At 38.3% G+C, this 144,179-nt stretch overlaps 2 protein-coding genes across 12 annotated transcripts in view; one reads left to right on the top strand and one right to left on the bottom strand.

The window, feature by feature from the left end:
* Positions 1-2,692, top strand: part of CDKL5 (cyclin dependent kinase like 5) — a 1,071,204-nt gene extending 1,068,512 nt beyond the window's left edge. For all 11 annotated transcript variants that reach the window (XM_053706416.1, XM_053706410.1, XM_053706408.1 and 8 more), the window contains one exon: positions 1,452-2,692. In XM_053706416.1, coding sequence (XP_053562391.1) covers positions 1,452-1,844 — 393 coding nt within the window. In that variant the 3' untranslated portion in view covers positions 1,845-2,692. The remainder of the gene's footprint in view (positions 1-1,451) is intronic.
* A 46,788-nt stretch (positions 2,693-49,480) lies between these two features.
* RS1 (retinoschisin 1) lies at positions 49,481-125,217 on the bottom strand. Its single transcript, XM_053705265.1, has 5 exons — positions 124,726-125,217; positions 80,795-80,882; positions 80,398-80,539; positions 75,079-75,274; positions 49,481-49,633 (listed from the first exon to the last, which is right to left on the bottom strand). Exons 1-5 carry the CDS (start codon positions 125,215-125,217, stop codon positions 49,481-49,483), a joined length of 1,071 nt encoding a protein of 356 aa, XP_053561240.1.
* Between the last annotated feature and the right edge of the window lie 18,962 nt (positions 125,218-144,179).

Raw genomic sequence — 144,179 nt, 5'->3', positions numbered from 1 at the left:
CTTGGGGTGTATAGTAATCAATCACTGTGTGTATGTTCACAGCTCAGCGTGTCAGACTTATTGTATAGCTTATAGTAATCAATCACTGTGTGTGTGCACAGCTTAGTTTGTCAGACTTATTGTATAGTGTTGTATGGTAATAACTGTGTGTGCACAGCTCAGCGTGTCATACTTATTGTATAGTGTTGTATAGTAATCAATCACTGTGGGTGGTGCACAGCTCAGCTTTTCAAATTTATTGTACAGTGTTGTATGGTAATCACTGTGTGTATATGCACAGCTTAGCGTGTCAAGCTTAATGTATAGTGTTTAAATAATAACTAATTGCTGTTTGATCTTAATCCTCTTTTTGGTCATTCTTATCATCTCAGTGTATTTATTTTTTATGTATATTTTCTTTAAGTATAAAGATATGTATTGTGCATATGTGTGTTAATTCAAGAAAATTTAAAAAACAAGGAAATTAATTGGCAAAAACTCATGTTAATGCCTAGAAGAGTTTAAGTTCTTGATCAAACTCCCAACTTAAACTGCCTCCGCCCTGGATGCTTTGCATGACATCATCATTAACATCACTGATTACATCACACATCTCATTGTTGATGACATAATCAATGACATCACTAGTAACAAAACCTATTACATCATTAATGGCATCGGTAGTTACATAAACCTTACATCATCCTACAGATGACAATTTTCTACACATCAGAGAAATATGGATAAAATGTATTACAATGAATCTTAGATTATATTGTGCAATATTGTTTGACATCACCTATGATGTAATTAATGGTACTACCATATACAACAATATGTAGAAATGTATGAATGTTTCCATTAGACAAAAAAAAGTATGTAGTGAGATATTTAGGCCCCTATTTATCAAGGGCTGGCGGACCTGATCCGACACTGCGGATCAGGTCTGCCAGACCTCGCTGAATCACAAGAGCTGCTGGTGCAACGCCCCCCCCCTGCAGACTCACGGCCAATCGGCTGCCAGCAGGAGGGTGTCAATCAACCCGATCGTACTCGATCGGGTTGATTTCCGGCGATGTGTTTCCGCCTGCTCAGAGCAGGCGGACAGGTTAAGGAACAGCGGTCTTTGTGACCGCTGCTTCATAACTGGTGTTTCTGGCGAGCCTGCAGGCTCGCCAGAAACACGGGGCATCAAGCTCCATACGGATACATATGCCCCAATGTATGTTGTTTGTATTGACTTAGTTGAATGTATGAAATGTGTTAAATGTGTTCTAGGAGAGTAAGGATGTATTATGTATGATAGGGGTAAAAGGGTTAAGAAGATGCTCTGTGTTAGGAAAAATACTAAGCAAGGGATGTTGTACAAGGAAAATCAATACTGTACGGAGTGCCCAATTTTTTTTCTAGCATTGGGGTACAATATCCATTAGTTCTGCCACTGCTCTAATGAGTATACTTTTTCTTTGCAGAGTCAGCCTTTAAAATCACTTTGGAAATTATTACATCCCTCTTCATCCTCAAACCACCCTATTCCATCAGATCCTCGTTTTCAGCCTTTGCCAAGCCAGCCTCCCAAGACACCATCGTTTCAAGAAGCCAGGATACACCCCATGGGGCAATCTTCCAGTGGAGGAGGGAGTATCCCTCGTCAGGAAACTCAACCAAAAAACCGTCAGGGGCTCCAGCTGCCAGGGCAGACAGAACCTGTGTGGCATGTTTCTCCTGTAAATAGAGGGGCCAGTGAAGGAGCAACTTTTCCAGACCAACTAACTTCAAAAACTGGACAGAATGGTCTCCCTTTTAGTCGGACAAAAAGAACACGATTGCCAAACCTGAATGACTTAAAGGAGACCGCCCTTTAGTTGCCATCAGTACACAAAGGAAATGTATACATGAGTGAGTACTGGATGAATAGAGATTTGATGAAGCATCTTCAAAAGGATATATAACCAATTACGTATAGCTATATTGATATGTGCAATATGCTTGTGTGAAACGACACTGTGCAGCAACCCACCCACTAATTCTAATGCTGATTGTTAGGTTATCTGCTACCACTAATCTTGTGACCTTAGAATGTGCAATAAAAGGACATATTGTCAGAACATTAGAAGCTGTTTTCCCCACAGGACAAAATATTAAGCATTCTATAATAAACGTTCCTGTTTGCCTGGTCTGTATATTTGTATCACAGGTTATAATAGGGAGCAGACCAGCAATGTAGACTCGTATGCGTGTGCTCACCAAGCCTATAGAAAACTATAAAAGGTGGGCCCTGTGTGAAACAGATTTATCCCAATGGAGGGATTTTTTTAAGAAAAAAGAAAGGAAAAAAACTTCCATATTTGATATTTTTTGTAATATTTATTTATGATAGATTATTATCATAAAGTCATTACATTGTTACAACGTCAAGTTATTTTGAGCTGTTTAACATTGTGAAGCAGTGCAACAGCAAAAGTAGTTTATATAAAGAAAAAAACAGTATAACATTTATATATTGCATTAAGAGTATTATATTAAGTATATACATATATATATATATCTGCACACTCAGACATTGTGTGTATAGTTTGTTTATTTGTTAAATTACTGTCATTTTTTATAAATATCATTTAAGGGAAAAAAAGTATTGTTATGACACTATCTGCCATATTTTTATACATTTGTGCAGTATTATACTTCTAATAAAAGGGAGTTAAACTACGGATGTCAGTGTGACTAAAATAGTGTGATTCTTGCTCAGCTGCTGTAGCAAGTAACTTTAGGCATTATTATCCTCTTTAAAGGGACATTAAACACTTTGAAATAGTCATATAAAATGCTTAACTGTGCTTTGTAAAAAAAAAAAAAAGCAATATACTTTCATTATTTATTTTGCCTTTTTTCCACATTTCACAAGCCTAAGTTTGCTGTATTGCACAGCCATTGTTTGCACACTCTACTCATTTATTTATATGTGTCATTAATTGGCCTCAGCTGAGGAGATATATTTTTTAAAAGTGAAACTTAACTTAAAGCATGGCAGTGTCAGTTACTTTATGGAAACGAACAGTACTTTTTTTTTTTTTAATATCAAAACAACTAAGATCATTTAAAAAAAAAAATACTTCTGCATATTATTCTCAGGGTAATGTTTGCACCGAATATATCTTTTTTTTTAGTGTTTAGTGTCCCTTAAACTCCTTGACTGTCAGGAGGTTAAACCAATGAGAATTCAAACCACAAGGTGATATGTCCCTACCAGGAGAGTGTAATTGTAGTGACATAAAAAGATTCCATATTCCTAACTCAAAGTTGTGAAGGCAAATTGACTCAACAGTGACAATGTTCAGCAGATTTTCTTCCTGTCACGGCATATAGACCAAAGATACTACATATTATTTTCACTTCAAAAACTGTAAGCAGTCAAGTTGTGAATCTGTGAGTAACAAGCCAGTAGATGATAATAGGCTCTACATTCCTACCTGTGTTACAACAAAACTTAAAGGGCCAAAATAGTTAAAAAAAGATAAAAAAATGAGCATGTCATTTTAAGACTATCGACCCTGCATGAGTGTAGGGTTAAACACACAGTAGAAGTGCTGCTTGGGACCCGTATAACACTACTGATCCCGAGTGGAACCTACTGATTTAGTTAGTAGTGCTAGTCACACAAACTCAGCTACGTAACTAGCGCTGCTGATTGGATCAGCGGTATTTACGCTCAGGACCTGCAGTGCTCTGCGAGTCCTGAGCAGTACTTCTACTGTGTGTTATGACATACTCCCTCACTAATCTGTTTCTTTTTCTATTATCACAGCTATACTTATTGTAGCCAATCATCATAAGTTACAAAATTAGTAAAAAAAAAACAAAAAAAAAAAACAAGGCTGGTTCTAGCCCATACAATTTGGTGCAAAAAAATGAGCATAAAGCTAAATATCAAGGGTAAACTGGTGGTGGGCGCTATTTTCTACTTCCTACTCCTCCTTTTTTAATTCATCTTCTCTTTCCTTTTCACCTGTCCTTCATTTGAATACAGCACTGGAAAGGTAACAAAAAGAAAAGACACGTTTTATTTGAGTGCAGCTAACACCTTTGAGATTTGAGGGTTCTGCAGTGATGAATGAGATGTGTGGAACAGTCCCCACTTACCTGGTAACACAACTGAAGAGCAGCATGGGTTAGCTACTGTAGCTTCTGATTGGCTGCATAGAGCAGAGTTGTGCTAAAGGAAAAAATAACAGCCTGAGTGGAAAGGATTGGAATACTAGTTCTGCAAAACCATTTTGTGCTATGCCTATTTTTATCTGCTAGTAGCATTTACTTTATTGTTAAATTAGTCATAATTCTATTATATGTTGCTTTAGAGTCATACATTTACCCAAAGTGAACAGTGTTCTGTATTGCACACATAGCACATGTACTGTACCTACAGCAGTCTGTGCAGTATTGCAGAATGCCCTGGTAGGTTAGAAGGGAAGTTGAAAAACATTTATAAACGGATGGTGGTAGAAAATAGTTATTATTTTTTTGCACTAAACAAAGAACTGTGGGAACATTTGTCAAAAATAAACTATTCTTATAAAATATAACAGTTTTTACTTTTATTACGTAGTCGTAGACGAACTATTTTAAGGGTTGAACACATTTTTTTTAATAATGCTGTTATAATGTAGATTAAAATGTCTGAGATACAACAACTCATACATAAAATGTAGTGCTTGTCTTCTAATACACTGTCTAAAATTGGGTTACAATATGTTCTCCCTTCTTACTCTCTCTCCCTTCTTACTCTCTCTCCCTTCTTACTCTCTGCAAATCACATGTATGTCTCAATTTCTCTCAAGGAACAATGGGACCAACCATAGCCTGAGAATGCCCAGACCCTCCCAATTCACATTGCTTACTCCTGCTCCTGAATTTTGCAGTCTTTGCCCAGGATCACATGGCCATTTTCTGGACTACCCAGACTTTGCCTTTTGGGTGCCCATGTCCTACACTCTGAAACAAGGTGCCTGATTAAAAAATAAATGATATGTTAGAAGGTTTGCATTTGAAAAAATGGAGGAAAATCAAAAGGTAATGTCTTTCCTAAGATCTAGAGAGTCAACAACGTCATTCCAATTACTAGTGTTAATATCCCTCCTGGCCAGCAGGAGGAGGCAAAGAGCAGCACAACAAAGTTGTTAAGTGTCACTCCCCTACCCATAATCCCCAGTCATTCTCTTTTCCTCTGTCAATGGAGGAGGTGAAGTTTGGTGTCTGAAGAAATTAATTCCTTTTTTCAGGTACTTTACCCTGCAAGCAAGGATTTAGGTTTAGCTAAGTCCATGTCAATCTCTTCAGTAGAGTAGTGGTGGCTTTTAAGCAGTTAGGAAGTTGTGAGGTGGTCCTTACTTTGTTTCCTAACATCTTGCTGCCCTAGTTATAGAACGCCAGAGTTGGTTACTCTGTTCTTTCTTTTTTCTACAGGTCTCTGTAAGGAGTATGTGTCCTTTCACGCCCTGTGAGCTGTCTTCCTGACGGACTGCTAGATTGCAGTAAGTGCTTTTTTTGTCTTCTAGGTATGGAGACTGGCACTTCAGTGAATTATTTAACTCTGTAACAATTTGGGGACATATTAATCCTTCATATATAGGATTTTATGAGGCAGTATGTAGGCACTAAGTATGTGACAATAAGAGACTAAAGGTTAATTTCTCCTCATATGGGAAAAGTTATCTTGATGGCACTTTTATTGTTATTTTTCTTTCACTTTCTAGTGTGTAAAAAGAGAACTTGTGTTTCAAGAGGCTTTGATAACTAGAGCAACTCTAATTTTTAGGCAGTTTGCTTTTGCTGGGAACATTTCCGGTCGGCCGGTCATGTTACCAACCGCCCATCCGACATGAAGTGTAGTGGCGTCTTCTCTTCAGTTCGGATCGATAGAGGAGTGGTTTGTGAGCTGCTGGCAGAGTCTCTCATTGTTCAGCCTCTGGAGGAAGGTAGGATGCCTCAGTATATCTGAGGTTCTGAGTGTGATTTTCTTTTCAGACTGTTGTCAGCATAAATCGCTCTGATAGTTCCAAGACCTTTTTGAAAGTGACAGTACACTTTATTTTAAGACATTTTATTTTTCTTTGGGAATGTTTTATTTTTGTTCCTATGGATATGGAGCAAAAATCTGATTCTCTTGGCAGATGTTTATTATGTCCTGAGGCCCAAATTGAATTACCTGTGCAATTCTGTACTACATGTTTAGAAAAAACACTAAAGTGTAAAGATACTCTGTTGCCCTCTACGCCCAATGTCTCTAAGGATGATGATATTCAGGCTATCTCCTCAAATGTCCCAAGCCTCTGTGGGATTACATATCGATGAGGAGGATACCTCAGTAGCTTCTGAGGGTGAAGTCTCAGATTCGGACAGTATAATTCCTTTGTCTGATGCTAAAGAAGTAAACTTCAGATTTAAGCTTGAACACCTTTATGTACTGTTAAAGGAGGTATTAGCTACCTTGGACGACTCCGATACACCTGTCGCTGTCAACCCTAAGAAATCTAGTAAACAATAAATACTATGATGTTCCTTCCTCTATGGAAGTGTTGACAGAGATCATTTCACAGGAATGGGAGAAACCTGGAATACCTTTCTCCCCTTCTCCCATCCTTAAAAAAGATGTTTCCTGTTGCTGAATCCATTAAAGATTCATGGTGCTTGGTGCCTAAAGTAGAAGGGGCTATTTCTACTCTGGCTAAGAGAATTACGATCCCTATAGAGGATAGCTGCTCCTTTAAGGATCCCATGGACAAGAAGATGGAGGCTTATTTGAAAAAGATGTATGTTCATCAGGGTCTTCAGTGGCAACCTGCTGTTTGTATTGCCACAGTAGCAAGTGCTGCATCTTATTGGTGCGATTCTTTGTCTGAATCAATTTTAGAAGAGGCTCCGGTGGAGGAGATCCAAGATAGGATTAAGGCTTTTAAACTAGCTAATTCCTTTATTTCTGGTGCTAACATACAAGTTATTAGACTGGGAGCCAAGATGTCTGGCTTCACTGTCTTAGGCCGCAGGGCTGTGGGTAAAATTTTTAGTCAGCTGATGTTTCCTCCAAGGCCAAGCTTCTGGCACTCCCTAACAAGGGTAAAACCTTGTTTGGATCTGGTCTAGCAGAAATAATTTCTGATATTACAGGTGAGAAAGAGTCTTTTCTACCACAAGACAAGAAAAACAGGACTAAAGGACATCAGAGTAATTTTTGTTCCTTTCGTAACTTCAAAGGTCAAAAGTCTTCCTCTCCCTCTTCTAAGCAGTCCAAGTCTTCTTGGAAACCCAATCAGTCTTACTACAAGGGGAAGCAAAGAAACCCTCAGCTGCGTCTAAGTCAGCATGAAGGGTCCACCCCCAATCCGGGATCGGGGTAAGTGGGGTGCAGACTTTCAATGTTTTGTCAAGCCTGGATACGGGATGTCCCGGATCCTTGGGCTGTGGACATAGTTTCTCAGGGATACAAAATAGAATTCAAATCTTGTCCTCCAAGGGACAGATTCCACCTATCAAGACTATCTGTAGATCAGGTAAAAAGAGAGGCATTCTTGAGCTGTGTTCAGGACCTGTACAGGAGTGATTGTTCCAGTTCCAGTAAGGAACAGGATCTAGGATTCTATTCAAATCTGTTTGTGGTTCCTAAAAAAGATGGAACTTTTCAACCCATTTTAGACCTAAAGTGTCTCAACAAGTTTCTCAGGGTAACTATTCGTTCCATTCTTCCTTTGGTCCAAGAGGGTCAGTTCATGACGGCCATAGACCTGAAGGACGCATATCTTCATGTTCCCATCCACAGGGATCATCAAAAATTCCTGAGATTCGCCTTTCTATACAAACACTTTCCGTTTGTGGCTCTTCCATTTGGACTTGCCACAGCTCCCAGAATTTTCTCAAAGGTTCTGGGGGCTCTCTTGGCAGTGATCAGGTCTTGGGGAATTGCAGTGGCGCCATACTTGGAGGACATATTGGTTCAGGCGCCATCTTTTCAACAAGCAAACTCTCATACAGAGATCTTTTTGTCTTTTCCCACGGTTGGAAAGTGAATCTGGAAAAGAGTTCCCTTGTTCCAGCTACAAGGCTGGTTTTCTTAGGGACCATAATAGATTCCCTATCTATGAAAATTTTTCTGACGGAGGTCAGAAAATCCCAAATTCTTTCCTCTTGCCTCTCTCTTCAGTCTACTTTTCAGCCATCAGTGGCTCAATGTATGGAGGTAATTGGTCTGATGGTTGCTTCCATGGACATCATTCCATTTACTCGATTCCATTTAAGAGCTATGCAATTATGCATGCTTATACAATGAAACAGAGACCATTTGGATCTGTCTCAGAGGATAGATCTAGACCAGTTGACAAGAGACTCTCTCCCGTGGTGGCTTTCTCAGGACCATCTGTCGCAGGGCACATGTTTCCGGAGACCTTCCTGGGTGATTGTGACCATGGACGCCAGCCTGCTAGGCTGGGGAGCAGTCTGGGACTCGTTAAAGGCGAAGGGACTATGAACTCAGGAGGAGTCTGCTCTCCCCATAAACATCTTGGAGTTTAGAGCGATTTACAATGCTCTGATGGCTTGACCTCAATTGTCCTTAGCCCAGTTTATCAGGTTTGTCAGACAACATCACCTCAATGGCTTATATCAACCACCAGGGAGTTCCTTAGCCATGAAGGAGGGGGCACGGATTATTCAGTGGGCAAAAGCTCACAATTGTTGTCTTCCTGCCATCCACATTCCAGGAGTGGACAACTGGGAAGCAGATTTCCTGAGCAGACAGAGATTTCATCCCGGGGAGTCGGCTCTCCATCCGGAGGTGTTCTCCAGGTTAACTCTCAAGTGGGGGGGTTCCAGAGTTTGATCTGATGGCGTCTCGGCAGAAGCCAAGCTTCCAAGGTACAGTTTAAGGTCAAGAGACCTGCAGGCTGCTCTGATATATGCTCTAGCGGTTCCTTGGGCTTTCGGTCTAGTATATCTGTTTCCTCCGTTTGCGCTCCTTCCACGAGTCATTGCTCGTATCAAACAGGAGAGAGAGTCAGTAATTATTCTAATAGCTCCTGCATGGCCCCCAGGATCTGGTATGCAGACCTAGTGAAGATGTAATCTCTGCCACTTTGGAGGTTGGCTCTGAGGAAGGACCTTCTAACTCAGGGTCCTTTCCTCCATCCAAATCTCGTTTGTCTGATGCTGACTGCATAGAGATTGAACGCTTAGTTCTGAGTTGGTCATTGAGACCATGCTACAGGCTCACAAGCCTGTTACTCGTAAAATTTACCATAAGATATGGCCTAAATACCTTTTATTGGTGTGAATCAAAGGGCTACTCTTGTAGTAGGGTCAAGATTCCTAGAATTTTGTCTTTTCTCCAGGAAGGTCTGGAGAAAGGGTTGTTAGTAAGTTCTCTGAAGGGTCAGATTTCTGCTCTATCTATTCTTTTGCATAAGCGTCTGACGGATGTGCCAGATGTTCAATCTTTTTGCCAGGCCCTGGTTAGAATCAGGCCTGTATTTAAATCTGTTGCTCCTCCTTGGAGCCTTAAAGTGAAGGTCAATTTTGAAGAATTAGTGCCCGGTTTTTAATAATCCTATTAAAAACAAAGGCACTTTAATTCATCAAAATTGACATTTCAAGCGTTTTCTTCAAAAACTTACCTTTTAATCCTGAGTGCCGCTGCAGTGCTTCCTCCGCCCGTTGCAAGTCCTCTTCGCGGGTCCAAAATGACAAATCCGGCTTCATCCAATCACAGCATTTCCTCAGGCCATGATCCCCCCGGGGGGGGAACGCCGTGATTGGAGGAAACCGGATTCGTCATTTCTGACATAAGCAGAGGCTTCTGGCGGCCGGGGAATCGATGGAGCAGCTTTCAGGATTAAAAGGTAAGTTTTTGAAGAAAATGCTTGAAACGTCAATTTTGATGAATTAAAGTGACCTTGTTTTTAATAGGATTATTAAAACCGGTCACTAATTCATCAAAATTGACCTTCACTTTAACCTTGTTCTTAAAGTTTTGCAGCAGGCTCTGTTTGAGCCAATGCATTCCATAGATATTAAGTTGTTACCTTGGAAGGTTTTGTTTCTTATCGCTATTTCTTCTGCTCGGAGAGTTTCCGAACTCTCATCTTTGCAGTGTGATTCGCCTTACCTTATCTTTCATGTGGATAAGGCGGTACTTCGTACTAAATTGGGATTTCTTCCTATAGTGGTTTCGGTTAGAAATATTAATCAGGAAATTGTTGTTCCTTCTCTCTGTCCTTCTCCTTCTACTCATAAGGAACGTCTGTTGCACAACTTGGATATTGTGCGTGCTCTGAAATTCTACCTACAGGTGACTTAAGGATTTTCGCCAGTCTTGTGCCCTTTTTGTTTGTTTCTCAGAAAAGCGTAAGGGTCAGAAGGCCACTGCTACTTCTCTTTCCCTCTGGTTGAGAAGTATAATTTGTTTTGCTTATGAGACTGCTGGTCAGCAGCCTCCTGAGAGAATTAGGGCTCATTCTACTAGGGTTGTCTCCTTTTCTTGGGCTTTCAAAAATTAAGCTTCTATGGAACAGATTTGCAAGGCTGCAACTTGGTCCTCTCTGCATACTTTTTCCAAATTTTCCAAATTTGATACTTTTGCCTCGGCTGAGGCCTCTTTTGGGAGAAAAGTTATTCAAGTGGTGGCGCCTTCTGTTTAGGTCTGCCTGTCTTGTTCTCCCTCCCTTTCAATCGGTGTCCTCTAGCTTGGGTATTGGTTCCCACTAGTAACTGGAATGACGTTGTGGATTCTCCATATATTAGGGAAAAAAACTAAATTTATGCTTACCTGATAAATTTCTTTCTTTCCGAATATGGAGAGTCCACGATTCCACCCTTATTTTAAACAGGCATTTTTTTTACTAAACCTCAGGCACCTCTACACCTTGGTTTTATTCTTTTTTCCATTTCCCTTCGGTCGAATGATTATGGGTAGGGGAGTGACAGTTAACAGCTTTGCTGTGGTGCTCTTTGCCTCCTCCTGAGGGCCAGGAGTGATATTCCCACTAGTAATTGGAATGACGTCTTGGACTTTCCATATCCGGAAATAAATCCATTTATCAGGTAAGCATTAATTTAGATTTTTCAGAATTTTTTTTTTTTTAAATCTGAAGGAAATACTAAGGTGTCAATGTTTTGTTTTTTGTTTGTTTTTTTTTATAACATTTTCAAATACCTCATTGATGTTTTTTGGGCTGATGACCGGCCCAAATGTCTCATTAAATAATGCCCTTGTAAGCAGGTGTTTGTGGGCTGGCAGTGGTGAGTGCACACAAGTTTCATCATTGGGTTCTAGAGAGCTGAGAACTTAAAGGGACCATAAACCCAATTTTTTTCTTTCATGATTCAGATAGAGTATACCATTTTAAGCAACTTTCTAATTTACTCCTATTATCAATTTTTACTCATTCTCTTGCTATCTTTATTTAAAAAGCAGGAATGTGATGCATAGGAGCAGCCCATTTTTGGTTGAGAAACCTGGGTTATGCCTACTTATTGGTGGGTAAATGTAAGCATCCAATAAGCAAGCGCTATCCATGGTGCTGAACCTAAAATGGGCTTTACATTCCTGCTTTTAAAATAAAGATTGCAAGAGAATGAAGAAAATTTGATAATAGGAGTAAATTAAAAAGTTGCTTAAAATGTAATGCTCTATCTGAATCACAAAAGAAAATGTTTGGGTTCAGTGTCCCTTTAAGAAGCATCATATAAACCTGTGGCTATGAGTGCCAGTAGAGTACATCTAATCCTGGATGGGAAGAGAATTGCTTCCTCCCTGATGTATGTAATTATAGTTCTTTCTATATTAAGTTACATAAACAGTTTAATTATTGTTTCTTTCACACTCTCATGAAACCATATCAGTAGTTCTGGCCTCAGATCTCTGGAATAAGTGAGAACCCCTCTGAGATGTTGAAGAGGGTGGAATTCTCCTCTGCATATACACTACCCCTTACTACTTGTTTCAGTATAGTTTTCACATAGTCAAAGTTAAATATGCTGTGTAAGAGTTATGCTTCAGATGAAGTATTTGTTAGTTTGCATTGAAGAAGGAAGAACATTTAACCCTTTTATGAACAGCATACTCACTACTGGAAGGGTTTAGATGCCCTAAACCTGACTTGGTCTCTACACACCTACATATGACAGGGAAAACTATCCCTGGTGTTTCCCCTAGTAGACCTGAAGGACAGCAGCACAAAGGGAGCTGATTTGCAAGGGACTCAGGAGTCAAAATATGAATAAGTGTTGACAGATTAAAGGGATTTTAAACCCAGAATTGTTCTTTCGTTATTCAGAGAGAGCATGTGCTTTTAAACAACCTTCTAATTTACTCCTATTATCAATTTTTCTTCTTTCTCTTTGTATCTTTTTGTGGAAAAGCATGAACGTATGCTTAGGAGTCGGCCCATTTCTCCATCACTATATGGCAGTAGTTTTGCAAGAATGTTATCCATTTGCAAGAGCACTAGATGTCAGAACTATTTCCTGACATGTAGTGCTCCAGCTGCCTACCTAGGTATCTCTTCAACACAGAATATCATGAGAAGAAAGTACATTTGATACTAGAAGTAAATTGGAAATGTTTTTAACATAGTATGCTCTGTCTGAATCATAAAATATATTTTGGGGGTTTCATATCCTTTTAATAAGTAGTAGTACCTTTCAGTCAGAAGCAGGGAAGGCTGAAGTAGATTGCTTATAGGCAATTTGCTGCAGCAGCACAATATCCTGCAGTGCCTGTGGCCAAAGTTCACTCCAACCTTTCAAGGAGTGGTCCAAAAAAGCCAGAGGATAATTTAGAAAGCAAAATAAAAAAGCAGCCCATTTATATAGTAGTAACATAGAGCAACGCTCAATATAAGCTTAGCTTCAGCAAAGAAACTGTCCATCAGTCACAAGCTGTGACTGTCTGCTGAAGAGTCCGCAAATTAGTATGCAAATATAACCTATTGTAAACCATAGCTGAACAGCGCACCCGAAACAAGATTAAAGCCTGGATTGCAGATGGTAGTTTGTATGTAGCATAAGCCTATCCAGATGGTGCATACAGCAAACCAGGAACATAGTCTTTGCACTCACCCATGTGGTAAATGAGTAGCACAGTGTCTCGCTCCACCCTCTCAATCTTGTCTTCAACATTTTGCCTAATGAAACTGCAAGTTTCTAGATACAAAGTATTGAAAGTAAATGAGTAGAATACACTTTAGGTCACCATTCTGTAAAAGCTCCTACTGTTCATAGTCACACAGTAAAAAATGTAACATTTTTCTGCTGTCTTTTATAATTCTTTAACAAGCTATTTCCACAAATGTGCTACTTTCCCTTTAAATTTTTGATGCCTGCAATTTAAAAGACTTCATTAAGATCCAGGCCCCTAGTTATCAAGCCGTCAACCTCAAATACGCTGGAATTCTGCAGCGTATTTGTGGCGAGGCTGATTCGCCTAAGTTATCAAGCCCTGCTGCCCGGCAAAAGTAGAATTTTGTGACATAAGCTTCGATCCGCTGGACTCAGTCCGACACAGATCAATTCTTGCGTCACTCCAGATGTTCCGAACACAAGTTTGGCAAAATCTGACTACTTTTGCTAGTTATCAAAAAAATAGCAAGTACGCTCGGCACTTTTCCGGCCCAGCGTACCTGGTTTTCAATCCGCCGCCCTGGAGGCGGCGGATCCCATAGGAATCAATGGGAGTCTGACCATAGCGAAAGTTCATGTTCACTGCAACTAAATACATTTATTACCCCTAAACCGCCACTCCCGGACCCCGCCGTAACCTACATTATACATATTAACCCCTAATCTGCCGCCCCCTACACTGCCGCAACTAAATAAAGTTATTCCCCCCTAAACCGCCGCTCCCGGACCCCGCCGCAACTATAATAAATATGTTAACCCCTAAACCGCCGCTCCCGGACCCCGCCGCCACCTACATAATACCTATTAACCCCTATCCTGCCCCCCCTACACTGCCGCCACTATAATAAATTTATTAACCCCTATCCTGCCCCCCCTACACTGCCGCCATCTATAATACATTTATTAACCCCTATCCTGCCCCCCCTACACCGCCGCCACCACCTATAATACAATTATTAACCCCTATCCTGCCCCCCTACACCACCGCCACCTATAATACATTTATTAACCCCTATCCTGCCCCCCTACACTGCCGCCACCTATAATACATTTATTAACCCCTATCCTGCCCCCCCTACACCGCCGCCACCTATAATACATTTATTAACCCCTATCCTGCCCCCCCACACCGCCGCCACCTATAATAAAATTATTAACCCCTAAACCTAAGTCTAACCCTAACACCCCCTAACTTAAATATTAATTAAATACATCTAAATATTATAACTCTTATTAAATAAATTATTCCTATTTAAAACTAAATACCTGTAAAATAAATCCTAATATAGCTACAATATAAATAATAATTATATTGTAGCTATCTTAGGATTTATTTTTATTTTACAGGCAAATTTCAATTTATTTTAACTAGGTACAATAGCTATTAAATAGTTATTAACTATTTAATAGCTACCTAGTTAAAATAAAGAGAAATTTACCTGTAAAATAAAAACTATCCTAAGTTACAATTACACCTATCACTACACTATCATTAAATAAATTATTCCTATTTAAAACTAAATACTTACCTGTAAAATAAACCCTAAGATAGCTACAATGTAATTAATAATTACATTGTAGCTATTTTAGGATTTATATTTATTTTATAGGTAACTTTGTATTTATTTTAGCTAGTTAGAATAGTTATTAAATAGTTATTAACTATTTAATAACTACCTAGCTAAAAGAAATACAAAATTACATGTAAAATAAATCCTATCCTAAGTTACAATTAAACCTAACACTACACTATCATTAAATTAATTAAATAAATTACCTACAAATAACTACAATTAAATACAATTAAATAAACTAACTAAAGTACAAAAAATAAAAAAAAATAAGTTACAAACATTTCAAAAATATTACAACAATTTTAAGCTATTTACTCCTAATCTAAGCCCCCTAATAAAATAACAAAGCTCCCCAAAATAAAAAAAATGCCCTAAACTATTCTACATTAAAAAGTTACCAGCTCTATTACCTTACCAGCCCTTAAAATGGCCTTTTGCGGGGCATGCCCCAAAGAAATCAGCTCTTTTGCCTGTAAAATAAAAAGACAACCCCCCCAACATTAAAACCCACCACCCACATACCCCTACTCTAACCCAAACCCCCCTTAAATAAACCTAACACTACCCCCCTGATGATCATCCTATCTTTAGCCGTCTTCAGCCAGCCGACCACCGATGGAACAGAAGTCTTCCATCCGATTGAAGTCATCATCCAAGGGGCGCTGAAGAAGTCTTCCATCCGATTGAAGTCATCATCCAGGCGGCGTCTTCAATCTTCATCCATCCGGAGCGGAGCCATCTTCAGACGAGCAGATGCGGAGCCTTCTTCTTCCACCGACGACTTCCTGACGAAAGACGGTTCCTTTAAATGACGTCATCCAAGATGGCATCCCTCGAATTCCGATTGGCTGATAGGATTCTATCAGCCAATCGGAATTAAGGTAGGAAAAATCTGATTGGCTGATTGAATCAGCCAATCAGATTGAAGTTCAATCCGATTGGCTGATCCAATCAGCCAATCCGATTGAGCTCGCATTCTATTGGCTGATCGGAACAGCCAATAGAATGCGAGCTCAATCTGATTGGCTGATTAAATCAGCCAATCAGATTTTTCCTACCTTGATTCCGATTGGCTGATAGAATCCTATCAGCCAATCGGAATTCGAGAGACGTCATCTTGGGTGACGTCACTTAAAGGAACCTTCATTCGTCTGGAAGTCGCCGGTGGAAGAAGAAAGCTCCGCGTCGGCTCGTCTGATGATGGCTCTGCTCCGAATGGATGAAGATTGAAGACGCCGCCTGGATGATGACTTCAATTGGATGGAAGACTTCTTCAGCGTCCCTTGGATGATGACTTCAATCGGATGGAAGACTTCTTCAGCGCCCCTTGGATAATGACTTTGGCCGCTGCGGATGTCCTCTTCTGTTCCATCGGTGGTCGGCTGGCTGAAGACGGCTAAAGGTAGGATGATCTTCAGGGGGTAGTGTTAGGTTTATTTAAGGGGGGTTTGGGTTAGAGTAGGGGTATGGGGGTGGTGGGTTTTAATGTTGGGGGGGTTGTATTTTTATTTTACAGGCAAAAGAGCTGATTTCTTTGGGGCACGCCCCGCAAAAGGCCCTGGTAAGGTAATAGAGCTGTTAACTTTTTAATGTAGAATAGGGTAGGGCATTTTTTTATTTTGGGGGGCTTTGTTATTTTATTAGAGGGCTTAGATTAGGTGTAAGTAGCTTAAAATTGTTGTAATATTTTTTAAATGTTTTTTTTTTTGTAACAGTTTTTTTTATTTTTTGTACTTTAGTTAGTTTATTTAATTGTATTTAATTGTAGTTATTTGTAGGTAATGTATTTAATTAATTTAATGATAGTGTAGTGTTAGGTTTAATTGTAACTTAGGTTAGGATTTATTTTACAGGTAATTTTGTATTTCTTTTAGCTAGGTAGTTATTTAATAACTATTTAATAACTATTCTAACTAGCTAAAATAAGTACAAAGTTACCTGTAAAATAAATATAAATCCTAAAATAGCTACAATGTAATTATTAATTACATTGTAGCTATCTTAGGGTTTATTTTACAGGTAAGTATTTAGTTTTAAATAGGAATAATTTATTTAATGATAGTGTAGTGATAGGTGTAATTGTAACTTAGGTTAGTTTTTATTTTACAGGTAAATTTTTCTTTATTTTAACTAGGTAGCTATTAAATAGTTAATAACTATTTAATAGCAATTGTACCTAGTTAAAATAAATTGAAATTTGCCTGTAAAATAAAAATAAATCTTAAGATAGCTACAATATAATTATTATTTATATTGTAGCTATCTTAGGGTTTATTTTAAAGGTAAGAATTTAGTTTTAAATAGGAATAATTTAATTAATAAGAGTTATAATATTTAGATGTATTTAATTAATATTTAAGTTAGGGGGGTGTTAGGGTTAGACTTAGGTTGAGGGGTTAATAATTTTATTATAGTGGCGGTGGTGTAGGGGGTGCAGGATAGGGGTTAATAAATTTATTATAGGTGGCGACGGTGTAGGGGGGGCAGATTAGGGGTTAATAAGTTTAATATAGGTGGCGACGGTGTAGGGGGGGCAGATTAGGGGTTAATAAGTTTAATATAGGTTGCGGCGTGGTCCGGGAGTGGCGGTTTAGGGGTTAAACAATTTATTTAGTTGCGGCAGGGTCCGGGATCGGCAGGATAGGGGTTAATAAATGTATTATAGGTTGCGGCGGTATAGGGTGGCAGGATAGGGGTAACTAGGTATAATGTAGGTGGCGGTGGGCTCCGGGAGCGGCGGTTTAGGGGTTAATACATTTATTATAGTTGCGGTGGGGTCTAGGAGCAGGGGTTAATAACTTTATTTAGTTGCGGGGGGCTCCGGGGGCACCGGTATAGGGGGTAGAACAGTGTAGTTTAGTGTGAGTGCTTAGTGACAGGGGTATCAATAAAGCTGGGAAAAAGCCGAAGAGCAGCGAGATCGGATGATTGATAACTATCGCAGTCCGCTGCTCATCGCCCCGTACTTGGTGCGCAGCTTTTTGACAGCTTTATTGATAACTTTGGAGAACGTATTCAGGTCTGCAGCAGCGATGCGAGGCGAGCTTAGGCGGGCGTATTAGGGCCGGCAATGGCAGGTAAGTAGACACGTTGATAACTAGAGGCCCCAGTCTCTTAAACACTACTGATTATTTTGTTCTGTACCTGGTTCAAGTCAGTTAATGCAAATTTGTCTTTTTGCTGGGAAGGTGTAATGTCAGAGGAACCTTTCGTAATGTGTTTGGGGTTTCCCCTTGAGTTTTTGGTCCCTCCAGTGCTCTTTGGATGGAATAACGTCCGGTGATTATTTGTCTTGGAGATGATCCTATAATTACAAACCTTTTGGAATCGCCTGTGCAGAATAGGCTGCCCAAAAGTTCTGATTACCATTGCTGTGATAGGTCATCCAGTTACGTATGTAGGCATTCTCCCAGGAAGAATGTTTGATACTTTGTCTCCTCCTAGGTTTCGCAGAAGAAGCAAAAACACTTTTTTGTGTCTCTTTTGAATTGATAGAGCTAAGAAACTGCTTAAATTGTTATTGCATTTATACAGGAAGTATTTAATTTGTGTGAAGAGGACATATTACAGCTAGTAATAGGATTGAAAGGATGTTCACATTTTATCTATAATTTCTGACTTGACTGGCTTGTCAGTCACATGATTGTGTGCTACTTTTAGCAAGTGTTGTGAGGACAGAAAAAGAAAGGTCTTTAAGAAATCTGTATCCGTGCTGCAAGGTCTTATTGTTTTGTTCTGCACTTTCAGTTGTTCTCCAGTAGAAGATTACCGGTCTTCCCGATTCTTAGAGATTCTTTCAATTTCTGGAAATCATGGGCCATGTCTTCAAAGATCTCATACCTACCTGAGATCTAAATATAGCTCTGCTGGTTCTTCAGCATTCACCCTTTTCAAACCTTTACACAAAGTGCCTATAAAGTTGTTGGAGACATTGTAGTGCAAAAATTACATGTTTTAATTCATTAGAGCATGACATTTTAGCACTACCTTAATAGTGGTTAAGCACATAGTTAAAGTACTGAGAGGATACAGCCAATCAGCTATAGCAGTTCCAGGACTCAGCTGTGTGACTTGAGCTACTGATATACTCAGCTTCTGATTGCAGGGTTGCTAGTGCTAAAATCACATGCTCTAATTAATTAAAACATACACATTATGCGCTGTGATGTCCCATTATCTTTAAGACTATACTGCCTCTGGTTTTACCCTAAGCCGGGCATATTGTAGCCTTCGTTATTTGTTCAGAACTCCCCTATCATTTCTGCCACAGATGGTTTCTTCTTGTTAAGATGTATTCATAGGGGCCCATTTATCAAGCTCCGTAAGGAGCTTGTGGGCCCGTGTTTCTGATGAGTCTTCAGACTCGCCAGAAACAGCAGTTATGAAGCAGTGGTCTAAAGACTGCTGCTCCATAACGCTGACCGCCTGCTCTGAGCAGGTGGACAGGAATCGCCAGAAATCAACCCGATCGAGTACGATCGGGTTGATTGACACCTCCCTGCTGGCGGCTGATTGGCCACGAGTCTGCAGGGGACGGCGATGCACCAACAGCTCTTGTGAGCTGCTGGTGCAATGCTGAATATGGCGAGCGTATTGCTGCCCGCATTCAGCGAGGTCTTGCGGACCTGATCTGCAGTGTCGGATAATGTCCGCAAGACCTTTCTTAAATAGGGGCCTTAATCTCTTCACCCCTCCCAACAAATAACTTTTTCAATCTAAATGTTTGACTTTTTTGTTAAATTAAAAAGTCCATGGTGAAAAGAAGTAGTATAAAGTAGATTTGCACTGATCAATAATTTACATTATAGGTATATATTGTAGACTGTAGTATGTGATAACTTAAAGGAAATAAGTATTATATATATATTTCCACCATTCATGTTCTCATCCAGTAGTTCCCCGTCCAACCCCACCATAATAATGGCCAGGGATAGGCACAGACAAAGGCTGTGGTGGACATTTTCCAAATTACAGACCTTAGTGAAGGACACCAAGGTACATTTAAAATTAAAAACATTATTTTATAGTGCTGGGTGTTATTATACTGATGCAGACACCACTGATCCTATAACCAGCCCTCCTCTGGCTATACCCATGAGCCAGTGTCACTACTGTGTCATTATTTAGTGTTGGGTGTTATTATACTGATGCAGACACCACTGATCCTATAACCAGCCCTCCTCTAGCTATACCAATGAGCCAGTGTCACTACTGTGTCATTATATAGTGCTGGGTGTTATACTGATGCAGACACCACTGATCCTATAACCAGCCCTCCTCTGGCTATACCCATGTACCAGTATCACTACTGTGTCATTATATAGTGCTGGGTGTTATACTGATGCAGATACCACTGATTCTATAACCAGCCCTCCTCTGGCTATACCCATGTGCCAGTGTCACTACTGTGTCATTATATAGTGCTTAGTGTTATTATACTAATGCAGACACCACTGATCCTATAACCAGCCCTCCTCTGGCTATACCCATGAGCCAGTGTCACTACTGTGTCATTATTTAGTGTTGGGTGTTATTATACTGATGCAGATACCACTGATTCTATAACCAGCCCTCCTCTGGCTATACCCATGTGCCAGTGTCACTACTGTGTCATTATATAGTGCTGGGTGTTATACTGATGCAGATACCACTGATCCTATAACCAGCCCTCCTCTGGCTATACCCATGTGCCAGTACCACTACTGTGTCATTATATAGTGCTGGGTGTTATACTGATGCAGATACCACTGATCCTATAACCAGCCCTCCTCTGGCTATACCCATGTGCCAGTGTCACTACTGTGTCATTATATAGTGCTGGGTGTTATACTGATGCAGATACCACTGATCCTATAACCAGCCCTCCTCTGGCTATACCCATGTGCCAGTGTCACTACTGTGTCATTATATAGTGCTGGGTGTTATTATACTGATGCAGATACCACTGATCCTATAACCAGCCCTCCTCTGGCTATACCCATGAGCCAGTGTCACTACTGTGTCATTATATAGTGCTGGGTGTTATTATACTGATGCAGATACCACTGATTCTATAACCAGCCCTCCTCTGGCTATACCCATGTGCCAGTGTCACTACTGTGTCATTATATAGTGCTGGGTGTTATTATACTGATGCAGATACCACTGATTCTATAACCAGCCCTCCTCTGGCTATACCCATGTACCAGTGTCACTACTGTGTCTTTGTATAGTGCTTGGTGTTATTATACTGATGCAGATACCACTGATCCTATAACCAGCCCTCCTCTGGCTATACCCATGTGCCAGTGTCACTACTGTGTCATTATATAGTGCTGGGTGTTATACTGATGCAGATACCACTGATCCTATAACCAGCCCTCCTCTGGCTATACCCATGTGCCAGTGTCACTACTGTGTCATTATATAGTGCTGGGTGTTATACTGATGCAGATACCACTGATTCTATAACCAGCCCTCCTCTGGCTATACACATGTGCCAGTGTCACTACTGTGTCATTATATAGTGCTGGGTGTTAATATACTGATGCAGATACCACTGATTCTATAACCAGCCCTCCTCTGGCTATACACATGTGACAGTGTAACTACTGTGTCATTATATAGTGCTGGGTGTTATTATACTGATGCAGATACCACTGACCCTATAACCAGCCCTCCTCTGGCTATACACATGTGCCAGTGTCACTACTGTGTCATTATATAGTGCTGGGTGTTATTATACTGATGCAGATACCACTGATTCTATAACCAGCCCTCCTCTGGCTATACCCATGTGCCAGTGTCACTACTGTATCATTATTTACTGCTGGTGTTATTATACTGATGCAGATACCACTGATTCTATAACAAGCCCTCCTCTGGCTATACCCATGTGCCAGTGTCACTACTGTGTCATTATATAGTGCTGGGTGTTATACTGATGCAGATACCACTGATTCTATAACCAGCCCTCCTGTGGCTATACACATGTGCCAGTGTCACTACTGTGTCATTATATAGTGCTGGGTGTTATTATACTGATGCAGATACCACTGACCCTATAACCAGCCCTCCTCTGGCTATACACATGTGCCAGTGTCACTACTGTGTCATTATATAGTGCTGGGTGTTATTATACTGATGCAGATACCACTGATTCTATAACCAGCCCTCCTCTGGCTATACCCATGTGCCAGTGTCACTACTGTGTCATTATATAGTGCTGGGTGTTATTATACTGATGCAGATACCACTGACCCTATAACAAGCCCTCCTCTGGCTATACCTATGTGCCAGTGTCACTACTGTGACTGTCATTATTTAGTGCTGGGTGTTATACTGATGCAGATACCACTGACCCTATAACAAGCCCTCCTCTGGCTATACCTATGTGCCAGTGTCACTACTGTGTCATTATATAGTGCTGGGTGTTATTATACTGAGGCAGATACCACTGATCCTATAACTAGCCCTCCTCTGGCTATACCCATGTGCCAGTGTCACTACTGTGTCATTATTTAGTGCTGGGTGTTATACTGATGCAGATACCACTGATCCTATAACCAGCCCTCCTCTGGCTATACCTATGTGCCAGTGTCACTACTGTGACATTATATAGTGCTGGGTGTTATTATACTGATGCAGATACGACCGACCTTATAACCAGCCCTCCTCTGGTTATACCCATGTGCCAGTGTCACTACTGTGACTGTCATTATTTAGTGCTGGGTGTTATACTGATGCAGATACCACTGATTCTATAACCAGCCCTCCTCTGGCTATACCCATGTGCCAGTGTCACTACTGTGTCATTATATAGTGCTGGGTGTTATTATACTGATGCAGATACCACTGATCCTATAACCAGCCCTCCTCTGGCTATACACGTGTCAGTGTCACTACTGTGTCATTATATAGTGCTGGGTGTTATTATACTGATGCAGATACCACTGATTCTATAACCAGCCCTCCTCTGGCTATACCCATGTGCCAGTATCACTACTGTGTCATTATATAGTGCTGGGTGTTATACTGATGCAGATACCACTGATCCTATAACCAGCCCTCCTCTGGCTATACCTATGTGCCAGTGTCACTACTGTGTCATTATATAGTGCTGGGTGTTATTATACTGATGCAGATACCACTGATTCTATAACCAGCCCTCCTGTGGCTATACCCATGTGCCAGTATCACTACTGTGTCATTATATAGTGCTGGGTGTTATACTGATGCAGATACCACTGATCCTATAACCAGCCCTCCTCTGGCTATACCTATGTGCCAGTGTCACAACTGTGTCATTATATAGTGCTGGGTGTTATTATACTGATGCAGATACCACTGATCCTATAACCAGCCCTCCTCTGGCTATACCCATGTGCCAGTGTCACTACTGTGTCATTATATAGTGCTGGGTGTTATTATACTGATGCAGATACCACTGATTCTATAACCAGCCCTCCTCTGGCTATACCCATGTGCCAGTGTCACTACTGTGTCATTATATAGTGCTGGGTGTTATTATACTGATGCAGATACCACTGATTCTATAACCAGCCCTCCTCTGGCTATACCCATGTGCCAGTGTCACTACTGTGTCATTATATAGTGCTGGGTGTTATTATACTGATGCAGATACCACTGATTCTATAACAAGCCCTCCTCTGGCTATACCCATGTGCCAGTGTCACTACTGTGTCATTATATAGTGCTGGGTGTTATACTGATGCAGATACCACTGATTCTATAACCAGCCCTCCTGTGGCTATACACATGTGCCAGTGTCACTACTGTGTCATTATATAGTGCTGGGTGTTATTATACTGATGCAGATACACCTGACCCTATAACCAGCCCTCCTCTGGCTATACACATGTGCCAGTGTCACTACTGTGTCATTATATAGTGCTGGGTGTTATTATACTGATGCAGACACCACTGATCCTATAACCAGCCCTCCTCTGGCTATACCCATGAGCCAGTGTCACTACTGTGTCATTATTTAGTGTTGGGTGTTATTATACTGATGCAGACACCACTGATCCTATAACCAGCCCTCCTCTAGCTATACCAATGAGCCAGTGTCACTACTGTGTCATTATATAGTGCTGGGTGTTATACTGATGCAGACACCACTGATCCTATAACCAGCCCTCCTCTGGCTATACCCATGTACCAGTATCACTACTGTGTCATTATATAGTGCTGGGTGTTATACTGATGCAGATACCACTGATTCTATAACCAGCCCTCCTCTGGCTATACCCATGTGCCAGTGTCACTACTGTGTCATTATATAGTGCTTAGTGTTATTATACTAATGCAGACACCACTGATCCTATAACCAGCCCTCCTCTGGCTATACCCATGAGCCAGTGTCACTACTGTGTCATTATTTAGTGTTGGGTGTTATTATACTGATGCAGATACCACTGATTCTATAACCAGCCCTCCTCTGGCTATACCCATGTGCCAGTGTCACTACTGTGTCATTATATAGTGCTGGGTGTTATACTGATGCAGATACCACTGATCCTATAACCAGCCCTCCTCTGGCTATACCCATGTGCCAGTACCACTACTGTGTCATTATATAGTGCTGGGTGTTATACTGATGCAGATACCACTGATCCTATAACCAGCCCTCCTCTGGCTATACCCATGTGCCAGTGTCACTACTGTGTCATTATATAGTGCTGGGTGTTATACTGATGCAGATACCACTGATCCTATAACCAGCCCTCCTCTGGCTATACCCATGTGCCAGTGTCACTACTGTGTCATTATATAGTGCTGGGTGTTATTATACTGATGCAGATACCACTGATCCTATAACCAGCCCTCCTCTGGCTATACCCATGAGCCAGTGTCACTACTGTGTCATTATATAGTGCTGGGTGTTATTATACTGATGCAGATACCACTGATTCTATAACCAGCCCTCCTCTGGCTATACCCATGTGCCAGTGTCACTACTGTGTCATTATATAGTGCTGGGTGTTATTATACTGATGCAGATACCACTGATTCTATAACCAGCCCTCCTCTGGCTATACCCATGTACCAGTGTCACTACTGTGTCTTTGTATAGTGCTTGGTGTTATTATACTGATGCAGATACCACTGATCCTATAACCAGCCCTCCTCTGGCTATACCCATGTGCCAGTGTCACTACTGTGTCATTATATAGTGCTGGGTGTTATACTGATGCAGATACCACTGATCCTATAACCAGCCCTCCTCTGGCTATACCCATGTGCCAGTGTCACTACTGTGTCATTATATAGTGCTGGGTGTTATACTGATGCAGATACCACTGATTCTATAACCAGCCCTCCTCTGGCTATACACATGTGCCAGTGTCACTACTGTGTCATTATATAGTGCTGGGTGTTAATATACTGATGCAGATACCACTGATTCTATAACCAGCCCTCCTCTGGCTATACACATGTGACAGTGTAACTACTGTGTCATTATATAGTGCTGGGTGTTATTATACTGATGCAGATACCACTGACCCTATAACCAGCCCTCCTCTGGCTATACACATGTGCCAGTGTCACTACTGTGTCATTATATAGTGCTGGGTGTTATTATACTGATGCAGATACCACTGATTCTATAACCAGCCCTCCTCTGGCTATACCCATGTGCCAGTGTCACTACTGTATCATTATTTACTGCTGGTGTTATTATACTGATGCAGATACCACTGATTCTATAACAAGCCCTCCTCTGGCTATACCCATGTGCCAGTGTCACTACTGTGTCATTATATAGTGCTGGGTGTTATACTGATGCAGATACCACTGATTCTATAACCAGCCCTCCTGTGGCTATACACATGTGCCAGTGTCACTACTGTGTCATTATATAGTGCTGGGTGTTATTATACTGATGCAGATACCACTGACCCTATAACCAGCCCTCCTCTGGCTATACACATGTGCCAGTGTCACTACTGTGTCATTATATAGTGCTGGGTGTTATTATACTGATGCAGATACCACTGATTCTATAACCAGCCCTCCTCTGGCTATACCCATGTGCCAGTGTCACTACTGTGTCATTATATAGTGCTGGGTGTTATTATACTGATGCAGATACCACTGACCCTATAACAAGCCCTCCTCTGGCTATACCTATGTGCCAGTGTCACTACTGTGACTGTCATTATTTAGTGCTGGGTGTTATACTGATGCAGATACCACTGACCCTATAACAAGCCCTCCTCTGGCTATACCTATGTGCCAGTGTCACTACTGTGTCATTATATAGTGCTGGGTGTTATTATACTGAGGCAGATACCACTGATCCTATAACTAGCCCTCCTCTGGCTATACCCATGTGCCAGTGTCACTACTGTGTCATTATTTAGTGCTGGGTGTTATACTGATGCAGATACCACTGATCCTATAACCAGCCCTCCTCTGGCTATACCTATGTGCCAGTGTCACTACTGTGACATTATATAGTGCTGGGTGTTATTATACTGATGCAGATACGACCGACCTTATAACCAGCCCTCCTCTGGTTATACCCATGTGCCAGTGTCACTACTGTGACTGTCATTATTTAGTGCTGGGTGTTATACTGATGCAGATACCACTGATTCTATAACCAGCCCTCCTCTGGCTATACCCATGTGCCAGTGTCACTACTGTGTCATTATATAGTGCTGGGTGTTATTATACTGATGCAGATACCACTGATCCTATAACCAGCCCTCCTCTGGCTATACACGTGTCAGTGTCACTACTGTGTCATTATATAGTGCTGGGTGTTATTATACTGATGCAGATACCACTGATTCTATAACCAGCCCTCCTCTGGCTATACCCATGTGCCAGTATCACTACTGTGTCATTATATAGTGCTGGGTGTTATACTGATGCAGATACCACTGATCCTATAACCAGCCCTCCTCTGGCTATACCTATGTGCCAGTGTCACTACTGTGTCATTATATAGTGCTGGGTGTTATTATACTGATGCAGATACCACTGATTCTATAACCAGCCCTCCTGTGGCTATACCCATGTGCCAGTATCACTACTGTGTCATTATATAGTGCTGGGTGTTATACTGATGCAGATACCACTGATCCTATAACCAGCCCTCCTCTGGCTATACCTATGTGCCAGTGTCACAACTGTGTCATTATATAGTGCTGGGTGTTATTATACTGATGCAGATACCACTGATCCTATAACCAGCCCTCCTCTGGCTATACCCATGTGCCAGTGTCACTACTGTGTCATTATATAGTGCTGGGTGTTATTATACTGATGCAGATACCACTGATTCTATAACCAGCCCTCCTCTGGCTATACCCATGTGCCAGTGTCACTACTGTGTCATTATATAGTGCTGGGTGTTATTATACTGATGCAGATACCACTGATTCTATAACCAGCCCTCCTCTGGCTATACCCATGTGCCAGTGTCACTACTGTGTCATTATATAGTGCTGGGTGTTATTATACTGATGCAGATACCACTGATTCTATAACAAGCCCTCCTCTGGCTATACCCATGTGCCAGTGTCACTACTGTGTCATTATATAGTGCTGGGTGTTATACTGATGCAGATACCACTGATTCTATAACCAGCCCTCCTGTGGCTATACACATGTGCCAGTGTCACTACTGTGTCATTATATAGTGCTGGGTGTTATTATACTGATGCAGATACACCTGACCCTATAACCAGCCCTCCTCTGGCTATACACATGTGCCAGTGTCACTACTGTGTCATTATATAGTGCTGGGTGTTATTATACTGATGCAGATACCACTGATTCTATAACCAGCCCTCCTCTGGCTATACCCATGTGCCAGTGTCACTACTGTGTCATTATATAGTGCTGGGTGTTATTATACTGATGCAGATACCACTGACCCTATAACAAGCCCTCCTCTGGCTATACCTATGTGCCAGTGTCACTACTGTGACTGTCATTATTTAGTGCTGGGTGTTATACTGATGCAGATACCACTGACCCTATAACAAGCCCTCCTCTGGCTATACCTATGTGCCAGTGTCACTACTGTGTCATTATATAGTGCTGGGTGTTATTATACTGAGGCAGATACCACTGATCCTATAACTAGCCCTCCTCTGGCTATACCCATGTGCCAGTGTCACTACTGTGTCATTATTTAGTGCTGGGTGTTATACTGATGCAGATACCACTGATCCTATAACCAGCCCTCCTCTGGCTATACCTATGTGCCAGTGTCACTACTGTGACATTATATAGTGCTGGGTGTTATTATACTGATGCAGATACGACCGACCTTATAACCAGCCCTCCTCTGGTTATACCCATGTGCCAGTGTCACTACTGTGACTGTCATTATTTAGTGCTGGGTGTTATACTGATGCAGATACCACTGATTCTATAACCAGCCCTCCTCTGGCTATACCCATGTGCCAGTGTCACTACTGTGTCATTATATAGTGCTGGGTGTTATTATACTGATGCAGATACCACTGATCCTATAACCAGCCCTCCTCTGGCTATACACGTGTCAGTGTCACTACTGTGTCATTATATAGTGCTGGGTGTTATTATACTGATGCAGATACCACTGATTCTATAACCAGCCCTCCTCTGGCTATACCCATGTGCCAGTATCACTACTGTGTCATTATATAGTGCTGGGTGTTATACTGATGCAGATACCACTGATCCTATAACCAGCCCTCCTCTGGCTATACCTATGTGCCAGTGTCACTACTGTGTCATTATATAGTGCTGGGTGTTATTATACTGATGCAGATACCACTGATTCTATAACCAGCCCTCCTGTGGCTATACCCATGTGCCAGTATCACTACTGTGTCATTATATAGTGCTGGGTGTTATACTGATGCAGATACCACTGATCCTATAACCAGCCCTCCTCTGGCTATACCTATGTGCCAGTGTCACAACTGTGTCATTATATAGTGCTGGGTGTTATTATACTGATGCAGATACCACTGATCCTATAACCAGCCCTCCTCTGGCTATACCCATGTGCCAGTGTCACTACTGTGTCATTATATCGTGCTGGGTGTTATTATACTGATGCAGATATCACTGATTCTATAACCAGCCCTCCTCTGGCTATACCCATGTGCCAGTGTCACTACTGTGTCATCATATAGTGCTGGGTGTTATTATACTGATGCAGATACCACTGATTCTATAACCAGCCCTCCTCTGGCTATACCCATGTGCCAGTGTCACTACTGTGTCATTATATAGTGCTGGGTGTTATTATACTGATGCAGATACCACTGATTCTATAACCAGCCCTCCTCTGGCAAGGGCTAGTCACGGACACCTTGCCTATCCCTGATAATGGCTTATAGCAGGGACATTTAACCTTTATTTACAGTGACCTTGATATTAAATTCACATACCTTTTTAAATTGCAATTTTAAACCTCCATAACTTTTTGTGCCATCTATAAGATAAAATTACAACATATTCAATAGGATGTTACTAAGGTGTCATGGGAAATGTAATCTCCTCCGTTGAATGATCACTAGAGAATAAAGTGTAGTAGTGTTCCTGTAGAATATAATCCATTGTAAGCAAACACCTGTTCTATGACTGCTGTGAGAATTCACTTCATTCTCTTGGTATCCTTTCCTGAAATGCAGATAGGTCGGTTCAGGAGCATGCACATGTCTTCAGCACTATATGGCAGTAGTTTTGCAAGAGAGTTATATATTTGTAAAACAGCACTAGATGGCAGCTGTGTTTCCTGTCATGTAGTGCTCCAGAATATGCATGCTACCTGTAACCTATCTATAAATCCCCTCAACAAAGAATACCATGAGAACAAAGCAAATGTGTTAATAGAAGTAAATTGGGAATGTTTAAAAACAATTTGTATGCTCTGTCTGACTTGTGAAAGAAAATATTTGGGTTTCATGTCTCATATAACTTTAGGGGCCTTTAAGCTTGTCCCTCTTACTTTTTTGAGTAAATGAAAATCCTATTGTTGATATGCAGGAAATAGACCTAGTAGGTTTGGCTTCTGGAAGCTTGCTGCTGTCAGAGACATTATTTTTCTCAGGGTAACTTAATTTGTACTTTAGTGTTTTATACTATTTTTTAAATGTTTATATTGCCTTGTGGAACGATAACCATATAGTGCCTGCAACGGAAAAAAAAGTCATAGGAATGTTAAGCCACAATAATATTTTGTTACTTTGTATGAGTTTTCTACATCTACCTAGAGACTCACTCACTGTACCATGCTCACTGACCAGAACCCTCAAGGATCTATTATGGGGTACAAGTGTTCTACAAGCAATCAAGTTATTCTTAATTAAAATCCTTAGGTCATCCTGGCCTTATTATAAATGATAAATAGAAGTAATTGTATCCAAAGAAAATAAAGAATATTCTTGTGCATCACAAGCAATGGCTTATGGGTCACGGGATGTGGATGTCCTTACAAGGTTAAATGTTAACCTCAAAATGACTGTTCCAGTACAAAAACAAAATTAAAAGAAATGAGAAAACTTAGAAATTGGACAAATTTGGCCTAACTTGCCATGTTGAAAATCACATGGGTATCAAATTTAAAAATTGTAAGCATTTTAGTTACAAAAAGTTTGGTATCAAATGATATATGGAAAGTGTAACAGCTGGATTTTGAGGCAAGTTTTCTGGCTGTATTACTCGAAAAAGAATATATATGTTATGTGTCAATGATATACTTCATATAGTGCGTTGCTTCTATCTCTCATACTCAAAATAAGCTTAATCAATTACTGCCATCTAGTGGTAGGAAAACTTTAAGCATCATGAAAGTGTACACAGTTTTCTGATAGTGAACATTTGTTTGGCTTTTTGAATGTTTTTATATAACAAATGTTAATATCCAAAAATTACAATTGAATACCAAGTCCAAAAGACATAAATTTAAGTCAATGACAATCAACATTCAAATGTTAATATTTAAAAATTACTTTGCATAATGAAATGTTACATTTGTCTAAAAGAAATTATATTTATACAAAAATAAATGTTGAATGTTCTGTAACTATTCAACATTATATTACAGTGAACAAATGTAGTGAACATTTGTTCTTATTAGGAATCTGCCAAAATATTTACCCATATCTAAATGTGATATCTCATCCTCCAAAGCAGATATTCAGGAACTTACCCACAAAAAAATGATATAACAGTGCACATAATAATTTATTGGTGGCATAGCTGCTGAGATATAAAGACAGTATAATATATATATATATATATATATATATATATATATATATATATATATATATATATATATACACACACACACACACATACATAGTAGTGGCCAAAATTGTGGAAACCTTTTAGAAAAAGGTTTGATGGCTCATAACCCACATTTTTTTGAGTAATATCATATAAATTATATATCAATGGAAAGTTAATTTAATCAAGAATGTAATGCAACAAAGTTTGTTCAATTATCTGTATTCTATGAAAAGTTATAGTGAAATAACCAGAACAAGGAAGCACAACTTGCTTATGTTGATATGAAGTAGCTTTCCTTCATTTAAATGTAGCCAATGAGCATGAGTGTTTAGAGAGCCAATCAGGTGTTATGTTGTTTTGGCAATGAGCCAATAAGGTCACAGTAGGATTCAGCTATTGATGTCTTGTATTGGAGCTGAGAGGAGTACATTTTGTCAGTGTGTTATGTGATTGCTATCAAGTTGGTTGTTTTTTAGTTGTGTTCTTTTATTTAGTGAGCTTGTAAAACGTAATAAAATTAAAGAAATGGCACAAAGAGTTGACTGGTCACCCAGAAAGTGATGTAAAATAGTACTATTAAGTGAACAAGGCTACAGTTATGAAGAAATATTGGTGGAAACTTAACCAAAGGTGGCATTTCTAAATTTTTTAAGCGGTATAAAGAGACTCAGTCTCTACAAAACCAGACTGGTAAAGGCAGAAAAAGGTGCACAACAGTAAGTGATGATAGAAGAATTGAGAGACTGTGCCTACGTGACAGAAAAAAAAATAATCTGGGTGTATACAAGATGAAAAGGCGCAATGCAATGTGAAGTTGAGTGCAAGGACTGTTCGGTGCAACCTAAAGAAATTTGGTCTAAATGCTAGAATTCCACGAAAAAAAAGCCATTTTCTCTTGTAAGGTGTATCCAGTCCACGGATCATCCATTACTTGTGGGATATTCTCCTTCCCAACAGGAAGCTGCAAGAGGATCACCCACAGCATAGCTGTCTATATAGCTCCTCCCCTAACTGCCACTACCAGTCATTCTCTTGCAGCTCTCGACAACATAGGAAGTAGCTAGAGAGATGTGGTGAATTTATGTAGTTTATCTTCAATCAAAAGTTTATTATTTTCAAATGGTACCGGAGTTGTACTGTTTTAGCCTCAGGCAGAAAGTTGAAGAAGAGTCTGCCTGTGGTTTTTGATAATCTTAGCAGGTTGTAACTAAGATCCATTGCTGTTCTCACACATAACTGAAGAGATGAGGTAACTTCAGCTGGGGGAATGGCGTGCATGGTCTCCTGCTATGAGGTATGTGCAGTTTAAATTTTTCTAGAGAAATGAATATGCTAGAAAATGCTGTTAATACCAGATTTATTTAAGGTAAGCCTGATTACAGTGATTTAATAACGACTAGTATCATGCTTCCTGTAAAAGGTAATATTCTTATTACTTTCTCACATTACTGAAAATAAGATAACGTTTGCTGGAAGTGTTTAAACATGATAAAACTTTATTGGGGCCCAGTTTTTCCACATGGCTGGCTACATTTTGCCTAGGGATAGTTTTTTTATGGCCCTCTCACTGTGAGTACAGGTTGGGAGGGGCCTAATTTCAGGCCTAAATCGTGCAGTAGTTTTTGCAGCTTGAGACTTCCAGCTTCCCTGAAGGAGTCCCCTGAACACTTAGGACCTCTACAAAGGGTTTTTGTGCCTTCAAAAGTCGTTGTATGGGCAGGTAGGGCCACAGCAGAGCTGTGGCAGTTTGTTGTGACTGTTAAAAAAACGTTTATATCGTTTTTTTGATGCGGTTTTGAAACTAAGGGGTTAATCATTCATTTGCAAGTGGGTGCAATGCTCTGTTAGTCTATTATACACACTGTAAAAATTTCGTAAGATTTACTGCTTTTTATCACTGTTTTTCAATTTCAGACAACATTTGTTTCTCTTAAAGGCACAGTACCGTTTTTATTTTTTGCTTGTTTACATTTATCAAAGTGTTTTCCAAGCTTGCTGGTCTCATTGCTAGTCTGTTTAAACATGTCTGACATTGAGGAAACTCCTTGTTCATTATGTTTAGAAGCCATTGTGGAACCCCCTCTTAGAATGTGTACCAAATGTAATGATTTTACTTTGTTATAAAGATCATATTCTGTCTTTAAAAGATTTATCACCAGAGGAAATTGACAAGGGGGAAGTTATGCCGACTAACTCGCCCCACGTGTCAGAACCTTTGACTCCCGCTCAAGGGACTCCCGCTCAAATGGCGCCAAGTACATCTAACGCGCCCATGGCGTTTACTTTACAAGACATGGCGGCAGTTATGGATCATACCCTTACAGCGGTATTGTCCAAACTACCAGGGTTACAAGGAAAGCGAGACAGCTCTGGGACTAGAAAAAATACAGAGCTCTCTGACGCTTTAGTAGCTATGTCTGATATCCCCTCACAATATGCAGAAGCTGAGGCAGGAGAGCTGCTTTCTGTGGGTGATTTTTCTGACTCAGGGAAGATGCTTCAACCTGATTCTGATATGTCTACATTTAAATTTAAGCTTGAACACCTCCGCGTGTTGCTCAGGGAGGTTTTAGCTACTCTGGATGACTGTGACACCATTATAGTGCCAGAGAAATTGTGTAGATTGGATAAATACTATGCAGTGCCTGTTTACACTGATGTTTTTCCAATACCTAAAAGGTTTTCAGAAATTATTACTAAGGAATGGGATAGACCAGGTGTACCGTTCTCTCCCCCTCCTATTTTTAAGAAAATGTTTCCAATAGATGCCGCTACACGGGACTTATGGCAAACGGTCCCTAAGGTGGAGGGAGCAGTTTCTACCCTAGCTAAGCGTACAACTATTCCCGTCAAGGACAGTTGTGCTTTCCTAGATCCAATGGATAAAAGTTAGAGGGTTACCTTAAGAAAATGTTTATTCAACAAGGTTTTATTCTCCAGCCTCTTGCATGCATTGCCCCGTCACTGCTGCTGCGGCCTTCTGGTTTGAGTCTCTGGAAGAGGCCTTACAGGTAGACACTCCATTGGATGATATACTTGACAAGCTTAAAGCGCTTAAGCTAGCCAATTCATTTGATTCTGACGCCGTTGTTCATTTAACCAAACTAACGGCTAAGAACTCAGGTTTTGCTATACAGGCGCGTAGGGCGCTATGGCTTAAATCCTGGTCAGCTGACGTTACTTCAAAGTCTAAGCTTCTCAACATTCCCTTCAAGGGGCAGACCCTATTCGGGCCTGGACTGAAGGAGATCATTTCTGATATTACTGGAGGAAAAGGTCATGCCCTTCCTCAGGATAGGTCTAATAAATTAAGGACCAAACAAACTAATTTTCGTGCCTTTCGAAACTTTAAGACGAGCGTGGCATCAACTCCCTCTAATGCAAAACAAGAGGGAAATTTTGCCCAGTCCAAGCCGGTCTAGAGACCTAACCAGGCCTGGAACAAAGGTAAGCAGGCCAAGAAGCCTGCTGCTGCCTCTAAGACAGCATGAAAGATCAGCCCCCGATCCGGTAACGGATCTAGTAGGGGGCAGACTTTCTCTCTTCGCCCAGGCTTGGGCAAGGGATGTCCAGGATCCCTGGGCGTTGGAAATTGTGTCCCAGGGATATCTTCTGGACTTCAAAGCTTCTTCCCCAAAAGTAAGATTTCACCTCTCACAATTATCTGCAGACCAGATAAAGAGAGAGGCATTCTTACATTGTGTTCAAGACCTCCTAGTTATGGGAGTGATCCACCCATTTCCAAAGGAGGAACAGGGGCAAGGCTTCTATTCAAATCTCTTTGTGGTTCCCAAGAAAGAGGGAACCTTCAGACCAATCTTAGATCTCAAGATCCTAAACAAATTTCTCAGGGTCTCATCTTTCAAGATGGAGACTATTCAATCCATCCTACCTATGATTTAGGAGGGTCAATACATGACTACCATGGACTTAAAGGATGCTTATCTTCACATTCCAATACACAAAGATCATCATCGGTTTCTCAGGTTCGCCTTCCTAGACAGGCATTACCAGTTTGTGGCTCTTCCCTTTGGGTTAGCTACGGCACCAAGAATCTTTTCGAAGGTTCTGGGGTCACTTCTGGCGGTCCTAAGGCTGCGGGGCATAACAGTAGCCCCTTACTTAGACGACATTCTGATACAGGCGTCGAATTTCCAAATTGCCAAGTCCCATACAGACATTGTTCTGGCATTCCTGAGGTCTCATGGGTGGAAAGTAAACGAAAAGAAGAGTTCTCTATCCCCTCTCACAAGAGTTTCCTTCCTGGGAACTCTGATAGATTCTATAGAAATGAGGATTTACCTGACAGAGGACAGGTTGTCAAAACTTCTAAATTCCTGCCGTGTTCTTTATTATACTTCTCGCCCTTCAGTGGCTCAGTGTATGGAAGTAATCGGCTTAATGGTAGCGGCAATGGACATAGTTCCGTTTGCCCGCCTACATTTCAGACCGCTGCAACTCTGCATGCTCAGTCAGTGGAATGGGGACTTCACAGATTTGTCCCCTCTACTAAATCTGGATCAAGAGACCAGGGATTCTCTTCTCTGGTGGCTATCTCGGGTCCATCTGTCCAAAGGTATGACCTTCCGCAGGCCAGATTGGACAATAGTAACAACAGATGCCAGCCTTCTGGGCTGCGGTGCAGTCTGGAACTCTCTGATGGTCCAGGGGTCGTGGACTCAGGAGGAGGCACTCCTTCCAATAAACATTCTGGAACTAAGAGCGATATTCAATGCTCTTCAGGCTTGGCCTCAGCTAGCGGCAGTGAGGTTCATCAGATTTCAGTTGGACAACATCACGACTGTAGCTTACATCAACCATCAAGGGGGAACAAGGAGTTCCCTAGCGATGTTGAAGGTTTCAAAGATAATTCAATGGGCAGAGATTCACTCTTGCCATCTATCAGCTATCCATATCCTAGGAGTAGAGAACTGGGAGGCAGATTTTCTAAGTCGTCAGACTTTTCATCCGGGGGAGTGGGAGCTCCATCCGGAGGTGTTTGCACAGTTGATTCAACGTTGGGGCAAACCAGAACTGGATCTCATGGCGTCTCGCCAGAACGCCAAGCTTCCTTGTTACGGATCCAGGTCCAGGGATCCCAAGGCAGCGCTGATAGATGCTCTAGCAGCGCCTTGGTCCTTCAACCTGGCTTATGTGTTTCCACCATTTCCTCTGCTCCCTCGTCTGATTGCCAAGATCAAACAGGAGAGAGCATCGGTAATTTTGATAGCACCTGCGTGGCCACGCAGGACTTGGTATGCAGATCTGGTGGACATGTCATCCTTTCCACCATGGACTCTGCCTCTGAGGCAGGACCTTCTACTTCAGGGTCCTTTCAACCATCCAAATCTAATTTCTCTGCGGCTGACTGCTTGGAGATTGAACGCTTGATTTTATCAAAGCGTGGTTTCTCCGAGTCGGTCATTGATACCTTAATACAGGCGCGAAAGCCTGTCACCAGGAAAATCTATCATAAGATATGGTGTAAATATCTTCATTGGTGGGAATCCAAGGGTTACTCATGGAGTAAGGTCAGGATTCCTAGGATATTATCTTTTCTCCAAGAAGGATTGGAGAAGGGTTTGACAGCTAGTTCCTTAAAAGGACAGATTTCTGCTCTGTCTATTCTTTTGCACAAACGTCTGGCTGAGGTTCCAGACGTGCAGGCGTTTTGTCAGGCTTTAGTCAGAATCAAGCCTGTGTTTAAACCTGTTGCTCCGCCTTGGAGTTTAAATTTAGTTCTTAAGGTTCTTCAAGGGTACCATACCTGTTTTTTTACCTAAGGTGGTATCTAATAAAAATATCAATCAGGAGATTGTTGTACCGTCACTGTGTCCTAATCCTTCTTCAAAGAAGGAACGTCTTTTACACAATCTTGACGTGGTTCGTGCTTTAAAGTTTTATTTACAAGCTACTAAAGATTTTCGTCAAACATCTGCATTGTTTGTTGTCTACTCTGGACAGAGGAGAGGCCAAAAGGCTTCGGCAACCTCTCTTTCTTTTTGGTTAAGGAGTATAATACGCTTAGCTTATGAGACTGCTGGCCAGCAGCCTCCTGAAAGGATTACAGCTCATTCTACTAGAGCGGTAGCTTCCACATGGGCTTTTAAAAATGAGGCTTCTGTTGAACAGATTTGTAAGGCGGCGACTTGGTCTTCGCTTCATACTTTTTCAAAGTTCTATAAATTTGATACTTTTGCTTCTTCGGAGGCTATTTTTGGGAGAAAGGTCTTGCAGGCAGTGGTGCCTTCTGTTTAAGCGCCTGCCTTGTCCCTCCCTTCATCCGTGTCCTATAGCTTTGGTATTGGTATCCCACAAGTAATGGATGATCCGTGGACTGGATACACCTTACAAGAGAAAACATAATTTATGCTTACCTGATAAATTTCTTTCTCTTGTGGTGTATCCAGTCCACGGCCCGCCCTGTCATTTTAAGGCAGGTGTTTTTTATTTTTAAACTACAGTCACCACTGCACCCTATAGTTTCTCCTTTCTCTTGCTTGTCTTCAGTCGAATGACTGGTAGTGGCAGTTAGGGGAGGAGCTATATAGATAGCTCTGCTGTGGGTGATCCTCTTGCAGCTTCCTGTTGGGAAGGAGAATATCCCACAAGTAATGGATGATCCGTGGACTGGATACACCACAAGAGAAATAAATTTATCAGGTAAGCATAAATTATGTTTTTATCTCTCAAAAAAAAGTTGAAAAGATTAAACTAGGCTAAAACCCATGTTAACTGGACAGCGGAACAATGGGACAGTGTTATTTGGAGTGATGAGACCAAAATCTCCCTGTTTGGTAGTGATGGCATAAAATACGTAAGGAGAAGAATCAGAGAAGATTTGCATCCTGATTGCATTACACATACCATGAAACACCCAGTTAGTAGTTAGTATTATGATCTGGGGTTGTATGACATCTAAAGGTGTGGGCAGAATTTGCGTAATTAATGGGAATATAAATGACCAAAAATAGATAAATGAAATACTTGAGCCCAAACTGAAGCCTTCCATACATGATCTTCTCCAAGATAATAAAGAATTTATATTTCAACAGGATTCAGCTCCATGTCATCTTGCTGCTCTGTGCAAAAAGTGGTTTCAAAATAATCATACTCCACTGCTGGAATAGCCTGGGAATAGCCCAATCGAAAATCTATGGAGCCGACTAAAGAAACTTGTTAGTCAGAAGCAACCCAGCAATAAAAGCCAATTAATAGAAGTAATAATTCAATCTTGGTTTCACATTATAACAGCTGCAGAACTAAAAAACTTGGTTCACTCCATGGGAAGGCATAGTAAGGTCGTAATTAACGCTAATGGTTTCCCAACTTAGGCCTCGCTTCCATTGAGTCGTTAAAAATGGAGCCGTAAGCTACCGAAGCGGCCGACAGCTAAAAGTAATTTACGGCTGCATTTTAGTACCAGGTTTCCATTGAAAAGATTAGCGTGTTGCGCGCAGTCGCTCTTTTCGTGTAGCTGTAAGTTAACGTTGTGTTAACGCTTCCATCTGACGTCGGATTTCTTGAAAATCAATTAGTTGCTAAGGTAACCCGACCTTACGCTATAGAATTTACGTTTAACGTCCGTGCTTCTTACCTGTGATCGCCTCTCAAGAAAAATAAAAAAACACTTATCCATATTTTTAATAATCAAATACTATTTTCTAATATAATTATATTTAACACTTCATAAATATAAGTAATATTTCTTGCTGCCCTAGGCATAGGTCTAGTTTGCATTCTGTAGATATGTTCTTGCATATATTATTATATTTAAATATATACTGATATTTCTATTAGAATATAAGTTCAACTATTTCTATACATGAGACAACAATAAATATTATAACAATTTATTTCTACATTAAAACACTTGCATTATTTGCAAGTTTTATAATTTCAATAGAAAATAGGTCTCAAAAAGCACAATTTTCCTCTTTTACACCTAGTTGAGCTGGGGGTAATATATCTCAATGTATCGACAGCCTCCGACAATGTATTAATGGTTAGCGCTTTCAATGGAAACCTGGTATAATTTATCGATTAACGGCTTCTATTACTTTCTATGGGACGCGAAAATCTTTTCGGCAGCCGAAGTCCGGCAGCCGATATTGAGGTATAACGCGCCATTGGAAACAGTCGTTAAACGCTATTGCTTTCGACAGCATATTTAACGGTTTGCGAGTGTACGCAAACTGAATTACGACTCAATGGAAGCGAGGCCTAAGTATTAACTGACATGTTGAGAATTTTTGTATATATAATTTTTTCTATGTGTTTCACTTTTCTTCTTTATAACTGCTGTTCTAAAAAAAAAAATCCTTCATAAAAGTCATTGCATTACGTTCTTGATTAAATTAGATATATAATTTTATAGCATTACTCAAAAAAAAAAAGTGGTGTTATGAGCCATCAAACCTCAAAAATACACTTTTTCCAAAAGGTGTCCACAATTTTGGCCACTACTGTGTATATATATTACTGGGCACACTACTGTGTATATATATTACCGGGCACACTACTGTGTATATATATATTACCGGGCACACTACTGTGTATATATATTACTGGGCACACTACTGTGTATATATATTACCGGGCACACTACTGTGTATATATATATTACCGGGCACACTACTGTGTATATATATTACTGGGCACACTACTGTGTATATATATATTACCGGGCACACTACTGTGTATATATATATTACCGGGCACACTACTGTGTATATATATTACCGGGCACACTACTGTGTATATATATTACTGGGCACACTACTGTGTATATATATTACCGGGCACACTACTGTGTATATATATATTACTGGGCACACTACTGTGTATATATATTACTGGGCACACTACTGTGTATATATATAACTGGGAACACTACGGTGTATATATATATTACTGGGCACACTACTGTGTATATATATATTACCGGGCACACTACTGTGTATATATATATTACTGGGCACACTACTGTGTATATATATTACTGGGCACACTACTGTGTATATATATTACCGGGCACAAATATAATAGTAGTGATACTACTAACCATGGTTTTGTTTTTCCTCCAGTGCCTTCAGCTCTCTTTAAGGTCACTCCCCTATTCAAAAATAGGGGTCATTCTGAAGTAATCAAAGACTCCAGACTAGTCAACAGAAGCCATCCTGAAGTTTGCCCACAGGCCGGAATATTTAAGTGAGATGACTCTCAAATCATTCATTGGCTGTTCATGCTTGTGAAGTAATCATTAAAATAATCTTTTAATCATTCTGAAGCCATCACCCAGAATTTTTTACCTTAGCTGATGACTTTACAAGCCTGAATATGTCTGATGTGCAAATTACTTCTAAAGTAGTTTCATGATCATCAAAGGACTCCAGGATAGTCTCTTATGTTAACTCCGCCATTTTAGAGCTTAAAGATTCTTTTTACCATGTCATAGAAGCGGTGTGTATGCACCAATCAGTGGTTGTCTTTCTGAAGGACGCTCTATCTTGTGCTTCAGTTTAGCGAGCACAATACAGAGTGGGAGCTGTACATTTTTGCAGGAGGCTGCATTGCTAAAAGTTATTCATTATGACTTCCTTATATTTTTATGTAACCTTTAAAATGCAAAAATGTAAAGCTTCTGCTCTCTGTTGTCAAATGATTAATGGGACATGAAGCCCAAAAGGTTTTATTTCATGATTCAGAATGTTATACATTTGCAAGAGAACTAGATGGCAGCCGTTTTATTGACCATGTAGTTCTCCAGATGTGCAGACTACTTACCTATCTAGGTATTTCTTCAACAAACAATACCATAAAACAAAGCAAATTTGATAAATAAAATTAAATTCTTTTTTTTTGTTTTTTGTTTTTTTTAAATATGTGTTCTGTCTGAATCACAAGAGAAAAATGTTGGGTTTACTATTTCTTTAACTGAAGCGCACAATACAGCTGCCAAAAAGCCGGCAATGTCAATACCAGCTTTCACCACGCAGCACCTATAATGATCTAAATGAGAGACCTGCTTTAAAGACACCTGCAGGCACACAAGTAATAAAAACAGTAGCATGGTGAGTGGTAGCAGTGTAATGTCCCTTTAAAATATCTAGAGGTATATTCTAAATTGTTGCTAAAGCTTATCTAATTATGTATAAAAATACCCATAGACTTGAATGGTGAATTTTGTAGTAACAAAGGATTGATAAGGTTTTCTATTGGAGAATGTGCCTGCTTGGATAAAATGACTAATAGTTGTCTTTTGCTTTCTCTATTACAAAAAATAAATAAAGCTAAAATGAATGTAGTTCCTGTTATCTCACATTACCATGTACACTTTGTCTATACTGTATATCTATATTGTAATCCCTTGTCCATACATGTTTATCAGTGATTCATAGGGAATAATCCATTCTATGCACGTTTAGTTGTTGGCTGTGTGGAAGGTTAACAAATTACAAACATTATTTAGAACTGAAAATGTCTCTTTTCAAGTATTTTCTAATATAGATCAAAGTTATTTCACTGTATAACCTAGTAAATGTAAAGGACCCTAGTTACTACATCTAATCTTTTTTTGCAAGGATTTAACCCAAATTTAAAAAGGTTGTATTGGAAAATGAACAGTCTTCTACCTGTAATGTTTATATGATAAATTGGAATATATTGTTGTTGCTAAATACAAACGTGTCTCCTAACTGAAACACACAGAATTGTGCCAGATTTTACCTCTGGTGCTTCTGCCTTATTTTAGTAAACTTCTTTAAGGGACATAAACTTGGAAAAAGAATATCTTCATGTAATTTAGAATATTTTTTTAGTGCACTATTGCTTTCATATAACTATGTATTAAACCCTGCAAATAGACAAGAGATGTGTGTAGCCACCAATCACCAGCTAGCTCCCAGTAGTGCATTGCTGCGTCTGAGGCTACCTACGTATGCTTTTCAACAAAGGATACCGTGAAAAAGATGTAGGTTTCATAACAGAAGTTAAAATTATATGCACTATCTGAATCACAAAAGTTTAAAGGACCATTAAATACAATATATCTGCATAATCAATAAATACATAATAAAAGGACAATGCAATAACACTGTCTGAATTTCACATACGTTGTAGATTTTTTTCTGTCAAATTTTAGTTAGTTCCATTATTCTCCCCCCTACACCATGTGACAGCCATCAGGCAAACACAAAATGCAAATACATATATACTGTGAATTCTTGCACATGCTCCGTAGGAGCTGGTGCCTCAGAAAGTGTGCATATAAAATGATTACGCACATTTTGATAATGGAAGTGAATTAGAAAGTTGTTTAAGATTGTGTATTCTATCTGAACCATGAAAGTTTAATTTTGACTTTAGTGTTCCTTTAATTTTGACTTTAGTTTCCCTTCTGTACAGAAAGGTTCTCTGACCCTCCTTTAACATTGTGAAGTGTCTTGGAATAAGTTTGTTCTTCCCCAGATAACAGCATGTCCATGGATTTAAAGGGACAGTCAAGTCCAAAAAAATCTTTCATGTTTCAAATAGGGCATGTCATTTTAAACAACTTTCCAATTTACTTTTATCACCAATTTTGCTTTGTTCTCTTGGTATTCTTAGTTGAAAGCTAAACCTAGGAGGTTCATATGCTAATTTCTTAGACCTTGAAGGCCACCTCTAATCTGAATGCATTTTTTTCACCACTAGAGGGCATTAGTTCACGTGTTTCATATAGATAACATTGAGCTCATGCACGTGAATTTACCATGGAGACAGCTCTGATTGACTAAAATGCAAGTCTGTCAAAGGAACTGAAATAAGGGGGCAGTCTGCTGAGGCTTAGATACAAGGTAATTACAGAGGTAAAATGTGTATAATTATAACTGTGTTGGTTTTGCAAAACTGGGGAATTGGTAATTAAGGGATTATCTATCTTTTAAAACAACAAACATTCTGGTGTTGACTGTCCCTTTAAGGATTCCTTTCATAATATGAAATATGCATAGCGTTAGTTACAAACGTATTATTTTAGTTATAAGAAAGTCTTTGGATGTTAGTTGAGCTGATTTCTTGTGACCAAGGCTTAGCTACACTTTCTAGTGTTGGTCAAAAAAATACATTGTCTTAAGTTACTTAACTATTGGTTGGGTTGGGCCCAGATATGCTATTGTTTATAATGAATACCTTGTTGAAAAAGCTTTAGTGCCAAAGTTAATGGTCTGTTTTTAACAGCCTCAAAAAAAGCTGCTGTGACGTACTAATAAAATTGCATTCAAATGACAAATTAACTACTTTGTTGATTGTATAAAATGAATTGAATATTTTTTTCTGTTCGTGCTGCATTGGTTGTTTAGGATAACTACCTTAAATTCATATTTTGAGGTATAAAGCATTGTTCAGAATGTTTTTATCCTCTGAATGATACTGCAAATACAGAACCCCTTTTATTTTTATATATATATATATACACACATACACACATACACACATACACACATACACACATACATATATACATACACACATACATACATACATACACACACACACATATATACATATACACACACATACATACATACACACACACACATACACACACACACACACACACACACACACATACACACATACATACATACATACACACATACACACATACATACACACATACATACACACACACATACATACATACATACACACATACACACACACATACATACACACATACATACACACATACATACATATACACATACACACATACACACACACATATACACATACACACACACATACATACATACACACATACATACATACACACATACACACATACATACACACATACATACACACATACATACATACACACATACATACATACATACATACATACATACACACACATACATACATACACATACACACATACATACATACATACATACATACACACACAATGCCATGAGAAAGAAGGATTGAGCGAAATAGACGGTCAATCAAAGAGGGACACAGGCCGCACTTAGTTAATCAGAGTTTTTATTACTATGTAGCTCTGAACAACCAACAATCAGGACGTCTACCCTCCACCCTATTCCTTTTGAAGCAGAATACACACCCAATAAAATACACAGGTATTGGAACAGGCTGGCCAGCTCACTGTATAATTAATAATCCTATATCAAACTCACATACACCATATACAATGTATCAACTTCAACTGCAAATAAAACTGAGGGGAAGAGAGTTAAACTTATATATCATCATAGTCCGTATGTTGTTACGGGGCCCCAAAGTTGCAGCTGTTATAAACAAAGTAGATGTTCAATTTCCAGGCTCTTAAGTGTATACACACGCTCTGGTTCTAAACACATTTCTTAACACCAACACAATGTGACAGCTTGATTGCAAAGTTCATACTTGTTACTTCATACTGTGAAAAAACTTGTGAGTGATATGCATGCGGTCTCTCAAAAGATAAACGCACAATGTACCCTGGCGGGACAGACCCGGCTGTCAGCCGCAAGACTTTAAAGCTAAAACAAAGGACGATTTACTCAGTACCTGTTTTGCAGTTTAGGCGATTAATGAGTCTTTGTTACTGCAATTGGGCTGCTTCACTTGCTTACCGCCATGTACCCTTCAGCGTTTCCCTGTGAAATCCGAATGCCGCTGGCTCTGTTCTCAGCTGTTCACCTGTCGTGCTTACTCAATCATGACGCGTTTCTCCCCTTCCACATAGGGCTGAATGTCGGGCCTCATCAGATGTGTTTCTTAGGGGGTGTGTATCAGGCTTTATATTGCCATTGGTTACTAAAACCTCCCCCTCTCTTTCGTAGCACAATCTTACCTTCACAGCTTTAAAACAAAACCGTGTCTTCTAACCGGTGTCAAAACCGCATAAAAAAGGAACTGATCATTATTATTTACATTATTTACAAATAGCTATACATGGCTTATGCAAACAAAGAATTATATTACAACATCATATAGATCCCTGCAGTTTTATGGTGATCAAAACACCTCTCCGACTAGATCCATTGCTTTTTAGCTACGTTTTAGAGTCTAGTTTTGCTTATATTACCATTATAATCATTTTTATTTGGAAAGAATTACCTATTGGCAAATTCAATAACCTGCATAACGTCACAAATAAAGTATTGTTGGTTCTAAGAATGCTGAAGTCCAGTGAGTGCTTTCTCCTATCTAATATATATATATATATATATATATATATATATATATATATATATATATATATATATATGACTTCTTTGATTATGTAACAAAAGGATAAGATAAGATCAGGTGGAGCAGTTGATGTCGCATATCTAGATTTCAGCAAAGCATTTCACACCGTCCCACACAAACTAATTCACAAACTGTATCTCCTTGGTCTAGACTCAAAAATTGTGAACTGGGTAGAATGCTGGCTTAAGGATAGAAAACAGAGTGTCTTAGTAAATGGAGTACATTCAGCACGCAGAGGGGGGGGGATGTTAATAGTCGTATTCCTCAGGGGTCAGTTCTATGGCCTGTTTTGTTTAACATATTTATCAGAGATATCAGCAAAGGGCTACAGTGGAAAGTATGTTTGTTTGCAGATGATATAAAAATTTGTAATAGAGTAGATGTTCCAGGGGGTGTGGACAATATGAGAAGTGATATACAATTGGAGTATTGGGCAAGTGAATGGGATCTAATGTTTAACACTGCAAAGTGTAAAATTATACATTTAGGGAAGAAAAATCCAAATGTTAATTACAGACTCAATGACACTTTACTGACTGTTACAAATGAAGAACAGGATTTGGGAATTATCTCAGATGATTTAAAATTTAGTAAACAATGCAGTATTGCAGTAAATAAGGCCACTTGAATGCTTGGGTGTATTTGTAGAGGTATTTGCAGCAGAAATAGTAATGTTCTTTTGCCACTTTACAGATCATTAGTTAGGCCTCATCTTGAGTATTGTGTGCAGTTCTGGAGGCCATACCTTCAGAAGGATATTGACAAACTTGAATCTATGCAAAGGGCTACCAAAATGGTACATGGTCTAAAAAATAAAATGTACCAGGTTAGGCTCAATTACCTAAATATGTATAGCTTAGAGGAGAGAATGGAAAGATGATAAAAAATGACTTTCAACCATATTAAAGAGCTTAGTAAGGATGAGGCTGTGAGTATTTTACATAAAAAGAAAAATTCAAGACCAAGCGGTCATGAGCTCAAGCTGAAGGGTAGTAGATTCAGGAGCAATTTGTGCAAGTACTTCTTTACAGAAAGGGTGATTGATTCATGGAATAAACTTCCACAAGAGGTGGTAATGACAAACACTGTGGGGTCTTTAAGAATGCCTGGGACAAGCATAAGGCTATCCTACGAATTAGATAAGTTTATACTTTTAGGAAATATCCGGCAGACTTGCTGGGTCTACGGCTCTTATCTGCTGTCAAAATCTATGTTTCTATATAATTATACATACACACATTCACAAAGGCTAGAACACACACAAAGACACACATATGTACATACTTATAAACACACTATAGCATGGATATGTACACTGGCCTTTGTCTCTTGCTTTCTTCTGCCTTCTAATCTTTGGTGTTGTAGAATGATGGACATTGCATTAACTGTGAAGCACCATGAAGCCTTTGGCTTAAAAACCGCCCCTGATTTACCTTAGGTTTCCCCACCAGCACTAAGTTCTGACCAGGGGGACAATCTCAGAAACATCTTATGATGTCTATGATAATCCCCACCACACTGGAATTTACTGGGGGAAATGTGTATAGTAATGAAAGCAGGTAATCCTTTGTCTGTAGAAATGGTCTACAACAGAACCACAAAGTCATAAGTAGTGTAATCAGTAGAAGAAAACAATCACAGGTGTGCAATAATGTAAAGTTAAACTTGATAAATGCACACTTAGGGCTTTAATGACCCATATTCAGGGTTTAAACCCCCATGTACAATATCACTGCTTAAAAAACACTATTAAGCTGGCAAGATGTAAACAAAATAAAATAAACCTCCATTAAATGTTGTTTGAAAATAATGTAGGGTTTGCAACAATCCTACTGTATTGTTTTCTTGTGGAAAATATATGATGCCACTCAAAAGGGAACACTAGTGTGTGTGTGTGTATATATATATATATATATATATATATATATATATATATATATATATATATATATATATATATATATATATACACACACATACACGTATATAGTTTGTAATTCATCCTTTATGCTTCTGCAGATATTATAATGTTGCTGTAAATAAATGTAAAAAATAATAATAAATAAGATGTTAATTTTTACTAAGAACAGTGTATTTTTTAATGAAATGGCAGGTTTTTGCACTACAGATTTGGATGATGTTATGGCGGATGTTGTCTTTCATAGCTCTTAACTACGTGTTCAGACTATGAATCTCATGGGTCACATAAATGAGCATCTCTAGAACGAAAATACATATACAACAAGCTAGCGAGCAACCAGATGAGCTAAGAGAAAATGCTCCATGTATTGCAATATACAAGCAGATCTCCGGGGAAATGTTCATACAGTGCATTAGTTCCAACCTAGATTTTATGCACAGAAATTTTATTTCTTACACATGTTTAAAGGGATAAAAAGTTCAAAAATGAAATGTGAATGGATGAATTTCAGTTCTACATAGGAGCATTCGGTTACTACTGTTATTCAGCAGCATATGTGTACATATGCTCAGAGGGCCCAAGCACCAATATTCAAACACCAAACCTTCTCAGGGAGCTGGCGATGGTGTGTATTGTGTTAATGAAGATTAATGTGTCATGTAAGCCACTGCTGACTCTCTGAGAAGGTTTGGTGTTTGAATATTGGTGCACAGGCCCTCACAGCATATGTGCGTATGCTGCAGAAAAATAGTAATAATTTTACTAGAAGCATTTTTGCTAACGGAAGTGTGTGCAAAAATGCTTCTATTTAAAACTGAAATGCACCCAATGCGCATTTCAATTTTGACCTTTCTATCTGTTTAAACCATTACCTCTATTTTACATTTTTTTTAAATAGGTATTTGTTTCCAATAAAAACAATTTAACGTCCTAAATTATTAGCTTACAATTTAACTTCCGGCAAATAGGTTAAACACACAGTAGAAGTGCCACTCAGGACCAACAGAGCACTTCTGTCCTGGAGTGAAAATCCACCACTAATCCAATCAGCAGTGCTAGTTACACGACTCAGATGTGCAACTAGCGCTGCTGATCAATGGCCGTTTCTGCTCGGGACTAGAAGTGCTCTGAGGGTCCCAACCAGCATTTCTGCTGTGTATTTAACTCCTTTGCAGGGGTTAAACGCACAGTAGTGCAGGGTTTGATAGTTGTAACATTAAATGCTTTTATGAATTAGAGCATGACATTTTTCAACTATTCTGACCTTTTAGATTTTATCCACATTAAAATGCAATTTCAGTTAATAAAAATATTGGACATATTTCCTAAGACTCAGAAGTCATGCTAGCTGCTGCACAGAATACTGTGAATCCTATTACAAGAGTTTAGTTTTGAAAAAATATGTTGGACAAACAGCAAAAATTGGTGGCGGTGGAGGGACAGGAGATTAACCAGTGCCTAGGGCAGCATAAAGCAAAATACGCCACATTACATTTATTTTGTTTCCTTTTTATTTTGACAGAAACCTTGAGAGAATTCCTCTACAACCTTTTAAACAATATTATGCTCATTAAACAGGCACAACCAGAAAGTTAATTTCATGAAATGTCAAATGGCTTCAATGAATATAAAAATAACTACAGACGAACTACATTAAAGAGTAGGGAAATAAGAATGTTTTGGCTCATATTCACCAGCCTTACGCACTGTTAAATGTAACTTAAAGGGACATTGCACTCAATGTGCTTGATTCAGCTAAATTTTAAAATGTATTTAATTTTTTGTAATTTTGAAAAAAAATCATGTTCTAGTCTTGAATAAACCAAATTATTTTTGAGGTCCTTTCTGACAATAAAGTAGTGCCGTTCATCCTAATCAGCGTGGATTAGTAAAACGTACAAAGCAGTATTGCAATATTAGTTTTAAATTGATTCATTGTTTACAGATTTTGAGTAAAAGATATTTTTGATGTGTAAATGCTGCTCTTTTATATGCACAATTTTTTTTGAGCACAGTGTTCCCTTTAACAATTTGTGCTCAAAAATCGTGTGATTTAGAAACTTTTCACATTCAGTCCTAAAGCTTTGTTACACGCTGGTTGTAAAGAACATTCTGCTTAAATATATGACTGAAAATTGTCCATCCTTTTATAGTAGCCTACAGATAACCATTTTGTATATTTGTATCTGGAACAATAAAGATTCTTGTTGTTGTGCAGTTTTCTTCCTCAGACAATATGTTAGGGTAAGTGAAATGGCCATATTACATTATTTGCATTTTTTTTCCTTTGGTAAACCTTCCGTTGATTATTTGTATGTAGCAAGGGAGAGGTCCTGCTCCAAGCTCTTATGAGTTAACCACATTTGCTCATGCACTCAAGTAGCTCCATTCTTAATGCAATACGGACATGCCACCCCAAAGGTATAATCTTGATATAGCGAGCAATAATTGGAGGGCGTAGAAAACTCTGTACTGTAGATGATCGATCTGAATTTCCATAGAACACCTACAAAAATTAAGAAAATGTATAATGTGTAAAATACACTTTTTTTTAGCATGTTTAACATTTTATAGCAATTTATTTTAAGGCAATGCATTATGTAAAAAGACCTTAAAATATTTAACATAGACCTGTCAACACATGTTGAATTGTGATATTTTATTGGTCAAATTATCTCTGCTAATCTGTCTATACCAATAAGTGCCACATTGTTCTTGAAGAGAAATTGTAGTGCAGACTTCACAGGGGCATAACTCACTGAATGCTCAGAGAAAAGGGACGGGAACTCTCCAGCACTGCGAGATCTCTCATGTCTGTATCTGAAGGAGATACAAGCCCAGTGCAATATAGCACTGCATGATATGAGAGTTTTGTTACGCTTCCACTTTGTATTTTATATTACTTTACATCTCAGATTGGGTCCTTTCAGTATTATTGCATTCAAGGGTTGCACTTTCTATTTCATAATTTAATACATCTAGATTTAAATCCAGCAGTGATTTTACAAATGTTAATTATGTTTTTAAAGTTTCTGTTACTTAGGATCATATGTTGTATAGTTCTGTATATCTTTTACAACTTAATTTGCACTTTGTACGTTCTCTATTTTAAAATAAAACACAGCTTCAGAAAGTGGGAGAGACAGGGGAGATCCCAGTGTATGTCTGAAGCTCTCTCACAAGTCTTGTGAAATGTTTTAAGCATTTTAAACAAGCTGGTCTCACTTATTTTTCTAGCCAGCTGTATGCAGGTGAAGTTTGCCTTAAATTCACAATACACTTATTTAACTGACAGAAAAGTAATATATACTAAACTCTATGCAAAAGCAAGTTAAACTGTTGTGAAAACATAGTTTAAATTGTAATTGATGCAAACTGAACCTTTATATCAGCCCCAGGTGTTCTCCAGTTCCCTTCTCTCTCCCTTGTGAAATTCTGTATCCCAGAGAGCTTCATTACTTTCTAATAAAGGCATCTCTCATCTCTCTGGGACTTCCAGGTTCCACCATTTTTCTTATAGAATTCAGTGAGTTCAGCTCCTGTGAAGTCTGTACTATAAGTTCTCTCCAACCTAGAGAATCTTTGCTTATCAAGTTATATAAAGTAATGAAGATGTCTGAAAAACTGACAGCTTCAGATTCCCAGTTTTATTTTAAATAGAAGAAATACAAAGTGCAATGTCATTTGTAAATATACAAAGTATGATACTAATTTGTTAAAATTACACAGAGAGTATGAAAGCATAAACAGAATTTGTAAAAAATTAATACAACTTAATCTGAAGTGTACGGTAATCAAAATACAAAGCACAAAGTGTAAATGCAGCAGGACAGTTATGTAATGCAGTGCTACATTGTAGTGGGCTTGTCTATCCTTTAAATACAGAAATTCAGGGTTACGCCTCTTGGAGAAGTATAGCAAAAGGTGCCTTTAAAGAATTTCACTAGGGATCTTGTAGTGCTGGATGATCATTTTAGATCATCTCACCTGAGCGGAGAGCTTTAGGTCATCAAGCCCTTAGTGTGTTGGAAAATACCTCAATACATAAGACATGAATGCATCATTTTTTCTTCACCACAGAAAAAGTGACATAACATACATATAACAGAAACAAGGGCATAACAAATACATTTTTCTAATATTCTTGTGAATATTCACCCATCAACCCACAACTCCTGCACATGTAGCTTTATGATAATCATGTAGATACTCACAAAGTTTTCGAAATTCCTCTGCAGTTTTTATTTATACAGATGAAGAAAAAAGATGATGATCCTAAGACTACATTTTCTTGCTGCTAAAAGGGTAATGTGCCCCCTTACCTTGGCTAATATTACTTGTCTCCCTAAATACCAATGCTCAATACATCAATTTATCCATGTATCTCCTATAATACATGTGTCCTGTAGGTCCATTTTAGTAATAGTTACATCCTCAGCAAGCATACAGCTGAATGTTCCTTATTACGGGGGGCTTACTAGATAAGGGCTTCAGTCTCTGAAACCACATTCCATGAATATATGCATCTAGCTTTCATTTTCTCTACATTTTCTTATTATAAATGTGGTTTGCACTTTTGTGTCCCTTAACTATTTCTGCGAAGAAGCCTATTTCCAGGACAGATGACTATTTGAAAGAATCAGTCCAGGAACTTGTGCCATTGAGAAGGTGCTAATCTGGTATCTTTTGTTTAGGACACACACAGCCAGATTAAGAGTTTTGGGTTATGGCTGGCTTGTTACTAATTTGCAAGTTATTTCCACCGCTCACCTTTAATAGCACTGCTATTACAGGTTTGCAAAAAAACGGCGTTTGCAGGCTATATGGCAGCATTGAGCTCCATACCGCACACAAATACCAGCGCTGCTTTGACATGCTTGAGCACGATTTCCCCATAGACATCAATGGGGAGAGCCGGCTAAAAAAAGCCGAGCACCTGCAATGACGGAGCGTAAAGCTCCGTAACGCAGCCCCATTGATGTCTATGGGGAAAGAAAATGTATGTTTAGACTCGGGTTTATGTTAGAGTGTTAGATTTAAACATCCCTAATTTGCCGCCCCTGATATAGCTGACACCTACATTACACTGATTAACCCCTAATCTGCCGCCCCCAATGTCGCCGCCACCTACATACATTTATTAACCCCTAATCTGCCATCCCCAACGTCGCTTCCGCCACTATACTAAAGTTATTAAACTCTAAACCTCTGTCCTGCCACATCACTAACACTAACGGCTAGATTTAGAGTTCTGCGGCCAAAGGGGTGCATTAGCTAAGCATGCTTTTTTCCCCCTGCACCTTTTAAATACCGCTGGTATTTAGAGTTCACAGAATGGCTGTGTTAGGCTCCAAAAAAGGGAGCGTAGAGCATATTTACCGCCACTGCAACTCTCGATACCAGCGGTGCTTACGGACGCGGCCAGCTTCAAAAACGTGCTCGTGCACGATTCCCCCATAGGAAACAATGGGGCTGTTTGAGCTGAAAAAAAATCTAACACCTGCAAAAAAGCAGCGTTCAGCTCCTAACGCAGCCCCATTGTTTCCTATGGGGAAACACTTCCTAAGTCTGCACCTAACACTCTAACATGTACCCCGAGTCTAAACACCCCTAACCTTACACTTCTTAACCTCTAATCTGCCGCACCCGCTATCGCTGACCCCTGCATATTATTATTAACCCCTAATCTGCTGCTCCGTACACCGCCGCAACCTACGTTATCCCTATGTACCCCAAATCTGCTGCCCCTAACACCACAGACCCCTATATTATATTTATTAACCCCTAATCTGCCGCCCCCAACGTCGCCTCCACCTACCTACACTTATTAACCCCTAATCTGCTGACCGGACCACACCGCTACTATAATAAATGTATTAACCCCTAAAGCTAAGTCTAACCCTAACACTAACACCCCCCTAAGTTAAATATAATTTAAATCTAACAAAATAAATTAACTCTTATTAAATAAATGATTCCTATTTAAAGCTAAATACTTACCTGTAAAATAAATCCTAATATAGCTACAATATAAATTATAATTATATTGTAGCTATTTTAGGATTAATATTTATTTTACAGGCAACTTTGTAATTATTTTAACCAGGTACAATAACTATTTAATAGTTACCTAGTTAAAATAATTACAAAATTACCTGTAAAATAAATCCTAACCTAAGTTACAATTAAACCTAACACTACACTATCAATAAATTAATTAAATTAAATACCTACAATTATCTACAATTAAACCTAACACTACACTATCAATAAATTAATTAAATAAATACAATACCTACAAATAAATACAATGAAATAAACTAACTAAATTACAAAAAATAAAAAAATATTTACAAACAGAAAAATATTACAACAATTTTAAACTAATTACACCTACTCTAAGCCCCCTAATAAAATAACAAAGACCCCCAAAACAAAAAAATGCCCTACCCTATTCTAAAATTAAAATAGAAAAGCTCTTTTACCTTACCAGCCTTGAAAAGGGCCCTTTACGGGGCATGCCCCAAAGAATTCAGCTCTTTTGCCTGTAAAAAAAGACATACAATACCCCCCCTCAACATTACAACCCACCACCCACATACCCCAAATCTAACCCAAACCCCCCTTAAATAAACCTAACACTAAGCCCCTGAAGATCTCCCTACCTTGTCTTCACCACGCCGGGTTCACCGATCGATCCAGAAGAGCCTCCTTTAAGGGACGTCATATAGAATGCGAGCTCAATCTGATTGGCTGATTGGATCAGCCAATCGGATTGAACTTGAATCTGATTGGCTGATTCCATCAGCCAATCAGATTTTTCCTACCTTAATTCCGATTGGCTGATAGAATCCTATCAGTCAATTGGAATTCGTGGGACGCCATCTTGGATGACATCCCTTAAAGGAACCGTCATTCGTCGGGAAGTCATCGGTGAAGATGGATGTTCCGCGTCGGCGGGGTGAACTACATGGATCCGGAAGAAAGAAGATTGAAGATGCCGCTTGATAGAAGACTTCAGTCGGATCATGGACCTCTTCAGTTCCCCGCTTGGGCTTGGATCATGACATCGAAAGCTCTTCTGGATCGATCGGTGAAACCGCCGTGGTGAAGACAAGGTAGGGAGATCTTCAGGGGCTTAGTGTTAGGTTTATTTAAGGGGGGTTTGGGTGTAATGTTGGGGGGGTATTGTATGTTTTTTTCAGGCAAAAGAGCTGAATTCTTTGGGGCATGCCCCGTAAAGGGCCCTTTTCAAGGCTGGTAAGGTAAAAGAGCTTTTCTATTTTAATTTTAGAATAGGGTAGGGCATTTTTTTATTTTGGGGGTCTTTGTTATTTTATTAGGGGGCTTAGAGTAGGTGTAATTAGTTTAAAATTGTTGTAAGATTTTTCTAATGTTTGTAAATATTTTTTTATTTTTTGTAACTTAGTTCTTTTTTATTTTTTGTACTTTAGTTAGTTTATTTCATTGTATTTATTTGTAGGTATTGTATTTAATAAATTTATTGATAGTGTAGTGTTAGGTTTAATTGTAACTTAGGTTAGGATTTATTTTACAGTTAATTTTGTAATTATTTTAACCAGGTACAATAGCTATTAAATAATTAATAGCTATTTAATATTGTACCTGGTTAAAATAATTACAAAGTTGCCTGTAAAATAAATATTAATCCTAAAATAGCTACAATATAATTATAATTTATATTGTAGCTATATTAGGGTTTATTTTACAGGTAAGTATTTAGCTTTAAATAGGAATAATTTATTTAATAAGAGTTAATTTATTTTGTTAGATTTAAATTATATTTAACTTAGGGGGGTGTTAGGGTTAGGGTTAGACTTAGCTTTAGGGGTTAATACATTTATTATAGTAGCAGCGAGGTCCGGTCGGTAGATTAGGGGTTAATACTTGAAGTTAGGTGTCGGTGAGGTTAGGGAGGGCAGATTAGGGGTTAATACTATTTATTATAGGGTTATTGAGGCGGGAGTAAGGCGGATTAGGGGTTAATAACATTATAGTAGCGGTGAGCTCCGTTCGGCAGCTTAGGGGTTAATAAGTGTAGGTAGGTGTCAGCGACGTTGAGGGGGCAGATTAGGGGTTAATAAATATGATATAGGGGTCGGCGGTGTTAGGGGCAGCAGATTAGGGGTACATAAGTATAAACGTAGCTGGCAGCGGTGTGCGGTCGGCAGATTAGGGGTTAAAAAAATTTAATCGAGTGGCGGCGATGTGGGGGGACCTCGGTTTAGGGGTACATAGGTAGTTTATGGGTGTTGGTGTACTTTAGAGCACAGTAGTTAAGAACTTTATGAACCGGTGTTAGCCCAGAAAGCTCTTAACTCCTGTTTTTTTTTCTGCGGCTGGAGTTTTGTCGTTAGATTTCTAACGCTCACTTCAGCCACGACTCTAAATACCAGCGTTAGAAAGATCCCATTGAAAAGATAGGATACGCAATTGGCGTAGGGGGATCTGCGGTATGGAAAAGTCGCGGCTGCAAAGTGAGCGTTAGACCCTTTAATGACTGACTCTAAATACCAGCGGTAGCCCGAAACCAGCGTTAGGAGCCTCTAACGCTGGTTTTGACGGCTACCGCCAAACTCTAAATCTAGCCATAAATAAATATATTAACCCCTAAACCTAACCCTAAATCTAACCCTAACGTAACCCTAACACCCTTAACTTTAATATAATTAAAATAAATCTAAATAAAACCTACTATTCCTTTTTAAAACAAAATACTTACCTGTAAAATAAACCCTAAGCTAGCTACAATATAACTAATAGGTTTTATTTTTATTTCACAGCTAAGTTTGTATTTATTTTAACTAGGTAGACTAGTTAGTAAATAGTTATTAACTATTTACTAGCTACCTAGTTAAAATAAATACAAATTTACCTGTAAAATAAAACCTAACCTGTGTTACACTAACATTACAATAAAATTAAATACATTAAATTTAAAAAGACATTTATCTAAATTACAAAAAAAATAAACACTAAATTACACAAAATAAAAAATTATCAAATATAAAAAAGAATTAAACCTAATCTAATAGCCCTATCAAAATAAAAAAGCCCGCCCAAAATAATAAAACCCCTTACCTACACTAAACTGCCAATAGCCCGTAAATAGGGCCTTTTGCAGGACATTGCCCCAAAGAAATCAGCTCTTTTACCTGTAAAAAAAAATACAAACAACCCCCCAACAGTAAAACCCACCACCCACACAACCAACCCCCCAAATAAAATCCTATCTAAATAAACCTAAGCTCCCCATTGCCCTGAAAAGGGCATTTGGATGGGCATTGCCCTTAAGAGGGCATTTAGCTATTTTACATTGCCCAAACCCTAAGCTAAAAATAAAACCCACCCACTAAACCCTTAATAAATCCTAACACTAACCCCCGAAGATCCACTTACAGTTTTGGAAGACCGGATATCCATCCTCATCCAGCCGGGAGAAGTCTTCATCCAAGCAGCAAGAAGTCCTCAACGAAGCCGGGAAAAGTCTTCAAGCGGCAAGAAGTCGTCCTCCAGGCGGGCAGAAGTCTTCATCCAGACGGCATCTTCTATCTTCATCCTTCTGACGCGGAGCTGCTCATCTTCAAGATATCCGGTGCGGAGCATCCTCTTCATACGGTCCCAGCCGTACACTGAATGTTCCTTTAAGGGACGTCATCCAAGATGGCATCCCTTGAATACCGATTGGCTGATAGAATTCTATCAGCCAATCAGAATTAAAGGGTAAAAAATCCTATTGGCTGATGCAATCAGCCAATAGGATTGAGCTTCAATCCTATTGGCTGACCCATTCAGCCAATGGGATTGAGCTTGCATTCTATTGGCTGTTCCAATTTAGCTCTTTTACATTGCCCAAACCCTAAGCTAAAAATAAAACCCACCCAATAAACCCTTAATAAATCCTAACACTAACCCCCGAAGATCCACTTACAGTTTTGGAAGACCGGACATCCATCCTCATCCAGCCGGGAGAAGTCTTCATCCAAGCAGCAAGAAGCCCTCAACAAAGCCAGGAAATTTCTTCATCCAAGCAGCAAGAAGTCGTCCTCCAGGCGGGCAGAAGTCTTCATCCAGACGGCATCTTCTATCTTCATCCTTCTGACGTGGAGCTGCTCATCTTCAAGATATCCGGTGCGGAGCATCCTCTTCATACGGTCCCAGTCAATGGGATTGAGCTTGCATTCTATTGGCTGTTCCAATCAGCCAATAGAATGCATGCTCAATCCTATAGGCTGATTGCATCAGCCAACAGGATTGAAGCTCAATCCTATTGGCTGATTGCATCAGCCAATAGGATTTTTTACCCTTTAATTCTGATTGGCTGATAGAATTCTATCAGACAATCGGAATTCAAGGGACGCCATCTTGGATGACGTCCCTTAAAGGGAACCTTCAGTGTACGGATGGGACCGTATGAAGAGGATGCTCCGCGCTGGATGTCTTGAAGACGGAGCTGCTCCACGTCGGAAGGATGAAGATAGAAGATGCCATCTGGATGAAGAATTCTACCCGCCTGGAGGACGACTTCTTGCCGCTTGGATAAAGACTTCTCCCAGCTTCGTTGAGGACTTCTTGCCACTTGGATGAAGACTTCTCCCAGCTGGATGAGGATGTATGTTCGGTCTTCCAAAACTGTAAGTGGATCTTCGGGGGTTAGTGTTAGGTTTTATTAAGGGTTTATTGGGTGGGTTTTATTTTTAGCTTAGGGTTTGGACAATGTAAAAAAGCTAAATGCCCTTTTAAGGGCAATGCCCATCCAAATTCCATTTTCAGGGCAATGGGGAGCTTAGGTTTGTTTAGATATGATTTTATTTGGGGTGTTGGTTGTGTGGGTGGTGGGTTTTACTGTTGGGGGGGTTGTTTGTAAAAAAAAATTACAGGTAAAAGAGCTGATTTCTTTGGGGCAATGCCCCGCAAAAGGCCCCTTTTAAGGGCTATTGGCAGTTTAGTTTAGGCTAGGGGTTTTATTATTTGGGGGGGGGGGGGGCTTTTTTATTTTGATAGGGCTATTAGATTAGGTGTAATTAGTTTAAATATTTGATAATTTCTTTTTTATTTTGTGTAACTTAGTGTTTTTTTTTGTAATTTAGTTAATTGTATTTCATTAATGTAATTTATTTAATTTTAGTGTAATGTTAGGTTTAACTGTAAGACAGGTAAGGTTTTATTTCACAGGTAAGTTTGTATTTATTTTAACTAGGTAGTTAGTAAATAGTTAATAACTATTTACTAACTAATCAACCTAGTTAAAATAAATACAAACTTACCTGTGAAATAAAAATAAAACATAAGCTAGATACAATATAACAATTATAGTGGCAGCGATGTCCGGAGCAGCAGGTTAGGGGTTAATAATTGTATTTTAGTGTTTGTGATACTGGAAGGCCTCGGTTTAGGGGTTAATAGGTAGTTTATGCGTGTTAGTGTACTTTGTAGCACTTTAGTTATGAGTTTTATGTTACAGCTTTGTAACGTAAAACTCATAACTACTGACTTTTAGGTGGGGGTACAGATCTTGTAGTTATAGGCTGTACCGCTCACTTTTTGGCCAGACAGGCAAACTCGTAATACATGCGCTATGGAAGTCCCATTGAAAAAGGACTTTTTGAAAGGTGCGGTAGTTACATTGCGTGACGGCCAAATAAGTGTGCAGTACAGCTGTACCTACAAGACTCGTAATAGCAGCGGTAGTGAAAAAGCAGCGTTATGAAGCTTTTTCACTCATAACGCAAAACTCGTAATCTAGCCAACAGTGAGAAGCACACTCCCAGGAACGAACAACCAGCTCAATAACTTGTTAGCTTGTTCTATGGCAATTTACCACCTTGGTGCAGCTTCATTTTAGCCCATTAATGCTTATCTTTTGTTTAGGGTATCTCCAGTGGAAATGTTTGGGCAAAGTATCTTCTTTTGTAGGAACTGACCAGGTCCCAACAAACCCTCTTGGATATCTGTTACATGTGTGTTTAACAAGATGGATGTAGCATACTACTTATTTGGCAACTTTACAGATGAGAATATACTGCAGTATAAAGTGTTACTCAAAGTGATGAACTTGGAAATTGGCCTATCAATACATTCTAATATAAATCACTTGTAAAACCATAATTTATATCTAATCTGGATAGTGTGTGCATTTCTATGATACATAACATCTCATTTAAAGGAATATAAAGACCAAAATCTTTCCTTCATGATTCAGATAGAGCATACCATTTTAAATAGCTTTCCAACTTAATTCTTTTATTAGATTTGCTGTGTCCTGTTGGTATCCTTTGTTGAAAAAGCATACCTAGGTAGACTTAGGAGGTGTGATCTAGCTGCTGATTGTTGGCTGCACATATATGCTTCTTTTCATTGGCTTACTGAATTGTTCAGATAGCTATTAGTAGTGTATTTATGCTCATTCAACAAAGGATACCTAGTGAATCAAGGAAAATTAACAATAGAAGTACATTGGAAAGTGTTTTTATTTATTTATTTAAAAGTCTCTTTAAAACACTAACCGCTAGATTTGGAGTTTTGTCGGTAACGACCCAAAAAACTAACGCCGGCTTTTTTCTGGCCGCACCATAAAAATAACTCTGGTATTGAGAGTCCACATAAAGGCTGTGTTAGGCTCCAAAAAAGGAGCGTAGAGCATTTTTAACGCAGCTTCAACTCTCGATACCAGAGTTGCTTACGGACGCGGCCAGCCTCAAAAACGTGCTCGTGCACGATTCCCCCATAGGAAACAATGGGGCTGTTTGAGCTGAAAAAAAACCTAACACCTGCAAAAAAGCCGCGTTCAGCTCTTAACGCAGCCCCATTGTTTGCTATGCGGTAACCCTTCCTACGTCTGCACTTAACACTCTAACATGTACCCCGAGTCGAAACACCCCTAACCTTACACTTATTAACCCCTATTCTGCCGCCCCCGCTATCGCTGACCCCTGCATATTATTATTAACCCCTAATCTGCCGCTCCGTAAACCGCCGCTACTTACATTATCCCTATGTACCCCTAATCTGCTGCCCTAACATCGCCGACCCCTATATTATATTTATTAACCCCTAATCTGCCCCCCACAACGTCGCCTCCACCTGCCTACACTTATTAACCCCTAATCTGCTGACCGGACCTGAGCGCTACTATAATAAAGTTATTAACCCCTAATCCGCCTCACTAACCCTATCATAAATAGTATTAACCCCTAATCTGCCCTCCCTAACATCGCCGACACCTAACTTCAAACATTAACCCCTAATCTGCCGACTGGAGCTCACCGCTATTCTAATAAATGTATTAACCCCTAAAGCTAAGTCTAACCCTAACACTAACACCCCCCTAAGTTAAATATAATTTAAATCTAACTAAATTAATTAACTCTTATTAAATAAATTATTCCTATTTAAAGCTAAATACTTACCTGTAAAATAAATCCTAATATAGCTACAATATAAATTATAATTATATTATAGCTATTTTAGGATTTATATTTATTTTACAGGTAACTTTGTATTTATTTTAACCAGGCACAATAGCTATTAAATAGTTAAGAACTATTTAATAGCTAAAATAGTTAAAATAATTACAAATTTACCTGTAAAAGAAATCCTAACCTAAGTTACAAATAAACCTAACACTAGACTATCAATAAATTAAATAAACTACCTACAATTACCTACAATTAACCTAACACTACACTATCAATAAATTAATTAAATACAATTGCTACAAATAAATACAATTAAATAAACTAGCTAAAGTACAAAAAATAAAAAAGAACTAAGTTACAAAAAATAAAAAAATATTTACAAACATAAGAAAAATATTACAACAATTTTAAACTAATTACACCTACTCTAAGCCCCCTAATAAAATAACAAAGACCCCCAAAATAAAAAAATGCCCTACCCTATTCTAAATTACTAAAGTTCAAAGCTCTTTTACCTTACCAGCCCTGAACAGGGCCCTTTGCGGGGCATGCCCCAAGAAATACAGCTCTTTTGCCTGTAAAAAAAAAAACATACAATACCCAAGCCCCCCAACATTACAACCCACCACCCACATACCCCTAATCTAACCCAAACCCCCCTTAAATAAACCTAACACTAAGCCCCTGAAGATCATCCTACCTTGTCTTCACCATACCAGGTTCACCGATCGGTCCAGAAGAGCTCCTCCGATGTCCTGATCCAAGCCCAAGCGGGGGGCTGAAGAGGCCCATGATCCGGCTGAAGTCTTCATCCAAGCGGGGCAGAAGAGGTCTTCCATCCGATTGAAGTCTTCATCCAAGCGGCAACCATCCGGAGCGAAGCGGCAGCATCCTGAAGACCTCCACCGCGGAACATCCATCCTGGCCGACGACTGAACGACGAATGACGGTTCCTTTAAATGACGTCATCCAAGATGGCGTCCCTCGAATTCCGATTGGCTGATAGAATCCTATCAGCCAATCGGAATTAAGGTAGGAATATTCTGATTGGCTGATGGAATCAGCCAATCAGAATCAAGTTCAATCCGATTGGCTGATCCGATCAGCCAATCAGATTGAGCTCGCATTCTATTGGCTGGTATGGTGAAGACAAGGTAGGATGATCTTCAGGGGCTTAGTGTTAGGTTTATTTAAGGGGGGGTTTGGGTTAGATTAGGGGTATGTGGGTGGTGGGTTGTAATGTTGGGGGGCTTGGGTATTGTATGTTTTTTTTTACAGGCAAAAGAGCTGTATTTCTTGGGGCATGCCCCGCAAAGGGCCCTGTTAAGGGCTGGTAAGGTAAAAGAGCTTTGAACTTTAGTAATTTAGAATAGGGTAGGGCATTTTTTTATTTTGGGGGGCTTTGTTATTTTATTAGGGGGCTTAGAGTAGGTGTAATTAGTTTAAAATTGTTGTAATATTTTTCTTATCTTTGTAAATATTTTTTTATTTTTTGTAACTTAGTTCTTTTTTATTTTTTGTACTTTAGTTAGTTTATTTAATTGTATTTGTAGCAATTGTATTTAATTAATTTATTAATAGTGTAGTGTTAGGTTAATTGTAGGTAATTGTAGGTAGTTTATTTAATTAATTTATTGATAGTCTAGTGTTAGGTTTATTTGTAACTTAGGTTAGGATTTCTTTTACAGGTAAATTTGTAATTATTTTAACTATTTTAGCTATTAAATAGTTCTTAACTATTTAATAGCTATTGTACCTGGTTAAAATAAATACAAAGTTACCTGTAAAATAAATATAAATCCTAAAATAGCTATAATATAATTATAATTTATATTGTAGCTATATTAGGGTTTATTTTACAGGTAAGTATTTAGCTTTAAATAGGAATAATTTATTTAATAAGAGTTAATTAATTTCGTTAGATTTAAATTATATTTAATTTAGGGGGGTGTTAGTATTAGGGTTAGACATAGCTTTAGGGGTTAATACATTTATTAGAATAGCGGCGAGATTCGGTCGGCAGATTAGGGGTTAATGTTTGAAGTTAGGTGTCGGCAATGTTAGGGAGGGCAGATTAGGGGTTAATACTATTTATTATAGGGTTAGTGAGGCGGATTAGGGGTTAATAACTTTATTATAGTAGCGCTCAGGTCCGGTCGGCAGATTAGGGGTTAATAAGTGTAGGCAGGTGGAGGTGACGTTGAGGGGGGCAGATTAGGGGTTAATAAATATAATATAGGGGTTGGCGGTGTTAGGGGCAGCAGATTAGGGGTATATAAGTATAACGTAGGTGGCGGTCGGCAGATTAGAGGTTACAAATTTTTTTTCGAGTGGCGGCGATGTGGGGGGACCTCGGTTTAGGGGTACATAGGTAGTTTATGGGTGTTAGTGTACTTTAGAGTACAGTAGTTAAGAGCTTTCTGGGCTAACGCCGGTTTCTAAAGCTCTTAACTACTGACTTTTTTCCTGCGGCTGGAGTTTTGTCGTTAGATGTCTAACGCTCACTTCAGAAACGACTCTAAATACCGGAGTTATAAAAATCCCATTGAAAAGATAGGATACGCAATTTACGTAAGGGGATCTGCGGTATGGAAAAGTCGCGGCTGAAAAGTGAGCGTTAGACCCTATTTTGAGTGACTCCAAATACCGGCGGTAGCCTAAAACCAGCGTTAGGAGCCTCTAACGCTGGTTTTCACGGCTACCGCCAAACTCTAAATCTAGGCCTAATTTCCTAATGCTTTTCAGATTACATTTTTGTGGGAATGTATACTATTACAGTAGTAGAGGTAGGCTTAGGAGCGTATGCATGTCTAGAGCACTATATGTGCAACATTGTGGTAAACAGCAGCCATATACTGTAGTTCTGAAGACACAATTGGGCTCTTTGCCCTATCTAGGTATGCATTAATGGAAATGAGCTGAATTTCATTAAAGGTATGAAGAGAAAGCGGTACATTTAATAAAATAATTGTTTCAAAATTGCACGTTGTATCTGAATTATGAAATTAAAGATCAAGTAGTCTTCATTAAAATGATTTTCATAATGATTTTGTACCATATAGAAGTCGCATAGCACTCAAGGTCACAGGAAATTACATTTGACTAGATGTTACCCTCCTAGACCAAAAGATTTTAAGGAGGCTAAAGATTCAAATGATCTGAAGTAAATGAGACCACACTGTAATCAAAGAAAATACAATAATTTTAATTAGTTGTCTGCTTATGTAGTCATTCGTTTACATGCTAATCTATTGCTGTGTTGTTATTATTATTATTATTATTATTATTATTATTATCTATTACTGCTTTTAGCACCAGATGATTATTGTGCAAAGCAAATTTAATGATACAAGAAAATTGGAAACCTGTAGAGACCTCAATACTTTACAAAAAATCATAAATGAGTATATATGGCATCATAGACCCCCTCGAATAAGAAAGCAAACTTTATACAAACTTCCTAGAGAGGGTGGATTAGGTGTACCTAACCTTAGGGCCTACAAATTAGCTATCTCAACGAGTCTCTGAAAGGTGTAGGTATAGGATGGACAACTCTAAGAGATGGGTGCAAATAGAAACCCAATTGTCGGGCCACTCCCACTTAGGAGGGATCTGCTGGAATGCAGATTTCAGCAATAAGCCTAGAATCTCACCCTTTTCGCTGACCAACAAAAAATGGGCAGATTGGAAGTATTTACACAATAGATTAAGCAATATCCATTCTAAATATTCCCCACTTTCCACCTTACTAAACACCAGTTTTCCTCCGGGGATTCCTTTTCTAGTGAACAATCCCATTTCGTTCTCTAATCTCTTAACCATCTACTTACTAACTGACAAGAGTAACCCAAGGCCAAAACAGCAACTCCAGCCTATAGGACACCCCTTTTTTAGCACTTGGTTTAGATACCACCAGTTTAGACATTTTATCCTCTTGCATACATACAAACAAGACTTTGTTCATCCGCTTACTAAATTTGAACAAATATGTATTCTAGATCATGCCCCTAAGAAAGTAATATCCACTGTTTACAAAATTTTACTTGCAAATACTCCTTAATACCTAGCTATGTGAATGGTTGGGATAGAGATATGAGCATTCGTATCCCCCCCAAGACTGGACCCCTAGATTTATAAACATGACACGAACCGCACACTCCTCCTATGCCTTAGAAACTAATCTAATAATAATGATGAGATGGTATCTAATGCAAGCTAAACTAAAATGCATATATAAAATTATTAGCAAGAATTTTTGGAGGGGTTGTCCCCACGAGGGCTATATGCTGCACATTTGGTGGAGTTGTGACCCCATTAGTGCTTATTGGGATAAGATATTCAATAAAATAAATAGGGTCCTAAACACCCAATTAAATCCCAACCCAGAATTAATATTGCCTCAGGCAATGATTCCCCTGGGGGGGGAGCCGTGATTGGAGGATGCCATATTTGACATTGCTGACGTATGAAGTGACGAGCGGCAGGAGGGGGAATCGCTTCTCCGGCTTCAAGAAAAAAAAGGTAAGTATTTTAACAAAACGGGTGAAATGAAACTTTCATGGATGAAAGTGCCCCTGTTTTTAATAGTATTTTTTAAAATCGGGCACTCATTTTTGAAAGTTGACATTCACTTTAATTAACCTAGTGGGATTACCTGTAAATTTATAAAACATATTTTCCAAATTATATTCAACTCGGCAAAACAACCAAATACTGGAAAACCTTACATATGGAAAGATATTATTACTTTAAACTGGAGAAATTATTCTTTTTTCAAGATATGATCTTCTTATGGGATAGCTTTGTTCACTCCACCCCATAATAGATCACATATGTTGATTACTATGGGCTAAATAACCAGCCTAACATGAAAGAGAGTTTACAATATTCAGATGCTGCCGTTTTTGCCTTCTAGGGCATAATTGTATAGCAGACGTACTCCCATCTCTATGTTTTATGATAGGGTCAAGGATACATTGCACTTTGAATACAAGTGACAATCATTCCATATTCCTTTGCTTCTCTTTATTGTTTTCATCCTATTGTGTTTTATTACAAGAGTACAATGAATTGTGAATCAATGCGTGCATTTCCACCACGTCCACCTTATGTAATAGTCTAAGAGGTCAACCCTTCAAAAAACTGGAACAAACATGAACAACAACCAAGCAATTGGACCGATTTAGAATTGCTAACATGTATTGATAGCTATTTTCAAACTTTCATATGAAAATTACTTTGTTAGAGAAATATTTATATTCTTGTATTTTGAAATTTTAAAATTTAAGAAAATATAATGCGAAAAATTAAATTGGATTATTCTTTTTTTTTTAAATTACATGCCCTGACTGAATCATGAAAGTTTAATTTTGACTTGTGTCCCTTTAATTATGTCATAAATGGCATATCAGTAAAGCAGACAAAAGAAGATATTCATAAATCAGTAGTGGATAATTTGCTAATAGTATACTATTCTTGTTAAAAATACTATTCCAACCCAGTTTACAACATTTATAACTCTCAACCATGTAATAAATGCATGTTTCAATAATGTAGGCACAAGCAGTTTAAAACGCACTGTGGTGAACGAGTTTGGATTTAGAGGCATAGAGGCGCGTCCCCTATAAAAACTGGTCATGAAGTCGCAATCTGATTTAAGAGTTTCCAGGGCTGGCCCTAGCCATTGCAAGGCCCAAGGCAGGATGACAAAATGGGGCCCCCTTTCTCCCTGCCTCCAACTCCGCCCAATTTCCGCCTCCAACTCCACCCAATATCCGCCTCCAACCCCACCCAATCTCCGACTCCATCCCTGCCCCCACAGCTTTTAAAATGAAAAAACAAATGGGAGAAAAATGGTTTAAGGTAATGCACAACATTTTATATATAAAAAAATATATAAATCCACTAATGTGGAGCATTATAACATTGTATATATTGCAATATACCATTTGTACTATTGGAATAACTGTTTATGTATATAATGAAGAATTATGCTGAAAATTAGGAACAGTTGAGTTGAACTGGGCCTTATTTTTTATGTGTTTTCTTATGATAATAAGAACATTACTGAGACGCCAAGGCCGGCCCTAGCAAGTGCAGGTCCCTAGGCAGATTGACAGCACGGGGCCTCTACCCAGAACAAAAAATGCTTAAAAGAAATGTGGCAATGCACTGTACCACACAAACACACAGATATAATACACACACAGAGATTATTATATACACATACATCCACACACTCAGACTCATACACAGTTACACAGATATATACATACACAGGTGTACACACAGACAGCACCCCTACACACACAGACAGCCCCCCCACACACACACTGCCCACACACAAACAGCCCACAAACACACAGCCCACAAACACACAGACCCCCCCCACACACACACAGAAAACCCACACACCCACACACACACACAGCCCTCAACACACAGACAGACCCCACACACACACACAGCCCTAAACACACAGACAGCCACCACACACACACACACAGAGCCCACACACACACACACAGAGCCCACACACACACAGCCCCCCCACACACACAATAAAAATATGCCCCCAGCCCCCCTGCAAAAAATGTATGCCCCCAGCACAAAAATGATGCCCCAGCAATAAAATGATGCCCCATCTCCCCTGCAATAAAATGATGCCCCCCTCAATAAAATGATGCCCCAGCAAAAATATGATGCCCCCATTAATAAAATGATGTCCCCAGCCCCCCCAGCAATAAAATGAGTCCCCCCTGCAATAAAATGATGCCCCAGACACTTCAATTGCCCCCAGCCCCCTGCAATAAAATGATGCCCCCATGGACCACTGCCAGTAGCTCATATACTGCAAGACTGCAATGCTATTGTGTTTGTGACAGTCAGTGTATATAACTTGGAAAGGCCTCAAAAGGAACTTGAAATTTACACACACATGGAGTCTTGGACAGGACTGACTGAATGTGGTCTGTGAAGGAGTGTACAGCCTAGGAGGGAAAATGGGAGAAGTTTCTTAGCTCTGCTTAACATACCAATGATTCATGAATATGCACAGCCAGCCCTGGCCCTGACTACTCCTCGGTCCGTCCCACACTCGGCTCCAACTCTCTCTCTTTGATGCCTTCTGCGCCTGCGAGTGCGACTTCCACTCTCTCTGCTGCGCCTGCTCTGCTACTCACAATACCACCTCCTACCAACCATCACGGCTTTCCGCTCCTCCACTGACTGACTTATCAAGTGGGTCGTGAGGCTGACGGAACGAACCGTCCTCAGATATTGCGCCAATTTAAAAAAAAAAATGGCACCAAAAAAAAAAAAGGTTTTGAATGGCAGCAGCGCACAAAAAAAAAAAATACACTTTTTTATTGCACCCTAACTGCGGGGCCCAAGGCGGCCACCACGCTCGCCATACCCTAAGGACAGCCCTGAGGGTCTCCTAAGCAAATACAATGTAGCAAGGCAGCAGGTTAATGATTTACAGTATAAAGAATGTTAAAATTAGTATTCCTTTGCATAGAAACCTGTAGGCGCCATCTTCTTGTTTACAGTTCACTCCAAAATGAAAATGGTGTGTTAACAAACAATAGATGTAAATATTGTCAAAAACAATACTTGTGAGAGTTAAAAAACAACAACAATATAGCGATAGAAAAATGGTGCACAGTCTGCCCATTCTGATAACATAAAAAGATACATTTAGATGGATTAGCAGTGGTGCAGAAGTAAACGAATAACAATAGGTTCATATGAAAGGCTCAATTAAGCAATCCCCTTTTAAAATACAATTTTAATAATGCCAGTACTGTTACTGATAATCTCAACAGTAATGGATAGCAGCACCACCAAATAAAAGTTCATCAATCTTTATTTAAGCCATTATAGCAAAAAAGACAACGTTTCGGTTAAACAACCGAAACGTTTTTGGTTTAACCGAAAAGTTGTCTTTTTTGCTATGATGGCTTAAATAAAGATTGATGAACTTTTATATGGTGGTGCTGTTATCCATTATTTTTGGAATATTCGTTTGAGACTAAGGTGCTAGTCTGGGACAGCTTGCACACCTGCACGACTGCCAACCCTATTTTGGGGATCACCCTGGTGCTGGAACTTTCCTATTTTATGATAATGTCAACAGTGAGAGTGTGACATTTAATAAAATATTAAATGAACCTATAGATATGTAAATGTGTGCTTTAATGAATTGAAACCATATATGTTAATAAACCTCTAGAATATCTCATGTTACCATTTCACAGTGTTTTGAACATGAGCAATGGAATAAACTGTTTGCAAATAGCTGTGAAATAATTGTAAAGACGTTGAAAATGCCCTTTCCATGACTTATCACTTAAAGGGACACTGAACCAAAAAAAAAAATATTTTGTGATTCAGATAGAGCATGCAATTTTAAGCAACTTTCTAAATATTTTCAAATTGTCTTCATTATCTTGGTATCTTTATTTGAAAAGCAAGAATGTAAGTTTAGATGCTGGCCCATTTTTGGTGAAAAACCTAGGTTATTCTTGCTCATTGGTAGATTAGTTTAACCGACCAATAAACAAATGCTGTCCAGTGTGTGAACCAAAAAAATAGCTTAGGTGTCTTCTTTTTCAAATAAAGATTGGAAGAGAACAAAAAAAATTGATAAAAGTAAATTAGAAAGTTACTTAAATTTGCATGCTCTATCTGAATCACAAAAGAAAGTGACTCAAAAATGTATTGTGATCGCAGATCCATTTTTTGGCCCCATAGGAGAAATAGGGCTTTTTTGAGTGTTGAGGATAAGAAACATGTTTTTGAGAGCTGAAACACACCATTGTGATCCCTCTGAATTAAAAAATAGCCTTTTTGGCCTTAAAGGGACAGTCAAGTCCAAAAAAAACTTTAATAATTTAAATAGGGAATGTAATTTCAAACAACTTTCCAATTTACTTTTATCACCAATTTTGCTTTGTTCTCTTGGTATTCTTAGTTGAAAGCTAAACCTAGGAGGTTCATATGCTAATTTCTTAGACCTTGAAGACTGCCTCTAATCTGAATGCATTTTGACCACTAGAGGGCATTAGTTCATGTGTTTCATATAGATAACATTGAGCGCATGCACGTGAAGTTACCCTGGAGTGAGCACTGATTGGCTAAAATGCAAGTCTAATTGAAATGAAGAGAAGGAGCACCTCCAAATTTGGATTAAAAACGTAACTTTATTTCCAACAAACGGTTAAAATTCTTCACAAGAACATGGCAGCAAAGGTGGGAAGGATATGGTCAATTCCCTAGAACCCACTGACGCGTTTCGGCTTGTCTGCCGTAATCATAGTGTGATTCAATGGCCTGTTCCGGCCCCTTATATATTAAAAAATATATCATCTGATTGGCTTAAAAGCTAAATGGGATTTAACCATTTCCTTCCTGTTTTAACATACTTATAAACAATTACAATATCACATCCCATTCCCTGCAGCATCCTGAGGAGTGTATGTACACAACTTTATTCATTTAATGCTTGAAAAGAATTCATTAGTATTTAGCGATGTCACGAATTGTTCGCCGGCGAATAGTTCCCGGCAAACATAGCTTGTTCGTGTTCACCGCGGCGGGCGAACATATGCGATGTTCGATCCGCCCCCTATTCGTCATCATTGAGTAATACTTTGACCCTGTACCTCACAGTCAGAAGACACATTCCAGCCAATCAGCAGCAGACGCTCCCTCCCAGACCCTCCTACCTCCTGGACAGCATCCATTTTAGATTCATTTGGAAGCTGCATTCTTAGTGAGAGGAGGGACAGTGTAGCTGCTGCTGATTTAATAGGGAAATCGATAGCTAGGCTAGTGTATTCAGTGTCCACTACAGTCCTGAAGGACTCATCTGATCTCTGCTGTAATGACAGCAGCCCAAAAAGCCCTTTTTAGGGCTAGAACATCAGTCTGCTTTTTTTTTTTTTCATGTGTAATCTAATTGCAGTTGCCTGCCTGCCTGCCAGCGTGTGTGTCAGGCTCACAGCGAATACTGTGCCCACTTGCCCAGTGCCACCACTCATATCTGGTGTAACAGTAGTGTATATTTAAAAAAACAAACACTTTTTTGACTGTGTTAAATAATAGCAGTCAGTTTCCTTCACACGTGTGCGTTTCAGTGCCTGCCTGCCAGGGCACAGTGTCACCCCAGTGCAACTCATATCTGGTGTAACAGTAGTGTAGATTTTAAAAAAATGGGGAGTTTGCAGTTGTGCAAATGGACTGTTTGCGGTGCGTTAAAGGTACAGTCTAGGCCAAAATAAACTTTCATGATTCAGATATAGCATGTCATTTTAAACAATTTTCCAATTTACTTTTATCACCAATTTTGCTTTGTTCTCTTGGTATTCTTAGTTGAAAGCTTAACCTAGGAGGTTCAAATGCTAATTTCTTAGACCTTGAAGCCCACCTCTTTCAGATTGCATTTTAAGTTTTTCACCACTAGAGGGTGTTAGTTCACATATTTCATATAGATAACACTGTGTTTGTGCACAAGAAGTTATCTGGGAGCAGGCACTGATTGACTAGACTGCAAGTCTGTCAAAAGAACTGAAAAAAGGGGCAGTTTGCAGAGGCTTAGATACAAGATAATCACAGAGGTTAAAAGTATATTATTATAAATGTGTTAGTTATGCAAAACTGGGAAATGGGTAATAAAGGGATTATCTATCTTTTAAAACAATAAAAATTCTGGTGTAGACTGTCCCTTTAAACGGGGAGTTTGGTCTGTCACTGTGAAGCGGGCGTAACCCTTACACTACCTGATCGATACAACATCATACCTGATGTTTTAAAGCACGTTATTCCAAACAATTTAGGAATGTTAGGTGATTTATGCCCTTTATGGATTAAAACCAGACTCTGCATCAAGTATGTAATTTTCCATGGGAGTTTTACCATGGATCCCACTCCGGCATGCCACAGTCCAGGTGTTAGTCCCCTTGAAACAACTTTTCCATCACTATTGTGGCCAGAAAGAGTCCCTGTGGGTTTTAAAATTCGCCTGCCTATTGAAGTCAATGGCGGTTCGCCCGGTTTGCCCGTTCGCGAACAGTTGCGGAAGTTTGCGTTCGCAAAATTTTAGGTTCGCGACATCACTATTAGTATTGCTTTGATTTTATATAAAAAATGTGAGGTATTAGACATTTACAATCATTAATCAGCAGATTTAGATATATATAAAGTTAAAGTATATTTATAACTATTTCAACAGCACTTATTGTAACAATTTCGGTGGAAATTTAAGCCATTAGAGCATTACTTAATTGGAATAGGGAGCCTCATTATTCTCAGAACTCAATTACATCTTTCACAAATCTGGGAAAGAAAAAAAAATAAAATTGCTCAAATCACTCTCCATTTCCAAATTTGATAGTTATCTTAATACTTCATACTTAACCTATACACAATCCATACACAAATCGTGCTGATACATACTTTCATCTTGCAATTTAATTTTATTACACTTTAGTTCTATAGTTATTCAAACATTTAAAGGATCAATATATACACACACACACACACACACACACACACATACATATATATATATGTATAAATACGCATAATGCTCTGGATACACAAGACTGAAAGGCCAGCGCCTACTACCAGAAGTTGATCACATCATATTCTGAATTTAAACCTTGGGGCACCCTGGTCTTCAGCCTCTGTATCCAGAAAACCCTCTTGCCTAAAATGGACTCTGTCACCTCCTCTACTCCGTTTCACAACTGTTTCAACAATGGTCCATCTCAAAGAATAACTTTCCTTGTTATGTTTATTTTTTAAATGTTGAACTAAAGGTGTAGTCAGTTTCCCTAGTTTAATATTAGAAAGATGTTCACAAATCCTATATCTGACCTCCCTTGTAGTGAGGCCTACATATTGGACCTCACACTCTATACAAGTTAATAGATAAATAGGATAGGTAGCCCTACAGTTGGTACAGAGCTGATGTTTAAAGGATTCCCCTGTAACACAGCTCCTAAATCCTATTCTTTTGTCTAGTTTTTCACACGCTTTGCATTAAAAGTTAACACATTTATATACCCCTTTGTGCTGTAACCATGAACTGGTCCTTTCAATTATGGGTTTAAGCTGGGTGGGTGCTAAACGATTGCCAATAGACATCCCTTTCTTAAATACAAATCTACACTTCCTCAGTTTAAACTCTTCTAAACCATCATCTGCTTTAAGCATAGACATGTTCTTTTTAATGATGTCACAAATTTGATAGAACTGATTACTATATTGAGTGACAAAGGTAATACCATCAAACTCTTTGGTTCCCCTGGCATTCTTGGATTTCAGAAAATCAGACCTATTTTTATCATCAATATTTGCTCTTGTAAGTGCTATATCAGTAGGATTATATCCTCTGTCAATTAATCTACCAGTCAAATCCGCAGCATGTTTTATATAGGTTTCCTTATTGGTACAATTTCTTTTAATTCTGATGGTTTGACTGCTTCTTAGGCTGACAAATGTATATGAAGGTTTGACTGCTACTTAGGCTGACAAATTTGTATCGGATAACATTGTTCAACAGTAGGTGCTTACTTACATTTGGTTGGTAAAATGCAAGTCTGTCAAAAGAACTGAAACAAGGGGGCAGTTTGCAGAGGCTTAGCTACAAGGTAATTACAGAGGCAAAAAGTGTATAAATATAACAGTGTTGGTTATGCAAAACTGGGGAATGGGTAATAAAGGGAAACTTTCATGTTTACAACAGGACATGCAATATTCTTCTCAATTGTCTGGGATGAAGGTCAATCTTCAAACAAATGTGTTTAACTCTTGTTTAATGTGTTTAACTCTTGTTTAATGTGTTTAACTCTTGTTTAATGTATTTAACTCTTGTTTAATGTATTTAACTCTTGTTTAATGTATTTAACTATTGTTCAATGTGTTTAAAGGGACATTAAAGCCACATTTTTTCTTTCATGATTCAGATAGAAAGTTGTTTAAAATGGTATTCTCTAATTTACTGCTGTTATCTAATTTGCTTCATTCTCTTGTTATTCCTTCCTGAAAAGCATATCTAGATAGGCTCAGTAGCTTCTGATTGGTGGCTGCACATATTTGCCTCATGTGATTGGCTCACCCATGTGCATTGTTATTTCTTTAACAAAGGATAAATAAAGAATGAAGCAAATTAAATAATAGAATTAAATTGGAATGTTGTTTAAAATTGTATTCTCTACCAGAATCATGAAAGAAAATCTTTTGGTTTAATGTCTCTTTAACTATTGTTCAATGTGTTTAACTCTTGTTTAATGTGTAGAATCACATCTTAAGGTATGTATTGTAAAGAGGTACCTTTTGCTTTGAGAAGATTTTAGCAGATTTCAAGGTTTTTAGTTATTTTCAAAGCCTCCAATTTATTTTGTCCCCATGGGGCTCTTGGGTACTGGGGGCCATTACAGGTGCTATGGGTCCTTCTCAGCTGAGAGCTTTTGTGAGGATTGCATCTTTTGTGTGTTGTGTTTATAGATGGAAGGTATGGAGTCAGGGGTGGTTAAACTAGGAAGGGGTTAATAGGGTGAGAGGTCACATCTATATTTTAATTGTACTAGAGGGTCCATGGCTTAGTGTTTGTGATATTGCATGTTCTCAGGATTAGAGGATTTCCCTAATATAGTTATAAAACTGTTAGTTATATAATGTAACAGAGTGCCCACAATTTATTGAGTTTGGGGTCTACTTGCTTGACAAGCGTTTCATTGTGATCTGCTAGTGAGTACTGCACAATTCATGTTATAATGCCCATTCATCGGCACCAGACATATTCATGCAATACATTTGTGCAGACACATTTTAAGATTTCTTTTTAATTTATTTTTTTTAATCTTGAGGCAATATTATCCCTACAGGCTGCATGGAAAGAAGGCAATAACAATTTGTTGATCTATTTAAAGGGACAGTGTACTCCAGAATGTTTATAGTTTAAAAAGATAGATAATCTCTTTATTACCCATTCCCCAGTTTTGCATAACCAACACAGTTATATTAATACACTTTTTACCTCTGTTATTATCTTGTATCTAAGCCTCTGCAGACTTCCCCCTTATCTCAGTGCTTTTGACAGACTTGCATTTTATCCAATCAGTGCTGACTCATACATAACACCACGGGAGTGAGCACAATGTTATCTATATGGCACATATGAACAAGCACTATATAGCTGTGAAAAACTGTCAAAATGCACTGAGATAAGAGGGTGGCCTTCAAGGGATTAGAGCCTACCAAGGTTTAGCATTCAACAAAGTATACCCAGAGAACAAAGCAAATTTGATTATAAAAGTAAATGGAAACGTTGTTTAAAATTGCATGCCCTATTTGAATCATGAAAGTTTAATTTTGACTAGACTGTCCCTTTAAAGATCTATCAGTACATTATTACTTACTTGTTTGAAGATTGTATTAATTTGTGAGCATTTTCCAATAAAACATATTATATTGGCCCTATATAAACAATTGAATAAGCACTGACCCTGTTGTTTCCTGATTGATCTTTGTAGTAAACCCAATTTAAGGTTTCGTCCGCCCTGTACTGCACGCTGTATTTTGTCATCCACTCATCTGTGTCACATCTTCCTTGTGTCATAATACCAGAGATCACCTTCATTTCCAATAGATCAATCTGAAGCCATTGGTTATTGTCTTGATATTTGGAAAGCCATGCACAGCTGTAGGAGAAACAAATAATGGGATACTACTATTATTTATTAAAATATGCTTATAAACCTTATAAGGAAGAAAAATGTTTTTTAAAAAAAATAAATCCAGTATAATATTAGCAGGCATGTTATCTGCTATTTTTTACTATATTTATTATAAAATATATACAGTATACAACAGAAGTGAGTACACCCCTGGGCAATATCACTTTAATATCAAATTATTCAAAATTGTATCACCTCTCAATAATTGTATTATTTCTAAGTTGACAAGTAGAGTATTTCCTATTATAAACAATCTAAAACAATACTTTAGAAACATTATACTGAAAATACAGGCCCCAAAGTAGAAACACCTATGGTCACTGACACACAAGTTAGATCACTGAAACAAAATTGAGTACACCTGCAATTTCCAATTAGCCTAATGGCATAAAGATAGTTACAAGAACATTCTCATTTTTGGACCAATGGGCTGTGTCTATCTGCAAGTCTGCATCATGGCTCCACATGAAAAAGAATTGCTAGAGGAATTGAAAAATCTGATTGTGAGACTTCACAAAGATGGAAAAGGATACAGGAACATCGGTGACCAACTAAAAATCAGTCAAAACGCAATTGCAGCAGTAATCAGGAGGTATAGAACGATACACAGTGCCAAAAATGACGCCACGGACAGTGCGCTACTTGCACAATCTAACTCTGAAAAACAGGCAAGTGCTTCAGATTTATCAGAAATTATCAATAGAAATTGGAGTTTATGTGACAGCTCAGACAGTGCTAAGGACATTGCATAATGTCAACTTCTATAGACAGCATCCAGGAAAAAAATCTTGCTTGCTCTTCGGCACAAAACTGCAAGATTAAACTTTGCTAAACAACCTGAAAAGCCTGATGAGTACTGGGAGCACATTCTTTGGTAAGATGACAAAGACCAAGATACAATTTTTCGGCTCAGATGGGGTGCAGCATGTTTGGTGTAAACCTGGTCAGGAATATTACAATGAATGCATAGTCCCAACAGTGTAGCACGGAGGTGGGAGTGTTAGGCTATGGGGCTGCATGACTGCAAAAGGTGTTGGGGAAATGACATTTATAGATGTCACCATAAATGCGTGGGATTTACCAATATACTGGCTGACAATGCGACTCCCAGTCTCCAGAAGTTTGGCAGAGGACGAATATTCCAGCATGATAATGATCTAAAGCACAATGTTAAAATCACAAAGGCGTTTCTAAAGGAGAAGAAAGTGAAAACTATGACCTGGCCAAGTATGTCGCCTGACTTTAGGGTATTGTAAAGAGAAAGGTAAAGGAACACAACCCCTCCAGCAAAGAGCAGCTAAAAAAAATCTCTGAAAAAGGGCAGAACATCTCTCCAGAAATTTGTACGACACTGGTTTCCTCCATGCCAAGGAGGATTGAGTCTGTCATCAAAAATAAAGGTGGACATGCAAAGTATTGAAAAAATAAAAGATTTGAATCTCAGTAATGAAAGGTGCACCGACTTTAGTTGCACTGAGTTCCTACTGTGGGGCCGGTATTTTTAATATAGTAAATCTAAACTGTTAGTTTTTAATTTTACATAAGAGCAAATACCCTACTGTAAAACTTAGAAGTAATTCAATTACTGTAAGATGATACTATTTTGAATCATTTGACATTTAAGTGATATTGCACTGGGGTGTACTCACTTCTGTTGTATACTGTACATAGTGAAAAGTGCCGAAGTCATGGATGATGTCTGCTTGATAATGTCATGGAGGCAACGATGATGAAGAAATGCCAAAAAAAAAGAAATGCTGAAGTAGGAGATAGGATTAAAACCATGACAGGGCAGTGTCTCATAGACAAGGGGTACTGAAAATTTCCTGTAAGATTTGGTGGTTGACGGTAACAAAAATGTAAAAAAAAAGTAGTGAGAAGTATCTTTAATTTTTGTAGTGAACATGTTAGTTTTTTAATGAAATTCTGAAAACCTAAAAATGTATTTTGTATGTAGTTGTAAATTTAATTGTATGATAGTAACAGCAAAGTTCCAAATAGATTTTAGCTAATATTTTGCTGTTAAAGGGACATAAAATATATGTACCATGCACAAGCAACTGCAAATCACAAATAAAAAGGTTTTTTTTATTCCAAACCACCATGGGCGAGATTACATTTGCGGCGCAGGCTTCGGCCTAACTGCTGAATCCCGCGCCGCCTGTAATTTCACCTCACACATCGGGGAATCACATTTACGGCACCAGCAGTTCATAAAGTGCCGTAGGTCGGATAAACTAGCGATGTCCAGAAATGTGCGCAAATACACATTTCTGGAGTCGCCAGTGATTTAGGGCACGTTAGAAACTGCCGGTACCTAAGAAAATTGAAATAGAAAGTTAAATCTCCCCTAAAAGTCTAACCCACCTCCCAAAAATAAACCCGACACGTAAAACCCCTATATCCGTCATCACCCCCATATCGGAAATAATAATAAATGTATTAACCCCTAAACCAACAACCCCCCACAACGCAATATGCCTAATTAAACTATTAACCCCTAATCCACCATTCACCCACATTACGATCTACCTAATATATGTATTAACCCCTAAATCCGCCAACCCCAACATCGCAAACTACCTAATAAGTGTTTTAACCCCTAATCCGCCATTCACCCACATTGCAATCTACTTAATAAAAGTATTAACCCCTAATCCACCAACCGCCCACAACGCAAAGTACCTATTAAAACGATTAACCCCTAATCCGCCAAACCCACATCGCAACAAACCTAATAAATCTATAAACCCCTAATCCGCCAAACCCCCACAATGCAAATAGCTAATTAAATTACTAAGCCCCCTAACCTAACACTCCCTAAATTAACCTCAATTAGCTAAATGAAAACAAAATGAAGTTACAATTAAAATAAAAAAGATAACATTACTTAAAAATAAAAAACTAAGATTAAATTAATCTAAGATTACAAAAAATAAAGAAGGTCCTCTTCCAATCGGTGAAGTTTTCTTCCATCACGGCGACGTCTTCTATCTTCATCCAGGACCAAGCTGACGTGGAGCAGAGATTAGATGAGCGTGGAACAGAAGACCGGCGACCGCTGAGCCATCGAGCGCGGAGATCCTCTTCGTACGATCACCGCCGCACACTGAGGATTGAATTAAAGGTACGAGTTTAAATATGTCATACCTTGCATTCCTATTGGCTGATTTGAATCTTCAAATTCAAATCAGCCAATAGGATGAGAGCTACTGAAATCCTATTGTTTAATAGTTTTATTGCGTTGTGTGGGTTTGGCGGTTCAGGGGTTAATAGTTTTATTAGGTTTATTGTGTTGTGGGTTAATGGTGGATTAGGGGTTAATAGTTTTATTAGGCTTATTGCGTTGTGGGTTAATGGCGGATTAGGGGTTAATAGTTTAATTAGGTTCATTGCAATGTAGGTTAATGGCGGATTAGGGGTTAATACAGTTTATTAGTTTTTGCGGTGAGGGTTGGCGGTTGACAGGTAGATAGATATTGCACATGCGTTAGGTGTTTGTTAATATTTTCAGCGAGTTACGGGAGTTACGGTTCTTTCATATTCAGCGCAAGGCTTGCTGTGCCTGCCTATGTGTGGTGAGGTGAAAAATGTCTCCATTTTCGCCATGTAAGTCCTTGCGCAGAATATTTTATACCGATTTGCGATGCGGTTTTATGTCAGCTTATGGGAGTAAAAATTGCGGGCGACCGGTGAAATATATGCGACACATTTATATGCGGCGCCGTATATGTGATACCAAAACCATGTAAAAATCTGCGTCGCTGGCTTTTGCGGGGGACGCTGCATAAGTAATCTTGCCCCATGTGTCTGCACATGGTACCAGTCTCTGTACTAATACTTAAGGTGATTGATAGGTATGCTCTGTAAACTGCATAGAATATAGTTACCAATCAACTCATGTGTGCATATGTCAAACACATGCAAATGGCACCAATATAAAGAAAGCCCCCGCATGCTTTGTTCCCTTAAATGGACATGAAAGTCAAAACTCACCTAAGACAGAGGGTATAATTTAGTTCTGTGATCAAAATTATTTTGTTCTCTTTGTATCTTTGTTAAACTGCATACCTAGGTAGTGTCAGGAGGATACAAGTGTTTGAGCACTACATGTATAGAATTGTTATTACATTGCAGACACTGCAGCCCTATAGTACTCAAGACTTGCACTCCCCTAAGCCAACCCAAGTATGATCTTCAACAAAAGATACCAAGAGAATAAAGTAAACTGGAAGCTCTTTTTTAGTTGTATCTCTGTCTGAAGAATTCAAGTTTAATTTTACGTCCCTTTACTGTCAGGAGGTAAAGTTTACAACTGCTTTAAATTATGTTAAAGTCTACTATACTTATAAATCTTCTAACACTGGTATTGGAGTGGTCTCCGGCAGTTCAGCACGCTTTGGGCAGTATGGGGGCATGACCTGGCATTTATGGCTGGGGTTTAGCTGACAAGAGGCACAGCAAGACAGATTTCTGTATTCACATATGAACTACTGTTGTCGTTAAAGCGACAGTCTACATCATCATTTTTATTGTTTAAAAAGATAGATAATCCCTTTTTTTTGTATAACCAACACAGTTTTATTAATATTCTTTTTACCTCTGAGATAACCTAGTATCTAAGCCTCTGCTGACTGCCCCCTTTTTCAGTTCTTTTGACAGACTTGCATTTTAGCCAATTAGTGCCTTCTCATAAGTAACTCGACAGGCATGAGCATAATGGTATCTATATGGCACACATGAACTAACACCCTCTAGCTGTGAAAACCTGTCAAATGCATTCAGATAAGAGGTGGCCTTCAAGGGCTTAGAAATTAGCATATGAACCTACCTAGGTTTAGCTTTCAACTAAGAATACCAAGAGAACAAAGCAATTGGAAATTTGTTTAAAATTGCGTGCCCTATCTGAATCATAAAAGTTTAATTTTGACTAGACTTTAAGTTACAAAGGAGGTAATTAATTATACAGAATGCCTCCCAAAGAAACTTTATGCATATTCAATGATGCACACTTTTTTATAAATAACTTTTTAATATTCTTTATAACTAATACAATTTTATTATGCTTTTAAAATATTGTGATTTACCCAAATCCTTGGCCGTTAAGCCGAGCTTTGTTGGCAGTCCATGATGAATACCAGCCTGTGTACTGGTCTTGATTGGAACAAATTATCTGGTCTGCACTCACAGCTCCTGATTCAAAGCCAAGAGGCTTGTGATAAGGGCATTCTGGAAAACAATATAGTTTATAAATGAGCATATTTGCCATTTGCAGTGTTCTTAAATAATCTAGTAATTAAAAATGCAGTACATTTCAAGTTCACTATAATCTTCATTAAAATTCAAACATGTTTGATTGCCTTTTTTTTTGCAAAACTTAGGCTAGGCTTAAAGGCTACATCACTAAAGATGTCCTAGCCCAACTTTATATCATGTGTTTATAAATGCAAAGTTCTATGAATCTTACTATCTAAAGGATCTCACCTGGCATACAGTCAAGCACCATTACTCCATTTGATGATACGGTAGACCCTCCTCCTTGGCAATCACACTTGCAGGCTTTACCACGCCACTGTGAAAAAACATAATTTATGTAAGAATTTACCTAATAAATTAATTTCTTTCATATTGTCAAGAGTCCATGAGCTAGTGACGTATGGGATATACATTCCTACCAGGAGGGGCAAAGTTTCCCAAACCTCAAAATGCCTATAAATACACCCCCACCACACCCACAATTCAGTTTAACGAATAGCCAAGAAGTGGGGTGATAAGAAAGGAGCGAAAGGAATTGGAATAATTGTGCTTTATACAAAAAATCATAACCACCATAAAAAGGGTGGGTCTCATGGACTCTTGCCAATATGAAAGAAATGAATTTATCAGGTAAATTCTTACATAAATTATGTTTTCTTTCATGTAATTGGCAAGAGTCCATGAGCTAGTGACGTATGGGATAGCAAATACCCAAGATGTGGAACTCCAACGCAAGAGTCACTAGAGAGGGAGGGATAAAAATAAAGACAGTCAATTCCGCTGAAAAATTAATCCACAACCCAAATCAAAAGTTTTAATCTTAATAATGAAAAAAACTGAAATTATAAGCAGAAGAATCAAACTGAAACAGCTGCCTGAAGTACTTTTCTACCAAAAACTGCTTCTGAAGAAGAAAAAAACATCAAAATGGTAGAATTTAGTAAAAATATGCAAAGAAGATCAAGTTGCTGCTTTGCAAATCTGATCAACAGAAGCTTCATTCTTAAAAGCCCACGAAGTAGAAACTGACTTGGTAGAATGAGCTGTAATCCTCTGAGGCGGGGATTTACTCGACTCCAAATAGGCATGATGAATCAAAAGCTTTAACCAAAAAGCCAAGGAAATAGATGCCTTCTGACCTTTCCTAGAACCAGAAAAGATAACAAATAGACTAAAAGTCTTCCTGAAATCTTTAGTAGCTTCAACATAATATTTCAAAGCCCTTACCACATCCAAAGAATGTAAAGATCTCTCCAGAGAATTCTTAGGGTTATGACACAAAGAAGGGACAACAATTTCTCGACTAATGTTGTGGGAGTTCACAACTTTAGGTAAAAATTTAAACGAAGTTCGCATTCCGTCTTATCCTGATGAAAAATCAGAAAAGGAGATTCACAAGAAAGAGCAGATAATTCAGAAACTCTTCTAGCAGAAGAGATAGCAAAAAGGAACAACACTTTCCAAGAAAGTAGTTTAATATCCAAAGAATGCATAGGCTCAAAAGGAGGAGCCTGTAAAGCCTTCAAAACCAAATTAAGACTCCAAGGAGGAGAGATTGATTTAATGACAGGCTTGATACGAACCAAAGCCTGAAAAAAACAATGAATATCAGGAAGATTAGCAATTTTTCTGTGGAACAGAACAGAAAGAGCAGAGATTTGTCCTTTCAATGAACTTGCAGACAAACCCTTATTTAAGCCATCCTGAAGAAACTGTAAAATTCTAGGAATTCTAAAAGAATGCCAAGAGAATTTATGAGAAGAGCACCATGAAATGTAAGTCTTCCAAACTCGATAATAAATCTTTCTAGACACAGATTTACGAGCCTGCAACATAGTATTAATCACTGAGTCAGAGAAACCTCTATGACTAAGCACTAAGCATTCAATCTCCATACCTTCAAATTTAATGATTTGATATCCTGATGGAAAAACGGGCCTTGAGATAGAAGGTCTGGCCTTAACGGAAGTGGCCAAGGTTGGCAACTGGACATCCAAATAAGATCCGCATACCAAAACCTGTGTTTCCATGCTGGAGCCACCAGCAATACAAACGAACGCTCCATTATGATTTTGGAAATCACTCTTGGAAGAAGAACTAGGTGGAAAAATATAAGCAGGTTGATAATTCCAAGGAAATGTCAACACATCCACTGCTTCCGCCTGAGGTTCCTTGGACCTGGAAAGATACCTGGGAAGTTTCCTGTTTAGATGAGAAGCCATCAGATCTATTTCTGGAAGCCCCCACATCTGAACAAACTGAAAAAACACATCTGGGTGAAGAGACCACTCTCCCGGATGTAAAGTCTGACGACTGAGATAATCCGCTTCCCAATTGTCTATACCTGGGATATGGGCCGCAGAGATTAGACAGGAGCTGGATTCCGCCCAAGCAAGTATCCGAGATACTTCTTTCATAGCCTGAGGACTGTGAGTCCCACCCTGATGATTGACATATGCCACGGTTGTGACATTGTCTGTCTGAAAACAAATAAACTGTTCTCTCTTTAGTAGAGGCCAAAACTGAAGAGCTCTGAAAATCGCACAAAGTTCCAAAATATTAATTGGTAATCTCGCCTCTTGAGATTTCCAAACCCCCTGCACTGTCAGAGATCCCCAGACAGCTCCCCAACCTGAAAGACTCGCATCTGTTGTGATCACAGTCCAGGTTGGACGAACAAAAGAGGCCCCTTGAACTAAACAAAGGTGATCTAACCAAGTCAGAGATAGTTGAACATTGGGATTTAAGGATATTAATTGTGATATCTTTGTATAATCCCTGCACCATTGGCTCAGCATACAAAGCTGAAAAGGTCTCATGAGAAAACGAGCAAAGGGGATCGCATCCGATGCTGCAGCCATGAGACCTAAAACCTCCATGCACATAGCTACTGAAGGGAATGATTGAAACTGAAGGTTCTGACAAGCTGAAACCAATTTCAGACGTCTTTTGTCTGTTAGAGACAAAGTCATGGATACTGAATCTATTTGGAATCCTAAAAAGGTTACCCTTGTCTGAGGAATCAAGGAACTTTTTGGTAAATTGATCATCCAACCATGTCTTTGAAGAAACACTAGTTAATTTGTGTGAGATTCTGCAGAATGTAAAGACTGAGCAAGTACCAAGATATCATCCAAATAAGGAAACACTGCAATACCCCGCTCTCTGATTACAGAGAGTAGGGCACCGAGAACCTTTGAAAAGATCCTTGGATCTGTTGCTAGGCCAAAAGGAAGAGCAACAAATTGGTAATGCTTGTCTAGAAAAGAGAATCTCAGGAACTGATAGTGATCTGGATGAATCGGAATATGAAGATATGCATCCTGTAAGTCTATTGTGGACATATAATGCCCTTGCTGAACAAATGGCAGAATAGTCCTTATAGTCACCATCTTGAATGTTGGTATTCTTACATAACGATTCAAAATTTTTAGATCCAGAACTGGTCTGAAGGAATTCTTCTTTGAAACAATGAACAGATTTGAATAAAACCCCAGACCCCATTCCTGAAAAGGAACTGGCACAATTACCCCAGATAACTCCAGGTCTGAAACACACTTCAGGAAAGCCTGAGCCTTTACTGGGTTCACTGGAATGCGTGAGAGAAAGAAACTTCTCACTGGCGGTCTTACTTTGAAACCTATTCTGTACCCTTGAGAAACAATGTTCTGAATCCAATGATTTTGGATTAATTTGATCCAAACATCCTTGTAAAATCTTAGTCTGCCCCCTACCAACTGAGCTGGAATGAGGGCACCTTCATGCGGACTTGGGGGCTGATTTAGATTTTTTTAAATGGCTTGGATTTATTCCAGACTGGAGAAGGCTTCCAATTGGAAACCGATCCCTTAGGGGAAGGGTCAGGTTTCTGTTCCTTATTTTGACTAAAGGAACGAAAACGGTTAGCAGCCCTAAATTTACCCTTAGATTTTTTATCCTGAGGCAAAAAAGCTTCCTTCCCCCCAGTGACAGTTGAAATAATAGAATCCAACTGAGAACCAAATAATTTATTACCTTGGAAAGAGAGAGATAGCAACGTTGATTTAGAAGTCATATCAGCATTCCAAGATTTAAGCCATAAAACTCTTCTAGCTAATATAGCTAAAGACATATATCTGACATCAATTCTAATGATATCAAAAATGGCATCACAAATTAAATTATTAGCATGTTGAATTAGCTTAACAATGCTATACACATTATGATCTGGTACTTGTTGTGCTAAAGTTTCCAACCAAAAAGTTGAAGCAGCAGCATCATCAGCCAAAGAAATAGCAGGCCTAAGAAGATGACCTGAACATAAATAAGCCTTCCTTAGATAAGATTCAAGTTTCCTATCTAATGGATCTTTAAAAGAAGTACTATCTGCCGTAGGACTAGTAGTACGTTTAGCAAGAGTAGAGATGGCCCCATCAACTTTGGGGATCTTTTCCCAAAACTCCAATCTATCAGTCGGCAAAGGATACAGTTTCTTAAACCTTGAAGAAGGAGTAAAAGTACCCAGTCTATTCCATTCCCTAGAAATTACATCTGAAATAGCATCATGAACTGGAAAAACCTCTGGAATAACTACATGAGGTTTTAAAAACCGAATTTAAACGTTTACTGGTTTTAATATCAAGAGGACTAGTCTCCTCCATATCTATTGCAATCAACACCTCTTTTAATAAGGAACGAATATACTCCATTTTAAATAAGTATGAAGATTTTTCAGTGTCAATATCTGAGGCAGAATCTTCTGAACCAGATAGATCCTCATCAGAGATAGATAAATCAGAATGCTGTCGGTTATTTAAAAATTAATCAATTTTATGAGAAGTTTTAAAAGACCTTTTACGTTTATTAGAAGGTGGTATGACAGACAAAGCCTTCTGAATGGAATTAGAAACATATTCTCTCACATTAACAGGAATATCCTGAACATTAGATTTTGAAGGAACAACAACAGGTAATGAATTACTACTAATGGAAATATTGTCTGCATTTGAAAGTTTATCATGACAACTAGCACAAACTACAGCCGGAGGAACAGTTACCACAAGTTTACAACAAATGCACTTAGCTTTGGTAGAACCGACATCATGCAGCAGGATTCCAGTAGTAGATTCTGAGACAGATTGAGACATCTTGCAATATGTAATAGAAAAAAATAACATATAAAGCAAAATTATCAATTTCCTTATATGACAGTTTCAGGAATGAGAAAAAATGCAAACAAAATAAGCCTCTGGAAACCAGAAGCAAAATGAAATGACTTAAATAATGTCAAAAATCTGGCGCCAAGTATGACGCCAACAACTGACAAAATATTTTTTGTCGCCAAGAACGTCTGCAACAAACACGAGCGTCATAGATGACGCAACTACGTGAAAACTCTCGGCTCCAACTAAGATGCCGGAAATGACGAAATTATGTCAACAAACGTAATTCTCGAGCCAAAAAAGTCTCGCACCAAGAATGACGCAATAAATTATAGCATTTTGCGCTCCCGCGAGCCTAACAGCCCGCAATTTAGAAAAGAGAGTCAATTTGAAAAATTTCAGGTAAGAAAAATTGGGTTTTTTTTTTGTTTTGTTTTTTATATGCATTTCCCAAAATGAAACTGACAGTCTGTAAGAAGGAAATATACTGATTAACCTGAATCATGGCAAATATAAGTACAAAACATATATTTAGAACTTTACATATAAAGTGCCAAACCATAGCTGAGAGTGTCTTAAATAAAAGAAAACATACTTACCAAAAGACACTCATCTACATAAAGTAGATAGCCAAACCAGTACTGAAACGAGAATCAGTAGAGGTAATGGTATATAAGAGTATATCGTTGATCTGAAAAGGGAGGTAGGAGATGAATCTCTACGACCGATAACAGAGAACCTATGAAATAGATCCCTGTTAGGATGACCATTGTATTCAATAGGTAATACTCCCTTCACATCCCTCTGTCATTCACTGCACTCTGAGAGGAACCCGGCTTCAGCATGCTGAGAAGCGCATATCAACGTAGAAATCTAGCACAAACTTACTTCACCACCTCCATAGGAAGCAAAGTTTGTAAAACTGAATTGTGGGTGTGGTGGGGGTGTATTTATAGGCATTTTGAGGTTTGGGAAACTTTGCCCCTCCTGGTAGGAATGTACAGGGAGTGCAGAATTATTAGGCAAGTTGTATTTTTGAGGATTAATTTTATTATTGAACAACAACCATGTTCTCAATGAACCCAAAAAACTAATTAATATCAAAGCTGAATAGTTTTGGAAGTAGTTTTTAGTTTGTTTTTAGTTATAGCTATTTTAGGGGGATATCTGTGTGTGCAGGTGACTATTACTGTGCATAATTATTAGGCAACTTAACAAAAAACAAATATAAACCCATTTCAATTATTTATTTTTACCAGTGAAACCAATATAACATCTCAACATTCACAAATATACATTTCTGACATTCAAAAACAAAACAAAAACAAATCAGTGACCAATATAGCCACCTTTCTTTGCAAGGACACTCAAAAGCCTGCCATCCATGGATTCTGTCAGTGTTTTGATCTGTTCACCATCAACATTGCGTGCAGCAGCAACCACAGCCTCCCAGACACTGTTCAGAGAGGTGTACTGTTTTCCCTCCTTGTAAATCTCACATTTGATGATGGACCACAGGTTCTCAATGGGGTTCAGATCAGGTGAACAAGGAGGCCATGTCATTAGATTTTCTTCTTTAATACCCTTTCTTGCCAGCCACGCTGTGGAGTACTTGGACGCGTGTGATGGAGCATTGTCCTGCATGAAAATCATGTTTTTCTTGAAGGATGCAGACTTCTTCCTGTACCACTGCTTGAAGAAGGTGTCTTCCAGAAACTGGCAGTAGGACTGGGAGTTGAGCTTGACTCCATCCTCAACCCGAAAAGGCCCCACAAGCTCATCTTTGATGATACCAGCCCAAACCAGTACTCCACCTCCACCTTGCTGGCGTCTGAGTCGGACTGGAGCTCTCTGCCCTTTACCAATCCAGCCACGGGCCCATCCATCTGGCCCATCAAGACTCACTCTCATTTCATCAGTCCATAAAACCTTAGAAAAATCAGTCTTGAGATATTTCTTGGCCCAGTCTTGACGTTTCAGCTTGTGCGTCTTGTTCAGTGGTGGTCGTCTTTCAGCCTTTCTTACCTTGGCCATGTCTGAGTATTGCACACCTTGTGCTTTTGGGCACTCCAGTGATGTTGCAGCTCTGAAATATGGCCAAACTGGTGGCAAGTGGCATCTTGGCAGCTGCACGCTTGACTTTTCTCAGTTCATGGGCAGTTATTTTGCGCCTTGGTTTTTCCACACGCTTCTTGCGACCCTGTTGACTATTTTGAATGAAATGCTTGATTGTTCGATGATCACGCTTCAGAAGCTTTGCAATTTTAAGAGTGCTGCATCCCTCTGCAAGATATCTCACTATTTTGACTTTTCTGAGCCTGTCAAGTCCTTCTTTTGACCCATTTTGCCAAAGGAAAGGAAGTTGCCTAATAATTATGCACACCTGATATAGGGTGTTGATGTCATTAGACCACACCCCTTCTCATTACAGAGATGCACATCACCTAATATGCTTAATTGGTAGTAGGCTTTCGAGCCTATACAGCTTGGAGTAAGACAACATGCATAAAGAGGATGATGTGGTCAAAATACTAATTTGCCTAATAATTCTGCACTCCCTGTATATCCCATACGTCACTAGCTCATGGACTCTTGCCAATTACATGAAAGAAACATAATCACATTTTGAAATGTACCTGGACTTTCAGAAGAATTTTGAAACTAGAACTACATATATAATAACAAAAAAAATAAAAAATACAGACTTTCTACTATTTTCAATTAGGTTTTTATACAAGATATATTTTGTGAAAAACGTAATATAAGGTAAATCTACAGGCACATCACAGGGAAGGGTTTGCTCAAGTTGTTAACAGCACACTATGAACTTTGTCTAATTATAGCACTTTTACACAGTTTGTAGCCTACCCTTAAAGGGACAGTCTACACCAGAATGTTTATTGTTTTAAAAGATAGATAATCCCTTTATTACCCATTCCCCAGTTTTGCATAATCAACAGTTATATTAATATACTTTTAACCTCTGTGATTATCTTGTATCTAAGCCTCTGCAAACTGCCCCTTTATTTCAGTTCTTTTGACAGACTTGCAGTTTAGCCAATCAGTGCCTGCTGCCAAATAACTTCACGTGCATGAGCACAGTGTTATCTATATGAAATACATGAACTAACACCCTCTAGTGGTGAAAAACTGTTAAAATGCATTCTGAAAAGAGGTGGCCTTCAAGGTCTAAGAAATTAGCGCATGAACCTCCTAGGTTAAGATTTCAACTAATAATACCAGAGAACAAAGCAAAATTGGTGATAAAAATAAATTGTAAAATTGTTTAAAATTACATACCCTATCTGAATCATGAAAGTTTATTTTGGACTAGACTGTCCCTTTAAGAACATTGCTTTTGTATTGGTGTACTTGGAATTACTTATCCTTTCTTTGGGTTTTCATGACTACAGGCCATAAACTGATGCCATCAACAACTTTGCCTTGCTTTGGGAGAGCATCTTCTACATGTTTAACATATTTATCAGTGAAATTAGCAAAGGGCTACAGGGGAAGGTATGTCTGTTTGCAGGTGACACAAAAGGGGCTACAGGGGAAGGTATATCTGTTTGCAGATGACACAAGAAAGGCTACAGGGGAAGGGTATGTCTGTTTGCAGATGACACAAGAAAGGCTACAGGGGAAGGGTATGTCTGTTTGCAGATGACACAAGAAAGGCTACAGGGGAAGGGTATGTCTGTTTGCAGATGACACAAGAAAGGCTACAGGGGAAGGGTATGTCTGTTTGCAGATGACACAAGAAAGGCTACAGGGGAAGGTATGTCTGTTTGCAGATGACACAAAGGGGCTACAGGGGAAGGTATGTCTGTTTGCAGATGACACAAAAGGGGCTACAGGGGAAGGTATGTCTGTTTGCAGATGACACAAAAAAGACTACAGGGGAAAGGTATGTCTGTTTGCAGATGACACAAAAGGGGCTACAGGGGAAGGTATGTCTGTTTACAGATGACACAAAAGGGGCTACAGGGGAAGGTATGTCTGTTTGCAGATGACATGGAAAACGCTACAGGGGAAGGTATGTTTGTTTGCAGATGACACAAAAATTATATATAGCTGATGTTCTGTTTGGGTCAAATGAGAAGGGATATAAAAAAAAATGGAGAAATGGACAACTGAAATCAGCATCAGTCAACATCACAATGTGTAAAAATATGCATTAAGGAAATAAAAATGTAAAGGTTATTTACAGACTCAACATTTTCCTGATTGGTATTTGCAGTAGAAATAGTAAGGTTCTTATGTCACTTTATAGATCACTCATCTTGAGTATTGTGTGCAGTTCTGGAGGCCATATCTCCAGTAGGATATAAATAATCTTGAAATTGTTCAAATGACGGCTACCAAAATGGGGCATGGTATAAAAAATACAACTTCCAAAGAAAGGTTCAATTAATAAAATGTGTAGCTTAGAGCAGAGAATGGAAATAAGTGATATGACTTGTTGGGCCTATGGTTCTTATCTCCCATCAAATTCTGTTTCTCAGTGTTTCTTTATAAGCGTTATCTTTCTGTATATTCTAGGGGGATTAGCACGTTTTCATCCTATATGTCTTGATGAAGGGGGTTGTTTCTGTCAAACAAAACACAATAAAATATTAATAAAGATCTAAGAGTGTAGATGTTCTATATATTTAATTTTACAGCATTGGGATTTGTGTTACCTAGAATGTTTATTTCATGATTCCGATAGACCATACCATTTTAAACAACTTTACAGTTAACTTATATTATCTATTTTGCTTCATTCTCTTGATATCCTTTGATGAAGGAGCAGCAATGCACTTCTGGTTGCTAACTGAACACATTTAGTGAGCCAATGGAAAGAGGCATATATGTGCAGCTACCAATCAGCAGCCAGCTCACTGTAGGGCATTGCTGCTCCTAAGCCTACCTAGATATGCTTTTCAACAATAGATACCAAGAGAATAAAACTATTTTGGTACTGTAAGCAAATTGAATGAAAAGTTGTTTAAAATTGTATGCTCTGTCTGAATCAGGGAAGTTTAAGTTTGACTTTACTAACCCTTTAAGAAACATTTAGAGCATGAATAGAAGCGTATTGAAAAAGTTGTTGCACAGCATTCCTTACAGGCAAATGTATAGAGTGAGCTATAAAACAATGTGGTCTTGCTTGTTTGCATAAACATCATTATGTCAACAGATATAGTTGATTTATTATGTATATATTTCTTTCATGTAATTGGCAAGAGTCCATGAGTTAGTGATGTATGGGATATTGTCATGGTTTTTTCCCTGTTGTGTTTGCCATGTGCTGCTGGCAGCCATTTTACTCACCTCTCTTGACTATGGTGCATTGTGGGGGATGCTGCTCAATTCCTGCACTTCCTATTATGGCCAGACTGGTGTGCATCATCCATGTGAGACAGGATGCAGTCTCAGAATTGTGATTTCATCACTTATTATTTAAAGGGCCTCTGTTCAGTATGCTTTGCCTTTGCGTTGTCTCAGACTTGTTTGTGAGAGTTCCTGTGTATTACCTGGCTGCCTGACGTCCTTCCTGGTTCCTGATCCCTGGCATAATCCTGACTCTGCTGTTTTCCTTGTTCCTGATTCCGGCTTGTCTGACTATTCGCTTTGGCTCCTGACTCAGCTCGTCTGACTACCAGCTCTGGTTTTGATTCCTGGCTTATTATTTGACTTGGACTTTTTATTATTTTTTGCTATTAATAAAGGTGTGATTATTTTTGCACTTTTCGTCTCAGTCTGATTCCTGGCACCCTGACATTACGCAAAGGCCATGAATCCTGATGGTGCTAATAATCCACCTTTACCTGCCATCATTTCCAGGATGGATGTACAGTATCACTGCTTGGATCAATTTGCACTAGCCCTGCAAACCCTGCTGACTCGCACTGCACATTTGGACCAAAGTGTCCCGCAAGTTATGGCTGCTCCAATTTCCGCTGCTGCACCTATGCCTACCAGGAGCATGTCTGGTTCTGCACCTCTACCTCAGCGATATGGAGGCGATCCTATTCAATGCAGAGGGTTTTTGAACCAGGTGGGCATATACTTTGAGATGTTACCTCAGGTGTTTCCCTCTGATAGAGCTAAGGTGGGATTTCTCATCTCGTTACTCTCTGACACAGCTCTTGCCTGGGCTAATCCCTTGTGGGAGACTAATAAACCTGTGATTTCAAATTACCCTGAATTTGTGGCCAACTTTCGAAGGGTATTTGATTTTCCGGCTCGCTCCTCCTCTGCTGCTAAACGACTCATGTCCATTCAGCAAGGTACAAGATCTGTTGCTCAGTATGCTATTGAGTTCCGTACGCTTGCCGCAGAGGTAGGTTGGAACAATGAAGCCCTTGTTGCCGCCTTCTTTCATGGGGTCTCTGATGCGATTAAAGATGAAGTTGCTGCCAGAGATTTACCAGAGGATCTTGAGGCATTGGTGTCTTTTTTGATCCTAATTGACATCAGACTCAGAGAGAGGACCTCTTTCAAGGAGCCCTTGCGGAAGCCTCCTGTTCCATTGTCTCCTACGTGTTCGTTCCCACCCATGCCTCCTGGTCCCGAGTCACCAGGTACTGCTGAGCCGATGCAGCAGGTATTCCCGCGCCTCTCTGCGGCAGAGAGTGCCTTTAGTAGGAGGGAGGGGCTCTGCCTCTATTGTGGGTTACAGGGCCAACTTTTGATGTCTTGTCCTACACGGCCGGGAAACGCTCACACCTAAGGTCCTGTCGGGGGCAGACCTTGGGTGGTTTATCCTTGTCCCCGGAACCGCTTAAGGAGAAACCTTTGGTCACGGTTGTCCTTTCCTGGGCGGACTCCTCCATAGTCACCCAGGCTCTTGTTGACTCCGGTGCTGCGGGCTATTTCATTGACAGTGCTTTTGTATCAAAGCACTCCATTCCTATTTTGCCTCGGTCCGTTCCACTTGCTATTGAGGCCATTGATGGCAGGCCCCTTCAGCCCGCACTCGTTACTCACGAAACTGCTCCGTTGTCCATGACTGTTGGGACTCCATTTTGAAACCCTCCAGTTCCAGGTGATAAACTCTCCGCATTTTCCGGTTGTTCTGGGTTATTCCTGGCTCCAAAAGCACAATCCCAGTCTCGACTGGCGCAGGTCTGAAATTTTGCACTTCTTCAGTTTCTCAATTGCCAGAGGAGTACTGAGAATTCCTAGACGTGTTTGACAAGGTGCGTGCCAGTACGTTGCCTCCTCACCGGTCTTACGATTGTGCCATAGACCTGCAACCCAGAGCCATTCCTCCTCGGGGCCGGGTGTACCCTCTGTCTGTTGCAGAGAATTGTGCTATGGAGGAGTATGTTGCCGATGCTCTGTCGCGGGGGATCATCCGCAAATCCTGCTCTCCTGCAGGGGCTGGCTTCTTCTTTGTGAAGAAAAAGGGTGGCGAGTTAAGACCATGTATTGATTATAGGGGTCTTAATCGTCTTACCATTATGAATGCTTACCCTATTCCGCTTATTACGGAACTCTTTGACCGCCTCAAGGGAGCTACGGTCTTTACTAAACTTGATTTGAGAGGAGCGTACAATCTCGTTAGGATTAAGGAGGGCCAGGAATGGAAAACAGCATTTAACACCAGGAGCGGGCATTATGAGTATCTTGTAATGCCCTTTGGCCTATGTAATGCTCCTCCTGTTTTTCAGGAATTTATTAATGATGTCCTATGAGATATGTTGCAACAGTGTGTTGTGGTGTACTTAGACAACATCCTCATACACTCACCCACACTTGAGGCTCATCGTTCTGATGTTACACGGGTTCTTCAGAGACTATGTGAGAATGGCCTGTTTTGTAAACTCAAGAAATGTACCCTCTGTCTGTTGCAGAGAATATTTTGAATCGTTATGTAAGAGTACCAACTTTCAAAATGGTGACTATAAGAACTATTGTGCCTTTTGTTCAGCAAGGGCATTATACGTCCACAATAGACTTACAGGATGCTTATCTTCATATTCTGATTCATCCAGAACATTATCAGTTTCTGAGATTCTCTTTTCTAGACAAGCATTACTAGTTTGTCGCTCTTCCGTTTGGCCTAGCAACAGCTCCAAGAATCTTTTTGAAGGTTCTCGGTGCCCTACTCTCTGTAATCAAAGAACAGGGTATTGCTGTATTTCCTTATTTGGACGATATCTTGGTACTAGCTCAGTCTTTACATTCTGCAGAATCTCACACAAATCAACTAGTGTTGTTTCTTTAAAGACATGGTTGGAGGATCAATTTACCAAAAAGTTTTTTGATTCCTCAGACAAGGGTCACCTTTTTAGGTTTCTAGATAGATTCAGTGTCCATGACTCTGTCTCAGACAAGAGATGATTAAATTGGTTTCAGCTTGTCGAAACCTTCAGTCTCAGTCATTCCCTTCAGTGGCTATGTGCATGGAAGTTTTAGGTATCATGACTGCAGCATCGGACGCAATCCACTTTGCTCGTTTTTATATGAGACCTCTCCAGCTTTGTATGCTGAACCAATGGAGCAGGGATTATACAAAGATATCAATTAATATCCTTAAATCCAAATGTTCGACTCTCTCTGACTTGGTGGTTAGATCACCATCGTATAGTTAAAGGGGCCTCTTCTGTTCGCCCCAACCTGGATTGTGATCACAACAGATGCAAGTCTTTCAGGTTGGGGAGCTGTCTGGGGATCTCTGACAGCACAAGGGGTTTGGAAACCTCAAGAGGCGAGGTTACCAATCAATATTTTAGAACTCCGTGCTATCTTCAGGGCTCTTCAGGTGTGGCCTCTGTTGAAGAGAGAACTGTTCATTTGTTTTCAGACAGACAATATCACAACTGTGGCAAATGTCAATCATCAGGGTGGGACTCACAGTCCCCAAGCCATGAAAGAAGTACCTTGGATACTTGCTTGGGCGGAATCCAGCTCCTGTCTAATTTCTGCGGTTCATATCCCAGGTATAGACAATTGGGAAGCAGATTATCTCAGCCGTCAGACTTTACATCCGGGGGAGTGGTCGCTCGATCCAGATGTGTTTTCTCAGATTGTTCAGATGTGGGGTCTTCCAGAAATAGATCTGATGGCTTCCCATTTAAACAAGAAACTTCCCAGGTACCTGTCCAGGTCCAGGGATCCTGAGGCGGAAGCAGTGGATGCGTTAGCAGTTCCTTGGTGTTACCAACCTGCTTATATCTTCCCACCTCTAGTTCTTCTTCCAAAATCATCATGGAACAATCGTTTGTGTTTCTGGTAGATCCAGCATGGCCTCACAGGTTTTGGTATGTGGATCTTGTTTGGATGTCCAGCTGCCAACCTTGGCCACTTCCATTAAGGCCAGACCTTCTGTCTCAAGGTCCGTTTTTCCATCAGGATCTCAAATCATTAAATTTGAAGGTATGGAGATTGAACGCCTAATGCTTAGCCATAGAGGTTTATCTGACTCAGTAATTAATACTATGTTACAGGCTCGTAAATATGTTTCTAGGAAGATTAATTATCGAGTTTGGAAGACTTATATTTCATGGTGTTCTTCTCATAAATTCTCCTGGCATTCTTTTAGAATTCCTAGAATTTTAAAGTTTCTTCAGGATGGTTTGGATAAAGGTTTGTCTGCAAGTTCTTTAAAGGGACGAATCTCTGCTCTTTCTGTTTTATTTCACAGAAAGATTGCTAAGCTTCCTGATATTCACTGTTTTGTACAGGCTTTGGTCCGTATCAAGCCTGTCATTAAATCAATCTCTCCTCCTTGGAGTCTTAATTTGGTTTTGAAGGCCTTACAGGCTCCTCCTTTTGAGCCTATGAAATTCTTTGGTCATTAAACTACTTTATTGGAAATTGTTGTTCCTTTTGGCCATCTCTTCTGCTAGAAGAGTTTCTGAATTATCTGCTCTTTCTTGTGAATCTCCTTTTCTGATTTTCCATCAGGATAAGGCAGTTTTGTGGACTTCATTTAAATTCTTACTTAAGGTTGTGAATTCTAACAACATTAATAGAGAATTTGTTGTCCCTTCTTTGTGTCCTAATCCTAAGAATTCTTTGGAGAAATCCTTGCATTCTTTGGATGTGGTAAGAGCTTTGAAATATTATGTTGAAGCTACTAAAGATTTCAGGAAGACTTCTAGTCTATTTGTTATCTTTTCTGGTACTAGTAAAGGTCAGAAGGCTTCTGCCATTTCCTTGGCATCTTGGTTAAAGCTTTTGATTCATCAGGCTTATTCGGAGTCGGGTCAGGCCCCGCCTCAGAGAATTACAGCTCATTCTACTAGATCAGTCTCCACGTCGTGGGCTTTTAAGAATGAAGCTTCAGTTGATCAGATTTGCAAAGCAGCAACTTGGTCTTCTTTGCATACATTTACTAAATTCTACCGTTTTGATGTATTTGCTTCTTCGGAAGCAGTTTTTGGTAGAAAAGTTCTTCAGGCAGCTGTTTCAGTTTGATTCTTCTGATTATGTTTTAAGTTTTTTTCTTTCATTTATGAGAAAAACTTATTTGTGTGTATTTAATTTTCTCAGCAGAAAATGGCTGTTATTATTTTATCCCTCCCTCTCTAGTGACTCTTGCGTGGAGTTCAACATCTTGGGCAGTGGCGTCACTAGGGTTGGTGTCACCCGGTGCGGTAAGTCATGGTGTCACCCCCCCAGAAAGCAGACACACACAAAAACACAGGAAAATACACATACAAACACTCAGACACACTTAAAAACATACTCAGATGCACAAACAAACACTCGGAAACACACTCAGACACACACACAAAAACACACACACAAAAACACTGATTTAATTATAAAGCTCATGCCTAGAGCTGCTCCCTGGCTCAGCAGAACATCAAATGAAAGATAAACAAAGCACTCTAAAATATATCACTGAAGAAAATGTTTAGGTGTTCAAACTATGAAAATTCTGCTCTCTGACTCTGTTCCAAGTCTGTCAGTGCACAGCCCTGGGCCGTATGTCACTGAGCAGTGAGCACAGATAGGCAGGCAGGTTTAGGCAAGCAGCGCAACTTTGCAAGCCCCACAGCACATCCACAACATTCATAGTGAAATTGGGCAGGGGAGGAGCAAAGTACAAACAAGCAAAAGCAGCCGAGAAAACTATTTGTTGAAATTGCAGCACTGGCTCAAGGGGCAAAAAAATTGTGTGTCTACAACTTCCCCAGTCCCACTAATGTTCACAAATGCCAGCCTCTAATAAAATAATCTATGCATCTCAACATTGTATTTCTTTGAATTTCAATAAAATTGTAAAGTGTCACCCAGGTGCGGCCCGCACCCCCCGCACCCCCTAGTGACGCCACTGATCTTGGGTATTTCTATCCCATACGTCACTAGCTCATGGACTCTTGCCAATTACATGAAATAAAACATAATTTATGTAAGAACTTACCTGATAAATTCATTTCTTTCATATTGGCAAGAGTCCATGAGACCCACCCTTTTTATGGTGGTTATGTTTTTTTTGTATAAAGCACAATTATTTCCAAATTCCTTAGTTGATGCTTTTTACTCCTTTCTTTTTCACCCCACTACTTGAATTGTGGGTGTGGTGAGGGGTGTATTTATAGGCATTTTGAGGTTTGGGAAACTTTGCCCCTCCTGGTAGGATTGTATATCCCATACGTCACTAGCTCATGAACTCTTGCCAATATGAAAGAAATGAATTTATCAGGTAAGTTCTTACATAAATCAGGGTTGACTCCAAGGGGGGACATTGGTGGGCAATACCCACCCAAATGGAATGCTGTGCCCCCGCAAAAAATATTGATATGATCATACACTTTAAAAATAATAAATAAAATAATGAATTGTGATGTAATGCTGCATGCTGGGGGCGGAGTTAGCTGCCGAACTGTGAGGTTGCATCACGCATCTGCAAGGAGCTCCATGTCTTAACCTCTTATTTGGAATTGGAAGTTAATTAGAGACTTTTTGGACTTGTCTTTAACCCTATTAATTTTACCTAACTACCGTAAGTTACTCGTTCTCTTAAACAATAGACCATGATAAGAATATGAATGTATCACATAAATATAAGTCTATAAATGGCTACCGGCTTCTATCGATGCCTCAAAAGTGCACTGTGATCTTAGGCCGGGCCTAAATAATAATAGAAGTAAAATGGAAAGTTGTTTAAAATTGTATTCTCTATCTGGATCACGAAAGAAAATGTTTGGGTTTCATGTCCCTTTAATGGCTCTGTTTTAGTGCACTGCATAGGATTTAGACTTCATTCTTTTTCCTAGTGATTTAGCACATATTCTCCAAATGTTAATAGTGGGGGATAAGCCAGCCAGAAACTACACTTTCCTGCAGAATATGTAGGTCTGCTCTTATTTTGACTCTCATACATGCTTTGTAAATGCTTGCCCCCTCATGACAAAAAAATACCCCCCATTTCATTCGTTCTGGAGCCGACCCTGACATAAATTATGTTTTTTGAAAACCGACACAAGGATATTCTCAGCTCTATAGCTGAACAAAAAAAAATGAAATTACCAAATTATCATGGCAAAGTTAGCAAATGCAAAGTAATAGTTTTGTAATAAATACTTTTGCAAGACAGATATTGTTGAAATATATAATAGTGTAAAAAGCACATTAATCCGTTTAATGTCTCATCCAGTATTTAAAGAAGACACTGACCTTGAATGGTTATATTGCTCACTGGGCTTTGAGGACTAAAAGTCAGACCAAACTTTCAGCCAATAATTCACTGTCTTTATAGTTTTTCACTATAGGCAATACTGTTCACTACACGCCATACGCTGTACAGTATTGCTCAAAAGCCTACACTTGGCATAGTTTATAATATCCTGAAGACTGTTGGTTCTGCATACATTAAGGTGTTTACAAAAAGCAATTTCTGAATGATTAAATTAGCTATCTTTATATATGTGTCCTGATAAAGCTGTATCATAATATTCCAAATCACTAACATTACACTTTTGTATTTGCAGCAATTAGGGAGCATTTGATCAAACAGGGAAGCACCATTTTAAACCTCACTGGTCTGGTGATAATATATATATATATATATATATATATATATACTGTAGATTCAGGCAGACCTGTTACTTTCAATGGGAAACATTTTACAGCTCAATGGGATATCACAAATTCAGCCCCTTTGCTAGTGAATATGGTGAAGGCAATGGGTTGCTATTTCAGATACAATGCTGCCTCCTAGAACACTAGTTGTGTGTGTATCATTCATGAATACAGTGCAATACTGACAGATTACAAACATCATACAAGTGTCTATATGGAACTTGCTTCTAATTTTAAATCAAGTAAATCCAGTGAAAACATTTAGTTGTGGTTGTCAAATCACAGGTACTTAATAGCTACTAAGTACATTAAATATGACAAGCGTAAGTTCCCATTTCCACAAAGAATGTTCAATTTATTCTAGAAATGATTTCTAAATATTAAAGCTTAACACAGATATTATTCACTTTAGCTTCATAAATAATTAAATCTAATGAATCTGAGCTATATATTAGCATTTCAATGTCAGAAACTTGCACAATCGGCTAGGCTAATAAGAACTATACTTACTTCATTTGGCATGAATGCTGGTAAAGTAAAATGAAAAGAGAAAAAATATTTAATGAGATTTGACCTCATTGTTACACAAAATAATTCCACAAGATCATGAAATGTGTTTCTACGTATTATTATTCTGACATATTATTATTATACGATATGCTCATAATGAATTCTATAAAAACGACAAATCATAATCTTTTAAAATGATATGAGGAGTCTCTTCTTCTCAGAATGTAACGTTTACTAACACCCACCCATACTTACATATGCTACTAACATATTCTAAAATTGATTAGTCTAGTCTGCGGCTAAAAAGGTGCGTTAGCTACGCGTGCTTTTTTTCTCCCGCACCTTTTAAATACCGCTGGTATTTAGAGTTCACAGAATGGCTGCGTTAGGCTCCAAAAAGGGAGCGTATAGCATATTTACCGCCACTGAAACTCTAGATACCAGCGTTGCTTACGGACGCAGCCAGCTTCAAAAACGTGCTCGTGCACGATTCCCCCATAGGAAACAATGGGGCTGTTTGAGCTGAAAAAAAACCTAACACCTGCAAAAAAGCAGCGTTCAGCTCCTAACGCAGCTACATTGTTTTCTATGGGGAAACACTTCCTAAGTCTGCACCTAACACCCTAACATGTACCCCGAGTCTAAACACCCCTAACCTTACACTTATTAACCCCTAATCTGCCGCCCCCGCTATCGCTGACCCCTGCATATTATTATTAACTCCTAATCTGCCGCTCCGTATACCGCGGCTACCTACATTATACCTATGTACCCCTAATCTGCTGCCCCTAACACCGCCGACCCCTATATTATATTTATTAACCCCTAATCTGCCCCCAACAACGTCGCCGCCAGCTACCTACAATAATTAACCCCTAATCTGCCGACCGCACCTCACCGCTACTATAATAAAGTTATTAACCCCTAATCCGCCTCACTCCCGCCTCAATAACCCTATAATAAATAGTATTAACCCCTAATCTGCCCTCCCTAACATCGCCAACACCTAACTTAAATTATTAACCCCTAATCTGCCGACCGAATCTCGCCGCTGCTGTAATAAATGGATTAACCCCTAAAGCTAAGTCTAACCCTAACACTAACACCCCCCTAAGTTAAATATAATTTAAATCTAACGAAATAAATCCTATTAAATAAATTATTCCTATTTAAAGCTAAATACTTACCTGTAAAATAAACCCTAATATAGCTATAATATAAATTATAATTATATTATAGCTATTTTAGGATTAATATTTATTTTACAGGCAACTTTGTATTTATTTTAACCAGGTACAATAGCTATTAAATAGTTAAGAACTATTTAATAGATAAAATAGTTAAAATAATTACAAAATTACCTGTAAAATAAATCCTAACCTAAGTTACAATTAAACCTAACACTACACTATCAATAAATTAATTAATTAAAATACCTACAATTATCTACAATTAAACCTAACACTACTCTATCAATAAATTAATTAAATAAAATACCTACAAATAAATACAATTAAATAAACTAACTAAAGTACAAAAAATAAAAAATAACTGTTACAAAAAATAAAAAAATATTTACAAACATTAGAAAAATATTACAACAATTTTAAACTAATTACACCTACTCTAAGCCCCCTAATAAAATAACAAAGACCCCCAAAATAAAAAAATGCCCTACCCTATTCTAAATTAAAAAGTTCAAAGCTCTTTTACCTTACCAGCCCTGAAAAGGGCCCTTTGCGGGGCATGCCCCAAAGAATTCAGCTCTTTTGCATGGAAAAAAACACATACAATACCCCCCCCCAACATTACAACCCACCACCCACATACCTCTAATCTAACCCAAACCCCCCTTAAATAAACCTAACACTAAGCCCCTGAAGATCTCCCTACCTTGTCTTCACCTCACCGGGTCCCGATCTGTCCAGAAGAGCCTCCGATGTCTTGATCCAAGCCCAAGCGGGGGGCTGAAGAGTGACGTCCATCCTCGGGCTGAAGTCTGGATCCAAGCCTCGGCTGAAGAAATCCATCATCGGGCTGAAGTCGGAAGTCCATCATCGGGATTAAGTCTTCTATCAAGCAGCATCTTCAATCTTCTTTCTTCCGGAGCGGAGCGGAGCCAACTTCTTCCCAGCCGACGCGGATCCATCCTCTTCTAACGACGCCTACTCGCCGAATGACGGTTCCTTTAAATGATGTCCGATCAGCCAATAGAATGCGAGCTCAATCTGATTGGCTGATTGGATCAGCTAATCGGATTGAACTTGAATCTGATTGGCTGATTCCATCAGCCAATCAGAATATTCCTACCTTAATTCCGATTGGCTGATAGAATCCTATCAGCCAATCGGAATTCGAGGGACGCCATCTTGGATGACGTCATTTAAAGGAACCGTCATTCGGCGAGTAGGCGTCGTTAGAAGAGGATGGATCCACGTCGGCTGGGAAGAAGATGGCTCCGCTCCGGAAGAAAGAAGATTGCTGCTTGATAGAAGACTTCATCCCGATGATGGACTTCCGACTTCAGCCCGATGATGGATTTCTTCAGCCGCCACTTGGATCCAGACTTCATCCCGAGGATGGACGTCACTCTTCAGCCCCCCGCTTGGGCTTGGATCAAGACATCGGAGGCTCTTCTGGACAGATCGGGACCCGGTGAGGTGAAGACAAGGTAGGGAGATCTTCAGGGGCTTAGTGTTAGGTTTATTTAAGGGGGGTTTGCGTTAGATTAGGGGTATGTGGGTGGTGGGTTTTAATGTTGTGGGGGGGTATTGTATGTGTTTTTTTCCATGCAAAAGAGCTGAATTCTTTGGGGCATGCCCCGCAAAGGGCCCTTTTCAGGGCTGGTAAGGTAAAAGAGCTTTGAACTTTTTTAATTTAGAATAGGGTAGGGCATTTTTTTATTTTGGGGGTCTTTGTTATTTTATTAGGGGGCTTAGAGTAGGTGTAATTAGTTTAAAATTGTTGTAATATTTTTCTAATGTTTGTAAATATTTTTTTATTTTTTGTAACTTAGTTCTTTTTTATTTTTTGTACTTTAGTTAGTTTATTTAATTGTATTTATTTGTAGGTATTTTATTTAATTAATTTATTGATAGTGTAGTGTTAGGTTTAATTGTAGATAATTGTAGGTATTTTATTTAATTAATTTATTGATAGTGTAGTGTTAGGTTTAATTGTAACTTAGGTTAGGATTTATTTTACAGGTAATTTTGTAATTATTTTAACTATTTTAGCTATTAAATAGTTCTTAACTATTTAATAGCTATTGTACCTGGTTAAAATAAATACAAAGTTGCCTGTAAAATAAATATTAATCCTAAAATAGCTACAATATAATTATAATTTATATTGTAGCTATATTAGGGTTTATTTTACAGGTAAGTATTTAGATTTAAATAGGAATAATTTATTTAATAAGAGTTAATTTATTTCGTTAGATTTAAATTATATTTAATTTAGGGGGGTGTTAGGGTTATGGTTAGAATGAGCTTTAGAGCTTTTGGAGTAGCGGTGAGCTCCGATCGGCAGATTTGGGGTTAATACTTGAAGTTAGGTGTCGGCGATGTTAGGGAGGGCAGATTAGGGGTTAATACTATTTATTATAGGGTTATTGAGGCGGGAGTGAGGCGGATTAGGGGTTAATAACTTTATTATAATAGCGGCGCGGTCTGGTCGGCAGATTAGGGGTTAATAATTGTAGGTAGGTAGCGGCGACGTTGGGGGCGGCATATTAGGGGTTAATAAATATAATATAGGGGTCGGCGGTGTTAGGGGCAGCAGATTAGGGGTTCATAGGGATAACGTAGGTGGCAGCGGTGTGCGGTCGGCAGATTAGGGGTTAAAAAATTTTAATAGAGTGGCGGCGATGTGGGGGGACCTCGGTTTAGGGGTACATAGGTAGTTTATGGGTGTTAGTGTACTTTAGAGCACAGTAGTTAAGAGCTTTATAAACCGGCGTTAGCCCAGAAAGCTCTTAACTACTGACTTTTTTCTGCGGCTGGAGTCTTGTCGTTAGATTTCTAATGCTCACTTCAGCCACGACTCTAAATACCGGCGTTAGAAAGATCCCATTGAAAAGAAAGGATACGCAATTGACGTAAGGGGATCTGCGGTATGGAAAAGTCGCGGCTGGAAAGTGAGCTTTAGACCCTTTCCTGACTGACTCTAAATACCAGAGGGCTGTAAAAACCAGCGTTAGGAGCCTCTAACGCTGGTTTAGACGGCTACCGCCCAACTCTAAATCTAGCCGTTAGTTAACTAAAAAGAAGGTTTCTGGTAGTTCATGAAAACATAAATAGTTCTGTTCTTTCTATTGTTCACTAAAGGGGCAATACGTTTTATTAATTTGACAGATATAAATTGCATCATGGGGGAAACTGTATCTATGCCCCTGTTTATCTACAACAGAATCCTCTTAGAGGGTCAATTCTTTAGAAAAACTAATCTGATTATTTTATTAATGGTAATTTTTGTAGACAAATAAGTTTCTAAAGATTTTTGAGAAACAACATAATGGCCCCACCATTATATTTTATCCTCTGTTGCACCTCTCTATCAAGCTCCTAGATTCACTCTGCACAGTTTCCAGGATTAAACCTTACCTTAAAGGGACAGTCTACTCTGGAATTGTTATTGTTTAAAAAGATAGATAATCCCTTTATTACCCATTACCCAGTTTTGCATAACTAACAGTTATATTAATATTCTTTTTATTTCTGTGATTACCTTGTATCTAAGCCTCTGCAGACTGCCCCCTTATTTCAGTTCTTTTGACAGACTTGGATTTTGGTGCAGCGGCGGCAGGGCCTATAACAGCCAGTCTACACATAGGCTTGTGCAGAATCTAACTACTCAGAATCACAGAGTAGCATGTATATTATTACTATTACTTACTACTGAGTTACTTTTTGCACCAGGGCCCTCTGTTAAGCAGTTCTGCTTTTGTGTGAGTGCACACGTCATATGTAGGTATACCCCACAGGTCCTGTGCACAGTACAAATGACCACTGAAACAGTATTAGATTTTACTAAAATATTTTTTTGGTTATTAACATATTTTATATAATTTAAAAAAAAACTACTAACTGAAATTAAAATACACTGATACTATAACCCTGCACTGACATACATTTAGTAAAGCTTTCTCTTTTGGTCATTTATTCAGTACACTCTCACAAAACAAGGATACTCAAATTATTTCCTTTCATTGTACAGTATATTCATTTTTTATATATTTTATGCAATTATTATATCCCTTATATGGAACTACAGAATATGCGGCGACATTGCACCAGAAAGGAAGACAATAAAAGTTATGTTCCTCAATAACATCCTTCTTAATTTAAAATATGTTCCTTGTTAACACCAGACCTTTTGTAGATGTGTCATTGTCAACATCTAGTGAAGAAACATCTTCCCCAGGTTTAGCACCATGAGCTGCTGTGAGAAAAGGGGAATTTATTGCTGGTTAAAATATTAAATAGAGAGAAATCAGCCAAGTCAAAACTTTTAAAGGGACATGAAACCCCAAATTGTTCAAGGCAGAGCATACTTTTTTTTAAAAAAACTTTCCAATTTACTTCTATTATAAATTTTGCTTCATTCTTCTGGAATCTTTTGTTGAAGGAGCAACAATACACTACTGGGTGCTAGCTTAACATGTCTGTAAGCCAATGACAATATATATATGTGCAGCCACCAATCAACAGCTAGCTCCTGAATCTACCTAGGTATGCTTTTCAACAAAGGATAACGAAATAACTAAGCAAATTAGATCATAAATGTAAATTGGAAAGTTGATTAAAATTGTGTGCTCTATCTGAATCATGAAGGAAAAATTCTGGGTTTTATATTCCTTTAAGTATCAGGAATTCTACTGCAATCATAATCATGACAATGTATCTAGTTGGACATATTTTGGTGCTTGATAGATCAACATAAATAGTCTTGAGGAAAAACAAACAGCTGCAAAAAGTTGTGGATATATCAAACATTACTCATAAGCAATTGTAGCTGCAGAAGAGCCCAACAGAATTCATGCAAGGATCTGTAGTCTCATTAAATAAAATATTGGAAATGCATCCGAATATTCCCTTTGTTAATCATAGCCTATTAATACCCTAATATGCTTATGTTTAATATCCCCTGCTGTTTGCTAGGATAACTTATACCATGTTAAATAAAATATACAGGGCAGATGGATGTGTTTTTTTTCTATTGATCAAATATGCTTTCAACAAATGAAAATGTCTTTTTAAAAATCTGGAATAGAATGTTCATATAATTATTTGTATTCCATATGAACAAAATATAGACCCAGATTTTTTTGATTTTTTAAATTAAATATTTTCTCCTACTCTGGCTCTTTTTAGTTTTAAATAAAAAAAAACAAAATCAACAACAAATCATTAATTTAGATTCAAAAACATGGAATCAATGAAATATAAAGAAAAATATTGGTACTGTGTTAGCCAGCGTACTAGAGGATGGCGCTCAATTAATTCTGCTTATCATAGCAGAACTAAAAGCAACATAAGGTCAGATGAGTTCAATTTCCACTAGGTCTTTATAATGACTTAAATCTTAAGTAGATTTTAGTCTTTAATTCCTTCCTATCAGTATATTCTACACGTCATGTGAACTTTTGTTTTGGTTTGTAAATGCTTATGATACATCTGCAACTATGGTGTTTTGGTTGAGCTTGAAACATATACATGGTAAATCATTTTTATACTTTTTGTTTCAATTTTTAATTGCCATTCTATCAATCAATATTATTATTATTCTTTATTTATAAAGCGCCAACAGATTCCGCAGCGCTGTTCATAGGTAACAAAAATAAATATAATATAAGAAATAATATAATATAAGAAAACAAATTATTATTTCAAGATTAGTTGATAGTCATATTAAACTAGCCATTTTATTTTTCCATTTTTTTTAAATTTAGTTCCACACAATAAAAGGAAAGTGCCTACGTCATGTGCTCAAGATCTACCAATAGCTACGGTTTAGGATTGTCTCTGCCAGCAAAAAATCATAACTTGTACTGCCCCTTTTCTGGTAGTAATATTCCTAAAACCAGGACTATTGTTAAAGGGCCAGTAAACCTAGCAAATAATGTTATAGAATTCTGCACATCTACCAATGCTACAGTTGCATATAGACAAACAATTCATAAAGTTATATAAATTCTTAGAAATAGATGTGTCCAGAAAGTTGTACAAAACCCTTAAAGGGACATAAAACACCAAATTCTTCTTCAAGGGTTTAGACTAGAGCGTACAATTTGAAACTACTTTGCAGTTTACTTCTTTTATCAAATGTCCTTTGTTGTTTTGTTTTTATTGGTATACTTTGATGAAAAGCAGGAATGTAAGCTCAGGGGCATGCACGTGTCTGCAGCATTATATGTCAGCAGTTTTGCAAGAATGTTATACATTATCAAGAGCACTAGATGACAGCACTATTTCCTGACAAGTAGTGCTTCAGACATGTGCACGCCATCTATCTAGATATATCCCTTCAATAAAGAATAACATGAGAATTAACAAATTTGGTAATAGAAGTAAATTGGAAACATTTTTTTAAAACTGTCTGAAACCTGAAGGAACAAATTTGTGTTTCATGTCCCTTTAAAGACACGGGTATTTTTTTATTTAAAAGAATGTATTTATATATATATATTTATTAACTGCTTTATCCAAATGTATACCGGCTCTATCCCTAGCAAAGCAGCAGGAGTTGCACCTATTATCACAAAACATGCATACTGCAGTATGCAACAGCTATTTTCCACTAGTTTCAATTTAATCCTTTTTTTTTCAAACTGTTCTTTCTAAACATGAATATTTTATTTACTTGAACATAGTTAGAATAGCTCTAACATTTTAACAAGCAATAAAATATAGACACATAACAGCAGCTTTATTCAAATCATACATAATGCTAGCATAACATAAGTATACCCTAAAACTTCTAAAAACAAATCATACTTTCTTGTACATATAATTACAGTATACAAATTATATATTAGTGTTGCTTCTGACCTTGCTTGCTGTATAATAAAAAGCATCCTTACCTTGAAACCATAAGAGAACAGCAAGCAGAAGATTTCCTCTTTGGAGCTGCATATCTCCCTAGTTTACCTTTTAAGAATAATATCTCTCTAGCGTGCTGCAGAGCTCTTCATGGGAGTGAGATTAACTTAAGCTTTGCCTCATTAAGCCCCTTATGCTTAGTTTGTTAGCATTATGTGAAGGACCATGAAGTCATTGAAAACATTATTGCAGTTCTACAAGTAGCCTTACACCAGCGATACAGTCATTGAGCTCAGTTAAGAGGGTCACTGATGGTAATTTTGTTCTCAATGAGAAAATAACAGAACAAAAAAAAAAATAGATACATTTACTTTATTTGTGTACTGTGGAAGTGTGTGATACTTTATGTGCTGTATATACATTGTATTTAAAATAAATAAAATTAGTTTACACAACATATGTAATTTTGGTATTGGAAGCAGTAAAATAAAAAATAAAAATATTTAAATATATTCAACTAATTTATTTGGTTCTTACTGGAATTGTACATTCATCCTCCTTTAACAAGGGCTGGTTTTATATCATCACACAAGTAAAGTCACATGACAGTCAACATTAAACTTTCATTATTTCAAGAGACTATGGTCACTGGTGATAAAAGGGACCAGTAGCAGACCTACTTAACAAAGGTGCCGTTTTTTAGATAATTCAGTAATAATACACAAGTTGCTATGTATAATGATTTTGTGAATAGCTAGATAGACCTGTAACCTGCACTAATAAAAGGCTCCCCTGCATTAAGATTGTACATATTCTGCACAAGCCTATGTAAAGACTGGCTGCTATGGGCCTCCCCTCAGCACTTGGGCCCCTGGTGGAACTGCACCTGCTGCACCAATAGTAGCTCCGCTTCTTAAAGGTACACTGAAGTCAAGATTAAACATTCATGAATCTGATAGAGCAGTTTTAACTTGAGACTTTCCAATTTACTTCCTTTATCAAATTGTGCACCATCTTTTTATATGCACACTTTTGGATGCACAAGCTAACAATGAATATGTGCAAGAGTTCACAGTGTTTACATACATTAATCTGTGATTGGTTGATGGCTGTCACATGATACAGGGAATAAAAAAAATCTGTGTTTTTTTGGACCTGTGTTTGCAGAATATAGACTAGTTTTAAACTTTGGAAGCTGGAGGCCATTCTTTAGTTATTGAATTTGGGGCTTGGTAAACCTCCTCCGTTTGCTTCAGAGATATCAGTGTTGTGTCCATACCTGCAAACATGATACAGGGAGACGGCCAATTTAGCCCCTTCGACGCACATGACAAGCTATAGCTTGACCTGCACATTGCAGCTTGCAGGAGCAAGGCAAGACTTTTCATCATTCAGGGGGATCACTGTTAAATCTCCTGTTGGTGGTCTAGTGGGTGGCACTACCAGGCTTCATGGGAGTGCTGGTGAGGTCACCATGGGGCTGAGCCTGGAAGATCAGTGTAGCTGCTAGAAAGCTGGACGGGGGGAGGTTCTTCAAAGAGCTCAATCTCAGCTCTCCAATAGCAGTTACAAACTTCCAAGACCCCTCATTTGAATCTTTCAAATGATGGTGATCTTGGAGCAGTACAACACAGTAGATGTTTTAAAATTAAAGTAAAATAAAACACATGGGAATGTGCTTGGGAATGGGATAGTATATACATAATAAACAAATCTAGTATGTCTAGAGAGACCCCCAATAAAGTTAATTTTCTAGTAGACAAAATTCATTTATTTTTTAAAAGAGGAACTTCTCTTGTAAAAAAGATATGAATGTTGTCTGTATAGTCAGGTGATCACTGTAATAACAACTTGCAAGAAAAAATGTGCTTTTATTTCTGTACTGCACAATGAGGCCTCTCTAATCTATATTATAATCCCCAAAAGCCCTTATGGGCCCCTATTTCCCATGGGGCTACCCTTGATGACAATGTAGTAAGGTGATCACAGTTACAGCAGTTGTTGCTATTTTCAATATTATTTACTAAAATCTATGTAAAAATTATACATATTTTTTACAGTTTTTGTCGCAGCTTTCTCACATGACATGAATTACAAATATAATAATGACATTTTGTGAAACTGCTGGGTCTGCTGAAAAAAAAATATAATTAGTTTTGGTCACTCACTGAAATTTGACTTGCAATAGGGTTTAAATGTAGTTGGCTCTGCACTTGGGTCTAAAAAAGGCTTGGCAGCGAAAGGGTTCATAGGTGGCTCTACCATTAGGGCAAGTAGGTGGTCACCTAAGGGCCTCACAGTGGACCTATCTTCATATAGGGACTTTTTAAATGTGTGGCATGTGCATGGCATGTCGATGAGTAAAATAAAATCACTGATGGATAGTTGACATAGAAGCATAGGAAGTGCCTGTGAGCTCTTTCCCTGACTTTCTGACGGTTACTATTGTTTACCTGGGGGCTACATATTTCAAAATTCAGTGCTGCAAAAGGAGAGGTGTGGTTGAGGGGTTATATTGCGCAACCTCCTACCCTGCATGTATGAATGCCACCCCTGTTGTCTCCTTAATGTCTGAAAGCATTTTTAATATTTTAATAAAAAAATGCATTGTTTACACTTCTTATTGCAGGTATTTTACGTCATGATATATGCACAAAAAATAGTATAGTTTGAATTTGCTGGGTTTGCTGGAAAAAAAAAAGGCGTAGAGTAGGTCCTAGAGTAGCATCTAAAAACTGCAAAACAGCTCAGCACAGGGGTAGAAATGGCTACTTTTTTCACCTACTTTTGTGAGCACTTTCCAATCTGTGTGATATTGGTTATATTACTGTGTTGCACTATTGTCCATTTTTGTCCTTGAGGTTACTGGTTACTTCTGAGTGCCCGCCCATTAAAGTGATTATCCAGAGAGCGATCTGAGATTGCTGGAACTCTTCCATGAGACGGCACCACTATTGTATATAACTTTGTGTGAGTTGTTTTAAAGTCAAGTCATTAGCAACTGTCTTTTTCCTGCTTGTTTGTGGTCGGTTTCCGCCAGTCTCTAACCACTCTGCTTGACTGGTAAAGTCCGCCTAGCTCAGGATCCTATTTTGTGGACTACTGAGCAGGTTCTGACAAGTTCCATAGCATTATTATGCGTTTTATTATGCAAACTGGCAAGTGATAATCATTTACTTTAGGTTTAAAAAAACGTTTACTTTAAAAAGCAGTGCAACACTTAACTCACAACTTGTCATATGAATGTAATGTGTACACTTTCTGCACTTTGCATTAAAAGTATAGTATGCACTAAAAAGTTTTGTCCGTGTAAAAATCCATGTAACACCAGATTGTACATTACTCTTTGTGCTGAGTTAATGCACCCTGCGCTATCAATCGCTCTCTATTTGTAATTTACCCCATATGGGACAAAGTGACCTGTGCGGCCTGTGGTCTTCAAATCTACAGTATATGTATTTGATAAAGGTTGAATTACTAAACCTTCCAAACAAATATCAATTGCCTATGCTACTGAACAAATACATCTCTAGCAAACATCTCTACAGGTGGCCTATATTTCTTGAATAACAAAGTGCAGCACCAGCAGGCGATTAATCAGTAGTTCATTTGTATCAATGCAGTGATAAACAAAGCAAACCCTTATGTCCTAGGCATTCAGCCAACTTGTTGGAGAAAAATAGTTTTAAGCTTTAGGAACTGATATGCAACATAAAACCATTTTTTTATGAGAAAACAAAACTTTTTCTTTCATGTAATTGGCAAGAGTCCATGAGCTAGTGACATATGGGATATACAATCCTACTAGGAGGGGCAAAGTTTCCCAAACCTCAAAATGCCTATAAATACACCCCTCACCACACCCACAATTCAGTTTTACAAACTTTGCCTCCTATGGAGGTGGTGAAGTAAGTTTGTGCTAAGATTTCTACGTTGACATGCGCTTCTCAGCATTTTGAAGCCTGATTCCTCTCAGAGTACAGTGAATGTCAGAGGATGTGAAGGGAGTATATCCTATTGAATACAATGGTCATCCTAACGGGGATCTATTTCATAGGTTCTCTGTTATCGGTCTTAGAGATTCATTTCCTACCTCCCTTTTCAGATTGACGATATACTCTAATATTCCATTACCTCTACTGATAACCGTTTCAGTACTGGTTTGGCTATCTGCTATATGTGGATGGGTGTCTTTTTGGTAACTATGTTTTCATTACTTAAGACACTCTCAGCTATGGTTTGGCACTTTATGTATTTATATAAAGTTCTAAATATATGTATTGTACTTATATTTGCCATGATTCAGGTTTTCAGTATATTTCCTTTTGCAGACTGTCAGTTTCATATCTGAGAAATGCATTTTTTAGAAAAATGTATTTCTTACCTGGGGTTTAGTCTCTTTTTTCAATTGACTGTTTTTTAAATTCGCGGGCAGAATAAGGCTCGCAAGGACGCAAAATGCCAAAGTTTATTGCGTTATTCTTGGCGCGAGATTTTTTTGGCACAAAGTTATGTTCGTTGACGCAAATTTGTCATTTCCGGCGTCTTAGTTGATGCCGAGTCTTTCACAAGGTTGCGTCATCTGTGACGCGAGTGTGTCATTTCCGGACGTTATTGGCGCCAAAAAATCTGTTTGTGTGCGTCATACTTGGTGCCAAATAGTTTCATTATTTAAAACCCCAATTCTATATGCCTCTTGCCTTTTTTTCTATCAGAGAGCTATGCTGTTTGCATTTTTTCCCATTCCTGAAACTGCCATATAAGGAAATTGATAATTTTGCTTTATATGTTGTTTTTTCTCTTACATTTGCAAGATGTCTCAATCTGATCCTGTCTCAGAAATCACTGTTGGAATCCTGCTGCCTGATAACAGTTCTACCAAAGCTAAGTGCATTTGTTGTAAACTTGTGGAGGTTATTTCTCCAGCTGTGGTTTGTAATAGTTGTCATGATAAACTTGTACATGCAGAGAATGTATCCATCAGTAGTAGTTCATTACCTGTTGCTGTTCCCTTAACATTTAATGCGCAGGATATACCTGTAAATTTAAAAGAATTTATTTCTGATTCTATTCAGAAGGCTTTGTCTGCCATCCCGCCTTCTAATAAACGTAAAAGGTCTTTTAAAACTTCTCATAAAGTTGAAATTTCAAATGACCAGCAACATGCTGAATTATCCTGCTCTGATGAGGATCTATCTGGTTCAGAAGATCCTACCTCAGATATTGACACTGACACTTCTTCTTATTTATTTTAAAATGGAGTATATTTGTTCTTTGTTAAAATAAGTGTTGATTACATTGGATATGGAGGAAACTAGTCCTCTTGATATTAAAACTAGTAAACGTTTAAATTCTGTTTATAAACCTCCTGTGGTTACTCCAGAGGTTTTTCCAGTTCCTGATGCTATTTCTGATATGATTTCTAAGGAATGGAATAGGCCTGGTACTTCTTTTATTTCTTCTTCAAGGTTTAAAAAATTGTATCCTTTGCCAGCAGTTACTTTAGAGTTTTGGGAAAAGATCCCCAAAGTTGATGGGGCTATCTCTACTCTTGCTAAACGTACTACTATATCTTTTCATGTGACACACTGAAGACATGACACTTCGCTACAATGTAAAGTAGTGGGGGTACAGCCTGTATAACAGTATACATTTGCTGTCCCCTCAAAATAACTCAACACACAGCCATTATTAACTAAACCGTTGGCAACAAAAGTGAGTACACCCCTAAGTTGAAATGTCCAAATTGGGCCTAATTAGCCATTTTCACTCCCCGGTGTCATGTAACTCATTAGTGTTACAAGGTCTCAGGTGTGAATGGCGAGCAGGTGTGTTAAATTTCGTGTTAATCGCTCTCACACTCTCTCATACTGGTCACTGGAAGTTTAACATGGCACCTCATGGCAAAGAACTCTCTGAGGATCTGAAAAAAAGAATTGTTGCTCTACATAAAGATGACCTAGGCTATAAGAAGATTGCCAAGATCCTAAAACTGAGCAGCTGCACGGTGGGCAATGTGGTTATCTATTAATTTAAAATATCTCTACTTTCTACTAAATATAATATACTAAATCTCTATGGTGGTACCACTAAAACCAACACAGATAAATTGTGAAATAAACTCTATGAGAGGGCATCCACTATTTGTCAAACAGTTTATTTAGGAATCAATATATGTTAATAATAAGATAAATATTTACAGGTATATATATATATAAATCTATTTTACAGATAAACAGTCCAAAATTTAATTAATACAGGGCAACTCTTCTACACTAACCCCAATTGTGATATACTGCTACACAGAATATTATCCCAGAAATACTTAGCCAGATTCTCTGTGTCCAACATCATCCATCTTTTAGCAGGAGCAGGATAAAATAGAAGAGACAGAGGCTCTGGTGTTACAGTATTTTATAACCCAATTCAAAAGGGAGTGGCTTATCAAATGCCACTCAAAAAGACCAATGGGAGTGTCTATAGTTCAGAGAGAAAGGTGTACCTGGGGGAAGGGATCCCAATAACAGCTAAGTGAATATTCCAGTGATAAAATGTCACCACAGGCAAGACCATACAGCGGTTTCACAGGACAGATTCCACTCAGAACAGGCTTGCCATGGTCGACCAAAGAAGTTGAGTGCACATGCTCAGCATCATATCCAGAGGTTGTCTTTGGGAAATAAACGTATTAGTGCTGCCAGCATTGCTGCAGTGGTTGAAGGGGTGTCAGCCTGTCAGTGCTCAGACCATACGCAGCACACTACAAATTGGTCTGCATGGCTGTTGTCCCAGAAGGAAGCCTTTTCTAAAGATGATGCACAAGAAAGCCCGCAAAAAGTTTGCTGAAGACAAGCAGACTAAGGACATGAATTACTGGAACCATGTTCTGTTGTCCGATGAGACCAAGATAAACTTATTTGGTTCAGATGGTGTCAAGCGTGTGTGGTGGCAACCAGGTGAGGAGTACAAAGACAAGTGTGTCTTGCCTACAGTCAAGCATGGTGGTGGGAGTGTCATGGTTTGGGCCTGTATGAGTGCTGCCGGGACTGGGAAGCTACAGTTCATTGAGGGAACCATAAATGCCAGCATGTACTGACATACTGAAGCAGAGCATGATCCCCTCCCTTTGGAGACTGGGCGGCAGGGCAGTATTCTAACATAGAGTCACAGTAGTAGATGGCGCAGGTCTTTGGGAATTATGATCTCTCTGATAACAAAGAGAAAAAAGCTTGATGTGTATGTAAAAGCCAGTTACTAAGGGTGCAGTATTCTCACTCCATGAAAAGTTTCGGAAACTTTTCAACTGTTTTTATCTGTTTTATATTTGCTCTTGAAAAAGACGTGTATATACATTGAAACGCGTTGAGCCAATAAATATTTTTTACCTAAACCAGAACATCACCTTGGTTTTTTGATGTGACAGTGCCGAAAGTCCAATTTGGATGGAGTAAGTTATGACTTATTTTATTACCACAGATTCTGCATATCTTTTACTGGAATTTCTACTTTTACTCCCAGCTTACTAAAACTCTGTGGATCACTGTCATTAGACATCTGAGTGACATACTTCAGACAAGCGGATACTATGCAACTCATGGAGTGAGTATACTGCACCCTTATTAACTGGCTTTTACATACACATCAAGCCTTTTTCTCTTTGTTATCAGAGAGATCATAATTCCCAAATATCTGCAGTATCTACTACTTGGGGGGGTAGTTATCAAGCCGTCAACCTCAAATACGCTGCGTATTCCGCAGCGTATTTGTGGCGAGGCTGATACGCCTTAGTTATCAAAGGCTCGAGACAGGCAAAAGTAGAATTTTGTGACGTAAGCTTCGATCCGCCGGACTCAGTCCGACACAGATCGATTCTTACGTCACTCCAGATGTTCCGCACACAAGTGCGGCACAATCTCACTACTTTTGCTAGCTATCAAAAAACTAGCAGGTACGCTCGGCACTTTTACGGCCCAGCGTACCTGGTTTTCAAAGCGCCAGCCTGGAGGCGGCGGATCCCATAGGAATCAATGGGAGTCTGACCATAGCGAAAGTACAAGTTCGCTGCTGACAGACATCCCATTGATTTCTATGGGAGCTGTCTACACCTAACACCCTAACATGTACCCCGAGTCTAAACACCCCTAATCTGACCCCCCCCTACACCGCCGCAACTAAATAAAGTTATTACCCCCTAAACCGCCGCTCCCGGAGCCCACCGCAAGCTACTCTATACATATTAACCCCTAAACCGCCGCTCCCGGAGCCCACCGCAACTATAATAAATGTATTAACCCCTAACCCGCCGCTCCCTGAACCCGCCGCAACCTATATTAAATGTATTAACCCCTATCCTGCCCCCCCTACACCGTCGCCACCTATAATACATTTATTAACCCCTAATCTGCCCCCCCTACACCGTCGCCACCTATAATAAATTTATTAACCCCTATCCTGCCCCCCACTACGCCGCCGTCACTGTAATAAAATGATTAACCCCTAAACCTAACCCTAACCCTAACGCCCCCTAACTTAAATATTAATTAAATAAATCTAAATAAATTAACTCTTATTAACTAAATGAATCCTATTTAAAACTAAATACTTACCTTTAAAATAAACCCTAATATAGCTACAATATAAATAATAATTATATTCTAGCTATCTTAGGATTTATTTTTATTTTACAGGTACCTTTCAATTTATTTTAACCATGTACAATAACTATTAAATAGTTATTAACTATTTAATAGCTTACCTAGCTAAAATAAAGAGAAATGTACCTGTGAAATAAATCCTAACCTAAGTTACAATTACACCTAACACTACACTATACTTTAATAAATTATTCCTATTTAAAAATAAATACTTACCTGTAAAATAAACCCTAAGATAGCTACAATGTAATTAATAATTATATTATAGCTATCTTAGGATTTATATTTATTTTACAGGTAACTTTGTATTTATTTTAGCTAGTTAGAATAGTTATTAAATAGTTATTAACTATTTAATAACTACCTAGCTAAAAGAAATACAAAGTTACCTGTAAAATAAATATAAATCCTAAAATAGCTATAATATAATTATTAATTACATTGTAGCTATCTTAGGGTTTATTTTACAGGTAAGTATTTATTTTTAAATAGGAATAATTTATTAAAGTATAGTGTAGTGTTAGGTGTAATTGTAACTTAGGTTAGGATTTATTTCACAGGTACATTTCTCTTTATTTTAGCTAGGTAAGCTATTAAATAGTTAATAACTATTTAATAGTTATTGTACATGGTTAAAATAAATTGAAAGGTACCTGTAAAATAAAAATAAATCCTAAGATAGCTAGAATATAATTATTATTTATATTGTAGCTATATTAGGGTTTATTTTAAAGGTAAGTATTTAGTTTTAAATAGGATTCATTTAGTTAATAAGAGTTAATTTATTTAGATTTATTTAATTAATATTTAAGTTAGGGGGGCGTTATGGTTAGGGTTAGACTTAGGTTTAGGGGTTAATCATTTTATTACAGTGGCGGCGGCGTAGTGGGGGGCAGGATAGGGGTTAATAAATTTATTATAGGTTGCGGCGGGTTCATGGAGCGGCGGTTTAGGGGTTAAACTATTTATTTAGTTGCGGAGAGGTGCGGGATCAGCAGGATAGGGGTTAATAATTTTATAATAGAGGGCGACGGTATAGGGGGGGCAGGATAGGGGTTACTAGGTATAATGTAGGTGGCAGCGGTGTCTGGGAGCGGCGGTTTAGGGGTTAATACATTTATAAGAGTTGCGGCAGGGTCTAGGAGCGGCGGTTTAGGGGTTAATACATTTATAAGAGTTGCGGCAGGGTCTAGGAGCGGCGGTTTAGGGGTTAGTAACTTTATTTAGTTGCGGGGGGCTCCGGGGGCGCCGGTATAGGGGGCAGAACAGTGCAGTTTAGTGTGAGTGCTTAGTGACAGGCTAGCAATAAAGCTGGGAAAAAGCCGAAGGGCAGCGAGATCGGATGAGTGATAACTGTCACAGTCCGCTGCTCATCGCCCCGCGGCTTTTTGACAGCTTTATTTGATAACTTAGGCGAACGTATTCAAGGTCCGCGGCGGCGAAGGTAGGCGAGCTTAGGCGGACGTATTGGGCCGGCGAAGCCAGAAAAGTAGACGGCTTGATAACTAGCCCCCTTGGACTCTATCTTAACTACAGTCCCTGGGGAGAGACTGAAAGAAGGCAGCGGTCTAACCACAAGGAGAGTATTAGTTCTCAGTCCATTTGTAACAGACTGTGGTGTTTTTTCCATCTCACAAATCTGTACATTTTCTTTTGTATTGCAGTATTCCAACATGATAACGACCCAAAACACACCTCCAAGATGACCACTGCTTTGCTAAAGAAACTGAGGGTAAAGGTGATGGACTGGCCAAGCATGTGTCCAGACCTAGCGCAAGGTCTCTAACATCCACCAGCTCCATGATGTCATCATGGAGGAGTGGAAGAGGACTCCAGTGGCAACCTGTGAAGCTCTGGTGAACTACATGCCCAAGAGGGTTAAGGCAGTTCTGGAAAATAATGGTGGCCACACAAAATATTGGCACTTTAGGCCTAATTTAGACATTTCCACTTAGGGGTGGACTCACTTTTGTTGCCAATGGTTTAGACATTAATGGCTGTGTGTTGAGTTATTTTGAGGGGACAGCAAATTTAAACTGTTATATAGACTGTACACTCACTACTTTACATTGTAGCAATGGGTAATTTCTTCAGTTTTGTCACATGAAAAGATATAATAAAATATTTACAAAAATGTGAGGGGTGTACTCACTTTTGAGGGATACTGTATATACAGTATATATATATATATATATATATATAGAGAGAGAGAGAGAGAGAGAGAGAGAGAGAATGGGTCTAGCGCAAAGCTGGATACTGTCATACAAAGAAGTAAAAGGAATTGATAGAATATATCAATACACCCTCCAAGTAACTGTGTGTTACTATTGTGGATACTCTCAGTGACCGGGAATATTACACAAAGTGTCTAAAACAATAGATCAGATTGCTATAAATCAATACCCTATGGTAATAATGGACAGAGTATGCCAAAAACACAACAATAATAATAGACTTATAAATAAAAAGGTGGACACAGCAATCTAAGGGGAGCGGAAAGAAATGTATGCGTTACTCTGATGAAGAAGACTTTGATCTTCGAAATGCGTAAGGTTTTCGTGGTGGGCATCCCGGTTCTTACCTTGCGAGTTGCAGACAGAGTTTCTGCTCAAGCGTTATCCTTACTTTATTGTGATCCTTTTGTTTCTACTCTGTAATAAAATGGTATCAACCTATTTGTGTTTCCTCTGTCTTTCCCGGTAACTCTGGTGGGGAGTACGTGCAGCATACGACTCAAGCAATGAAATAGTTCTATGTTCTACGTTCTGGTAAAGTAGTTCTACTTCGGAGGTACAGCCTGCGGTGGTGTGACAGTGCGGTGGTGGGCCCACAATTATCAACGGCTTCCCGTGACATCGTTTTACTGACAGGCTCCTACTTACCTCATAAGACTGAGGTTCAAGCTTGTAAGTACAACTGACCAGAAGGGGAAGAAATTTAATACCTATTTGTGTGTACCTTCTATTATTATACGAGGGACTACATCTGACTGCATAAGATTTACACACTAAACACAGTCTGAAATATCAGTATCTCAGTGGACATTCCGGGAACCTGTGGGCTGAGTGATATATGCATACATTTCTTTCCTCTCCCCTTAGATTGCTGTGTCTACCTTTTTGTTTATAAGTCTATTATTATTGTTGTGTTTTTGGCGTACTCTGTCCATTATTACCATAGGGTATTGATTTATAACAATCTGATCCCTTGTTTTAGACACATTGGCGTATACTCAAACAGGTTTATACAGTCAGCGCTACAGGGGTATAAAGGCTCTTGGATTTATGGGATCTTCCTCTAGACTCCCAGACAAATAGCATACAGGTTTTTTTTTAGTATAGACCCAGGAGCCCCTATTCGGCTTATACCCACAGAAAAGAGATCACAAAAAAATGATATAAAATATAAGCGTTTTATTCTTCTAATTCAGTATAATAACAAAAACTTGTTCTTTAGATTGCAAAGACCAATATAAAAAAGGGGGCTTGATAGAGCAGAATATAAATAGTTAAAAATTATTAAATAGCCCAAGATAATCCGTATGGTTGGCCAACCTACTAAGTGTGGATTTAAAAATAAAAGCTCAAAGTTGTATTTACATATGTCACAATTTATAAAAGATAAATAAAACAAAAAGACGTATATGTATACACTGTCTAAGTATCAGTGCATTTATATGTTTCAATATGGTGTCTCTATAGAGCACAAAGCACTGTTACAAAGCAGTGTTACAAAAAAAGGCTTGTCACTTTCAAGCCCGATTCAGGCAATATTTTTAGAAAACCTTATACACAGTATTTCAGCTTAGTACTGGCTGACTAGTTTCTCCCTGTGTGATATCACATATGTTCACGGCCGTACTTGGTTTAGTAAATCACCTATTCGTTGCTTTGATGTTTCTTGGTATAACTTAGATATTTGCAGTCCTAACAAGTGCACTTGTTTTGGAGTACCTTTATTTGTCCGACCTTTTTTATAGGTCCTTCTGAGTCTTTGTAGAAAGTTCCATAGAGTACTTTACCAGTCTGCCGATACTGGAACCGTCAGTCTCTCTCTGCGTTCTCACCGCTGTATGCCCCAGACTCCGCGCCTTCTCCGGATAAGGCTGTGATTGGGTCTCTGTTGAGGTGTGCGTCCTGTTGAAACAGTGATTGACGGCTCTACGGCTGACTTTGTCTCTGGTTCGGTTTGTCGGGTAAGGAGTATTGCAACGCGTTTCCGCTGAAAAACTTCAGCCTTTGTCAAGCATATTCTCCGTAGTAACCCGTTGCCTTTAAATATCCCTCTCTCGCATCTGATTGGTTTATATATGTTTTCCTAAAAACGATCAGCTCATTTTGGTACATTGTTCTCTGAATCATATAATTCAACTTACGTGCTGGGTAAAGAAGTACTTTTGGTTTGAATGCCCCTTTTTTTGTTTGCTAGGTATCAATGTGGCTCTAAAATATTTAAATTATTTAAAATACCTTGATTTCAGTCTTTACATTTTTCCTATGGAAATTCAACTCGTGAGTGACTAGTACTATTTTACAACTTATCCTAAGATTTCATATTTGAACATTACATTAAAATTCTTTATCTGAGACTCCTTTTTTAAGATACTTATTATATTGGGCACTTTTTTTGCAAAGAAACAAAGTATATATTGAATGATATACACAAAATTGTATACATAAAAATAATGGGCAATTTTTGTAAAAAATAATGGTCATGCTCACAAAATAAAGAGTGATTTTTTTGCACTATTTAATTTAGACAGATTTGATCACACCACTTAAAAGAATGTAATGTATCTCCCGACATGTCGCCTAGATTTAGAATTTTGCGTTAGAAGGGGTGCGTTAGCTACGTGTCTTATTATTTTAACGCGCACTTTTTTTTTTTTTTTTTTTTTAAAAAGAGCTTTATTGAAGAGAAAAAGAAAATAACAGGTAACAATAAGCTGCCGTGATCATATACACAAAAAAGAAATACATACAAATATGTCACATCTGCAGTAGATTAACATCTATTACATTCTTCAATCCTGAGCATAAACATACGGCCTTCCCAACACGCAGGATGGGAAAACCTAAGCAAATAAAATTTTTCAAAACATTTTCTTGTTGTTAAGATCAAATATAGGAAATAAAAAGCCATCAAGGAGGGGATAGAGCGGTAAACCAATAATAGAACATAGGAACCCGTGACTCATGGGATTCCTAAAGTGTGAAGAGGGAAGAAAGAGAGAGAAGGAGAAAGAAGAAGGGAAAAAAAAGGGGGGGAGGGGGATGGAGGGAATGGGATAGGACATAACCATTGTTACAGTACCACAAACGTTCCATAATTATATGGTTCCATGCCAGAGGGCTAGGATAATCTCGTACTTGTCCAATTTATGGTTCTTCAGATAAATATATCTTTCCATAAGAAGCATCTCTTCCACCTGTAAATACCATTCACCTATTGTAGGGGGGCTTTGTGATTTCCATTTCTTGGGTATTCATTTCTTGGCGCTTGATATCATGATAAACATTAGGGCCAGATGGGCCCTTCCTTTGAGCCTTTGGTAACTCTAAAAAGAGTAAGAACTCAGGAGTATTCGGGATTGAAATGTTCAGGACCCCAGACATTTTAGTACTGACCTCCCTCCAAAAAAGTTCAAGGGCCGGGCATGACCACCAGATGTGAATTAGGGAGCCATGACCTCCGCAGCCCCTCCAGCACGAAGGGCTGACAGTTGGGAATATTTTATTCAGCCTAGTAGGAGGTTTAATTCTGTTGTGACCCAACTTATAGTACGGGAGCTTAGGGTGTTCAAATATTGGTGTTAGTGGGGAGTGTGGTGTGGAAATATGTGTGGACGTGGCGACAGTTGCGTCCCAATTAGTAAAAATTTCTTCCGTTAGATGGTATTGCAAAACCTTTTTAGGGCGCTGAGAAGAAGGAAGCCAAGCCAGTGAACTCATATTGTGTATCTTAAAGATCTGCCTGTCCAGGGTGATCCAACGCACACTGTTTTTAACGCTGGTATTACGAGTTTCAAAACAAGCTCCTAACGCGACTCCTAACGCGTATATTTTATACGCGTAATCACGCCCGCGTTAGACAGTCTCCCATAGAGATCAATGAGAAATCAGAAAAGCACACTTTTTTCAACTAACACTCGATCTCTCGAGAAATACGCACTGCTCGGTCATATGACCTTTACCACATAATGCACAATAAAAACAAAATGAAAATGTAATAACAACAATCACAAAACATAGCACACACGCATTACACATTCACAAGCAGGGAAAATCAAACATTGCACTAAACGAGGAATATATATATACCTTACGATCCGGAAAAAAGGAACAAAACAAAACGAAAAAAAAAATGCACACTCATACACAAGCAAAACACTCGCATTCAACATTACGGAATATTAGTACAAACAAACATTTACAAAACTTCACAAATACGACACCATCACAAATCAACATTTACATTTACACATAATACTATTGGACAATGTTATGGAAAACGATCACTATGACATCATCGTATTCTACACATTCCACAAATACTAACTCAATATGAGCATGCGCAAATTCACACAACTAATACACATTGCACACATACTAATTACTAACAAAGCACACCTGAACACAATTTACAAGGCAAACCGGTACATCATTAATTATTTACACAGGGTATATAAGAACGACACAAGCATGGCTTCTTTGACTGTGTTGCTGGTGGGTTTTTGGAGATTAGAGATTTAGTGAGTTATTGTGAGAGTTAGTGCGAGTTAGTGTTATTGGGAGAGTTAGTGTTTTTTTTTTTTTTTTTTTCAATTTTAAATGCTTTATTGGAACCCATTTTCAGACTTACAAACAAAAAAGAAGTAATACATTCTTCATTATTCACATTTACACATGTTCTTCTATAGTACCATCTATAGTTACAAACTGAATAGTATACAATTTAGCACCTATATCAAAGTTTAACATAATTTCCTGACAGAAAACTCATCTAATATCTTAAACATATCCTTCTTCTTATATCTAGCATATCCAAGAAAGGACATAAGGAAAATCAGAACAAGACCGAAATATGTTAATTATGCATTGATCTGGGGGGGGGGGGGGGAACAGGGAGAAAGGCAAAAAAAAAAAACCCACAACCCCCTACACACTTCGCCACTCTTCCTTCTCTCTCTTTCTCTAATTCTTTTACCATCCACCCCAACTTCGGGGGAATGATCCTGCTATAATGTTAATCATAACATATTCTGTATTCCTAAAAGGGGCCGTCAATTGGATTTGTGTGTTCAGAGGTAACGATAGGATAAACTTTCTCCATTTCTTAAAAAAAATTTCCTCTAGCGGACTAGCTAGCTCTCGTGAATCATATTGTTCCATCATGCACTGTTTAACTACTCCGTTCTTACACGCCACCAATTTAGGGGCTTTCGCCCCTTTCCAGTCCCTCAAAATTAGATTTCTAGTTATAAAAATTATGGTATTAATTAAATCATTCTATTTAACTCTGTCTGAGTATTTTACCAGAAAAAAAACATGGAATATTTGAATCTCAAATTCTATATCAAGCTTCCTCTTGATCCAATAGTTAATTTGTCTCCATAGTTGATTTACTTTAGGGCAGCTCCAAAAATAATGAGTAATGTCTGCTTCCTCTAAACTACACTTTGGGCAAACTACCGCCGTCTCATACCATCTAGATAGGTCTCTATTCGTTATATAAACTTTCCTAATCAACTTCAAATGTGACTCTCGCCAATTAGTTGGGACCCAGTATTTATAATTTAACTTCAAGGATTGAACAATTTCTTTTATCGTTAGATTTGGGAACTCTCTATGCCATTTATCTTTTATCACCTGTAAATGCTCTTCATCATTAAATGAATTAACTACCTTATAAATTATTGAAATTGATGTCTTACCATTTTCATATAGCTTAATGACATTATCTAGAACCCCCATAGACCAATTGGGATTATATTTGATTTGTAAGCTATTAATAAAATGGCGGATTTGTAGGAAAGCAAAAAAATCTTTCCTCGGGAGATCATAAATTCTAGCTAGATTTATAAATGAGTTGACTGACAGATCTTCCGACAAAAGTTGTCTAACAAACATTAACCCTTTCCTCTTCCACCGATGAAATACTACTTGTGAAAGACCCGGCTGAAATTCTGGGTTACCACCAATGCAGAGCAAATTTGTACAGTATGGGTTAACCTGTACTCTACGGCAAACCTGTTGCCATGCCTTTATGGTATTAATGAAAATTGTCATTTTTGCAATTTTCCTGGGGATTCTGTTCAAGGGGCAGTGTAAGAGTGATCCCAGCATAAATGGTTCAGCCATATAGTTTTCTAAACTACCAATAATCCCATAGTCTTGGGACGTAACCCAGTCCATTGCATATTTAAATGTAGTGACTAAATTGTAAATCTCTAGGTTTGGAAAATCTAACCCTGCCGCTAATCTATTAAGTTGTAATTTATCCAAACGAATCCGTGGCCTTTTCCCAGCCCAAATGAATTGTGTACAGTGTTTATAGAATTCTCTAATATCCTTTTTATATAGTAATATAGGAATATTCTGACATAAGTATAAAATTTTCGGAAATATAACGGCTTTGATTAGCATTATTCTAGCTGTTATGGGGATAGGGAGATTGGACCATGTTAACAGTTTTCTTTGACATTCCCTGAATACTCTGGGGTAATTTAACTCATAGCATTCCTTCATGCAATTAGACAGCATGATACCTAAATACTTAATCTGTACTTTTTCTTTAAAAGGTAATGGTCCTATCAGCTTCAATGGCTTCTTTAACCATAATAGTTCTGATTTCCCATAGTTGATCGTGTAGCCTGATATCTCACTAAATATCTGCGTTTCCTCCAATAGTAATGGTAAAGTTTTTTCAATATTACTTAGATATACTAATAGGTCATCTGCATAGAGAGAAAGCACCATTTTTTGGTCCCCAATAAGAATTCCTGACAGGCATTCTCTTAAACGCATTGCAAATGGCTCAATCGATAAGTTAAATAACAGAGGGGATAAAGGGCAACCCTGGCGGGTCCCTCTTTGTAGGCTGAATTTTTCAGACGTTAATCCATTAACTACCACTGCTGGATTTTTGTATAGAATTTTTATTAAGTTTATAATGTTGTCTTTAAATCCAAATTTTTCTAGTGTAGTGAATAAGTGATCCCAGCTGATGTAGTCAAAGGCTTTCTCAGCATCAACTGCTAAGATTGCCGCTTCCAACATCTCACACCCTGTACCATTCTTAATTTTGTTTTGCATATATTCTATTATCAGCATTGTTTTCCGAATGTTTTTGACAGGATTTCTCCCAGGCATAAAGCCCGTTTGGTTCTCATGAATAATATCTGATATATACGGTTTTAAACGATTCGCAATTATAGAAGTCAATAATTTATAATCTATGTTCAATAATGAAATTGGGCGATAGGATGCAGGATTTTCTGGATCTTTATCTTTTTTAAGTATGAGTGAAATGTTGGACGCGGCAAAGCCAGCAGAACATTGTTTCTGATATAAAAAATAGCTATTATATACATTATATAGGACTGGTGTTATTTCCTCTGTCAATATATGATAGAATTCCGCCGGTAATCTATCAGGGCCTGGTGCTTTATTACCTTTAAGCTTTTTTATCCCTTGTTCAATTTCATTTAGTGAGATTGGAGCATTGATACTTTCCATTATATCCTGTGATAATTTAGGTAAATTTATCTTCTCCCAAAATTTATTTTTAACCTCTAACTTGAGTGTCCCTGCTGTATATAGATTCTTGAAGAATTCTACAAAAATCTTCTGTATCTCTTTATTTGCAGTGGTTCTGACTGATCCTTGTTTAATTGCCCCTATATTATTTTTAACTCTACTTTTGGTTATAGCGGCTAAGTATTTAGCTGACCTTCCCCTAAAGCCACCGTATAGTGCTTTTAATCACATTTCTTCCTGTATCATGTTCTGCTTGAGGAGTAGGTCTCTCTGGGTCTTTAGATTTATATATTTCTCCCAAAGCATTCTCCTTGGCTGGGCTATATATGCGTTAAAACTATTCCTTACTGCATTGGAAAGCTGTTCCTGCTGTTGTTTATTTTTTTTCTTACTTTTGCAGAGATATGCCTTTACCTCTCCTCTTAATACCGCTTTGCCGCATTCCCAGAAAATTTCAGGCTTGTTTTCATATTCCCTATTATGCAATGCGTACTCTTGCCATCTGCTCTTCAACCAATTCTGAAAATTGGTATTTTTTGCTAAGTATTTAGGAAAGAATACGTCATTACTGGCTTGTTTTTGATAGGTTTTTCATTCTAAATTCAGTAGGATTACAGCATGGTCTGATATCTTAATATCACCTATTTCTGTCTTTACTTTCTTTCCCGTCATTGTATCCGCTATTAGAAACATATCTATCCTTGAGAACGTCTGATGTGATTTAGAGATACACGTAAAGGTTCTGTTATCTGGGTTTTGAAGCCTCCAAATGTCTTTTGTTCCAGTTTTATGGCAAAATGTCTGTAAAATTCGTGTTTCTCTATCTCTTCTAGCCCTGCATTTATTATTTAACCTATCTAAATTGGGAGAGAAAACCATATTGAAATCCCCCCCTATAATCAGCTCTTGATCTCTATATGCCATTAGTTTCCCTGCTAGTGTATCCCAAAATTGCCGGTCTATCTTATTCGGTCCATATAAGTTACACAAAATAAACAATTTTCTATCAATTTCAATTTGGACAATCACGAATCTACCTAACGGATCTATTATTTTTTTAATTATTTTATATGATAGTAGTTTATTTATTAATATTGCCACCCCCTTTTTCCTGTTATCAAAATCAGACGAAATCACTTCCCCTACCCATTTAATCTTTAATTTGATGGCTTCTTTCTCAGACAGATGTGTCTCTTGTAACATCACTATATGGGGTTTATATGATCCTAGCAGTTTTATAATTGATTTCCGTTTTATTGGGGATGATATTCCACCCACATTCCAGGAGGCTATTTTTAAATTCTCATTCATTTGCTCCAGTTAAGTTAATAGCGAGAGAGAGGCAGAGTGCGAGGGGGGAGGGGAAAAAAAAAAAAAAAAAAGGGGGAATATTTTTATATGGGAAAAGGTAATTTAATAAAGCAACAAAGCTCCCTTCCCCCCCCTCCCTGACCCCAGGCATGTTCAAAAATATTACATTTCATATATCCAGAAAAATAAAACCTCCTATACATAGTAAAACAAGGCATCAGCAACCGCAATTCAACTAACATATATAGTATTTCCATAAAAAAGAAAAACTGGAACCCCCCATAACCCCTTATATTTAGTTTGTGCTTCCTTAGTTTCTTTCTCCTTAAATCTATTTTTCTCTTATAGGTGATAGGACACTGCTTCAGTAGTGTGTTAAAAAACCGGGCCCCCTTAAGAGAGATTCCTATCGTGTACTTAACTACCCTCTGCTTCTGAAATAAAGTCTGCAGCATACGTTGTGCACTGTGGCATCTATTCATGTTCAGTCTGTACTTTATTAATTGATCCCTTTCTCTCTGCAGAATACCCTCGCTTCCTGGGGGGATTCAAGAGTTTTAGGTTCTCCATCTGTTAGTATAAGTAACTTGGCCGGATAAACTAGTCTAACGCTGAAGTTTGCTTTAATCAGCTGTGAGCAAAAAGGTGACATTAGTCTTCTTTTAGCCGCCGTTTCTGCAGAGAAATCTTGGAATAGCATTATTTATTTTGTTCTAACAAAACTGGAAATGATTTCCTGTAATTCCTCATCATACTAACTTTATCTGTGAATTTTAAAAATTTAACAATTATAGGCCTCGGTTGTAATGTACCGTCTGGGTTTCTGTGACTTATCCCCATTCTATGTATTCTTTCAATTTGTAGGGGTTGGGATTCTGAATACATATTCAAAGCTTTAGGGAGTGTATTGGTAATAAAATAAACTAAATCTTTAAAGTCAGCATTCTCAGGGACCCCAATGATCCTAATATTGTTGCGGCGTGCCCTGTCTTCTAAGTCTTCTATCTTTTTCTGCATAGTGTCTGAGTTAATCTGCAATCTGGAATTAATTTGCTCCATCTGGGTCATTCTGTCTTCTAAATCTGAGACCCTGTTTTCTACCTCTTCTATTCTTGCCGTGAACTGCCTAACTTCAGTCGATAAGGAATTAATATCATGTTTAATCTCCACTTTAAGGGCATCTAACTGCAGCGTAAATACTCTAGATATCTGGGCTACTATCTCAGCTGTATTGTTTGTAGGAGGTTGGGTTTCTGTGTCTATTTGCGGTGTATCGGTGCCTAACTCCGTATTTTTAGGGTTATTCTTCTTTTCTCTATGTCTCGGCGGCATGGCTGGAGAGCTCCCTTTAGAGGTCGCTATATATTTATCCATCAGGATGTATTATCAATTTAAAGGGAAGCAAGTGCAAACCAGTGTTCTAATAAACAAAATTTACAAGCAATAAAGTGAGAGAGAAAAAAAAACCAAAAAAAAAAACCCACACACCCAAAACAAAATAGATGCCACGTGAAAATATGTCTCTGTTTTTAGCAGAGCGAATCCTTTACAAATATATTTAAGATATGTATATCTCTTATGTGTATACTTTAATAAAACTAGGTGTAACTAAGTGAAATTCGTGTGATTACGGCCTATCTCCGAGATTTAGACCCAGGTAAGAGGTAATATAGTCTCAAATTAACCCTTTGTTGTATATATTTTAACTATATAGGCTGTGTAAACTATAGTTTAGGCAACCAGATGAACAAAAAATCCTTTACCGTGTTTCTAAATTGTAGTACTTATGCACTCCTGTCTAGCAACCCATATATCTATGTATGAATATCTGCCCAATCTGTTATTGTAGCCTTTATTGTTACCACTTCCCCCTCTCTAGCCTTTCCTCACTTAACCTCTAAGAAATAAAAATGTTACACAGGCAGAACTTTCTGTATCACAATTTTAACAAATTAATTATTTTTCACAGCAGGTCTGTATTTAACCCAGGTATTCTGTAAACCATTGAAAGTTTCCACATCTAGTCAGCGCAAGATACATCTAGCGCCCATTGGGCTTATGCTTACGCAGCGACTGACCCAGTAATGCTTACATACAGTAATAGTCAGACAAATTGCAAAAAAAATATCTAGCTCTCATATAAATTATTATCTCTTAACAGCTATAAATATGCTATTGTACATTTAGGCTACTCGATGGCTCAATGTTATTATCTTCTATTATAACTATTTCTTTCTGCATCAGTTTCACCATCCTTATAATCAATGAGGATTATGCATATCAGTCACAGTAACAAAGAGTAGCCAACGGGGAAAAGTAAGCAGGTGGAAAACAATAACCACAAAAAAAAAAAAAAAAAGAAAAAAAAAAAAAAAAAGGGAAAGAGAAAGAGTCCCCCTTTTCTTTTCTCCACTTTAAGATAGTCCACCCTGAAAATGATTTCCCAGCACTCTTGACTCTACAGAGGCTTGTCACTTCTCAGCTCCTGTTTCTTTTTATTATTTAGTTTTAACAACCAAAGGAGCCACCAACAGACCAGATAGCTATTAACTTATAATGTTCCTCTTGCTATCGAAACGGAGGGTGTCAAATTTTAAGTCTCTCTATCTTCTTGGCTCCTACCCGTAGGTTATGGGAGCTCTACTTTGTACTCCTACCCATAAGGGTTATGGGAGTGTGTCACAACATATATATCTTGTCACCAGATTGATGCCTTTACGCGTAATACTTCCTTTTTCTGTAGTTTTGTCTCTACAAACAAGCTAAACAGGTAGACACCTTCCCAGCTGCTCCGGTGCAGGACTATTTCCCAGGCTGCAGTTCGCTCAACCTTTATTCCTTTATACCCCTGACTTGATCATTTCCCTTGTAGAGGCTTCATTTTAGGGGTACCGTATATCGGCTCTTCTCTCCCCCCCTTCCACTCTGGCCCTTTATTTAGTACAGCTTTAATAATATTTAAACAGTACCTTAATAGATGCTGAATATCCTCTGTGTATACGCTGCAGAGGGGCCTCCGTTAATTGACCTGCATACCTTGCAGGGATCGACACCTCTCCCGGCAACACCACCGTACCGGCCAAGGGGGGGGGGGGACTTGATGTGCTTTAACCCACAGCCTGTTATGCTGCTCTAGGATCCGCTCCCTGCCAGTACTTGCAGGGTACTGTTCCCTCTTGATCCTGGCCGGCTGCTTTATCCGCGGTCTTAACACTGCTGCTAAAACTCCTCCGACCAGTCACTTATTAGTTTAGGCACTCTGTTTTCCCATCTGTGCGGGAACAATGAAGTTGCTTCAGTCTCAGAAGCCTCACTTGTGGTTAACTTCCAGACGCTGATTGCTCCTGCAATCCGCTCGCTGTCCGGGTCGCCTGTGTATAGCGGCCAAGGATTCCTGCGCCTGACGAGCTGGTGTTCGAGCTCAAGGGAGAAGCGCGAAGTTGCAAGCGTCCTGCTTGCTCCGCCTCTTCCGGGAAGTCCGGGAGAGTTAGTGTTAGTGTGAAAAAGTGAGTTAGTGTTATTGTGAGTGAGTTAGTGTTATTGTGCGAGTTAGTTAGTGGTAGCGTGAGTTAGTGGTACAGTGAGTTAGTGGTAGAGGGAGTTAGTGGTAGAGTGAATTAGTGGTAGCGTGAGTTAGTTAGTGGTGGTGTGTGTTAGTTATTTGTAGTGTGAGATAGTAAGAGAGCGGTAGTGAGCGAGAGTTGGTTTGGTTGAGTGTGCGAGTGCTTTTTCTGTATACGTAACACATTTACACGCAAACACATTCAATACATACATACACTTATCAATAACACTACATACACTCCATACCCCATCCCCTCTCATACTACACTCCATACCCTGTTCCCTGTAATCCTATTCCCTTTTATCCCATACCCCATTCCCTGTAATCCCATACCCCATTCCCTGTAATCCCATACCCCATTCCTTTTAAGACCATACCCATCCCATCATTACATTTAGTTTACATATCCTCATTTTAGTCTTCTTATACGTTTTTGTTTGTTAAGTACTCCTTACCCTCTTTTATTTATATCCCTTTCACACTTTGAGCACTTTTTTGTCTTTTTATTTATTTATTTTGACCCCCTTTCATTTGGGCACATTCACTTTTTGTTGTAGGAGTTAGGGATCAGTGTAGGGAAGACATGGAAGAGGAGGGCAGGCAGGAGATTAGTCAGGGGAGAGGAAGGGGGAGGGGGATAGGGAGAGGAACAGGACAGGAAGGGGGCAGGAAGGGGGGCAGGAAGCGGGGGAGGAAGCGGTGGGTGGACCCAGCCACTTAGTTCAAGATGAACAAGTGGCTTGGATCCAGTGGCGGACAGAGTAGGGCTTCACAGTCCGGGAAACAGAGGACACCATCACAGGGGAAGGCCAAGCTGACTAGGGAGGCGAAGTATACTATGGAGGAGAAGGAGGCCCTCGTAGAGGCATATATCCCGAGGGCTAGGAGGCTACAAGCTCAGAAGGCCACCCTGAGGGAGAAGAGGAATCTCTGGCTGGAGATCAGGGATGCAGTTAATGCAGTAGGGGGCCACAACAGGGATGTCAAATCCATTAAACATCGCTACCGAGACTGCAAAATGGAGCTTGAAAAAAAATGTCTCAGGAGTACCAGCATGCAACAGCAACCGGTGGCGGGCCTCCAATGACCCGATGGGAGGAAATGTTGCATCCCAGCATCTCCAAGGTGGCCATAGTCGTTATCGGAGGAGTCGATACCAGGAATCTGCCACTCTCATCTGACGGTAAGCTCATTTAATAATTTCTCAACATCAAAACTAAAGAATGTATTTAAGAATATGATTAATGCTATTATGCTTTTTTACACATTATTACGTAAACGCATTCACAATTACTTTGCGATTACATTAGTATCTAGGCTACAGGTTAGGTGTGCATTTAAACAGACTGAAAACAAAATAAAAACATTCAGATTGACCAGATAGATATCACAAACACGGTTTGGAAAATGCGGAAATCGTATTGATTGTTATATTTCAAAGTGGATTAATGAGGCTGCATTTGTAATTCTATTGTAAGCAAAAGCATTTACATCTTTATTTGGAACTATGCTAATATATACATTTCTTTATTTTTACAATATACAGAGTCTGGGGAGGAGCCAGCACAGCAACCACAGGCTCCTCCTTCACCCAGGTATGAGAGTGGTGGGGATGAATTGCCACCTTGGGGAGACATCAAAGACATCCCTCTATACTCAGAAGAAGAAGCCGCCCCCACTGCCGAAGAGATCCCAAAACCAGCAGACCCTCTTGCACCAGCAGCCCCTCTTGCACCAGCAGCCCCTCTTGAACCAGCAGCCCCTCTTGAACCAGCAGCCTGCCGTGCACCAGCAGCCCGCCGTGCACCAGCAGTACCTGAGGAGGAGATAGCCGAGGTGCAGGTATTGCTGGATTTTCAAGAACAGATGCGTGCCTCCCGGAGGGAAAATATTCAAACTCGAGTCCAGATGTCAGAAGATATTCGTGCCATTCGACAAGGCCAAAGAGAAATTATACAAGGCCAATGAGAAGTTATACAAGGCCAAAGAGAAGTTATACAAGGCCAAAGAGAAGTTATATCTGAACCTGGTCCATCTGCTACTGGGCCATCTGAACCTGGTCCATCTGCTACTGGTATTGGTGTGTTGGGTTAATAAACTATGCACTGTGGGGGTAAAAGCTAGGGAGTCTCGAAGAAGTAATCTCACAAACTTCAAAGTGGGGGTAAAATCTGGATTGGATGAGACTCTTAAGCGCTTGTGCTTAATTACCCAATAAGGAAAGATAGTCTTACTATGTAGTTGGATTCAATGAGATCTATTTATTTTTAGAATTATAAATACATACAATAAAATTTAAAACAATAGAAATTGATTCTTAAAACAAATCTAACTGGTTGGCCAACCATACAGTGTGAATAAAATGATATAATATGTTTTCCAATCCCTGTTACTTAGTGTATTATACAAACATATCTGTATATTTGATTTTTTGAATTTTGGTTTAATTGCAGATATTTTTTATGGATTTGATATAGTGGACTTGTGAAGAAGTATGGTATCCACAAAGAATATTCGCAATATTAATTCTTAATTACCATATTTACCATATTCGTTTGTTTAAAGCTGAACATACATAATTAAAATATGCTTATGATATGCTTGATAAAGGCTGTATTAATTAGCTGAAACGCGTTGCCTACTCCTTGCTACACTGAACATTTTCATAGTCCACTTTCGAAGTGGACCGCCAAGACTACATCAAACCACGGACCAACAAATATGCTTGAAAGATATTCTGAAGCATTCAAGAACAAACTTCAAAGCACCTAGTCTTCCTTTCAAAGGACCGCCAAGAACAACTGAAATACCTTACCTAATAATTGGGCCTAAAGAAACCTGTGGACACCTGCAGATCAGATACTCTGAAACAAATAGAGTACGGATCTAAACAGAACACATTCACAACAATTCAAGAGGTTTTGAAAACCTGAACCGGGCAAAAAGCCCAGCCATCTGACAAAAGGATTAACGGTTAAAGCACACTACCACAATACCACAGCATCTACTTCTTCAAGTGTGTGTAATCGCAGAGACAAACCAACTCGACATACTGAAACCACTACAACACCGGCAGCGGCTATCCCGGCTTCCGATCCACATTCATCACAGTAAAGATTGAATTGGGTACAAAAAGAAACTAGACCAGAAACAAAGTATCCCAAAAGAAACAACGGGTAAGATTTATTATACCTACACCAACTAAGGAAGTTAATGTGAAGGACAGATAACCAAAACTACTTAACAGTGACTTATAATCGCAATATATATAGCAATTAGACAAAAACGTGTTGCAGCACGCCCGCACATACTATCCCCACGGAGGACTTAACAACAGCGCTTTTAACAAAAAGCAATTAACAATTACTCTAACGATCACGGCAGAAAGACTTTATCTTTCATAACTTATACGATTTTTACTGTATCACTTTATTTTTGTTTCACTTTTATTATTTGTTACTAATGTTGATACCATTGACGCTATTTTAATTATATTGTTGATACCATTGATGCTATTTTAATTATGTATGTTCAGCTTTAAACAAACGAATATGGTAAATATGGTAATTAAGAATTAATATTGCGAATATTCTTTGTGGATACCATACTTCTTCACAAGTCCACTATATCAAATCCATAAAAAATATCTGCAATTAAACCAAAATTCAAAAATTCAAATATACAGATATGTTTGTATAATACACTAAGTAACAGGGATTGGAAAACATATTATATCATTTTATTCACACTGTATGGTTGGCCAACCAGTTAGATTTGTTTTAAGAATCAATTTCTATTGTTTTAAATTTTATTGTATGTATTTATAATTCTAAAAATAAATAGATCTCATTGAATCCAACTACATAGTAAGACTATCTTTCCTTATTGGGTAATTAAGCACAAGCGCTTAAGAGTCTCATCCAATCCAGATTTTACCCCCATCTGCTACTGGGCCATCTGAACCTGGGCCATCTGCTCCTGGTACTCCTCAATCTCCTCCTCAGCCTGGTCATCCCAGTACTCCTCCTTCCCCTCTTCCCCAAACATCTCCCATGAGAACTCGTCGGAGGGGGCAGTTGCCCCCCCCAGAGCCTCAGTCTCATGGGAAGAGGGGAAGGAAGAGGAAGGAAGTATTTTTTGGTATATATATTTTTGGTTATTTAATGTGTAATGGATAGGTATGTGATGATGTGATCTTCTTACACTTGTGGACCACACTCTGCATATAATCTGCTTCTATGGGACGGGGTCCATGAAGGCAGATTGTTTGCAGAGTGTGGGTTACAAGTGTGTGGACACCACATCATCACATACCTATTCTTGTTCATTCCATTGATTGGTTTCTGTGATGTGATGTCCAAACTGTTTCCCTAATCTCAAACAAAATGACCATTACAATTATACATGATGGCATATTACGGTTTGAATGCCAATAACACAGCTTAAAGGGACAGTCAGAACATTATTGTTGTTTACAAAGAAAACACTGTATTACGCATTATCAAGTTTTGAAAAAAAAACGTAGAGAATTACACGTGTGACTTATGTGATTACCCTTGTATCTATGCCTCTGAAAAATGACCACTTATTGATGTTATTTTGACAGACCAACATTTTAGCCAATCACTGATCAATCCAGGGTAACTATGCTGTATGAGCTCAATGCTTTCTATATGAAATTTATAACAAAATGCCTTCTAGTGGTCAAAATTCATTCAGATTGCATGCATTCTTCAAGCTCTAAGAAATGAGCCGATGAACCTCCTAGATTTAGCTATCGACTAAGAATAACAAGAGAACTATGATAAATTGGTGAGAAACGTTTGAGATAAAAAAAAAAAAAAAAAATTGCTTTTTTCAACATTAAAATCATTATTGGTTTTCAAGACAGTCCCTTTAAAAAATTACATATGCTAACATATGCTAATTCTTTGATTGTTGGTATATCTACATGTACTTGTTCAAACAAGAAAATATTGGAATAGGATTTCTAATGACGTGTTAAATAAAGTCTATTTTCTTAAAGAGACATTATTATGTTTGAATATTTTTAAGTAAGACATTTAATTTAGAAGGAATATGGTTTCAGGTCCTTTTATGAGTTACTTTCGAAATATATGCTCACACTAATATATTTGGAGATTAAACAATGTGGAACTCATACATGACACAATACTCAACATTTACATTAAAGAGACAGTATACAATCATTTTCAGACAACTGCATGTAATAGATACTACTATAAACAACCAGATGACCACACACTGATATCAAAATCCATGAGAAAACGGTTTAAAGACTTACTTATAAAATCTAGCTATATTGAAAAGATAGCTGCAAAGCCCATTCCAAGTGGGAAATAAGACAATGCCCCTTCATTTGCATATGAAAAGACCCTTTACACAAACAGGAGCAAGCTGGAGAAGGTAGCTGATGGTACTCACATCAAACTTTGAGGATTGGGGAGGAGTCAGAAAATCACTGCAATGTTATTTAAACATAATCAAAAATAGACATTTATTATAAAAAAACTAATATAGAAATAGATAGAAAAAACATATATGTGTTTTAAAAATTAGTGTATAATGACCCTTTAATAAAAAATACCACGACATAACATCTTGAAAAAGTAAGCATCTCATATATTTAGCATATGATAAAGGTCAATGCATATTTATTACTTGATTCAAATACAATAGGGCATCTTTCGGAATTCGATATGTTGAAAATTATACACAACACAGTCATTATTCATATAAAGGAACATATTGTTGATAAACATATTAAACAAGATGGTCTATATCCATGGATTCGCACTTGCCTCAAAATATCTTATGCAGGAAAACATTTTGCTTTCATTCGTTTATTTAACGAGACAGCCATCAAAAGAGAATGTTGTGTTCTTTATCAGCTATGGGCCAACAATGTACATGATTCACACAATCCATACTCGCCATGGTTTTAAACTTGGCTTCTCATTCACAAACGTGGGTTACGTGCAAATTCAAATATTGCGGGACTACGTAATCCAATCAGACGGTTTTTCAACCTTGGTATGTGACGTCTTAATTAACATGGCGCATCATTGATCGCGTAAAAACGCCATCCAATCAAAGGCGCATCCTTGATCGCGTAAAAACGCCATACAATAAAAGGCGCATCCTTGATCGCGTAAAAGCGCCATACAATCAAAGGCGCATCCTTGATCGCGTAAAAACACCATACAATCAAAGGCGCATCCTTGATCGTGTAAAAACTTCATACAATAAAAGGCGCATCCTTGATCGCGTAAAAGTCAGCCAATACAAAGACTCATTGGACAGCCTGGCAGGTGACGTCTTAAGCAACATGGCGCATCCGAGATTGAGTAAAAACGTCAGCCAGTACAAGGACTCATTTGACAGCTTGGCATATCAATAAGAAACATATTTATATTTTATAAACTAGTATGTGCTATATTGCTAGCTATGAATGTCACGCTAGATAACATAATACTGTGATATATGAAATAGAATCCATTATTGAAAATAAAGAGATATTTAAGTAGAACCAGAGGATTATTAACTAAACTATTTAGCAAGCAGCATGGTTTAAATAGACATGAAAACAACATTTTAGGTTACACGATTATGTACGACATTGCAATTTGAAATACATTTTAAAAATAAATGTAAATCTTTGGATTGTTGTGTTCCATGTCCCTTTAACTGAGAAGCAATGATAGGAGATGCATTAGAAAAACAGGGATGTGTTATATATTATATACCTATACCTATAGCTATGGTGTCCATCTTTACCATTTAAAAGGTACACATGAGAAATACATATGTCATTGATGTTTTCAGATATGTTTATATTTTTTGGGAATAACAATAATGACACATATATTGATCAAACGTGTCACTTATTCAAGTTTAAATATGGTCAGCCTATCTATGGCCATATATCGTTGCATAATTAAATATAAAAATTAATAAGAGAAAGATATTAATCATCTAAAATATGTGCATTACACACAGTGATTGATTTTGTTACACTACTACAATAAGATATAAGTGAAATTGGAATACATGTGCTGTCAACATTCAAATAGTCTTTTTAAAAAAAGATTATATGTCCATGTTCATGTAAAAAGGACAAAAACGCATTAGAAATGCATATCCATTCCTTAACAATTGTGCTCAGCATCACTTAAAGGGACAAGAAATACAAACAATTGAGTTTCAGGATTCACAGAGAGGATACTATTTACATCAAATTTATAATTTACAGAAATTATCTCATTGTATCAATCCTGGGATCATTTGTTAAAGGTGCATCAATTCACAAATAGTTTACAAATGAACACATGGATGTGAAAATAAAAATATACATATAAATATAAATATATATATATATATATATATATATATATATATATATATATATATATATATAATCAGCAATATATATATATATATATATATATATATATATATATATATAGAAATTCATTCCTATGCTAATCCTAATCTTGATGAAAAGTATATCAAGAAAATTAATCAAATTAAATTGGAGATGTAAATATTAAATTTACAATTGTATTATAATTATGAATCAGGAAAGACCATTATTTGGTTTCAGGTCCCTTTAAGGATTAACCACATAAACTATAGATTTCAATCAATGACATGAATAAAGAGGACAAAGAATAGTGGAATGACATGTATTTTATAATTATGTCATAAAACATAAAGAAATGACCAAAAACATGTTGTAAAATCTGAAACATTGGAGCCATCTGACAAGGTAAAAGAGTGCATCACGGTCCATGGAGGGAGTTGACAAGGGCCAACACAGCCCCATTGGAGCCATTTGACAAGGTAAAAGAGTGCATCACAGTCCTTGGAGGGAGTTGACAAGGGCCAACAAAGGCCAGCACAGCCCCATTGGAGCCATTTGACAAGGTAAAAGAGTGCAACAGGCACAACAATCAACAAAAGAAGGCCAAATGGCAACAAGAAAATAAAAAACAGCAACATGTGGACGGAAGATTCGTATCTGCACCCTTGGAGCATCTCCAGATCCTCCACTTATTGGGCATCACCTTCATTGTCCTGTGCATGTCCAGCTCCAGATTCAAGCGTTGACTCTACACGCATCATACGTTGTAGAGTCGAACGCTGAACCTGTAGCTGGGCATGCCCGTACAGCTGGGGAGTCAGGGGCCTGGTGAGTTGGGGGCTGGGCAGGTGGGGGAGCTGTACAGGCCAAAAGACGGGGAGAGCAGCGAAGGGGGGCTAAGGGGCGTTTTTTTGGAGGGACAGGAGAGGAGGAATGGGAAGGGCCGGGAGGGTCTTCTGTCTGGGGAGGGGCTTGGGCCTGTGGAGGGGATTCTACCTGGGGAGGGGCCTGGGCAAAATGATGCCCAGAAGTGGAGGTTCCATCTGAAATATATAATAAAAATATATTAACATCTCATACATCATGAAATCAAATCAAGGCATTTCAACATGATTATGTTTTAGATATACTTAGAAGTGGTTTTGAATTTATAAACAATGATGACATAAGGATATGGTATGTATATAGGCACTCAGATGAATAGCAATGACTGTCTGTACAATAAGAAAATGATTATTGTGGTTTGGCCTGGAATATGCATGTGACATCATGATGTCATGAATTACAAATCATACATAAATGAAAGAATAATCCAAGCATATGTTCATGCTGCATGATATAGAAAGGGGGCAGTAGTGTATTCTAAAAGAAAAGGAATAATACTTTTTAAAGTGCCAAAGCTGTAGACTTTGATTTTCTTCCAGAGAATATTTACAAAAAAAATACATGTTTGATACATGTTAGATATATTTCACATACCATCAGAATCCAAGGGAGCCTCTTCCTCCTCCGTCCCACATGTTACATTAATCTCTGTAAAACATAACATGTTGTACACGTTAAGATCAGATATTATAACATATGTTACTGTTGCTCAAAGACACACATCAATGTTGCATTAAAGATATACACAGCCAAAGTTATGATTTACATCATTTTGATGGAGCATACAAATGACATTAGATATGTTATTCTCAATGAGTAAGAATTTCATTTTAGTGTCTGTATTATTTTTAAAATCACAAAAGCAGAGTACATGGAACATTTAAGAGTTCTCATGTGTGTATCACTTGATGATTGTTGTCAAAATTGAAAATCAAAACAAACATATGCTATCCATCTTCTGAAGAACAAAGGTGTAGACTAAGAAGCTTTGAGATCTTAATCTTTCAATATTAAAATAAAATCGATATATAATCAGAGGAGTAAATTATATGTTTTAGTCAAATGTAATGCTTCATCAGAATCATGATCATAATATTGATTACAGATACACCTTCAATGACATATGAATGAGTCAATGGACTTACCAAAAGACTGCAAAGGCAGCTCAGCATTGGTGCTGGATCCCTCTGGGCTCCCCACAACAACTATATCTATGAATGATATAGATATATATTAGTGAACACAGTTTGGACATCACTAAATCACATCAGTATCGATTTTTAATAATAATATACTTAGAAATGTGAAGACTAGAGCACTAATCTGAAGAATAAATGCATGAGTGAATCAAGGTGATTCTGAAGAATAAGATGTCTTTAACATATGTTTAATTTCTGACTATATTAGACAGACAATTCATCTCATATGATTCTATTGCATATCTAAATATACCCATCGATCAATGTTTTGAAAAGAATACACACAAACAACATTTGGAATAACAACTGGTGACAAATCTAAACAAAGCCATGTGGCACATCGATCCGTTAGTGCAATGTACAGTAATCTTGTTTAGGACACAACACATATTGATCACAATACCAAACAGAAGTTATTATTCAAAATATGTAATCATGGTGCTGTTAGAGTATGCTTATATCTATAAAGTAAGTCCAAGAGTGAATATGTGATTTATATATCAATATTGTTTCATCCAAACAATGTAAGGCTGAATGAATCTATTGCTTATTAAAGGGACACTGACATCAATTTTAGAAATCATTGATTTCACTTGAAAAAAATTTTTATTAGAATTTTACATTGACTCCTATTATAATTGTTTTTTTTTTTTTTTTTAAAGGCAGCTAAGCAATTATTTGTAACAATAAATATTGGTCGTTGAAGGTATCCACCAATCAGCAAGAACAACCCAGGTTGGTCCCCAAAAATGGACCTGCAGCTAAACTTACATTCTTGCTTTTCAAATAAAGATACCAAGAGAATAAAGAAAATATGATTATAGGAGTCAATTATAAAGTTGATTAATATTGCATGCTCTATCTGAATGACAACAGAAATAATTTGTGGTCAGTGTCCCTTTAATATTCAAATATCTGGATTTGACAATGTCGCTGTTAATGAATTGTCGAGTCCATATGTTGATGTAATGAATGGGATGGAGCATGCAATTACAATCTAATATGTTATTTAAGGATATCATCAAGATTCTTTAATTATCCTCTCTTAAAGGGACATGAAGCTCAAAATGTGTAATTGGATTATTTTTTTATTAAAATCAAGCCTGTGATTTATAAAAAATTGATAATAGACTTATTTTGGACTTTTTTTGCTTCATTGTGTTATATTTTATTTTTAAAGGAGCAACTATGTACTACTGTTATCTGAACACATGAGTTGAACCTATAAAAATAGGCAAACTTATGCATCAAAAAAACAGCTGGTTAATCCCAGTAATGCATTGCTTAACCTAAACCAACCTAGATATGATTTTAGAATAACGATAACAATAGACTGAAGCAATTTAGCTAATCAAATGTTTAAAAAATTCCTGCAAATCACGTGTCTAAATCAGTAAATATAAAAGTTAGTTTTCATGTACCTTAAATTACTAGAAACAAAAAACGTATGTAATGTATATTTTTAAAATCGAAACATATGCAAAAATGTGTGATTGTTGTCAAAATATATCCCAAAAATATCAAGCACTACACAGGGGCAGAATATAAATTGGCCATGAAAATAATATTACTGTAAAATGAAGATATCAAGAATAGAAGTGATATCTTCAAATAGTCCGAATTTTAGATTTGTATTACAATGTAATCCAAAATTTGATTCCTGATTCTTAATTTAAACTAACAAGAAAAGAGAATTAGAGTATCCATATAAATATCAATCAATGTGGATGTATTATGTAATGCTATGTCCATGTTTCTAAGACAAATGTAAATTAAAATGAGACATACCATACTTTGGCAAGCCCTGGCTTGAGGTTCCAGCACCAACATCCAGATCTGTAAAATAATCAATGAGGATTGGATATCATTAATGCAAAACAGGCCATGGAGAAAAACATTTTTTGTAAAAATTTACATTGACAAACTAATAATCTATTTTTATTCACATGAGTTCATTGTTTCCTCAATTAATGTCTTCAAAAATATATCCTGTACTCTTATTTTCAATCTGTTATGTTGTTGACTGTAGCTTTAATTCATTTGTTGTGTTCTTGCATTCTCATCAATTGATGGAGATAGTTCATTGTTTATTTTGATCTTGCTAGTATAGTTTTTAGAATGTAGAAGATTGTAAATAAGGATACTGTATTCTTCACATATATATTAATTAACATATCACGTGTGTGCGCAATTCTATTTTTCGTGATCATTGCGCACTGATTCCAAGCGGAATTACGCATCCGTGATTTGACCAACATGTGTATAGCGATGGCAGTTACAGGAAACACATGTTCACGTGTGTGCGCAATTCTATTTTTTGTGATCATTGTGCAATGATTCCAAGCGGAATTACGCATCCGTGATTTGACCAACATGTGTAAAGCGATGGCAGTTACAGGAAACACATGTTCACCTGTGTGCGCAATTCTATTTTTCGTGATCATTGCGCAATGATTCCAAGCGGAATTACGCATCCGTGAATCGGAATTCATTTGGATATAGTAGTGTGATGAGTATCATTTCATAAAGACTTAAAATATATGTGCAATTGGGTGTATTACGAGATTGAAATTGTATATTTGGTAATATTGAACAATAACAAATAATATTTATAACTGGGTTATGATTCGATAGTCAATGTATGAAATGGCGGATGATAGTGATTTCATGGATGCGCAATTCCCTTTTCGCTCTGTGACGCATATTTTGGAGAGCGCAAGAAACATCACTCCTATTTCATGTGTGACTAATCTAAATTCATATATCTAAACATCATATGTAGCGTATGTTGTGAGATCTATATAGGTTGAATATATGACTATATACACATTTCTTAAAAGTCTAATCAAATATTAATATATTATATGAAGTTGAATAGTTACCTGATTCAGATTCTCCTTCGGCTCCTCCCAGGCCACCGGACGGAGAAGCAGCTGCACTGGCCCCCAGGTCCGGACTTTGTGATCCAGCAGCTGGGAGGGAAGAAGAGGAGGCAGAGGATGGAGAGGATCGAAATCTTTTGGGGACCCAGAGATTGAGGAGCTCGCATAAAGTCACCTCATAAGAGAGTAGGTAGAATTTCCGTTTGGGCTTAGTTTTCTTGCCATCTCTCTTACAGGCTTGTACCCACTCCCTTATGAGGTCGACTTTCATGTTGCAAGATACGTTTCCCACGCGACATTTCTGAAATTCGTAATTTCTGGTTCTAATGTCCGTAACTTGGATAATCTGTTTATAAATGTTAAAATACATGTTTGTTTCTTATTAGTAAATAAACATCGAGCTTGTATTTGTCTGAACTGCTCACTTATGTTATTGTGCAATTGCATCTAGATAGAAGGGAAAGAGGTGACATGATAGAAAACTTCAAATATATGAAGGGACTAAATAAATAGAAGCTGAAAGCATTTTTCACAAAAAAATAAATGCCAAAACAAGGGGTCACAATCTAAAGTTAGAGGGTAGTAGATTCAGGAGAAATTTGAGGAAGCATTTTTTTACAGAAAGGGTGGTGGATTCATGGAATAAACTTCCATTTGAGGTGGTAAACACAAAGACTGTAAAGGAATTTTAAAATTCCTGGGACATGCATAAAGCTATCCTAAGGAAAAAGTAACATGTAATATGGGTAGACTTAATGGGCCTTTTTGGTTCTTATCTACTGTCAAATTCTATGTTTATATGTTTCTATCTTTATTTGTAAAGAGACATTACACCAAAATAATTTCAAAACTTGATCCGGAGAAAAAATACATTTTTATACTTTGAAATGTAACTCAATTTATCTTTTTATTTAGATATCCTTAACAGAAGAAATTGCAATGCACATGGTTGAGCAAATCACACAAGGCATCTCTGTGTATCCACCAATCTTCATCTACTGAGCATATCTAGATATGTTTTGAAAGCAAATAACCACAAAATAGTGATTTAAAATAGATGATAGATGTTAATTTTTAAAATTATATTATATTTCATGTCCCTTTAAGTAGATATTTCAAAATAATGTTTTGATGATCATAAACCTATGCACCTCCCTTTCTCAAACTTCTGGATGTGAATGAAATATCTTCTAATGGCTGTATTAGCCATCTTAACCTTAAAGGGACATTAAGCTATATGTTTTTAATGATTTCGA

This window comes from Bombina bombina, chromosome 3 (assembly GCF_027579735.1).
Source record: "Bombina bombina isolate aBomBom1 chromosome 3, aBomBom1.pri, whole genome shotgun sequence".
In the NCBI taxonomy this organism is placed as follows: domain Eukaryota; kingdom Metazoa; phylum Chordata; class Amphibia; order Anura; family Bombinatoridae; genus Bombina; species Bombina bombina.
This window is presented reverse-complemented; position numbering and strand designations above follow the sequence as displayed.

Excerpts from the sequence above, each read along its gene's own strand:
- RS1 (XM_053705265.1), bottom strand. The coding sequence starts at position 125,217 with ATGTTGGAAGCGGCAATCTTAGCAGTTGATGCTGAGAAAGCCTTTGAC. Across the intron at positions 80,540-80,794 it reads GGTGCTTGACTGTATGCCAG|AATGCCCTTATCACAAGCCT; the intron begins GTGAGATCCTTT and ends ATTGTTTTCCAG. Across the intron at positions 75,275-80,397 it reads CTTAACGGCCAAGGATTTGG|CTGTGCATGGCTTTCCAAAT; the intron begins GTAAATCACAAT and ends TTTCTCCTACAG.